The 144,179-nt window shown below is 39.7% G+C and overlaps 2 protein-coding genes across 2 annotated transcripts; one reads left to right on the top strand and one right to left on the bottom strand.

The window, feature by feature from the left end:
• Positions 1-23,635: 23,635 nt before the first annotated feature.
• On the bottom strand, positions 23,636-60,967 carry GLYCTK (glycerate kinase). Its single transcript, XM_053689008.1, is given in 6 exon segments — positions 23,636-24,611; positions 25,638-25,813; positions 48,552-48,683; positions 48,686-48,702; positions 49,051-49,414; positions 60,848-60,967. Coding segments are annotated over 5 exon segments (1,557 nt in total). The 5' UTR covers positions 49,398-49,414; positions 60,848-60,967; the 3' UTR covers positions 23,636-23,726.
• An 11,274-nt stretch (positions 60,968-72,241) lies between these two features.
• On the top strand, positions 72,242-92,537 carry WDR82 (WD repeat domain 82). The gene is made up of 9 exons (XM_053721085.1): positions 72,242-72,702; positions 83,895-83,992; positions 84,377-84,443; positions 85,414-85,513; positions 86,372-86,488; positions 86,579-86,734; positions 86,823-86,892; positions 86,969-87,111; positions 90,163-92,537. The coding sequence occupies exons 1-9, from the start codon at positions 72,542-72,544 to the stop codon at positions 90,190-90,192; spliced, it is 942 nt and encodes a 313-aa protein (XP_053577060.1). The 5' UTR covers positions 72,242-72,541; the 3' UTR covers positions 90,193-92,537.
• Positions 92,538-144,179: the final 51,642 nt, after the last annotated feature.

Below are 144,179 nucleotides of genomic sequence, written 5' to 3' on the forward strand. Positions count from 1 at the left end.
ACATTACTAGAATTATAAAGTTAAAGAAACTCTTTGTGGTGATATAAATTATAAAGCACTGAATGATATCTTTAAAAATATTTTACCTTCAATAAAGGAGTCAAGGTTTTACTTCTTTTTAGAGCTGAATTAACATTGTCAAGTGGCAATTTAATTAGCATTTCCTAATGTCATGTAGCCTTACATGTACAGAGCAATTTATGGAGAGGCTAAAACTTCAAGCAGCGCTAGTAGTGTAGGGGTATCATGCAAGATTCCCATTCTTGCGATCCGGGTTCAAGTCCTGGCTATGTATTTATGTAGTGTTTGGTGAGAGGTCTTCTCTCACGGTAACTCGATGACAAATTTAGTTTACACTTGTGCAGTCGCTTTTACTTTCAACCTGTGATATGAGCACAAATTAGCATGGGCTCAATATTTAAATATCGCTCTGCGTTAATGTTAGCATGCCACTTAGTTGTTAGTTTTTGTATCAGCAAACATGCTTAGCACTCTTATCACCAAGGCTGAAATTTACTATTCATTTCTTTGGTCTGTATATATGTCTATCACTTGAGTACAACAAACTCATTGGATACAGAAGTTCACAATTCTGTTGGTCAGGCACTGCAGTTATTTATTTATATTATAGTATTATTCTGCTGCTTTTATTATTCCACTTTACTGTCAATCATTCCAGTATTATAAACTAGTTGACAGAGTGCAAATGGGGTTTGAGTTATTAATAGTGCGGTCTAGCAGCCAGTGGCGAGACCACACTATTTCCTGTGACCAGCAGGGAGGAGGGAGGGTATAATAGAGCGGTCCCGCCGCTTGCGCTATAATAAGCAAGAAACCCTTTTAACGACCGGCAATACATAGTACGTCACAGTCGTTATGGGGTTATACATTTGGTTCATTGCATGTAATATATGTTTTGTGCCCATTTTAATTTTGTTTTAATATTTTCCACCTTGTGAGTTTTAGTTTCAGTAGTGGTTTTAATAAGTGTTAAGTGCTTGAGAAATGTTTATATTTCTGTGTTTCCATTTTGCTATATGATTGATATACTCTTCAATAAACTGAGTGATTTAGAGGGATGTACAATTGTCATTATTTATAAAATAAAGATGGTTGCCTAGCAACTATACTAGGTACCTTTTCTGTGTCAGCATTTTTTAGTAGAGCCGAATAATGAGTGTGGTGTGGGAATCGCATGTTCACCTGTATAGGCCAGAGGATTTTTTTTATTGAAAAGAAAAGCTAAGCTAAAGGGGCATTAAACATGTTGAGATTGCTATATTAAGAGCCAGATTACAAGTGGAGCGGTATTTAATGTTCTCGCTTCCACTCTTACTCTGCTAGAAGTAAGTGTCGGGTAGCGCTCATATCACAAATGAAAGAAAAACGTTTTCGCTCGCACACTTAATCAATGAGCGAAAATAAGCCGAAGTTAGGATATCACACTCGTGATAACCTATTCCCCATAGAAGTCAATGGAGCAAAAAACACCCTACTTGTGCAAAATTCTGATCGCATATTCTCAAGTGTGCTAACCTGACATAAAAGTGTGAATATTTCACATTCCAAAGTTCTTCGCATAGATGTTTCTAAACATATCTGATGGTATTTTGGTACAATATATATTTATACATATTTTTATATATAAAGGAATATCTATTTATAAATACATAGAACTTATTCTTATTCTTCTATGTGCAGAACATTGGAATGTGAAATATTTACAGTAAATACACAGTATAACACTATATTAAAAAAGGAAATTTATGCTTACCTGATAAATTGATTTCTTCTACGATACGATGAGTGCACAGATTCATCCTTACTTGTGGAATATTATCCTCCTGCTAACAGGAAGTGGCAAAGAGCACCACAGCAGAGCTGTATATATAGCTCCTCCCTTCTCTCCACCCCCAGTCATTCGACCGAAGGTATAGGAAGAGAAAAGAAAAGCTAAAAGGTGCAGAGGTGACTGAAGTTTTAAAAACAAAAATATAATCTGTCTTAAATTGACAGGGAGGGCCGTGGACTCGTCGTATCGTAGAAGAAATCAATTTATCAGGTAAGCATAAATGTCCTTTTCTTCTACTAGATATGACGAGTCCACGGATTCATCCTTACTTGTGGGATACAATACCAAAGCTACAGGACACGGATGAACGGGAGGGACAAGACAGATACCTAAACAGAAGGCACCACTGCTTGAAGAACTTTTCTCCCCAAAACAGCCTCAGAAGAAGCAAAAGTATCAAATTTGGAAAATTTGGAAAAGGTATGAAGGGAGGACCAAGTCGCAGCCTTACAAATCTGTTCAACAGAAGCATCGTTTTTAAAAGCCCACGTGGAAGCCACCACGCTAGTAAAATGAGCTGTAATCTTTTCAGGAGGCTGCTGTCCAGCAGTCTCGTATGCCAAACGGATGATGCTTTTCAGCCAAAAAGAAAGAGAGGTAGCCATAGCTTTTTGACCCCTACGCTTTCCAGAATAAACAACAAATAGAGAAGATGTTTGACGGAAATCCTTGGTCGCTTGTAAGTAAAACTTCAAGGCACGAACCACGTCCAGATTATGTAACAGACGCTCCTTCTTAGAAGAAGGATTAGGACATAGAGAAGGAACAACAATTTCCTGATTAATATTCTTATTTGAAACAATCTTAGGAAGGAATCCAGGTTTAGTACGCAAAACCACCTTATCAGAATGGAATATAAGATAAGGCGAGTCGCATTGTAATGCAGAAAGCTCAGAAACTCTTTGAGCAGAAGAGATAGCAACTAAAAACAAAACTTTCCAAGATAAAAGCTTAATATCTATGGAATGCATAGGTTCAAACGGAACCCCTTGAAGAACATTTAGAACTAAATTCAAACTCCATGGCGGAGCAACAGGTTTAAACACAGGCTTGATTCTGACTAAAGCCTGACAAAAAGACTGAACGTCTGGGACATCCGCCAGACGCTTGTGTAGTAAAATTGACAAAGCAGAAATTTGTCCCTTTAAGGAACTAGCCGATAATCCCTTTTCCAATCCTTCTTGGAGAAAGGACAAAATCCTAGGAATCCTAACCCTACTCCATGAGTAGCCCTTGGATTCGCACCAATAAAGATATTTACGCCATATCTTATGCTAAATTTTCCTAGTGACAGGCTTCCGAGCCTGAATCAAGGTATCAATAACCGACTCAGAGAATCCCCGCTTAGATAAAATCAAGCGTTCAATCTCTAGGCAGTCAGCTGCAGAGAATTTAGATTTGGATGTTGGAATGGACCTTGAATGAGAAGGTCCTGTCTCAGTGGCAGTTTCCACGGTGGCAGAGATGACATTTCCACTAGATCTGCATACCAGGTCCTGCGTGGCCACGCAGGCGCTATCAAGATTACCAAAGCCCTCTCTTGTTTGATTCTAGCAATCAGACGAGGCAGAAGAGGAAAGGGAGGAAACACATAAGCCAGGTTGAACGACCAAGGTACTGCTAGAGCATCTATCAGTACTGCTTAGGGATTCCTTGATCTGGAAACGTAACAAGAAAGTTTGGCATTCTGACGAGATGCCATCAGATCCAATTTGACGAATCAATGTTGCAAACACCTCCGGATAGAGTTCCCACTCACCCGGATGAAAAGCCTGATGACTTAGAAAATCCGCTTCCCAGTTCTCCACTCCTGGGATGTAGATTGCTGATAGATGGCAAGAGTGCGTCTCTGCCCATCAAATTATCTTGGAAACCTCTATCATCGCTAGAGAACTCTTTGTTCCCCCTTGATGATTGATATATGCTACAGTCTTGATATTGTCCGACTGGAACCTTATGAATTTGGCCAAAGCCAACTGAGGCCATGCTTGAAGCGCGTTGAATATTGCTCTCAGTTCCAGAATATTGATTGGTAGTAGGGACTCCTCCTGAGTCCAAACACCCTGAGCCTTCAGGGAATTCCAGACTGCACCCAAGCCAAGAGGCTGGCGTCCGTAGTCACTATGACCCATGCTGGTCTGCGGAAGCACATTCCCTGGGACAGATGATCCTGTGACAACCACCAAAGAAGAGAGTCTCTGGTCTCTAGATCCAGATTGATCTGAGGAGATAAATCCACATAATCCCCATTCCACTGTCTGAGCATGCACAGCTGCAGTGGTCTGAGATGTAAGGGAGCAAACAGAACAATGTCCATTGTCGCTACCATTAATCCAATGACCTCCATACACTGCGCCACTCATGGCCGAGGAGCGGACCGAAGTGCCTGGCAAGTAGTTAAAATCTTTGACTTTCTGACCTCCGTCAGAAATATTTTCATGTCAACCGAGTCTATCAGAGTTCCTAGGAATGGAACTCTTGTCAGTGGAACTAGTGAACTCTTTTGTATATTCATCTTCCACCCGTGAGTTCTTAGAAAAGCCAGCACAATGTCCGTGTGAGATTTGGCTAGCTGGTAAGTTGACGCCTGAATCAAAATATCATCCAGATAGAGTGCCACTGCTATGCTCCACGGCCTTAGAACCGCCAGAAGGGACCCTAGCCCCTTTGTGAAGATTCTGGGAGTTGTGGCCAACCCGAAAGGGAGGGCCACAAACTGGTAGTGTTTGTCCAGGAAGGCGAACCTGAGAAACTGGATGTTGATCTCTGTGGATAGGAATGTGAAGATACGCATCCTTTAAATCGACGGTAGTCATATATTGACCCTCCTGGATCATTGGTAAAATAGTTTGAATGGTCTCCATCTTGAACGAAATTTGTTTAGGCATTTGAGATCTAAAATCGGTCTGAAGGTTCCCTCTTTTTTGGGAACCACAAACAGATTTGAGTAAAACCCCTGCCACTGTACTAGTTTTGGAACTGGGCAGATTACACCCATGGTATATAGGTCTTTTACACAGCGTAAGAACGCCTCTCTTTTTGTCTGGTCTACTGTGATATCCCTTTAAATCTAAACCCTGCATTAGCACTTCCTTCCTATTTAAGGAAGTGCTTACCCATTAATCAGGGCCTGAAAATTGAAGTTGTTTCTCACTTCTCCTTACTCCTCTGAGGAGCTACTACCACATTGTGCATTTGTTGCATAACCTTCAGGTCTTTTACATCGCCTTCGATACCCGCTGGGTATCTACTTTTGCCTCTATCCTGACCGGGACCATCTTCCGGATTCATCCGCCAAACGGAACTTCTTTCACCACGCCGAAGTCGCGCTCACACCAAACAGACGCTGAACCTAAGAGCTGCAACTTACCTCTCAACCTTTATATCCAAAAGGCATTACCGCTCCCCACGCTTCATACCACCGCTACTGTTAAGATAAGTACCGCTCTCCACGCTACAATTTATTCATTCATAAAGGTTAAACCTTAAACACCATTGTTTGTTATTGGAGATACCTATAACCTTTATTGTGATTCTCATCTGACTCAGTAGATTGCGGTTTGGTATTCAAGCTAGTATGTCTGGACTGTGTATATATTTTATTGCGTGAAAGTGTGAGTGCGTGAAGAAATTACCTATACTTTATCAAGCAGTCTAATCCTTTGCTTTGCTTTATCTGCTTTAATCAGCATTTACTGTTGCATAATTTTGTAACACATATGACTCTCTCTGAACTTAAATCTCAGTTACTCATAATATTTCCTGAATATTTATATATTCATACCTTAGTGAAGTTTCATAATATTCTATCAATTACAAAATTAATGACTCACCTTAAATAAGTAAGTTTAATAAATCATTTTCTCTTGCTTATTTTAAGAAAAGAGCAACAAAACCTTTATTTTTCCATATTTAAATCATTACACTATTAGATAACTTTTGGTTATCACAGAATTTTCAGGCCTATAAGGTTATAACCTGTAAAATATAGGATGGATCCTAGTGAAATAAAAAATGAATTCACCAACATCCATCAAAAATTAGAATATCTAGCCAGGGCCTTAACTGAGGTACAATCAGAAAATAAAGCACTTAAAACTCTAGTAAAAGAATGTTTACCAGCCAAGAGCTCAGAAGTCCCTGAACCTCACATTAACTATCCTCAACCCTTTTCTGGTAAACGAAGTGAATATAGAGACTTTAAAAATGCTTGCAAATTACTTTTTTCATTAAGGCCTAAAACTTATCACTCTGAGAGAATCAAGGTTTGTACTACCATCTCCTTCCTCCAGGGGGAGCCTCGCTCATGGGCTAATAGATATTTTGAGAATAACCATCCAATCTTAGATTCCTTGGAAGAATTTTTTTTAGCCATGACATCCTTATATGAGGACTCTCATTCACAGATGACGGCAGAAACGAAACTGAGATCCCTAAAACAGGGTAAGAGGAATATAGAAGATTATATTACTGAATTCCAAATGTGGATAGATGATTCTAAATGGAATGAAATTAGTTTGAAGAACCAGTTCAGACTGGGCCTTTCAGAATTGTTAAAAGATGAGTTGTCCCGTTTGGAGATGCCCGAAACCCTGAATGGACTGATGAAATTAAGTACTACCCTGGATCGGCGAATACGTGAAAGGAAGGCTGAGAGAGCTACCTGTGACGTACCACCTAGACGTCCGTATCTTTACACACCCAACCAGGAAAAGGGTACTTCTAATCAGACCCCAATGGAGATTGGAGCCATAAAAGGACCTTTAACACCTGAAGAAAAGGCCAGACGCAGATCTGAGAATCTATGCTTATATTGTGGGCAAAAAGAACACTCAGTTAATAATTGCCCAATTCTTCAAAAGCAGAAGAAGGGTAAGATTCATTCAAAACATAATATTTTATACTTCACTCAAAACCCTCAATTGACTCTTAACCTTTCTTTACAGTGGGATCAGAAAAACGTGCAGTCTAATGCATTGATCGATTCTGGGGCAGCCGGAAATTATATCGATATATCTTTTGTTGATTTAAATAAAATTCCTACTGTTTGCAAGGCACAACCAGTCTCAGTTAAACTTATTGATGGTTCCCTCATACAACATGGTCCCATTACTCATCAAACAATACCTTTACTAGTGACAACTGACAATGGACATACTGAATATCTTACTTTTGACTTAATTTCCATCCACATGCATACACTTATTTTTGGCTTTTCATGGTTAAAAAAACATAACCCCAGCATTGACTGGTCCACTCCACAGGTATCATTAGCATCACCATTCTGTTTAAAAACATGTTATCCATATCAGTTAATCTCTGCTATTGAATCCGAACTACCAGAAATTTATCAGGATCTGGCAGAGGTGTTTGATCTAAAAGAGGCAGAAAACCTCCCCCCTCATAGGGAGTTTGATTGTCCAATTGATCTGATACCGGGCTCTCAAATTCCTCACGGAAAAATATACCCACTTTCACAAGAGGAACTTACTTACTTACGTTCCTATTTAGACGACAATCTCCGAAAAGGTTTTATATCCCACTCAACATCTCCAGCTGCTGCTGGAATGTTCTTAGTACGCAATAAGGACGGTACAATAAGACCCATTATTGATTATAGAGCTTTAAACGAAATTACTGTTAAAAACAGATATCCTCTACCCCTCATACCCGAATTATTGGAACGTTTAAACGAAGCTACAATTTATTCAAAACTTGATCTTAAGGGGGCTTACAATCTTATCCGTATGAAAGAAGGTCATGAGTGGAAAACCGCCTTTAGAACCCGTTATGGGCTCTTTCAATATAATGTAATGCCCTTCGGCTTAAGCAATGCTCCTGCAACATTCCAGCATTTTATTAATGAAATATTCCACGACCTTATGGACATCTGTGTTATAATTTACTTAGATGATATTCTAATATACTCCAAAACACCCTCTGATCACGAAAAGCATGTAAGATGGGTACTCACCCGTCTCAAGGAGCACAAATTATATGCTAAATTAGAAAAATGTGTATTCCATGTCTCTAAGATAAAATTTTTAGGTTATATAATAACTCCTAACCATGTACAAATGGATCCTGACAAAGTGTCTGCCATTAAAGATTGGCCAGCTCCCACTACTGTAAAAGCGTTACAACGCTTTATCGGTTTCGCTAATTTTTATCGAAAGTTTATTAAAAACTTTTCTTCAATAGTAAGACCACTGACACAACTGACTAGTGTTAATCAAAAATTTAAATGGTCTCAAAAAGCTCAAGAAACCTTCGAAAAACTTAAAGAGTTATTTTCTACAGCACCAATCTTATCACTACCCAACTTTGATCTACAATTCCAACTTGAAGCAGATGCCTCTAATACTGGCATAGGAGCAGTACTCTCCCAACAACAAGTTGAGAATGGGGAAATTCACCCCATTGCATTTTATTCAAGAACCTTAACTAGTGCAGAAAGTAATTATAGTGTGGGGGACAAAGAATTGTTAGCAATAAAGAGTGCCCTTGAACAATGGAGACACCTCCTAGAAGGATCTAAACTTCCATTCATTATTTTTACTGACCATAAGAATCTTGAATATTTAAAAAAGAACAAGACTTTGACAGCCAGACAAGCGAGATGGTCTCTATTTTTAGACCGTTTTAACTTTATAATTACCTACAAACCAGGCAGTCAAAATACTAAGGCTGATGCTTTATCACGTATAAACGAAAGCTTAACTCATGAACCACCTAATTTTACTATCCCTCCTGAAAAAATCATAGGCGTCCTGACACCTATAGAACAAGAGGTTCACAAGGCTTTAAAACAAGATTCAATACCCCACCAAACTTGTGTTAAAGACTCTCAATCTGGATTGTACTATCATAACAGTCAATTGTATATTCCCAAGAGCATGAGATCATCAATACTCACACACACTCATGATGATACAATGTCTGGTCATCCTGGAATTAAAAAGACCATTGAACTAACCCGACGTAATTTCTGGTGGCCTGGCATGAACAAATATATATATGACTATGTATCAGGATGTGAAAATTGTGCCCGAAATAAATTAGTTCATAAGAGACCAATTGGTCTACTTACACCTCTGCCTATCCCAGATAAACCATGGAGTACCATAGCCATGGATTTTATTGTTGAACTCCCACTCACTCAACAATATAATACTATCATGGTAATAATTGACCATTTAACCAGACTAGCTCATTTTATCCCACTTAAGGGATTACCCTCAGCTATGACTACGGCTAAGGTATTTATCGATCATATAGTCAGACTACATGGTTTACCCTCCAACATAATTACAGATAGGGGAACGCAATTTACCTCATCCTTCTGGAGATCTCTGTGTAAATTGCTAAAGATTGACCACCTTTATACCACTGCTTTCCATCCCCAGACTAATGGACTCACAGAGAGACTTAATCAGACCATAGAACAATTCTTACGATGTTACATATCACGTCTCCAAGATGATTGGACAGTTTATCTTCCCATGGCCGAATTCACATATAACAATTCCATAAATACTTCTATCAAAACTTCCCCCTTTTTTGCAACATATGGTTACCACCCAAACACTATATCTCTTTCTAACAAATCTGTAAACTCTCCTACAGCAACTGAATTTACATCTAACCTCCACGAAAGGTTAATTGTCCTGAAAAGACATCTACATGAAGCCAAACAATATCAAAAATCATATTATGACTTAAAACATCGTAAGGGTCCTGATTATAAGGTTGGGGACTTAGTACTTCTCTCAACAAAAAATCTTAAACTCAAAGTTCCTAGCAAGAAACTTGCGAATCAATTCTTGGGTCCATTTCCAATAGAACATGTGATAAATTCCAATGTGGTTAGACTTAAACTGCCAAAAGACTACAAAATACATCCTTCTTTCCATATCTCATTGTTGAAACCATTCCCAACCAAAAACCATCCTTCTTCTATTCCGCCACCACCTGTTATGGTTGATCATCAAGAAGAATTCGAGGTTGAATCCATACTGGATTCTAGGATACACAGAAATAAACTGGAATATCTCATTAAATGGAAAGGTTACGGCCCTGAGGAAAACTCCTGGCTCATTCATTCCGAAGTCCATTCGCCCCGATTGATCAAGTTCTTCCATAAGAAATATCCACTTAAACCTCACGCAGAATCCCCAGGGGTGATTCCCTGAGGGGGGCATGTGATATCCCTTTAAATCTAAACCCTGCATTAGCACTTCCTTCCTATTTAAGGAAGTGCTTACCCATTAATCAGGGCCTGAAAATTGAAGTTGTTTCTCACTTCTCCTTACTCCTCTGAGGAGCTACTACCACATTGTGCATTTGTTGCATAACCTTCAGGTCTTTTACATCGCCTTCGATACCCGCTGGGTATCTACTTTTGCCTCTATCCTGACCGGGACCATCTTCCGGATTCATCCGCCAAACGGAACTTCTTTCACCACGCCGAAGTCGCGCTCACACCAAACAGACGCTGAACCTAAGAGCTGCAACTTACCTCTCAACCTTTATATCCAAAAGGCATTACCGCTCCCCACGCTTCATACCACCGCTACTGTTAAGATAAGTACCGCTCTCCACGCTACAATTTATTCATTCATAAAGGTTAAACCTTAAACACCATTGTTTGTTATTGGAGATACCTATAACCTTTATTGTGATTCTCATCTGACTCAGTAGATTGCGGTTTGGTATTCAAGCTAGTATGTCTGGACTGTGTATATATTTTATTGCGTGAAAGTGTGAGTGCGTGAAGAAATTACCTATACTTTATCAAGCAGTCTAATCCTTTGCTTTGCTTTATCTGCTTTAATCAGCATTTACTGTTGCATAATTTTGTAACACATATGACTCTCTCTGAACTTAAATCTCAGTTACTCATAATATTTCCTGAATATTTATATATTCATACCTTAGTGAAGTTTCATAATATTCTATCAATTACAAAATTAATGACTCACCTTAAATAAGTAAGTTTAATAAATCATTTTCTCTTGCTTATTTTAAGAAAAGAGCAACAAAACCTTTATTTTTCCATATTTAAATCATTACACTATTAGATAACTTTTGGTTATCACATCTACAGACAAACATGAAAGATGAAATCTCCCGCTTGGGAGAAAATTCTTGAATTCTAGTCGATACCCCTGGGTCACGATTTCTAATGTCCAGGGATCCTGAACGTCCCTTGCCCAAGCCTGAGCGAAGAGAGAAAGTCTGCCCCCTACTAGATCCGGTCCCGGATTGGGGGCTGCCCCTTCATGCTGTCTTGGTAGCAGCAGCGGGCTTCTTGGCCTGTTTACCTTTATTCCAGGTCTGGTTAGGTCTCCAGACTGACTTGGATTGTGCAAAATTCCCCTCCTGCTTTGTGGCGGAGGAGGAAGTAGAGGGTCCACCTTTAAAGTTTCTAAAGGAACGAAAATTATTTTGTTTGGCCCTCATTTTAACCGTCTTGTCCTGAGGAAGGGCATGACCTTTACCTCCAGTAATGTCAGAAATGATCTCCTTTAGTTCAGGCCCGAATATGGGTCTTACCTTTAAAAGGAATAGCTAAAAGCTTGGATTTTGATGACACATCAGCAGACCAAGACTTAAGCCATAACGCTCTAAGCGCTAAAATGGCAAAGCCTGCATTCTTTGCCGCTAATTTAGCCATTTGAAAAGCGCCATCTGTAATAAAAGAATTGGCTAGCTTGAGAGCCTTAATTCTATCCAAAATATCATCTAATGGGGTCTCAACCTTAAGAGACTCCTCTAGAGCCTCAAACCAAAAAGCTGCTGCAGTAGTTACTGGAACAATGCACGCTATAGGTTGTAGAAGAAAACCCTGATGAATAAACAATTTCTTTAGAAGACCCTCTACTTTTTTATCCATAGGATCTTTGAAAGCACAACTGTCCTCAATAGGTATAGTTGTACACTTAGCCAGGGTAGAAATAGCTCCCTCCACCTTAGGGACCGTCTGCCAAGAATCCCAAATGGTGTCAGATATGGGAAACATTTTCTTAAAAGTAGGAGGGGGAGAGAACGGAATGCCTGGTCTATCCCATTCCTTAGTAACAATGTCCGAAATTCTTCTAGGGACTGGAAAAACATTAGTGTAAGTAGGGACCTCTAGATATTTATCCATTTTACACAATTTCTCTGGTGGGATGACAATAGGGTCACAATCATCCAGAGTCGCTAAAACCTCCCGGAGTAACAAGCGGAGGTGTTCAAGCTTAAACTTAAAGGCCGTCACATCTGAGTCTGTTTGAGGGAACATCTTTCCTGAGTCTGAAAGCTCTCCCTCAGACATCAATTCCCCCACTCCCAAATCAGAACACTGTGAAGGTACATCGGAGATGGCCAATAAAGCATCAGAGGGCTCAGCATTTACTCCAATACCTGACCTGCTGCGCTTACCCTGTAAACCTGGCAGTTTAGATAATACCTCTGTAAGGGTAGTAGACATAACTGCAGCCATATCTTGCAGGGTGAAAGAATTAGACGTGCTAGAAGTACTAGGCGTCGCTTGAGCGGGCGTTAAAGGTTGTGACACTTGGGGAGAATTGGATGGCATAACCTGATTCTCTTCTGACTGAGAATCATCCTGAGACATACTTTTATCACCTAAAATATGTTCTTTGCAATGTAAGGCCCTTTCAGTACAAGAGGGACACAATGGCTTCTAAACACATAGAACATTGACTTTCCTCAATGTCAGACATGTTGAAACAGACTAGTAATGACCACAGTCTTGAAAACACTTTATTTAGTAAAAAAAAAAAACCAATCTGAAAAACGGTACTGCGCCTTTAAGAGTAAAAAAGCGTACAATTTTTCCAAAACTGCTCTAAAATGTTATAATTATCACAATTGTAGTATATATGTGTCTTATCTTGCAAGCTAAGATTGCACCACAAGTAATGTATGCTTAACCCTTAATGGAAAAAAACGTTACTCAAAAACGTTATGAAATTAAACAATCAACCCCCTGCACCTCGCCACAGCACTGCTGTGGCGCCTACCTGCCCTCAGGGGTCTGTTAATTCACTCTATCACTTCGTTTAGGCCAAATCTTTCAGTTTAGGCCCACCGGAGCTGGAGCTTGCTGCTTGCATAGGAAATTCAACTGCGCATCTGAGGCGTGAAATTAGGCCCCGCCCATCTATATTGATGTCTCACTGCCTAGTAAAAACCGCTGTAAAGCGATCTAGAACCTAGCCATGTGGGTTTCCATATACCCAACCTAATATAGAAAGCCATGTGAACCCTCCAGTGCCATCAAAAGACAAAAACGTTTGCCAACAAAAAACGTTAAGTTGCCCTCCAAACATAAAATCGTTTTGCACAAAAAACATTATGTTATCAGTGTCAACCATTTTTCAGCCCATAAAATACAGGTCCCAGTAATACCCTTCTATCACATGTAGGATTACTGCTTACCCCTTCCCTTATGGGAATACTGTCAGCCAGTTCTGAAATAACAGTCTCTCCAGAAAAATATGACAGAACATACCTCAATGCTTGTAGCACGAAAAAACGTTCCCCACACTGAAGCTTCTCAAGTACTCCTCAGCCATTCTGTGGGAACTTCTCTGGATCTTAGTGACAATTGCTAAGATCATCAGTCTCCAGGCAGAAATCTTCATCCATCTGCTGCCTGAGAAAAAATAGCACTCACCGGTGCCATTTAAAATAAAAAAAATCTTGAAGAAAATAAGAACTATCATTTTAACACCTCTTTCACTTTACCTCTTCCTATTACTTAGTATAGGCAGAGAATGACTGGGGGTGGAGAGAAGGGAGGAGCTATATATACAGCTCTGCTGTGGTGTTCTTTGCCACTTCCTGTTAGCAGGAGGATAATATCCCACAAGTAAGGATGAATCCGTGGACTCGTCGTATCTAGTAGAAGAAATTAATATTGCATAAATATGCTTTTATATATGCTCCAATACACACATATATATATATTAGGGATGCACCGAAATTTCGGCCGCAGAAATTTTCGGCCAAAAATTGCATTTTTGGTTATTTCGATTTTCATTTTTTTGCCTTTTATTTTCGGCAAAATTATTGTGCAGCATATTTCAAATTTGATGCCAGCCTAAGAGCTGCTGTTTGAGTTCATTACTTGACTTGTTGTTTTGCATATAATAATCATTTTCTAGGACTATACTTTATTTTTATAATTGGTAAAAAAAAAAACAGTTAAATCTGATTCTGTTACTCAGAACTAAATAAAGAATACTATTGATGCACCAAAATTTGGGCCGTCGAAAATGTGCAATTCCAATTTTGGCACAAAGAGGACCAAAATGGCTAAAAATGTACAGCCCTCCCCTGTTCTATTGAGTTACATGTCTATCCTTAGCATAAGGTGAGCAGCACAGCACTGGCATGGTACACAGAGCACACACATAAGTACCATGACATAATGATATTTGGAACCAGCAGTGCCCTTTTTTTTTAAAGAAGGAAACCAAAGTTCTGAAAACAGTATTAAAAGGGGGATAAGAAACATGTTTATAAACACTTGATATTATCAGACAAAGCCCTAAGCACACACAGTGAATATGTATAAGCCTTATTTACAGTGCTTATACATCAGCCTCTTGTGCGTAGACATTCTATTCGCTTGAGGCAAATATGAGTGTACACTATATATGCATAAGCCACAAGCTCACACACAGTTGGTACAAATTAGCACCCACCAGACAATGTATACAAAAAAAGCACAGTAACTTTCTATAAACACCTTGCACCTAAGGTCATAGCGTGCTCCTGGTGATAGGTGACAGAAAGAATCCATTTTGGGCTCCGGACATATAATCTGATGGGTCAGTGTGAGACTCGAACCAGCAACTAGGCGGAGATACAATGAGAGACGATCAGGTGCAGCCACGCCCATGGCACGGATAACTACACCAAAAAACAAAACACATGTCCACCTCGTATTGTTGTCTGGCTATAACCACTCTCTCCCTTGTAGAGCTCCACCAGTTTCACTGCAGATCAAGCCCTACGGTACAAGTGACCACGCCCATTTGTTGGAGCTTTCCCATCTGCAAGCTCTCTCAGCTTCACACACACTGCAGTTAGAAAAGAAAAAAAAAATTCGGTTTTTGGCCAGGGGCATCCTGAATTTTCGGTATCGATATATATATATATATATATATATATATATATATATATGTATATATATATATATATATATATCTATATACATATACATACATACATACATACACACACAGTATAAAGCTTTCCCGCCTGCAAGCTCTCAGCTACACACACACACACACACACACTGTAGTTAAAAAAGAAAAAAAAAATCTGTTTTAAGCCTGAATTTTCGGTATTGGTGTAATATATATATATATATATATATATATATATATATATATATATATATATACACACACACATACACAGTATATATATATATATATATATATATATATATATATATATATATATATATACACACACACACACAGTGGATATAAAAAGTCTACACACCCCTGTTAAAATGTCAAGTTTTTGTTATTTAAAAAAAAGTTAGACAAAGATAAATAATTTCAGAACTTTTTCCACCTTTAATGTGACCTATAAACTGTACAACTCAATTGAAAAACTTTTAGGTGGAGGGAAGTAAACAAAAAAAAAAACCTAAAATAATGTGGTTGCATAAGTGTGCACACTTATAAATGGGGATGTTCAGAATTAAGCAATCCCATTCAAAATCATGTTAAAGGGACATTAAACACTTTGAGATGGTAATATAAAATGATAAATTGTATATATAAAACAACTCTGCAATATACTTTCATTATTTATTTTGTCTTCTTTGCCTGTAATTCCATTCTGAAATTGTGAGCTTTTCAGTTCCTGTTAGAAATGGAAGTGCAGAACACTGTTAAATCCAGCACAACCATTGGCTGCACAATCTAGTGACCTATTTATAACGGTCCCTAATTGGCCACAGCAGAGAAGGTAACACAAGTTACAACATGGCAGCTCCCAGTGTTTTATAGACACTAAAACTTTACACTTATTTTGTCACTTTTTAAACAACGAATGAAACTTTAAAAAATACATCTACATGTTAGTCATGGACTAATCTTTTCTTTGAATGCATCATTCTATCTAGCATGTATTTAGTGTTTAATGTCCCTTTAAATAGGAGTCAGTACACACATGCCATTATTTAAAGTGCCTCTGATTAACCCCAAATAAAGTTCAGCTGTTCTAGTAGGTTTTTTCTGACATTCTCTTTGTCGCATTCTACAGCAAAAGCCATGGTCCGCAGTGAGCTTCCAAAGCATCAGAGGGATCTCATTGTTAAAAGTTATTAGTCAGGAGAAGGGTACAAAAGATTTTCCAAGGCATTAGATATACCATGGAACACAGTGAAGACAGTCATCAAGTGGAGAAAATATGGTGCAACAGTGACATTACCAAGAACTGGATGTCACTCCAAAGTTGATGAAAAGACGATAAGAAAAATGGTCTGGGAGGCTGCTAAGAGGCCTTCAGCAATATTAAAAGAGCTGCAGGAATATCTAGCAAGTACTGGCTGTGTGGTACATGTGACAACAATCTCCCGTATTCTTCATATGTCTAGGTTATGGGGTAGAGTGGCAAGAGAGGGGTGTGTAGACTTTTAATATCCAATGTATATATATATATATATATATATATATATATATATATATATATATACACACACACACACACTCACCGGACACTTTATTAGTTACACCTGTTACAATTGCTTGGTAACATAAATTGCTAATCAACCAATCACATACAGCAACTAAATTCATTTAGGCATCTAGATGTGGTGAAGACGACTTGCTGAAGTTTAAACCAAGCATCAGAATAGGGAAGAAAAGGAATTGAAATGACTTTTTACATGACATGGTTGTTAGTGCCAGATGGGCTGGTCTGAGTATTTAAAAAACTGCTGATCTTTTTTTTTATTTTTTATTTTTTTATTTATTTGTAACCAACACATTTGTAAGACAATATTATGAGAAGCGAGACATACAGAAAAAAACAACAAAGAAGACCAATAACATCATCAAAGAAGAAGCGCCAATACATAAATTAAGGTCGCTCTTCTACAGGGTTCCAAATTTACATTTAGTCATGTAAATGATAAATTCACACTTGAATCCTGAATTTCTATATTTCTCATAGTAACTTGTTCCCACACCATATGTTGGTAGTTTTTGTCATTTTAATTTCTCAGAAGAACGAGATAAGAAAAAGGAAAAAAAGAAAGAAAGAAAGAGAGAGAAAAAAAAAAAAAATTGACAAAATTTGACTTTCCCTCGAGTTGCTTCCCCCCATCACTCAGGCCACTAATAAACTTCCGGTGAAATAGCATTAATTCGGCTGTAGATCCGGAAAATCATTACTCAATAGGGCCAATTCTAAAGATTCTGTACCTCTAAAGGGTGAAATAAGTATCAGTTGGATTTCTTTAGGCATACTGTTAATTACATTCTTCCATTTGGTTAGAAAGTGTTTAACTTGTGCCTCCGAATTTATCGAGGTATCCATTTGTTCCATTATGAGTTGGTTTTTAAGTTTTTGAATAAATTCTGAGAGAGTAGGAGCTTTAAACGATTTCCAATATTTAAGGATCAACAGCCTAGCTGTCATTATTACCGTATTTAAATATGTTAAGTATTTATTCAATCCTTCTTTGTGGAAATCTATAAAGAAAAAAATATGATCTTCATTTAATTGTACGTGTGCTTTATTAATTTTATTTGTCCAAAAATTAATCTTATTCCAAAATTTCCTGACCTTGGGGCATCCCCAAAAGTAATGAATTATATCCGCTTTAGCTTGTCTACATTTAGGACAAAGAGAACCTAAGTTACCCCACGATGCTTTCATATGCGCTGTGATATAAATGTGGTTGATGATTTTCGTATGTGATTCTCTCCATGCAGCAGCAAGTGTTGATGCATCTGCACGCCTATAGCTTTTATGTATGGTATCAACTGAAACTTTCCACCAGACTGCTAATTTATTAACATTATCCAAGCCTCTCTGATTCAAAGCTAGTTTGTATAATGTAGTTATGTTATATTTCCCTGCTTTAAAAAGTATAAATGCGGGCTCTACTATTTCGGAAATTGTGACCTCTCGTGTGTCCTGTAACAGGACCTGTAAGAAGTTCCGTATCTGAAAAAAGGAAAAGAAATCCTTATTAGAGATTCCATATTCTACGATTAACTCTTGCATTGATCGGCAAACTCCAGTAGCGGGATCCCTTAACTGTTCTATATATCTTAAACCCTTTTTTGCCCAATCATTGAAGATTTTCGAGTTTAAAGCTGGTGTGAAGTTTGGGTTACCTGTTATAGTCAGAAGTTTAGAATAACGATGAGAACAATTTAACTTTTTAGATAATTTATACCAGGCCTGAATTACATTATAGATAACTGGCATCTTCTTAATTTTCCTTGGACATTTATCAGGGATACAATGAAGCAAGGCCTTCAAGGAATATGGCTGAACAAACGCTTCTTCTGTGGCTAAATCTGTGTAATAATCTGGCCCTGTTAGCCAGTCCAGAGCTATTTTAGAAATACACACTAGATTATAACACTCTATATCTGGCAATGCTAATCCCCCGTCATGTCTGGGTAATACTAGTTTATTATATGCAATGGCCTTTCTTTTCCCGTCCCATATGAATTGTGTGATTAGGTGCTTGATTATTTTTATGTCTGCTTGTTTTATTATAATTGGGAGATTTTGCATCAGATGTAAAATTTTGGGGAACGTCACCATTTTAAACAAATTAATTTTGCCAGATAACGTAAGGTAGAATTTGGCCCAATTTCCTAGATCACGTTTAATTTTAGTAATAATTGGCTTATAATTTAAGTCATACCATTCCTTACTATCCAGTGACAACGTTATCCCCAGATAAACAAAAGTGGAATTTGCTTCCTTAAAGTAATATGCCTGCGCCGAGTCTTTTGAGCCAGAAGATCTCTGATTTTAGCATATTAACTTTATACCCAGAGAAACTGCTAAATTCTTGGAGAATCTGTGTTAATATTGGTATATTACTCGCTGTATTGGCTGTCAAAACTAAAAGGTCGTCGGCGTACAGTAAAGTGGTAATTCTCCTCTTCCCTATTTTGATCCCCTCTATTTCTTTTCTTATATATATTACTAAAGGTTCAAGCGCTAAGTTAAAAAGGTAGGGGGAGAGTGGACAGCCCTGTCTCGAGCCTTTAAGAAGTGGGAAATTCGAGGTATGAGAATTATTAATCAAAATAGAGGTGTTAGCGGATTTATAGATTAATTTGACAAAGTTTAGAAAGGTACCCTCGACTCCATACCTGGGAAGAGTGGAAAATAGATGATCCCAGGAAATGGAGTCGAAGGCCTTCTCGGCATCAATTGATATTATTGCAGCATCAGGTGGTTCTAATGGACCGTTCTTTTCTGAGAAAAATTTATTTAATATCAATTGAAGCCTCCTCAGATTACGTGTTGCATTCCGCCCAGGCATAAAACCAACCTGATCTTTATGTATGAGGGGGCCTATTATTAGCTTAAGTCTTTCAGCAAGTATGCTGATTAATATTTTGTTATCACTGTTTAAAAGAGAGATGGGCCTATATGAGCTGATCAGTTCCGGGTCTTTATTTTTTTTTAGAATTAGAACTATTTGCGAGGCTGAGAAATATCTAGAGGGGGGTTTTGCATCGGAGTAGTAACTGTTAAAAAGTAGTACTAGTGTCTGTACTATATCTTCTGACAGAATTTTATAGAGCTCTATGGGAATCTGGTCGGGGCCTGCTGCTTTATTTGTTGCTGTTTTTTTTATTGCCTTAATTACTTCATTATGGGTAATAGGGGCGTTGAGCGCCTCTTGTTGATCTATATTTAGTTTTGGAGTTTGAATATTTTGCCAGAATTTATATTTAGCAGCCTGATCTGTTTTGTCTTTTGCATAGAGCTCTTGAAAGTATTCTGAAACATAATTAGTAATTTCATTAGGTTTAGTAATTCTACCTGAAGGAGTAATAAGAGCCTCAATCATGACTTTCTTATTTTTGACTTTAGTAAGGCCTGCTAAGAGTTTCCCAGCTTTCCCCCCATGTCTATAAAAGAATGATCTAGTTCTAAGGGTGTCTAATGCAGCCCTTTGTGTAAGGAAGGTTTCTCTTTCCTTTTTACGGTGTTGGTAGATCTGCCAAAATTTTTGTGAGGGATCACTAACATATGAGTTATAGGCGTTGCGCAATTGGTTCGCTAAATGTATATCATTCTTTGTCATGATCTTTTTTTGAATTACTAGGTAGGCCTTAATTTCCCCCCTGATTACGGCTTTAAAAGATTCCCACAAGGTTTCTGCCTGAATAGACGGGGAAAAATTTATTTCAAAAAATTCCTGCCATTTTAATCTCAACCATGCTTTAAACTTAACATTCTCCGACAAATATCTAGGGAAGAATAGCCTGTTAATAGTGCCTTCTGGTGTATTCCTTAATGTGATCTTTAAAGTGAGGATCGCATGATCTGAAATAACCACCTCTTTTATGTCTGCTAACATGTCTAGCCCCAGCATATTTTCAGCTACAAGAAAATAGTCTATCCTTGACATTGTTTGATATGAGTGTGACTCGCATGTGAAATGCCTTATGTCAGGGTTCTGTATCCTCCATATAGCTTTCATATGAAGGAAATTCATAAAATTTTTAAATATTTTTGATCCTTGTTTACTGTTTCTATTTAGGGCTGGTTTAAGTCTATCTAGCGTCGGGAATATAGTTAAATTAAAATCGCCAGCTATAACAAGGTTCTTTGCGTATAAATTAAAGAGAAGGGTCTGTAATTTGTCCCAGAATGCTCGGTCTATTTTATTGGGGGCATAAAGATTACATAGGTTGAAGACTATACCGTTGATTAAGATTTGTAGGATCATATATCTATCCTCTGGGTCCAATACTAGATCTATTATCTTATATTGGAGATTTTTATTAATAAGGAATGCAACCCCCTTCTTCCTATTCTGACATGAAGTCCCTTTGACCTCCCCTACCCATCCCATCTTAAGTTTCAAAAGTTCCGCTTCCCTCAGGTGAGTCTCCTGTAGGAAGACTATATCTGGCTTATAGCGTTTAAGTTGTGATAAGATTTTTTTTCGTTTTTGCGGTGACGTAATGCCACCAACGTTCCACGAAGCTAAATTAAGATGGGGTCTTATTTGAACCTATGTAGTGGGGGTATGTCCAGTAGCGTGTTGTGAGGGGGAAAGCACGCGAGGGTAAGAGAAAACGGAAAGCAGAGGAAAGAAAAAATAAAAAAAATAAAAAAAAAAGGGAAAAGAAAAGAAAACCCTCGGCTGGGTTAACATTGCCACCTATCAGCATCATAATTATAATTATAAATAACATAAATCAATATACAAGATGTTTTCTATCTTTACAGGGTAATACCTTTTTTATGTGCAAATTCTCTGACCTCCCTGGGGTCGCTCATAGTCATGGGTTCGCTTTCCGAAAATATTCTTATTTTGGCTGGGTATACAACAGTAGCCTTAATGCCACTAGCAATGAGTTTGGAACAGAGGGGTGTCATCTCTTTACGCTGAATCATTGTTTCAGACGAAAAGTCTTGAAAAATAAGTATTGACTTATCTTGGATTGGTCTGCTCTTGTATGAGCCGTCAGATAGATTTTTTAATGGCCCTATACGGTGTGCCCTTTCAACTGCCAGCGGGAGGATGTTAAGGTCTATACCCAGTGCCAGTGGTAATGTCCTTGATACAAACTGAATGAGATCGGTGAAATCTGCGGTCTCAGGTAGACCAATTATTCTGATATTGTTACGTCTATTCCGGTCTTCGAGCTCATTCAGTTTGCACTGGACATTAGCCAGTTGTGTTGCTTGTTCTCGTATAGTAGTTGCTTGCTGTGCATTTGTATCTTCTAGATCTGAAGTGCGCTGTTCTAAGTCGTCTAACCTATTTGTGAAAAGCTTTACCTCAGTAGTAAGGTTTGCAATCTCGGCTTTGAGATAGTCAAATTGGGGGATCATAAGATCTGAAATTTGCTTGACTATGTCTTGAGGGTCCCTAACTATGTCTGCCATGTTACTTGGTGGTGTTACATCTACTGGGATTTTTCACGCGCAACTATCTCTAGGGTTTACAGAGAATGGTCTGAAAAAGAGAAAATATCCAGTGAGTGGCAATTGTGTGGATGAAAATGCCTTGTTTATGTCAGAGGAGAATGGGCAGACTGGTTCGAGATGATAGAAAGGCAACAGTAACTCATATAACCACTCATTACAACCAAGGTATGCAGAATACCATCTCTGAATGCACAAGTCAAACCTTGAAACAGATGGACCACAGCAGCAGGAGACCACAACCGGTGCCACTCCTGTCAGCTAAGAATAGGAAACTGAGGCTACAATTCGCACAGGCTCAGCAAAATTAGACAATCGAAGATTGGAAAAACGTTGTCTGGTCTGATGAGTCTCGATTTCAGCTGCGACATTCAGATGGTAGGGTCAGAATTTGGCGTAAACAGCATGAAAGCATGGATCCATCCTGCCTTGTACCAACGGTTCAGGCTGGTGGTGGTGGTGTAATGGTGCAGGGGATATTTTCTTGGCATACTTTGGGCCCCTTTGTACCAATTGAGCATTGTTTAAACGCCATGGCCTACCTGAGTATTGTTGCTGACTTCCAGCAGGATAAAAATGCACCATGTCACAAAGCTCAAATCATCTCAAACTGGTTTTTTGAAACTACACATTTACATTTCAATCATCATATAATTTGTTAATAAAAAAAAAAAATTGTATACTGTTTTCAGGCTATTTTTTACTTTGATTGCAACATTGAATCTAGCATTTAGTGTTTAAAGAGAAATGAAACCCCAGTTTTTTTTTCATGATTCAGCTAGAAATACATTGGAAAGCTATTTAAAATGGCACACTCTGTTATCAAATTTGTTTAATTCTCCTTGTATCCTATGTTAAAAAGTATACCTAGGTAGGCTCAGAAGCTGCTGATTGATGGCTGCACATATAAGTCTCTTGCCATTGGCTTTCTATTAGCTTTTAGTAGTGCATTTCTACTCCTTCAACAAAGGATTCCAAGAGAATGAAGCAAAGTAGATAATAGAAGTAAATTGGAAAGTTATTTACAATTGTATGTTCTTTCTGAATCATATTCCTTTAAAGGGACATAATACTCATATGCTAAATCACTTGAAACTGATGCAGTATAACTGTAAAAAGCTGACAGGAAAATATCACCTGAGCATCTCTATGTAAAAAAGGAAGATATTTTACCTCACAATTTCCTCAGCTCAGCAGAGTAAGTTCTGTGTAAAAAGTTATACTCAGCTGCTCCCAGCTGCAGGTAAACAAATTTAAAAAAATGAAGAAATGAACAGCAGCCAATCAGCATCAGCAGTGCTGAGGTCATGAACTCTTACTGTGATCTCATGAGATTTGACTTAACTCTCATGAGATTTCATAGTAAGCTTCCTTTACCTGATTGGTGAAATAATATGAGAGTGCACGATGCTAGTCCCTTCAGATGTCCCAGGACAAACACACTAAAATGCTGCTTAGAAATCCTTTAAAATGGGAGGTGGCTACTGAGGAACTTTTGAGGTAAAATATCTTTCTTTTTTACATAGAGATGTTCAGGTGATATTTTCTAATCAGCTTTTTACAGCTATGCTGCATCACTTTCAAGTGTTTAAACATTTGGGTATTATGGCCCTTTAAGTTGTAAATCAATAGTGGTTCATTGATCCTACAAAAATACAACGTATGTGATTCTTACAATAAAATACCACAGGTCTCAATGGTTACCAATTGCAATTCTACTTATAAGAAGGACTTGTACGTCCATCACATTGGTACCTGTTAGACCAGTCACCAGCAGGTCATGGCCACCTTGGAACTGACTGAAAAAACTATTAGAATCACTATGATTCAGAGAATAATTAACATCCAATCCTTTCTCCTGTGCATGTGTTACAAGTTCTGGGTAAGAGAAGGCACCAGCTGCTTCAGTAGGACCATCCTGACCATCTGTTCCTCCACTGAGGAACAAGACCTTGCAGCTCTGTATACTAGATTGAACCCTATGCCACTCCTGTGCTACCCGCAACGCCAGTTCTTGGTTTCTTCCCCCTTTCCCCTTTCCTTGTACAAGCACTGTGGTCTCTCCTCCACAGAGAACACAAACCAATCCCACATCTTTGGATTTTCTTAGCTCCTGCAATCTATCAGCAAGCTTCAAGTCAGGAATTGCCATCTCAGTAGCCAAAGTCAGAATGTCTTGTTCCAATTGTTCCTGGTCTGAGCTGGACGCCAAAATAGAACAGATCACCTGAGTAAGAAGGTTAAAAAAGTGAGACACTATTTTAACATCTCCGCTGATGGCTGTAGAGAGAAGAAGAGGAAAATATCCCAACTGTGCAGCCTGCTGCTCTGCCTCCTTTAGTGCTATCAGATTGGAACCAATAAGGATGTTATGGACATTGTGGAAAATATCATCAAATTGCACCTGAGGCTTGGAGAACAGAACTTGCTCAACCACTTTAGGTGCAGATTCTGAAAGATTGTACTTCCTCAGTATCTTGAGACATTTCTCTGGATTGTAGAAGCTGGAAACAGTAGGACCACTTGCAATAACATCAAGGTCATCTCCAATGACATCAGACAGTATCAGACTGATAACCTAGGAACAGAGAAAAAAAATCAGAAAGTATGTGCTTGGGTGAAACTGTTGCAAGAGACACTAACTGGGTATTAAACTCAAAACTGAGACCTATCTGCCCCTAAATACTGGCAATAAGATAAATGTGCTTAATGTGATGGTAAACTTTCCATTTTGTATAAATGGATAAGGAATGTTAGCGTCTGTAACAAATATACGCTTTAACTTACGTTTTAATGTAGTGCTGAAATTCAAATACCCCCCGCTCCGGCCACCCACTTCAAAAGTATTTTTTTACTTTATCTACAATAAAAAAAAATTGTGCTAGTGACGTATGGCTAGAGCGATGATTGGAGAAAAGTTCAAACCGTTAGCTCACAAAAAAAAATTACTTTTGTAGTGGCCGGCCAGAGCGAGGGGTATTAGTGTTAAAGGGACACTGAACCCAATTTTTTTTTTCTTTCGTGATTCAGATAGAGCATGCAATTTTAAGCAACTTTCTAATTTACTCCTATTATCAAATTTTCTTCATTCTCTTGGCATCTTTATTTGAAATGCAAGAATGTAAGTTTAGATGCCGGCCCATTTTTGGTGAACAGCCTGGGTTGTTCTTGCTGATTGATGGATAAATTCATCCACCAATAAAAAAAGTGCTAACCAGAGTTCTGAACCAAAAAAAAACTTAGATGCCTTCTTTTTCAAATAAAGATAGCAAGATAATGAAAAAAATGATAATAGGAGTAAATTAGAAAGTTGCTTAACACTGCATGCTCTATCCGAATCACGAAAGAAAAACATTGACATTGAACATCCACACATCCTAAAAACGTACGCACCTCAAACCAGTAATATATTTTAAAATGGCCTCCTTTAGATGAAAAAAAAATAACACGAATGCCCCTTTTAGTGCACATAAATCCAAGTATTTCCTGTCCTTTATGAGTTTTAATGTAGATTTAAGTGTTGGTACTTTTGTACCATTGAATAGAGCATAACATTAAGTGATAGGGTTGCTTTGTCCGCATGCACTCTTTCCTTTGTACTGACCAGTGCTGGGTAAGCTGCTCTGGCCAAGCCTCCACCTTTGAGCTGAGACAGAGCTCTGCGAATCGTGTTCAGTTCTTGTATTGAGGCTCCTCTCAGAGCTAACTGTCTGGTTATAGTCTGCTTATCTTGCAGCGTGAGGGGAGGAACAGGAGCTGGAAGGAGCGCGGAACCGCCACCTAGCAGAGCATAAAGAAAAAAGTAACTAATACCTTAGCAGTTAAAGGGACATGATAACAAATGTTTTATATCATGATTCAGTCAGAGCACGTCATTTTAAATAACTTTCCATTTTTTCTTTATTATCTTTTTTTCGTTCTTTTTGTGTCCTTTGTTAAAAAGTATACCTAGCTAGACTCAGAAGCTGCTGATTGGTGGCTGCACATATATGCCTCTTGCCATTGGCGTTAAACTGTTGGGCATAACTACAATAACATGTTTACTCCTCACAATGCTATTATTTTCCATTCTGTGCCTGCCGCTCTCTTCAGCTGGGTGCCGCCATCTTTGAGCTTAGGTATTTTTGCACTCTGTGAGAGAAACGGTGCATGATTACAGATTAGTGATAGTGCAGGTTTTTTGAAAGCTGTACCATGCACTTTGGGTAATCGTGCATTATACAAAGCAAGAGGTTTACATTTTAGTTGTGGCAGGCCTATATTATTCATGTGACCTTTTTATATATGTATCATGTCATTTTAAAACTTATAAAAACTACAAATATGTAAACCTTTTACCCTATATTGTGTGTGTGCTAACCCGATTCCATCACGGACCTCATCCAGCGCATACTATCCTGATACACAGAGGATCTACACCATGTAGCACATACGGATCACACAAGTTGCACCTTGTATTAATTATATAAATTGTACCTTGCATTAATTATTAATTGATTCTTAATTATTTACTGATGTCTTAACATTTGTGTCTTAACGATTGAGTACTAACTATTTAAAAATGGTAGCATCTAGGATTGCAAAAAACAAAGAGGTGGCTGAGACTGTATAGTAGATAAAAAGCCAATCTTTATTTTCTTTCAAATTAAAAACGGAGGCACTCTCTATAGGAAAGACAGTCTGACCAACTATCCCACATGAGTAAGCTTACGCGTTTCGGCTAGTAAGCCTTAGTCATAGCTGTATACTACATGCTGATCATAAAGTTTAAAAAGAGAGTCTAAGCACCCCATTGGTTAAGAACATGAAAGTGGGACTGTTACATAATTAGTTGGTTAACACTTAAGTGTCTGTCACATAATATACATGTCAAGCCTAATCAGTACAACTTTATAAGCCCCATATTTATATACATACATATCTGGTACATAGGTTCATTTCCCCCAGTCCGTGTGAACCTATGTATCAGATATGTATGTATTTAAATATGTTCTTTACATGTTCTTAACCAATGGGGTGCTAAGGCTCCCTTTTTAAATTTTATGATCAGTGTGACGGATACCGGCTACACCAACTGGGCAGCTCCGCCAAAGGGTCCTGTTTCCTCCCTGGAGCCAGCAGCTGTAGAGCTCGAAAGTGATTATAGCCAGAGCCCACCAAAATAACCAGACAAGACCAGTATTCAGGTGAAACAAGAACATACTTTATTGTGAAACACACACTGCTTATATACACATTCAGAGCCTTATCTGATCCCAAGATCTCCTGCCATTCCTGCCCCTCCAGACAGTCCGGTGCCTCCATAGGAGCCACAGTCCCATAAAGCCCTCACTGTACTTAGGCTGTGGTTTCGGCACTGCCAGGGTGTCATTGGAAAGCTTTCGGTCCCCAGATGCCACAGTTCAAAAAGCGGCATGATCTGTCACTGGTTACTGAGGACCGGAGTTACAGCCTGGGAAAGAATTTGAGGTGGGGGTGTCCCAAACCCCCGGTTCCCAAGGGAGCTCCCTTCCGGCTATCACCCCACCTCTGGTCCTCCCTAGGGGCTACCAATACCCAAAAGAGTGGAGCTCTGGGGCAAAGGGCCCCTAGAGCGAACTGGGGTAAAGGTTAGCAGGTGTCCGGGGTGATGCGGCCAACCGGTAGTTCCAGGAGCCTGGCCAGCCAGAGAGGGGTTAGACGGTTAGAGATCAGCTTGCGGCCGGCAGTTCCAGTAACCGGCCAGCCGAGAAGGGTTTTCCCGGTCAGGGATCAGCTATTTTGTGAGGAGGTACAAACAACAAAACAGGCAATAGGAAGAGTTTGGGATATCACATGAGCCATAAAAAGGCCAAATCCAATATAATAATTTGTGTGCCAGTAAGTAAGGGGTTGGGGGGTAGCCTTGGCAGTCTGGTATCCATGACAATCAGCATGTAGTATCCAGCTATGACTAAGGCTTACTAGCCGAAACGCGTAAGCTTAATCATGTGGGATAGTTGTTCTGACTGTCTTGCCTATGGAGAGTGCCTCCGTTTTTAATTTGAAAGAAAATAAAGATTGACTTTTTATCTACTATACAGTCTCAACCACATCTTTGTTTTTTGCATTTCTAACTGCCAGATCAGGCAGAGACTGACCCTTCCGGACCTTAGTCGGTACCTTAGCCATGGATTACTTCACCGGCTACTACTCTCGAGACCGCTACATCCTGATTGGCCATTGGATCACTCATCGTCAAACGGAGCGATGCAGTGATTGGCCATTTCATCTACTCTTCATAGCACAGAGTCCCAAGGCGGAGTGGGAGCAAGGAGCGCATCTACCTTTCCCATGAGACTAGACGCAGCAGAATCGAACGGGCAAGTCAGAGCTGGGAGCTCGGCCGAAGGTAAATACTGGCTTTGTGCCCGTGCTTGTGTATCCTGTAAACTGCACATAGGGTCTGAACAGGGAGCTTGTATCGCTGCATATGGATTATAAACTTTTCTCATATTGCTCTTTTTGTTCCCTATGGTGTATCATCCGGCTTAATAGGGAGCTACCAGCTCTATTTTATGTATATTATTTATACTGGCTAAGGTGTCAATTTGAATTTATCAGCATTTTTTCTGCAGTATTACCGCAAACTCCTTTTCTTTCCTTTTAGCATCTAGGATTGGCCATATCCTACATCATTTCTGTACTTTTATATATGTTTTTATAAATGAGCATCTAATATTTATAAATAAATATATTTTTTAAATAGTTGAATTTCATTAATTTTATATACCTTCGTGATACACAAAGATTTTGTATATTTAGAAGAATAGTTAATAAAATTACCCTAAATACCAATAACACAATACAATTTTTGTATTTTTGTCTTCTTTGTATATGTAGAGGGTCATATACTTTAAAAGGGTAGCTTTTCCTTTTTTGGCGCAGTTCTTATATAGTCTCACCCAAACTATACTTTAATCCAAAGCGTACAATGAGGCTGTAAAAAAGCCAGCAACATCAGTACTTGTTCAACATTTCTGTCACAGAGTGCACAAATACTTGAGCTCCAAGATGGCGAGGCCTTGTATGAAAATGCATTGCATAACCAACTGGGACATGTAATTGGATAAAAAAAGAGAATTGCAGGTACAAGAGGAAAAACAATAATATGATGAGTCGTAGGCATTTTGACAGAGTAATGCAGGCACTACTATGTAAAGTAAAAACAGTCCTTTATTGGGCTTCTTAAAAATACATAGAATCCATACAGATGGCAGACACACAAACAAGAGGGACAAACGGCCGGACGCATTTTGCGCCCCCTAGTGGAGCTTAATCATAGGCTGACATAGGTGAGGCTAGGTATCCCTTATATAGGGATTTGTTAACCCCTTCCTCATAACAGTTAAAAGCAATATTAATAAAAGAAATACATTTGCAAAAGGGTCAATTGAAAATAGAATCGCAAATCATGTATGTAAACACGATTATTGTATAATAGTACAAGATGGATTTCAGATAAAGTTACACAAGACCTTATATGTTATAATACACTGTATTTGGACATTCAAATGGCTTAAGACTAAGACATGGAACTAACAAGCCATACTTCCACCAAGTAACAACATCTCCCTGTATTATTCTAATAGATAAAATAGCGGAATATATACAGTATATATGGTATAGATAAAGCATTAGTTATCAATAAAGTACCTTATATCACACTCTTTATTCATGCCAGTTGGAACTCGTGAATGTAATTTCAGTATCCAATACAATTCTTTTTTATCTAGAATGTTTTGTTTGTTACCTCCTCTAGGAGGAATGATGGCTACATCTATAATTTGTATCGACATGTTCGCTATGTGTGTAAAATGATGGTTATTAAAATGATTGGCTACTGCTGAATCTTTGTAATAATTTTTTACATCTCTAACATGTTCACTAAACCTAGTTCTAACTTCACGTGAGGTCTTGCGTACATACTGTCTCTTGCATAGATTACATGTAAACAAGTAGACCACGTATGACTGGACAGATAGCTCAGCATGCTAAGGCACTGTGGCTGATTTCTGTAGCAACCCAAGGGTTGCAGGTTTGATCCCTGGTGAGGTCCATTCAGCCTTTCATCCTTCCGAGGTTGATAAAATGAGCAGCGCCTTGAGACCCTTATGGGTGATTAGCTGTGCTTTACAAGTACCCAATACATACGTATGGGGTTTTGCAGTTAGCATAAAAATCTTTATAATACTCAGTATTGTCATAGGTAGATACAAAGGTTTCCCCAATCTTGATGTTAGTACATGTATTACAATTCCTGCTGCCACATTTAAAATTTCCTTTTTTAAATAGCCAGTTAGAGGTGGTTACGCTATTTTTGTTTTTCACCAGACTAGGAGAGAGTGATCTAGCTAATGTTTTTGGTTTCTTGGAAACAAACCTACAGTGGTCTATCAGGGGTTTAAGTACTGAATCCCCCGATAATATATGTAAGTGTTTTTTAAGAATTTTAACTATACTCTCATATTACTGTGTGTATTCTGTAGTTAATACAATGGTTTCACTAACTTTATCATGACTTTTGCAATTATAAGTTTTAGTAGATCTGGGATTCAGGGTTTTAATTGACTTTCTACATGTTTCCAACTGGGTAGAATCATACCCCCTCTTGATAAGTCTGTCCTTGAGTTCTAGTGATTGGGAATCATAGATGTTGTCTGACTTAGTGTTCCTACGGAGTCTATTGAACTGTCCTCTTGAGATAGCATTAGTTAAATGTCCTGGATGCTGAGAGGCAGCATGTAGGATTGTGTTACACGCTGTAGGTTTTTTGAAGGTCTTTGTGACAATCTGATTATTGACTATATTTAGTGTGAGATCTAAGAAATTGATCTCTTTGTTGTTAAGTTCACCGGTAAATTGAAGACCCAAGTCATTAGAGCTCAGGTAAGTCAGAAAGTCCTCCATAAATTTAGGGTCTTTATGATTACGTACCACAAATAGCAGGTTGCCAATATAACAAACAAAGAGCACTATCTGCTCATGCCAGGGGTTAAGGGGGGAGTAAACATACATTAGCTCCCACCAAGCAACAAAAATATTAGCAAAGCCCAGGGCAAACTTTGCCCCCATAGTGGTCCCCCTGACCTGCAGATAGTACTCATTGTCAAACAAAAATAAATTGTGCGACAGCAGGAATTGCTAAACATCTCCTATATATAGCCTTACCGCATCAGTCAGATTGTACTCTTTTTCTAAGAAGAAATCAACAGCATTAATACCTAAATGCTGTGGTATGCTAGTATATAGGGAAGCTATATCTACAGTGATCCAACAAAAATCATCCTGCCACTTCAGTGTATCCAATGTGTGAAGTAGGTGTGATGTATCCTGTAAGTAACTCAGTTGCATTTTAGCTATGGGTTGGAGAATTGAGTCCATCCATTCACCAAGTGGTTCTAAAAGTGAGCCAATACCAACAACAATAGGTCTACCTGGTGGACAGAATAGGTCTTTGTGGATCTTAGGGACATGGTGAAATATCGGTGTGATCTGGTTGTCTGGGATCAATGTCTCACGATCCTTTACAGTAAATACCCCAAGCATAATGCCATTGTCAGTGAGTTTAGCCATATCTTTTTTTTAAATAGAAACAGGGTTACTAGGGAGTTGGCGACAAACACTATCAGAAAGCTGTCTATAAGCTTCCCAAAAATAAAATGATGTGTCCATAACAGCAATACTGACTGATGGGGTAAGGCTATATATAGGAGATGTTTTGCAATTCCTGCTGTCACATAATTTCTTTTTGTTTGACAATGAGTACTATCTGCAGGTCAGGGGGACCACTATGGGGGAAAAGTTTGCCCCGGCCTTTGCTAATATTTTTGTTGCTTGGTGGGAGCTAATGTTTACTCCCCCTTAACTCCTGGCATGAGCAGATAGTGCTCTTTGTTCGTTATATTGACGACCTGCTATTTGTGGCACGTAATCATAAATACCCTAAATTTATGGAGGACTTTCTGACTTACCTGAGCTCTAATGACTTGGGTCTTAAATTTACCGGTGAACTTAACAACATACACCTAGATTACAAGTTTGTGCATTCGTCTTTTAACACTGAAAATATGGTACTTTCAGTGTTAAAACAGCACCGCAGCTATTACAAGTCTTGTCGGTATAGGTGTACCACAAACCTTTTAGCCTGTAACGCAACGTCAGTACCGCACTCGTAAAAATGAAGTTTTTGCATGGGATTAACATTGCGCCGGTATTACGAGTTTTGCGATGAGGCTAAAAAGCAAGCGTTACACTCTAAAATTACAAGATCCGTAACGCCATCTAAAGTCAGTAGTTAGGAGTTTTACGCTACATAAAACTAATAACTAATATGTTACAAAGTACACTAAACAACCATAAACTACCTATTAACCCCTAAACCGAGGCCCTCCCGCATCGCAAATACTATAATAAATGTATTAACTCCTAATCTGCTGCTCCCGATATCGCCGCAACTAAGAAAATGTATGAACCCCTATTCCGCCACTCCCCGACATCATCGCCACTATACTAAAGTTATTAACCCCTAAACCGCCACCCTCCCACATCACAAACACTATTTAAATATTATTAACCACTACTCTGCCGTTTGCCCACATCGCCCCCACTATATTAAAGTTGTTAAGCCCTACACTGCCGCCCCTATAATAAACCTATTAACCCCTAGACCGAAAGCCCCCCACATCGCAATAAACTAATTTAAACTAGCAACCCCTAAACCTAACTCTAAAGTTACCCTAACGTAACCCTAAAACCCCCTAACTTTAACATAATTAAAATAGAGCTAAATTAAACTTACAATTATTAACTAACTGCTAGATTTGGAGTTTTGTCAGTAAAAACTTGCGGGGCTAACGCTCCTTTTTTTTCCAGCGCTCCCTTAAGCCAACGCTGGTATTACGAGTTTTCTGAATGGCTGCGTTAGCCTCAGAAAAGTGAGCGTTGAGCCAAATTTAGCTCCACTTCAACCCTCAATACCAGCGTTGCTTATGGTAACGGTAAGATGGAAAAACGTGCTCGTGCACGATTTCCCCATAGGATACAATGGGGCTGAGCTGGCTGAAAAAAAAACTAACACCTTCAAAAAAGCAGCGTTCAGCTCCTAACGCAGCCCCATTGTTTCCTATGGGGAAATACTTTCTAAGTCTACACCTAACACCCTAACATGAACCCGAGTCTAAACACCCCTAACCTTACACTTATTAACCCCTATTCTGCCGCCCCCCCTATCGCTGACACCTGCATTATATTATTAACCCCTAATCTGCCGCTCCGGACACCGCCGCCACCTACATTATAGCTATGAACCCTTAATCTGCTGTCCCTAACATCGCCGACACCTATATTATATTTATTAACCCCTAATCTGTCCCCCCCCAACGTCGCCGCCACCTACCTTCACTTATTAACCCCTAATCTGCCGACCGGTCATCGCCGCCACTATAATAAATGTATTAGCCCCTAAACCGCCGCACTCCCGCCTCGCAAACACTATAATAAATTTTATTAACCCCTAATCTGCCCTCCCTAACGTCGCCGCCACCTACCTACAATTATTAACCCCTAATCTGCCGCCCCCAACGTCCCTGCTACTATAATAAAGTTATTAACCCCTAAACCTAAGTCTAACCCTAACCCTAACACCCCCCTAAATTAAATATAATTTAAATAAATCGAAATAAATTTACTATAATTAAATAAATTATTCCTATTTAAAACTAAATACTTACCTATAAAATAAACCCTAATATAGCTACAATATAACTATTAGTTACATTGTAGCTATTTTAGGATTTATATTGATTTTACAAGCAACTTTGTATTTATTTTAACTAGGTACAGTAGCTATTAAATAGTTAATAACTATTTAATAGCTACCTAGTTAAAATAATTATAAAATTACCTGTAAAATAAATCCTAACCTAAGTTACAATTACACCTAACACTACACTATCAATAAATTATTTAAATAAATTACCTACAATTATCTAGACTAAAATACAATTAAACTATAGTACAATAACAAACAAACACTAAATTACAAAAAATAAAAAAATATTACAAGAATTTTAATCCAATTACACCTAATCTAAGCCCCCTAATAAAATAAAAAAGCCCCCCAAAATCATAAAATTTCCTACCCTATACTAAATTACAAAAGTAATCAGCTCTTTTACCAGCCCTTAAAAGGGCTTTTTGCAGGGCATTGCCCCAAAGTAATCAGCTCTTTTACCTGTAAAAAAATACAAGACCCCCCCAACATTACACCCACCACCCACACACCCCTACTCCAAAACCCACCCGATCCCCCCTTAAAAAAAACCTAACACTACCCCATTAAAGATCACCCTACCTTGAGCCATGTTCACCCAGCCGGGCACCCCTAGTCATCCGATCCGTCCAGAAGTCTTCATCCGATGCGGCAGAAGAGGACATCCGGACCGGGAGAAGGCTTCAACCAAGTGGCATCTTCTATCTTCATCCATCTGGCGCGGAGCGGATCCATCTTCAAGACATCCGACGCAGAGCATCCTCTTCTTTCCACGGCCGACGACTGAATGAAGGTTCCTTTAAATGACGTCATCCAAGATGGCGTCCCTCAAATTCCGATTGGCTGATAGGATTCTATCAGCCAATCGGAATTAAGGTAGGAAAAATCCGATTGGTTGATGCTATCAGCCAATCGGATTGAAGTTCAATCCGATTGGCTGATTGGATCAGCCAATAGAATTGACTTCGCATTCTATTGGCTGATCCAATCAGCCAATCGGATTGAACTTCAATCCGATTGGCTGATAGCATCAACCAATCAGATTTTTCCTACCTTAATTCCGATTGGCTGATAGAATCCTATCAGCCAATCGGAATTCGAGGGACGCCATCTTGGATGACGTCATTTAAAGGAACCTTCATTCAGTCGTCGGCCGTGGAAAGAAGAGGATGCTCTGCGTCGGATGTCTTGAAGATGGACCCGCTCCGCGCCAGATGGATGAAGATAGAAGATGCCGCTTGGATGAAGCCTTCTCCCGGTCTGGATGTCCTCTTCTGCCCCATCGGATGAAGACTTCTGGATGGATTGGATGACCAGTGGTGCCCGGCTGGGTGAACACGGCTCAAGGTAGGGTGATCTTCAATGGGGTAGTGTTAGGTTTTTTTAAGGGGGGATCGGGTGGGTTTTAGAGTAGGGGTGTGTGGGTGGTGGGTTGTAATGTTGGGGGGAGGGGTCTTGTATTTATTTTTACAGGTAAAAGAGCTGATTATTTTGGGGCAATGCCCTGCAAAAAGCCCTTTTAAGGGCTGGTAAAAGAGCTGATTATTTTTGTAATTTAGTATAGGGTAGGGAATTTTATTATTTTGGGGGGCTTTTTTATTTTATTAGGGGGCTTAGATCAGGTGTAATTAGATTAAAATTCTTGTAATATTTTTTTATTTTTTTTGTAATTTAGTGTTTTTTTGTACTATTTTACAGGTAATTTTGTGCTTATTTTAACTAGGTAGCTATTAAATCGTTATTAACTATTTCATAGCTATTATACCTAGTTAAAATAAATACAAAGTTGCCTGTAAAATAAATATAAATCCTAAAATAGCTACAATGTAACTAATAGTTATATCGTAGCTATATTAGGGTTTATTTTATAGGTAAGTATTTAGTTTTAAATAGAAATAATTTATTTAATTATAGTAAATTTATTTCGATTTATTTAAATTATATTTAACTTAGGGGGGTGTTAGGTTTAGGGGTTAATAACTTTATTATAGTAGCGGCGATGTTGGGGGCGGCAGATTAGGGGTTAATAATTGTAGGTAGGTGGCAGCTATGTTAGGGAGGGCAGATTAGGGGTTAATAAAATTTATTATAGTGTTTGCGAGGTGGGAGTGCGGCGGTTTAGGGGTTAATACATTTATTATAGTGGCGGAGATGTCCGGTCAGCAGATTAGGGGTTAATAAGTGTAGGTAGGTGGCGGCGACGTTGGGGGGGGGGGACAGATTAGGGGTTAATAAATATAATATAGGTGTCAGCGATGTTAGGGACAGCAGATTAGGGGTTCATAGCTATAATGTAGGTGGCGGCGGTGTCCGGTCGGCAGATTAGGGGTTAAATAATTTTATTATAGGGTTTGCGATGTGGGGGGGCCTCGGTTTAGGGGTTCATAGGTAGTTTATGGGTGTTAGTGTACTTTGTAGCACTGTAGTTAAGAGCTTTATGTTCCGGCGTTAGCCCATAAAACTCTTAACTACTGACTTTTTTATGCGGTAGAAGTCTTGGAGGTAGAGGCTGTACCGCTCACTTCTTCCAAGACTCGTAATACCAGCGTTAGGCAAATTCCATTAAAAAGATAGTATACGCAATTGACGTAAGGGGATTTGCGGTAGCCTCGAGTCTCAGAAAAAAAGTGAGCGGCACACCTGTACCTGCCAAACTCGTAATACCAGCGGGCGTTAAAAAGCAGCGTTAGGACCCCTTAACGCTGCTTTTTAAGGCTAACGCAGAACTCTAAATCTAGGTGTAAATAAACCTATTAGCCCCTAAACCGCCAGTCCCCCACCAAATCGGAACAACCTAAATTAAACTATTAACCCCTAACCCTAACACCCCCTAACTTTAACATAATTAAAATAGGAGTTAAATAAAACTTACAATTATTAACTAAATAATTCCTATTTAAAACTTAATACAAACTTACCTGTGAAATAAAAGCTAAGCTAGCTACAATATAACTATATATAGCCTGATGAAACAGTGTTGAACACTGAGAAACGCGTTGCTGTTGTTTTTAATTTGGAATAAATTTTATTACATTTTAACTCTCTATCTGCCGCATCATTTTTGGCCTAGGCCAATTTTATATCACTACCATCCATTTGTTTTTTTTTTGGGACTTTCTGGTATGAACCATATTGGATACTAACTTGCTCCCATCACACCACTTTGGATTTCCCTGGACTCTCCCTGGTGAGACGAGGAATCCCACCTGACGACATCCCTTGAAAGAGGTCTACCGGACGACGTGTGGTTCCGGACTGCGAATACTGCACATTAGTGCTCATACTGTGTGAGTAGGATTCTTGTGATCCATTTGCTGCTGTTTTTATTTATTTTTTGATCTGCACCATGTGGCGCCCTCTATCCTTCCTTTCCTAGATATATCTTCTGTGTTGCGGCACAACACCCTGGAGGAGCAGCCTATACTATCTTGGAATACCCTCACCTGTCTATCAGCTTCTGGAATTGCCATTATATATTCTTGGACTCTGTATCAGAATACATACATTGAACTTTACAGGTTTTATTGTTATTTTTACTTATTATTATTTTTGAGTGTCATTACACAAGTAATGTTCTGATACTAATATTATAATACTGCCATTGCCACTCTATACATTTATATATAATTATTTATATTATATTTATTATTTTTATTTTCACAGCTCATATATTTTTTATATCTCTTTGTAATACTTATCCTAGGCGCATCTTATAAGTGTTTTAGTGATATCTTCACTGAAACACTAGTTATTGTTTATAACTAATAGTTACCTTGTAGCTAGCTTAGGTTTTATTTTTATTTCACAGGTAAGTTTGTATTTATTTTAACTAGGTAGACTAGTTAGTAAATAGTTACCTAGTTAAAATAAATACAAAATTACCTGTCAAATAAAACCTAATCTACCTTACACTAAAACCTAAAATTACAATAAAATCAAAAAACCTACCATTACAAAAAATCAAAAAACCTACCATTACAAAAAAAAAACGAAATTATCCAAAAAAATAAAAATTATTCCTATTCTAATACCCTTTAAAAAAAAAAAAAAAAAAAAAACACCCCAAAATAAAAAAGCCTAATCTAAAATAAACTACCAAAGGCCCTTAAAATGGCCTTTTGGGGGCCCTTAAAATGGCCTTTTGTAGGGCATTGCTCTAAGTTAAACAGCTCTTTTGCTAAAAAAAAAAAACACACACCCTAACAGTATACAAACCCCCACCCCCCAAACTACCAAGGGCCCTTAAAAGGGCCTTTTGTATGGCATTGTCCTGAGTTAAACAACTCTTTTGCTCCAAAAAATAATACAAACACCCCCTAACACTATACAAACCCCCACCCCCCAAACTACCAAGGGCCCTCAAAAGGGGATTTTGGGGAGCCCTTAAAATAACAAACAAATGATCAAAAATAAAAAAAATATTCCTATTCTAATACCCATAAAAAAAATAAAAAATAAAAAACCTAATCTAGAATAAACTACTAATGGCCCTTAAAAGGGCCTTTTGTAGGGCATTGCCCTAAATAAATCAGCTCTGTTTATGAAATAAAAATACAAATACCCACATTACAAACCTCCACCCCCCCCAAACCAACAAAATAAAAAAAAAAAAACTAAGCTACCCATTGCCCTGAAAAGGGCATTTGTATGGGCATTGACCTTAACCCCTTAATGACCGAGGACGTGCAGGGTACGTCCTCAAAAAAAAGGCAGTTAATGCCTGAGAACGTACCCTGCACGTCCTCGGTTTGGAAAGCAGTTGGAAGCGATCCTGCTCGCTTCCAGCTGCTTTCCGGTTATTGCAGTGATGCCTCGATATCGAGGCATCCTGCAATAACCATTTGTAGCCATCCGGTGCAGAGAGAGCCACTCTGTGGCCCTCTCTGCACCGGACATTAACGGCTACGTTCGTTGGTGGGTGGGAGCCGGTGTGGGAGGTGGGTGGCGGCCATCGATGGCCTTTGTGATGTGGAGGGGGGCGGGATCGGGGGCGGGGACGACCGGGGGGGACGCGCACGGACGCGCGCGCGTGCACGGGGAGGCCGGGTGGGCACGTGCACGGGGAGGGAGCAGGTGGGAACCACTACGCTACAGAAAATGTTTTTGTTAGAAGTGGGGATCAAAGGGGTTAATATGGTTATTTTGGTGATCGGTTTGGCTGGTGGGGTATTGGACTGTGGGGGGGAAGCTACACTACAGAAACAAATAGTTAAACATTAAAAAAAAACATTTTTATTTGCAAACTGGGTACTGGCAGACAGCTGCCAGTACCCAAGATGGCCCCAATAAGGCCATCTTATACCTTTTATTTTAGTACTGGCAGACTTTCTGCCAGTACTTAAGATGGCGGGGACAATTGTGGGGTGGGGGAGGGAAGAGTGCTGTTTGGGAGGGATCAGGGGGTGGGATGTGTCAGGTGGGAGTCTGATCTCTACACTAAAGCTAAAATTAACCCTGCAAGCTCCCTACAAACTACCTAATTAACCCCTTCACTGCTGGCCATAATACACATGTGATGCGCAGCAGCATTTAGCGGCCTTATAATTACCAAAAAGCAACGCCAAAGCCATATATGTCTGCTATTTATGAACAAAGAGGATCCCAGAGAAGCATTTAAAACCATTTGTGCCATAATTGCACAAGCTGTTTGTAAATAATTTTAGTGAAAAACCTGAAGTTTGAAAAAGTGAACAATTTTTTTTTATTTGATTGCTTTTGGCGGTGAAATGGTGGCATGAAATATACCAAAATGGGCCTAGATCAATACTTGGGGTTGTCTACTACACTACACTAGAGCTAAAATTAACCCTAGAAGCTCCCTACATGCTCCCTAATTAACCCATTCACTGCTGGGCATAATACACGGTTGGTGCGCAGTGGCATTTAGCAGCCTTCTAATTACCAAAAAGCAAAGCCAAAGCCATATATGTCTGCTATTTATGAACAAAGGGGATCCCAGAGAAGCATTTACAACCATTTATTACATAATTTCATGAGTTGTTTGTAAATAATTTCAGTGAGAAACCTAAAGTTTGTGAAAAAATTTGTGAAAAAGTAAAATAATTTTTTTATTTGATCGCATTCGGCGGTGAAATGGTGCCATGAAATATACCAAAATGGGCCTAGATCAATACTTTGGGATGTCTTCTAAAAAAAATATATATACATGTCAATGGATATTCAGAGATTCCTGAAAGATATTAGTGTCCCAATGTAACTAGCGCTAATTTTGAAAAAAAGTGGTTTGGAAATGGCAAAGTACTACTTGTACTTATAGCCCTATAACTTGCAAAAAAAGTAAAGAACATGTAAACATTGGGTATTTCTAAACTCAGGACAAAATTTAGAAACTATTTAGCATGGGTGTTTTTTGGTGGTTGTAGATGTGTAACAGATTTTGGGGGTCAAAGTTAGAAAAAGTGTGTTTTTTTCCATTTTTTCCTCATATTTTATAATATTTTTTATAGTAAATTATAAGATATGATGAAAATAATGGTATATTTTGAAAGTCCATTTAATGGCGAGAAAAACGGTATATAATATGTGTGGGTACAGTAAATGAGTAAGAGGAAAATTACAGCTAAACACAAACACCACAAAAATGTAAAAATAGCCTTGGTCCCAAACGGACAGAAAATGGAAAAGTGCTGTGGTCATTAAGGGGTTAAAAGGGCATTTAGCTATTTTACTGCACAGACTCTAAACTAAAAAATAAAACCCACCCAATAAACCCTTTAAAAAGCCTAAAACTAACCCCGACGATCCATTTACAGTTTTTGAAGTCCCGCTTGAATAATCTTCATCCCGGTGTTGAAGTCCTCATCCAGGTGACGGCAAAGTCCTGATCCAAGCAGCGAGAAGTCTTCATCCAGGAGGCATCTTCTATCTTGATCCCGGAGGCGCGGATGGGTCCATCCTGAAGACATCCGTCGCAGAGCTTCCTCTACATACGGTCGCCGCCGTACACTGAATCTTCAAAGCAAGGGATGCGATTCAAGATGGCGTCCCTTGCATTCCTATTGGCTGAAAAATTTGATTCAGCCAATAGGAATTAGGGCTGCTAAAATCCTATTGGCTGTTCAAATCAGCCATTAGGACTTAAGCAGCTCTCATGCTATTGGCTAATTCGAATATTTTTTTTTTTTTTTGGAGCAAAAGAGCTATTTAACTCAGGGCAATGCCCTATAAAAGGCCATTTTAAGGGCGCTTGGTAGTTTATTCTAGATTAGGGTTTTATATTTTGGGGTGTGTTTTTTTTTAAAGGGTATTAGAATAGGAATAATCTTTATTATTTTGGATAATTTGTATTTTTTAATTTTTTGTGATGGTAGTTTTTATTATTTTTTGTAATATTAGGTTTTAGTGTAAGGCAGGTTAGGTTGTATTTATTTTAGCTAGGTAGTTATTAAATAGTTAATAACTATTTACTAACTATTCTACCTAGTTAAAATAAATACAAAATTACCTGTGAAATAAAAATAAAACCTAAGCTAGCTACAATATAACTATAAGTTATATTGTAGCTACCTTAGGTTTTATTTCATAGGTAAGTATTTAGTTTTAAATAGGAATTATTTAGGTAATAATTGTAAATTTAATTTAGGTCTAATTTCATTATTTTAAAATTAGGGGGTGTTAGGGTTACTTTAGGGTTAGATTTAGGGGTTAATATAGTTTAATTTAGGATGTTCCAATGTGGGGGGCTGTCGGTGTAGGGGTTAATAGGTTTATTTAGTGGTAGTGATGTGGGAGGCCAGAGGTTTAGGGGTTAATAACTTTATTTAGTTGCGGCGATGTTGGGGAGCGGCGGAATAGGGGTTAATAACTTTAGTATAGTGGCGGCGAAATCGGGAGCGGCAGATTAGGGGTTGATAACTGTAGGCAGGCGTCGTCGATATCAGGGTCAGCAGATTAGTTCTTTAGATGTGGGGTTTATTTTAGGGTGTTAGGTTTAAACTGTATTTTCTTTTTCCCCATAGACATCAATGGGGCTGCGTTACAGAGCTTTTGTTTCAGCAATCGCAGGTGTTAGACTTCTTTTTTGCTGGCTCTCCCCATTGATGTCTATGGGGAAAGCGTGCACGAGCACATCAAAACACTGCTTTTTTTTGTGAGGTATGGAGCTCAACATCTCCATATTGCCTGCGCAAGCCGGGTTTATTTAAACTTTTAATGGCAGCGCCATAGGGGGTTAAATAACACAACTTTTTACTATATATAGTCAATAATCAGATTGTCACAAAGACCTTCAGAAAACCTACAGGGGTTAACACAATCCTACATGCTGCCTCTAAGCATCCAGGACATTTAATTAATGCTATCCCAAGAGGACAGTTCATTAGACTCCGTAGGAACACTAAGTTAGACAACATCTATGATTCCCAATCACTAGAACTCAAGGACAGACTTATCAAGAGGGGGTATGAGTCTACCCAGTTGGAAACATGTAGAAAGTCAATTAAGACCCTGAATTCCAGATCTACTAAAACTTATAATTGCAAAAGTGATGATAAAGTTAGTGAAACCATTATATTCACTACAGAATACACACAGTAATATGAGAGTATAGTAAAATTCTTAAAAAACACTTACATATATTATCGGGGGATTCAGTACTTAAACCCCTGATAGACCACTGTAGGTTTGTTTCCAAGAAACCAAAAACATTAGCTAGATCACTCTCTCCTAGTCTGGTGAAAAACAAAAATAGCGTAACCACCTCTAACTGGATAATTAAAAAAGGACATTTTAAATGTGGCAGCAGGAATTGTAATACATGTACTAACGTCAAGATTGGGGAAACCTTTGTATCTACCTATGACAATACTGAGTATTATATAGATTTTTATGCTAACTGCAAAACCCCATACGTATGTATGTGGTACTTGTAAAGCACGGCTAATCACCCGTAAGGGTCTCAAGGCACTGCTCATTTTATCAACCTCGGAAGGATGAAAGGCTGAGTGGACCTCGCCAGGGATCGAACCTGCAACCCTTGGGTTGCTACAGAAATCAGCCACAGTGCCTTAGCATGCTGAGCTATCTGTCCAGTCATACGTGGTCTACTTGTTTACATGTAATCTATGCAAGAGACAGTATGTAGGCAAGACCTCACGTGAAGTTAGAACTAGGTTTAGTGAACATGTTAGAGATGTAAAAAATTATTACAAAGATTCAGCAGTAGCCAATCATTTTAATAACCATCATTTTACACACATAGCAGACATGTCGACAAATTATAGATGTAGCCATCATTCCTCTTAGAGGAGGTAACAAAAAAAAATTCTAGATAAAAAAGAATTGTATTGGATACTGAAATTACATTCACGAGTTCCAACTGGCATGAATAAAAAATGTGATATAAGCTACTTTATTTTTAACTAGCTCTTTATCTATACCAGGGATCAGCAACCTTCGGCTCCCAGATGTTTTGTAACTACATTTCCCATGATGCTCAGATAGCCTAAAGAGTGTCTCAGCATTGTGGGAAATGTAGTTACAAAACATCTGGGAGCCGAAGGTTGCTGATCCCTGGTCTATACCTATACCATATATATATATATATATATATATAATATATATATATATATATATATATATATATTCCGCTATTTTATCTATTATAATAATACAGGGAAATTGTGTTACTTGCTGGAAGTATGGCTTGTAATTTGTATTTCTTAGTCTCAAGCCATTTGAATGTCCAAATACAGTGTATTATAACATATAAGGTCTTGTGTAACTTTATCTGAAATCCATCTTGTACTATTATACAATAATCATGTTTATATACGTAGTTTGCGATTCTATTTTCAATTGACCCTTTTGAAAATGTATTTCTTTTATCAATATTGTTTTTTACCCTTATTTGTATTGTGAGGAAGGGGTTAACAAATCGATATATAAGGGATACCTAGCCTCACCTATGTCAACCTATAATTAAGCGCCACTAGGGGGCGCAAAACACGTCAGGCCTTTTGTCCCTCTGTGTGTCTGCCATCTGTATGGATTCTATGTATTTTTAAGAAGCCCAATAAAGGATTGTTTTTACTTTACTACACAAAGAATTTTAAAAGTCCAATATTTAAAGGACCACTCAATGCAGTAGAATTGCATAATTACCAATTGCATAGTAAAAAGACAATGATTTAACACCTACCCTAAATTTCAAATATCTTTTCCTGATAAATTTATTTTTTCTCCAATTTTATGGCCCCGTGTGACAGACATCACCCAATCACAGACTAGTATACGTATACCCTGCAAGCTTGTGCACATGCTTAGTAGGATCTTGTGCCCCAAAAAGCGTGAATATAAAAAAAAAGACTGTACAAAATTTCATAATGGAAGTAAATTGGAAAGTGTCTTAAAACTGCTGCTCTTTCTGAATCATAAAAGTTTATTTTGACTTGAGGGTCCCTTTAAAAAAAAAACAACATAATTTATGTAAGAACTTACCTGATAAATTAATTACTTTCATATTGGCAAGAGTCCATGAGCTTGTGACGTATGGGATATACAATCCTACCAGGAGGGGCAAAGTTTCCCAAACCTCAAAATGCCTTTCAATACACCCCTCACCACACCCACAATTCAGTTTAACGAATAGCCAAGAAGTGGGGTGATAAAGAAAGGAGTAAAAAGCATCAACAAAGGAATTTGGAATTAATTGTGCTTTATACAAAAAATCATAACCACCATAAAAAGGGTGGGTCTCATGGATTCTCCATGAGCTAGTGACGTATGGGATGGTAATACCCAAGATGTGGAACTCCACAGAAGAGTCACTAGAGAGGGAGGGATACAATAATAACAGCCATTTTTCGCTGAAAATAATAAATCCACAACCCAAAATATAAGTTTTTATTCTCATAATGAAAAGAAAAAAACTCAAACATAAGCAGAAGAATCAAACTGAAACGGCTGCCTGAAGAACTTTTCTACCAAAAACTGCTTCCGAGGAAGCAAATACATCAAAACAGTAGAATTTAGTAAATGTATGCAAAGAAGACCAAGTTGCTGCTTTGCAAATCTGATCAACTGAAGCTTCAATCTTAAAAGCCCACAAAGTGGAGACTGATCTAGTAGAATGAGCTGTAATTGTTTGAGGCGGGTCCTGACCCGACTCCAAATAAGCCTGATGAATCAAAAGCTTTAACCACGATGCGAAAGGAAATGGCAGAAGGCTTCTGACCTTTCCTAGAACCAGAAACGATAACACATAGACTAGAAGTCTTCCTGAAATCTTTAGTAGCTTCAACATAGCTCTTCAAAGCTCTTACCACATCCAAAGAATGCAAAGAATTCTTTGGATTAGGACACAAAGAAGGGACAACAATTTCTCTATTAATGTTGTTAGAATTCACAACCTTAGGTAAAAATTTAAATGAAGTCCGCAAAACTGCCTTATCCGATTGTGCCATGAGGATCTTGGAAATCACTCTTGGAAGAAGAACCAGAGGCGGGAAGATATAAGCTGGTTGGTAACACCAAGGAACTGCTAACGCAACCACCACTTCCGCCTGAGGATCCCTGGACCTGGACAGGTACCTGGGTAGTTTCATGTTTAGATGGGAAGCCATCAGATCCATTTCTGGAAGACCCCACATCTGAACAATCTGAGAAAACACATCTAGATGGAGCGACCACTCCCCCGGATGTAAAGTCTGTTGGCTGAGATAATCCGCTTTCCAACTGTCTATACCTGGAATATGAACTGCAGAAATTAAACAGGAGCTGGATTCCGCCCAAGCAAGTATCCAAGATACTTCTTTCATAGCTTGGGGACTGTGAGTCTCACCCTGATGATTGACATATGCCACAGTTGTGATATTGTCTTTCTGAAAACAAATGAACGGTTCTCTCTTCAACAGAGGCCAAACCTAAAAAGACCTGAAAATAGCACAGAGTTCTAAAAAAATGATTGGTAATCTCACCTCTTGAGATTTCCAAACCCCTTGTGCTGTCAGAGATCCCCAGACAGCTCCCCAACCTGAAAGACTTGCATTTGTTGTGATCACAGTCCAGGTTGGACGAACAAAAGAGGCCCCTTGAGCTATATGATGGTGATCTAACCACCAAGTCAGAGATAGTCGATCATGGGATTTAAGGATATTAATTGTGATAACTTTGTATAATCCCTGCACCATTGGTTCAGCATACAAAGCTAGAGAGGTCTCATATGAAAATGAGCAAAAGGGATCGTGTCCGATGCTGCAGTCATGAGACCTAAAACTTCCATACACATAGCTACTGAAGGAAATGATTGAGACTGAAGGTTCCGACAGGCTGAAACCAATTTTAATCGTCTCTTGTCTGTTAGAGACAAAGTCATGGACACTGAATCTATCTGGAAACCTAAAAAGGTGACCCTTGTCTGAGGAATCAAATAACTTTCTGGTAAATTGATCCTCCAACCATGTCTTTGAAGAAACAACACTAGTTGATTTGTGTGAGATTCTGCAGAACGTAAAGACTGAGCTAGTACCAAGATATCGTCCAAATAAGGAAACACTGCAATACCTTGTTCTCTGATTACAGAGAGTCGGGCACGAGAACCTTTGAAAAGATTCTTGGAGCCGTCGCTAGGCCAAACGGAAGACTGACAAATTGGTAATGCTTGTCTAGAAAAGAGAATCTCAGAAACTGATAGCGATCTGGATGAATCGGAATATGAAGATATAGGATGCATAAGTCTATTGTGGACATATAATGCCCTTGCTGAACAAAAGGCAGAATAGTCCTTATAGTAACCATCTTGAAAGTTGGCACTCTTACATAACGATTCAAAATTTTCAGATCCAAAACTGGCCTGAATGAATTTTCTTTCTTTGGGACAATGAATAGATTTGAATAAAACCCCAGACCCTGTTCCTGAAACGGAACTGGTATGATAACCCCTGAAAGCTCCAGGTCTGAAACACACTTCAGAAAAGCCTGAGCCTTCACTGGATTTGCTGGGATGCGTGAGAGAAAAAAAATCATTATTATCTGCATGTAAAAGCTTATCATGACAATTATTACATACCACAGCTGGAGATATAATCTCCACAAATTTACAACAAATGCACTTAGCTTTGGTAGAACTGTTATCAGGCAGCAGGATTCCAACAGTGGTTTCTGAGACAGGATCAGATTGAGACATCTTGCAAATGTAAGAGAAAAAACAACATATAAAGCAAACTTATCAATTTCCTTATATGGCAGTTTCAGGAATGGGAAAAAAATGCAAACAGCATAGCCCTCTGACATAGAAAAAGGCAAGAGGCACATAGGTATTGGGTTTTAAAGGGACAGTCTACACCAGAATTTTTATTGTTTTAAAAGATAGATAATCCCTTTATTACCCATATCCCAGTTTTGCATAACCAACACAGTAATATTAATATACTTTTAACCTCTGTGATTATCTTGTATCTAAGCCTCAATTGGTGATAAAAGTAAATTGGAAAATTGTTTAAAATTACATGCTCTATCTGAATCATGAAAGTTTATTTTGGCCTAGACTGTCCCTTTAAATAATGAAATTATTTGGTGCCAAGTATGACACACAATGTAAACTGAAACTTTTTTGGCGCTAACAACATCCAGAAATGACATACTCACGTCATTGAAGATGCAACCTGTGCAAGAAACTCGGCGTCAACTAAGACGCCGGAAATTACGAATTTGCATCATCGGACGTACCTTTGTGCCAAAAAAATTCTCGTGCCAAAAATAATGCAATAAGCTTTGGCATTTTGCCCGCAAATTTTAATGAAAAATCAGTCAATTGAAAAAAGACTATACCCCAGGTAAGAAAAATATTTCCCAAATATGAAACTGATAGTCTGCAAAAGGAAATATACATAAAGCTGACTCATGGCAAATAAGTACAATACATATATTTAGAACTTTATATTAAAACATAAAGTGCTAAACCATAGCTGAGAGTGTCTTAAGTAATGAAAACATACTTACCGAAAGACACCCATCCACATATAGCAGATAGCCAAACCAGTACTGAAACAGTTATCAGTAGAGGTAATGGAATATGAGAGTATATCGTCGATCTGAATAAGGGAGGTAGAAGATGAATCTCTATGACCGATAACAGAGAGCCTATGAAATAGATCTCCTGTGAGGAAAACCATTGCATTCAATAGGTGATACTCCCTTCACAACCCTCACATTCGCTGTACTCTGAGAGGAATCGGGCTTCAAAATGCTGAGAAGCGCATATCAATGTAGAAATCTTAACACAAACTTACTTCACCACCTTCATAGGAGGCAAAGTTTGTAAAACTGAATTGTGGGTGTGGTGAGGGGTGTATTTATAGGCATTTTGAGGTTTGGGAAACTTTGACCCTCCTGATAGGATTGTATATCCCATACGTCACTAGCTCATGGACTCTTGCCAATTACATGAAAGAAATCTGCTTGAAATGTGTTTTTGATGGATTGGAATACTTGTGTTGTTGCACCACAAATGCATTTCAAACCATGGGATAATTAATTTTTTGTAAATACATTGAAATGGCTTTGAATTTTAAAGCCCCACATAATGCCATTCTTTAAAGCCCCACATAATGCCATAATGAGCATTCTTTAAATGCTGTTTCAGGTTTTGACTAATATTTTTAGGTTTTTAAATGACCCAAAGAAATAAACCCAAAACATAAATAAATAATAGAATAAAGCAACCGTGTTCTCTTTATTATATATATATATATATATTTCTTGTCTCACCTGATATCAGCACCAGTAGTATATCTTGTTCAGTCAGTTTCTCTGCTAGACTTTGTATTTGTCTAGCAGCCTCTAGTGCCGCCTCATCCGCCATATTGTTTTCTGCTCCTTCTATTGCTTGAATCCGGATCCAGGAGAAAGAAGCATTTCCCTGGAGGTAACAAGGAAAATAAGTAATCAGTGAGCAAAGATGGCTCTGAAACTCCACATTTATGAGCCAGATAGACCATAAATTTTAAAATAACTTTCCAATTTACTTGGATGGAACTTTTTTGGATTTGATATCCCTTTAATGAAAAAAAAGCTGTATCTTGCAAATTCAGAGCAGCAAGCAGCTTTAAAGTTTGGGGATGAAATTGCAATAAATGGGTGATATCCAGCCCCCAGCACCCTTCTACAAGAACCAACCGATAACATCCAACTTGTCCTGTGTACCCAATGTGTAAGTGGATCATAGACTTCCTCTATCCCTTTTATATAACCCTAAACATTGACGTACCTTCTCCCAGCTTGTTGTAGGCTTTTCTCCATTCCTCGTGGGATGCTGATAACTCCCTGCAGCAGGTGTATTCCTACAATTTGCTCTACTGCTGCTGCCATTCCCAGCACAGCTTTTCCAAATCCAACCAGATAGAGATTGTTATTTAGGGGAATCTCCATCCCCCCACAAACCAGGACAGAGCCGTCCCTCACTGACAGCGTCCTACGAAGCATGTGATGAGGAAGCACTGCGGATACTGCAGCCGAAAATATCTGCCTTGCATCCTCCTGCAATGATATTGTACGCCTGGTTGTTGTGTATGCGCGGGACATCATTACACTAAGGCCTCGTAATATCCTGGCCATAGGGGTCAAGGTGTAACCTGCAGAGAAGGAGATATTGTTATAACTTACTGAGATAAATAGTATATTTTTTGTAATATTGTGCTTAAGGTATTGAGATTTTATTTAAAGGGACATAATACTCATATGCTAAATCACTTGAAACTGATGCAGTATAACTGTAAAAAGCTGACAGGAAAATATCACCTGAGTGTTAAAAAAATTTAAAAAAGGAAGATATTTTACCTCACAATTTCCTCAGCTCAGCAGAGTAAGTTCTGTGTAAAAAGTTATACTCAACTGCTGCTCAGCTGCAGATAAAAAAAAAGAAGAAGAAATAAACAGCAGCCAATCAGCATCAACAGTGCTGAGGTCATGAACTCTTTTACTGTGATCTCATGAGATTTGACTTAACTCTCATGAGATTTCATTGTAAACTTCCTTAAGCTGAATAGGGTGAAATAAGATGAGAGTGCACGTAAGCTCGCTCCTTCCACTGTCCCGGGACAGACATACTGATTTGTTGCTTAGAAGTCCTTTACAATGGGATGTGGCTACTGAGAAACGTTTGAGGTATAATATCTTTCTTTTTTTACATAGAGATGTTTAAGTGATATTTTCTAGTCAGCTTTTTATAGCTATAGTGCATCACTTTCAAATGTTTAAACATTTGGTTATTATGGCCCTTTAAGAAATGGAGCTATGCTCCATAACAAAATACCATCACTATCAATGAGTCAATAATGCTCTGGTACTATCCACCAACCAATGAAAATTATGACTATCCTTGAATCACTTACATCATGCCACAACTCCTGAAGCTTAGTGGTATCAATTGACATCAATGTGTGATGCAGCATGCACCCTAGGATGCCTCTATAGCTTAAAAGTATATTTATTGAGACATAGAATAGCATTATAGTGATAAGGGAATGGGTTTTATATATCCCCTGCACTTTGTTTACTTCGATGGCGCTAATCCTTTACTAACCTGCTATATGACAACATGACTGACCACTGATCTTCTATCTGGCAACACACCTGACCACTGACCTTCTATCTGGCAATATGCCTTGACCACTGATCTTCTATCTGACAACATGCCTGACCACTTGACCTTCTGACAACACGCCTGACCACTGACCTGCTATCTGACAACACGCCTGACCACTGACCTTCTATCTGACAACACGCCCTGACCACTGATCTTCTATCTGAAAACACACCTGACCACTACCTGCTATCTGACAACATGCCCTGACCACTGGACCTTCTATCTGACAACATGCCTGACCACTGATCTTCTATTTGACAACATGCCTGACCACTGATCTTCTATTTGACAACATGCCTGATCCTGATCTTCTATCTAACAACATGCCTGATCCTGATCTTCTATCTGACAACATGCCTGATCCCTGATCTTCTATCTGACAACATGCCTGATCCCTGATCTTCTATATGACAACATGCCTGATCCCTGATCTTCTATCTGACAACATGCCTGATCCTTATCTTCTATCTCACAACATGCCTGATCCCCTGACCTTCTATCTGGCAATATGCCTGATCTTCTATCTCACAACATGCCTGATCCCTGATCTTCTATCTCACAACAAGCCTGATCCCTGATCTTCTATCTCACAAAATGCTGATTCCTGATCTTCTATCTCACAAAATGCCTGATTCCTGATCTTCTATCTCACAAAATGCCTGATTCTGATCTTCTATCTGACAACATGCCTAACAATGGATCTTCTATCTGACAACATGCCCTGACCACTGATCTTCTATCTGACAACGCGCCCGAACACTGATCTGATATCTGACAACATGCCTGTCCACTGACCTGCTTCTGAAAACATGCCTGACCACTGACCCGCTATCTGACAACATGCTTGACCACTGATTTACCTGAGTGTTGGCCTGACTGAACTGCCATCTGACAACATGCCTGGTTACTGGTTTGCCTGACATGTCAACATGCCTGACCACTGTCTGGCCTGCTTAAAACCTGCTTATCGCTACATATCTTATCTGGGACCCACTTGTAAGTCTGTTTGGGATGCAGCAATTGCAATTTCATGGTAAAAGAGGACATTTGTTGCCACCCTACAAAAGGAACAAAATGAATAAAAGAGTTTCTAACAAACTGATCCACTTTTGTACTTTTGTTGTGTATCTTATAAAGTGTCCGTGTGGTTTAATTTATGTTGGAGAAATTTGTAGGAGGGCAAGAGAAAGGATTAATTGAACATAAATCAAACATAAGTGTAAAAATAGGGGATGTCTCTGTCTCCTCACACTTCTTGGCTGCTGGACATGATATCAGACCATTGAGAGAGAGAGAGAGAGAGAGAGAGAGAGAGAGAGAGAGTGCGTGCAAAAGAGAGGGGGAGAGAGAGCAAAGAGAGGGAGAGAGAGAGAGAGAGCAAAGAGAGGGGGAGAGAGAGAGAGAGAGAGCAAAGAGAGGGGGAGAGAGAGAGAGCGCGCAAAGAGAGGGGGAGAGAGAGAGAGAGAGCAAAGAGAGGGGGAGAGAGAGAGAGAGCAAAGAGAGGGGGAGAGAGAGAGAGAGAGAGCAAAGAGAGGGGGAGAGAAAGAGAGAGCAAAGAGAGGGGGAGAGAAAGAGAGAGCAAAGAGAGGGGGAGAGAAAGAGGGAGCAAAGAGAGGGGGAGAGAAAGAGAGAGCAAAGAGAGGGGGAGAGAGAGAGAGCAAAAGAGATGGGGAGGAGATGCAAAAAGGAGAGAGAGTGCGCAAAAGAGAGGGGGGAGAGGAGAGCGCATAAGAAGAGGGGGAGAGAGAGCGTATAAAGAGGGGGTGAGAGAGAGAGATAGCAGAAAGAGGAGGGGGGAGGAGAGAGAGAGCAAGGGTGGGAACGTTGTACTACAAAAAATGGCCAGTGTACATGGAGGCTGTAGGACTAGTTATATCTATAAACAATTACCAATGTCTGGCTCCCTAAATATTCTTACTGGCTCATACATTTCAAGTATATTTTGTCAACAACCCCTGTAAGATTATATTAATAATTTTATACATATTTTCATACATGCTATTTACTCACATTGCATCATTAAATTATTTCTGTCCATTATACTTTCAACATAAAAAACACCCTTTTATAGTTAATCCTTTACAACTATAATTTGCTTTCCATGGGTTGTGGGCAGAAGATTACCAAAGTGTAATAATAAAAATGGTTTCATGAATTATGGTATTATCATGTCCTTTAAGCTAATTATTGACAGCTATGAAAGCAGTTAATAAGAACACATGAAAATGGCACTACTGTTAAAGGGGCACCGTTATATTAATAAACTTTTTACCTCTGGGTTATCTTGTATCTACGCTTCTGCAGATTGCCCCCTTATTTCAGTTCTTTGACAGACTTTGACAGGCTCATAGGAACTCTGTCATGCGTGAGCACAGTGTTTATCTGTATGACACGCATGAGCTAACACCCCTCTGTGGTGAAAAACTGTCAAGAATGCCCTGAGAGAAGAGGCGGCCTTCAAGGTCTTAGAAATTAGCATATGAAACCTCCCTAGGTTTAGCTTTCAACTAAGAATACCAAGAGGACAAAGCAAAATTGGTGATTAAAAGTAGATTGGAAAATTGTTTAAAATGACATGCCCTATTTAAATCATGAAAGTTAATTTTGGACACAGTGTTTATCTGTATGACACGCATGAGCTAACACCCTCTAGTGGTGAAAAACTGTCAAAATGCCCTGAGAGAAGAGGCGGCCTTCAAGGTCTTAGAAATTAGCATATGAACCTCCTAGGTTTAGCTTTCAACTAAGAATACCAAGAGGACAAAGCAAAATTGGTGATTAAAAGTAGATTGGAAAATTGTTTAAAATGACATGCCCTATTTAAATCATGAAAGTTAATTTTGGACTAGACTATCCCTTTAACCCCTTAATGACCACAGCACTTTTCCATTTTCTGTCCGTTTGGGACCAAGGCTATTTTTACATTTTTGCGGTGTTTGTGTTTAGCTATAATTTTCTTCTTACTCATTTACTGTACCCACACATATTATATACCGTTTTTCTCGCCATTAAATGGACTTTCTAAAAATACCATTATTTTCATCATATCTTATAATTTACTATAAAAAAAATGATAAAATATGAGGAAAAATGGAAAAAAACACACTTTTTCTAACTTTGAGCCCCAAAATCTGTTACATATCTACAACCACCAAAAAACACCCATGCTAAATAGTTTCTAAATTTTGTCCTGAGTTTAGAAATACCCAATGTTTACATGTTCTTTGCTTTTTTTGCAAGTTATAGGGCCATAAATACAAGTAGCACTTTGCTATTTCCAAACCATTTTTTCCCAAAATTAGCGCTAGTTACATTAGAACACTAATATCTTTCAGGAATCCCTGAATATCCCTTGACATGTATATATTTTATTTTAGTAGACATCCCAAAGTATTGATCTAGGCCCATTTTGGTATATTTCATACCACCATTTCACCGCCAAATGCGATCAAATACAAAAAATCGTTCACTTTTTCACAAACTTTCGGTTTCTCACTGAAATTATTTACAAACAACTTGTGCAATTATGGCATAAATGGTTGTAAATTCTTCTCTGGGATCCCCTTTGTTCAGAAATAGCAGACATATATGGCTTTGGCGTTGCTTTTTGGTAATTAGAAGGCCGCTAAATGCCACTGCGCACCACAAGTGTATTATGCCCAGCAGTTAAGGGGTTAATTAGGGAGCTTTTAGGGAGCTTGTAGGGTTAATTTTAGCTTTAGTGTAGTGTAGTAGACAACCCCAAGTATTGATCTAGGCACATTTTGGTATATTTCATGCCACCATTTCACCGCCAAATGCGATCAAATTAAAAAAAACGTAAATGTTTTCACAATTTTAGGTTTCTCACTGAAATCATTTACAAACAGCTTGTGCAATTATGGCACAAATGGTTGTAAATGCTTGTCTGGGATCCCCTTTGTTCAGAAATAGCAGACATATATGACTTTGGCGTTGCTTTCTGGTAATTAGAAGGCCGCTAAATCCTGCTGCGCCTCACACGTGTATTATGGCTAGCAGTGAAGGGGTTAATTAGGGAGTTTGTAGGGAGCTTGCAGGGTTAATTTTAGCTTTAGTGTAGAGATCAGCCTCCCATCTGACACATCCCACCCCCTGATCCCTCCCAAACAGCTCCCTTCCCTCCCCCACCCCACAATTGTCCCCGCCATCTTAAGTACTGGCAGAAAGTCTGCCAGTACTAAAATAAAAGGGTTTTAAAAAAATAAATACATTTTTTTTAGCATATTTACATATGCTACTGTGTAGGATCCCCCCCTTAGCCCCCAACCTCCCTGATCCCCCCCAAAACTGCTCTCTAACCCTCCCCTCTGCCTTATTGGGGGCCATCTTGGGTACTGGCAGCTGTCTGCCAGTACCCAGTTTGCAATAAAAAGTGCTTTTTTTCTGTTTTTTGTTTTTTTCTGTAGTGTAGCTTTGTAGCTTCCCCCCCCCACACACACACACAGACAAACCCCCACCACCTTGCTGATCGTTTTTTTTTTTTTTTACATTATTTATATTTTTTTTCCATTTTTTATTTCAGCATTTTCTGTAGTGTAGCGGTTCCCACCCGCTCCCTCCCCGTGCACGCGCCCGCCCCCACCCTCCCGTGCACGCACGCGCGCGCCCGTGCGCGGCCCCAGCCACCCCCGCCCACGATCCCGCCCCCCTTCACACAACCAGGGCCATCGATGGCCGCCACCCGCCTCCCGGTCCGGCTCCCACCCACCAACGCAGTAAGCCACCGATCTCCGGTGCAGAGAGGGCCAGAGTGGCTCTCTCTGCACCGGATGGCTTACAAAGGTTATTGCAGGTTATCTTCTATCTGACAACATGCCTGACCACTGACCTTCTGACAACACGCCTGACCACTGACCTGCTATCTGACAACACGCCTGACCACTGACCTTCTATCTGACAACACGCCTGACCACTGATCTTCTATCTGAAAACACACCTGACCACTAACCTGCTATCTGACAACATGCCTGACCACTGACCTTCTATCTGACAACATGCCTGACCACTGATCTTCTATTTGACAACATGCCTGGCCACTGATCTTCTATCTAACAACATGCCTGATCCCTGATCTTCTATTTGACAACATGCCTGATCCCTGATCTTCTATCTAACAACATGCCTGATCCCTGATCTTCTATCTGACAACATGCCTGATCCCTGATCTTCTATCTGACAACATGCCTGATCCCTGATCTTCTATATGACAACATGCCTGATCCCTGATCTTCTATATGACAACATGCCTGATCCCTGATCTTCTATCTGACAACATGCCTGATCCCTGATCTTCTATCTGACAACATGCCTGATCCCTTATCTTCTATCTCACAACATGCCTGATCCCTGACCTTCTATCTGGCAATATGCCTGATCTTCTATCTCACAACATGCCTGATCCCTGATCTTCTATCTCACAACAAGCCTGATCCCTGATCTTCTATCTCACAAAATGCCTGATTCCTGATCTTCTATCTCACAAAATGCCTGATTCCTGATCTTCTATCTCACAAAATGCCTGATTCCTGATCTTCTATCTGACAACAATATCGAGGCATCAATGCAATAACCGGAAAGCATCTGGAAGCGAGCAGGATCGCTTCCAGCTGCTTTCCACACTGAGGACGTGCAGGGTACGTTCTCAGGCGTTAACTGCCTTTTTTCTGAGGACGTACCCTGCACGTCCTCAGTCGTTAAGGGGTTAAAGGGACAGTCTACTTGAAAATTGTTATTGTTTGAAAAGATAAATAATCCCCCCGTTTTGCATAACCAACACTGTTATATTAATACACTTTTTACCTCTATGATTATCTGTATCTAAACCTCTGCAGATTGCCCCCTTATCTCATTGCTTTTTTATAAACTTGCATTTTAGCCAATCAGTGCTGTTTTTTGTATAACCATTATCATTCTCCATGGGAGTGAGCACAATGCTATCTATATGGCACACATAAACTAGCACTGTTTGACTGTGTGCAAGATTTAAAAAGCTAATAAAAAGTACTGAGATAAGAGGCAGCCTGCAGGCGCTTAGAAACTGGCAAACAGAGGTTATACAGTATACTAATATAACAATGCTGGTTGTGCAAAGCTGAGAATTTGTTGTAGAGGTGTTATCTATCTTTTTAAACAATAAATAAAAAATCAAGCAGACAGTCCCTTTAAAGGGATAGTAAACCCAAATTTTGTATTTCATGATTCAGATAGAGCATGCAATTTTAAGCAACTTTATAATTTACTCCTATTTTCAAATTTTCCTTGTTCTCTTGGTATCTTTATTTGAAAAAGCAAATATTAATGCTTTGGAGCCGGGCCATTTTTGGTCCAGCGCCCTGGCTACATTTAGCCATCCAATCAGCAAGCGCAACCCAGGTGCTGAACCTAAAATGGGCTGGCTCCAAAGCTTTCATTCCTGATTTTTTAAATAAAGATACTGTCACGGATACCGGGCTGCAAGTGTTAAACCCCTCCCCCCCTAAAACTTCACCCCTGTTGTTTCTCAGTGGTTCTGGGCTCCTCAGAGCAACCACAATCTCTGGAAGCTTTTCTTTGCTTATTTTGTGTTCTAAACTTGTTAAGAGAAGAGCATGTGAGGGGTTAGGCGGGTGTCCGTTGTGAGGCAGCCGACCGGGAGTTCCAGGAGCCCGGCCAGCCTAGGAGGGTTTTCCCGGTCATACATCAGCTCTTCTCTTAACAAGTTTAGAACACAAAACAAGCAAAGAAAAGCTACCAGAGATTGTGGTTGCTCTGAGGAGCCCAGAACCACTGAGAAACAACAGGGGTGAAGTTTTAGGGGGGGTAGGGGTTTAACACTTGCTCTTTGAACTTCAGGTCAGCCACAGAACAGCAGGACACCCGCTAACTTTACCCCTGGTCGCTCCAGTGACAAATCACGCTGGTTTTTGGACTGTGGCATCTGGGGACCGAAAGCTTTAAAATGACACCCTGGAAGTGTTGCTGCTCCCCCGGAATCACCCCGAAACCACCACCCCTGTGTCCTGGGATTCTGTGGGACTGTGGCTGCTATGGAGGTGCCGGTCAGTTTGGAAAGGAGGGAATGGTGGGGATATTGTGGTATTGTCCAGTATCTTATCAAGATGAGCTTTGTGTATAAAAGGAGTGTGTGTTTTCAATAAAATCAGTTCCTGTGTAACCTGAATGCTAGTATGTCTAGTTATTTGGGTTGGCTCCAGCTAAAATCACTTTCCTGGGCTACATAGCAGCCTGTTCCAGGCAGAGGAAGGAACCTCAGGCACAGCTACCTAATCTGGGTAGCCGGAGTCTGCCATAGGGTGGGACCCTGAGTACTGGTGCTGTTGAAATAAGAAAAAGAGATGGCACTACTAAAGATAAATAACGGAGAAGGGCTTAAAGTAATACTCAATTGGCCTTATACAGTTTAAAGAGAGACCACAGGTGCTGTGTATGAACAGAAACTTGAATAATTACCACTAGAGATTGTTGTAAATAAGAATACACATGTAGCACTCTATTCCCCTAAATTATTATAGTGATGTGGAAATTTTCATCATAAGTGGTTAAAAATAAAACTTTATTAGATTTCTTTAAAAATGGGTACTTAAAATCAATTGCAGATATAAGGTGCGCACAATGCTCAAAAGAGCTTAATGTCTGATAAGCACGTTGTGTAGATGAATTCATCAATTGTGCCGGAACTAAGGGGCACTTCTACAGATATCCCTCATTAAAGATCATAAACGATACTCTGATTTTGTAGGTCCGTTAAAGACTAAATACTCTCAAATGACCACTAATGAAATAGAAGGGAGTAAACAAACGGTCTCATCTGTTATACCAGTATTGAGATTAATTATGGGATAATTAGCACAGTGATTCCCAGCTATATGTACACTTGTGAAGCAAATTTTATTCCTCTATATAAATTGCTGTATATCTCATAGCATCCATAGTAATAAATATTTTGATAATATTTGTGTAGGACCTTTTTGGGTTTATAATTAGGTTATATGTATATTACCAAGTTCTTGTGAATTGGACTGCTGTGTATTACGACATCTTAAGAGGCATTAGTTATATCGACATTTGTTATACATGTGGCCCTCGGTTTACAACGGTTCAATTTACACTGTTTCAGAATAACAACCTTTTTTTCCAGTCATGTGACTGCTATTGAAAAGCATTGAGAAGCAGTGCATTTGTTAAAATAGCCATTAGGTGGAGCTGTCCGCTTGTGTTGCAGCAAAGCCAAGCAAGCTGAAATTAATCAGTTTAACCAGACCTGAGCTATCGAGCAGATTTCAAAGGAACAAGATCTTCCTGTATATAAATCAGTCCAGATTGGAATGCATAGAAAGAACTGTTTGCAGAAAAATGCAAGTGAAGTCTGTGTTGTGTGATTATTTTATTAGGTTTATAATGCCGTTTAGCAAATGTTTTTGTTCATTTAACTTAGTTTAATTATATATTCTGTGTTGTGTGATTATTTTATTAGGTTTATAATGCTGTTTAGCAATTAAAGTCTTCATTTCAAAGCTTTAAAAATAATGTATTAGGTGTTACTTATGACAATTTTGAGAGGGGCCTGGAACCTAACTCCCTCCCTTCCCATTGACTTACATTATAAACTAGGTTTCAATTTACAAAGGTTTTGATTTACAACCATTCCTTCTGGAACCTAACCCCGGCGTAAATTGAGGACTACCTGTACAGCCTCTACAGATGATAAATTATGTTGCACTTATATTACTTGACACTAGAGGGTAGTGTTGTATAACTAATGATAGAGGAAAAAGGAAACAATAATCTGTATCTCTTAATAACAATCCCTTACTGGAATTACTAGACGGTAAATTGCTTGAATTTATTCACTGTGATTGTGTGCAAATTTATTGTGGCTATCCAAAGAAAATCACTGATAATTATTGGTAGTACTAATCGCGTTACAGTGGTGAGCGTTCATTAGTATGAGGGCTTATATATATTCCCTTAGTGTAATCACTGTGAATGGCTGAATATCCAGATTATCACTAAACACTCACCATTAACACCCGACCTCCACTATTATGGGGCTATATAATAATCTACTACCCCAGTGGCAAAATACACTTTTTTTTAGTAAGAGAGGGTTTTAAGATTAGGGATAGCTATGCATTCCTAGATCTAAATATACACAGTGGTGAGCGTTCATTACTGGTGCTGTCGGGCATCAGGGGTGACTACTGGCTATGGTCACTAGCCAGCCACATAGCTGCAGTCGGTAGGGAGGAAGCAGGACCCGTTTGGCGGAGTTACCCAGTCGGGGTAGCCGGGGTATCCGTTACAGATACCAAGAGAACAAAGACAAATTGATAATAGGAGTACATTAGAAAGTTGCTTAAAATTGCCTGCTCTATCTGAATCATGAAATACAAAATTTGGATTTAGTATCCCTTTAACATGTGGTTTAACTGCAGTATTCTCCCTAGGACCTATTTTAGTGAACACACCACCCAGATGATTTTACTGACCAGACGGGTAAAATATGAGCCAATATTAAAGGGACAGGAAACCCCCAAAAAAGATGTCATGATTCAGATAGAGCATACAATTTAAAACAACTTTACAATAAACTTCGATTATCATATATGCTTCAGTCTATTGGTATCCTTTACTGAAGGAGCAGCAATGCATTACTGGGAGTTAGTTGAACATCAGATCAGCCAATAGCAAGAGGTGTATATGTGCAGCCCCAATCAGCAGCTAACTCAGAGGTCATCATAGTGCGGTCTTGCTGCTGCTGCTGGCTGGGTCACAAAAAACCTTAACAACTAGCGAAGTACAGAGTATGTTGTGGTTGTTAAAGGGACAGTCTACTCCCGAATTATTATTATTTAAAAAGATAGATAATCCCTTTATTACTCATCCCCCAGTTTTGCATAACTAACATGGTTATATTAATATACTTTTTACCTCTGTGATTACCTTGTATCTAAGCCACTGCAAACTGCCCCCTTATTTCAGTTCTTTTGACAGACTTGCATTTTAGCCAAACAGTGCTGACTCCAAGGTAACTCTACCGGCGTGAGCACAATGTAATCGGTATGGCACACATGAACTAATGCCATCTAGCTGTGAAAACCTGAAAGGGCTTAGAAATTAGCATATGAGCTTCCAGTTTAGCTTTCAACTAAGAATGCCAAGAGAACAAAGCAAATTTGATGCTAAAAGTAAATTGGAAAGCTGTTTAAAATTACATGTCCTATCTGAATCATGAAATTTAATATTGACTTGACTCTCCCTTTAAGGTACATTTAAAAATAACAGAAAATGCCATAATATTGCAAAGTATTCCAAAGCTCCAACCCAGACACTTCATAATGCCACCAAATTATCTCATAATGCCACCCGGCTGACAACATTTTCTGTGGAGAACACTGACCTGAGGATGGTGTAATTTTCCTCTAAAAGTGCAGAAGAAGGCAGAAAGCTATCTGTAATGCAATATGCAGCTATGAGCCCTAATCCCTTGATCAGATCCGTTAATGAAGTATCAGACACAGCCTCTTTCGAGATCCTGTTGGATAAATGATCACATATTTTGCTTGGTCTAAAGGTCAGTATTTTGTTTACATGGTCTGGAAGGTCATTACTTCTCATGGCTAAATTAATAATTACCAAAACCTACCGTGCTACTGCAAAAATAACCCAATAAATGCTGGTTTTATACAGAAGTCACAAAAAAGGTTAACACCTTGTAATTACAAGACATTTCCGTTGTGTTGCTATAAAATATCAGCAGTCTTTTTTTTTTCTCTCCCTTTGTCTTCCTTTTATGAAAAGTATCTGTGTAAAGGTTTCTACCTTGAAATATAATTATTGTTTTGCATGAAGATCATGATGTTTATTTTTCCTTTTTTTTTTTTTTTCTTGTCCTGACTCTCTTTCTTTCTTTTGTAAATGAAAATGGATGTTAAATAAGATATTTAAAAAATAAATAAATAATAATATCAGCAGAGTCTAATGTAAAAAGCTCCAGCGATTCCACCGGCCGTCGGAAGCCTCTTCATACATCAGAAATGACGAATCCGGATTCGTCATTTTGGACCCGCGAAGAAGGCTTGCGACGGGCGGAGGAATCGCTGCAGCGGCTGTCAGGATTAAAAGGTAAGTATTTTGAAGAAAACAAGTGAAATGTCAATTTTGATGAATTAAAGTGCCCTTGTTTTTAATAAATTCATCTAAATTGACCTTCACTTTAAATACTACACAGAACATATAAGTTAAGGGACACTCAAGTCAAAATAAAGATTTATGAATCAGAAACAGCATTCCGTGTAGGGTTGCCACCCGCCCCGGTATCACCGGGACATTCCTGGTCTGACCCTGCATGTCCCGTGTCCCGGAACTACACTCAAATGCTCCGGGCTAAGAGCTCCCCTGGCGCAGCGAGCAAAGATTTAAAAAAAAATTAGCTGGCCAGGGGAGCTCTTAGCCCAGGGTTACTAAAATACTGGGTAGGTGGAGTCTGCAGGAGAGACGGTGTAGGAGGGGAGAAGAAGGTTGAGGAGGGTATTCATCACATGACATCCAGTAGAGAGAGGCAGACTGAGAGGTCAGGCGTTGGTGCGGTGGGCTGGCCGCGGGGGGTCATGTTGGCACTGTACATAGCTTCGAGAGCCCCGAGGAGGTTGTGGTGGTCTGGGACAATGGCACAGCCGCCAACTGTCGCTGCTCTGGAGCCTATGACCTGAGGGTACTGGACAGCGCTCCCACCGGTGAGAGTTTTGGGGTTTCAGGGCTCTTAAATACCATGTGTGGAGTTCTAATGGCATCTTTATCTTAGCCACTGCTATGGATACACAACACAATGTGTCCTTAAAAACTCTAGGGTAACTCGCAGGCATTTATCATGCATAGACAGCATGGGGTACACACAGCTGTAGCCAAAATAAATACTGCAGGTTGTACCCATATAGACATTATTAGGGATACAACTGGCTTTACCCAAGTAAACAATGCTATAGGAACACTTCAAAAGGAAAAGAGGGGGCAATAAGCTGTGTCCAAATAAATCTTGTTAGGAATGCACTACTGTACCCAGACGGGCTGCAAGGGACACACCATCTTCTCAGTAAGTAAACACCCCTGTATGATACAACTGGTCCTGATATTCGGCCCTGCTCCTCGACTGTCCTCGGTACTGCAAATTGCTTTATATCAACAACATTTACCCATTAGCCCAAAAACGTTGTCATCGTTATTATCATTTATATACCTAATTCCTGTATCTCTCACAATCATCCCTGCACCTGTATAAAGCCTGTACCTACTACTGAGTTCCATTTGCAAAAATAAAAACATAGTAACATAGCATATGAGGTTGAAAAAAGACCGAAGTCCATCGAGTTCAACCTATACCAATCTAAAATATATACAGAAAGCTACAGTTATGCTTAAATAATCCCACTAAAAGGTGACCCATTTAATACTTGCAATCATTTCCATGATTTTTGTTTATAGACAGAAATGTATCTAAATAATTTTTAAATGTATCTAGGGTATTGGCATTCACTACCTCCTTTGGTAATGAGTTCCACAATTTACAGTGAAAAAACGTTTCCGTTGCAGGAGATTAAATCTCCTTTCCTCCAACCTTAAATTGTGACCACTGGTCACAAACAATTTTTTTGGAATAAAGAGAGCTTCTGCCATCTCTGTATATGTGCCTTGAAAATATTTATATAAAGTAATCATGTCGCCTCTTAAGCGCCTTTTTTCTAAAGAAAACAGACCCAGTTTGGCTAGACTCTCCTCATCGGTTAAATTCTCCAATCCCCTTATTAGCTTTGTGGCCCTTCTCTGAACTTTTTCTTGTTCTGCAATATCTTTTTTTGTGATTGGTCCCCAGAACCGCACTCCATACTCAAGGTGAGGTCTTACCAGGGCTTTATATAGTGACAGAATTATGCTTTCCTCCCTTGAGTCAATGCCTCTTTTAATACATGCTAGTATCTTATTAGCCTTTGAAGCTGCTGCCCTGCATTGTGCACCCATCTTTAGCTTGTTATCTATTACTACCCCCAAATCCCTTTCCTCCTGTGTTTGGCTAAATCTTGTCCCATTTAAATAATACGTTGCCTGCTTATTTTTACTTCCAAAATGTAGAACCTTGCATTTTCCTGTATTAAATCTCATTTTCCATTTACTGCCCATACTTCTAATTTTTGCAGGTCCCTTTAAAACCTTATGACCTTACTTAACTTAGTATCATCTGCAAAAATAGAGATGTCGCTATTAAATCCTAGCTCCAAGTCATTTATAAAAATATTAAAAAGAATAGGGCCCAGCACTGATCCCTGGGGTACTCCACTGATTACCTTTGTCAAATCTGAGTATGATCCATTTACTACTACTCGTTGCTCCCTATCTTTTATCCAGTTATTTATCCACAAACTAACATTTTCAGCTATTCCCAGTCCCTTAATGTTGTGCATTAATCTCTCATGTGGCACTATATCAAACGCCTTTGCAAAATCTTAGTATATCACATCAACTGATTCCCCTTTATCTATATTTTTACTTACTTCCTCATAGAATCTAATTAGATTACTTTGACATGATCTATATAAAACAATAGTTATGTTTATAGGCCTGAAGTATAAGATCAAAAATAAATGCATTGTTTTGTTTTTTTATTAAAGAAAATAACATTATTTGGCTTAGAATGTTTATATATATATATATATATATATATATATATTTTATATACTGTATTATATATATATATATTATAAATATAAAAATTAATTTCATAATAAATTTGAGGCCGCAACAAGCCACCCCCAAGCCATGCCTTAAACCACACCCTCTCCACGCCCACTTAAAAAGTGTCGAGGAATTTTTTGGGCAAAAGGTGGCAACCCTAATTCTGTGTTAAGACACTTTCCAATTTACTTCATTATCAAATTTTGCACAGTCTTTTTATAGTCACACTTTCTAGAGAACAAGTTCCTACTGAGCATGTGCACAAACTCACAGGGTATACGTATACTAGTCTGTGAATGGCTGATAGAAAATAGCAGAATAAATAAAAATAAAAAAAATAGAAAACAATCTACTGCTTATTTGAAATTCAGAGTAGGTGTTAAATCATTCGGCTAGATTTAGGGTTTTGTCGGTAAAGACCCGCGTAGCTAACGCTGCTTTTTTTCCCAGCACACCCTTTAAACAACGCTGGTATTGAGAGTTGTCTGAGGGGCTGCGTTAGGCTCAGAAAAGGGAGCGTTGAGCCTAATTTAGCTCCACATCAACCCTCAATACCAGCGTTGCTTACGGTAGCGGTAAGCTGGAAAAACGTGCTCGTGCACGATATCTCCATAGGAAACAATGGGGCAGTTTGTGCTGAAAAAAAACCTAACACATGCAAAAAAGCAGCGTTCAGCTCCTAACGCAGCCCCATTGTTTCCTATGGGGAAACACTCTCTAAGTCTGCACCTAACACCCTAACATGAACCCCGAGTCTAAACACCCCTAACCTTACACTTATTAACTCCTAATCTGCCGCCCCCACTATCGCTGACACCTACATTATCCCTATGAACCCCTAATCTGCTGCCCCTAACACCGACAACCCCTATATTATATTTATTACCTCCTAATTTGCCCCCCCAACGTCGCCGCTACCTTACCTACACTTATTAACCCCTAATCTGCCGACCGGACCTCGCCGCCACTATAATAAATGTATTAACCCCTAAACCGCTGCACTCCCACCTCACAAACTCTAGAATAAATAGTATTAACCCCTAATCTGCCCTCCCTAACATCGCCGCTACTATAATAAAGTTATTAACCCCTAAAACTAACTCTAACCCTAACACCCCCTAACATAAATATAATTTAAGTTAAACAAAATAATATTCCTAAAATTAACTAAATTAATCCTATTTAAAACGAAATACCTATCAAATAAACCCTAATATAGCTACAATATAAATAATAGTTACATTGTAGCTATTTTAGGATTTATATTTATTTTACAGGCAACTTTGTATTTATTTTAACTAGGTACAATAGCTATTAAATAGTTATTAACTATTTAATAGCTACCTAGTTAAAATAATTACAAAATTACCTGTAAAATAAATCCTAACCTAAGTTACAAATACACCTAACACTACACTATCATTAAATTAATTAAATAAATTACCTACAATTAGCTAATTTAAAATACAATAAAATAAACTATTCTATAATACAAAAAACAAACAAACAATAATTCTGATCGGCCAATAGAATGTGAGCTCAATACGATTGGCTGATTGGATCAGCCAATCGGATTGAACTTCAATTTTTTCTACCTTAATTCCGATTGGCTGATAGAATCCTATCAGCCAATCGGAATTGAAGGGACGACATCTTGGATGACGTCCCTTAAAGGAACCTTCATTCGTCGTGAAGTCATCAGTTGAAGAGGATGGCTCCGCGTCGGCTCCTTTGAAGATGGCTCCGCTCCGGATGGATGAAGATTGAAGACGCCGCCTGGATGGACACTTCTACCGGATGGAGGACCTCTTCTTGCCCCGCTTGGATGAAGACTTCTACCGGATCAAGGACCTCCTCTGCGTACCTTGGATGAAGAATTCGGCTCGGCTGGGTGAAGACGACTCAAGGTAGGGTGATCTTCAGGGGTTAGCGATAGGTTTTTTTAAGGGGGGTTTGGGTGGGTTAGAGTAGGGGTATGTGGGAGGTGGATTGTAATGTTGGGGGAGGTATTGTATTTTTATTTACAGGTAAAAGAGCTGATTACTTTGGGGCAATGCCCAGCAAAAAGCCCTTTTAAGGGCTGGTAAAAGAGCTGATTACTTTGGTAGTTTAGAAAAGGGTAGGACATTTTTTTTATTTTGAGGGGATTTTTTATTTTATTAGGGGGCTTAGATTAGGTGTAATTAGTTTAAACATCTTGTAATGCTTTTTTAATTTTTGTAATTTAGTATTTAGTTTTTTCTTGTATTATAGAATAGTTTATTTTATTGTATTTTAAGTTAGCTAATTGTGTAGTTAATTTATTTAATTAATTTAATAATAGTGTAGTGTTAGGTGTATTTGTAACTTAGGTTAGGATTTATTTTTTGGGCCAATTCATGAATTACACATGTAGAAAAACAGATTTTTTTTTAAGTCTAAACAAAAATGTTAAGTACATAGGTAAAGTTAAACACATGAGCAGTGATGCAAAGTTTGATCATGATATCCAAAATTAAAAATGCATATATATATATATATATATATATCTTTACCTATGTACTTAACATTTTTGTTTAGACTTCAAAAAAAATTCTGTTTTTCTACATGTGTAATTCATGAATTGGCCCAATAGATGGCAGTAGTAATCTCTATCAATGGTCAAAAAAAGTTTAGCCAATATGGAGTTAATATGTTTGTAATTAAGCCATCTGGCCTATTTAAAGCTGTGCTGCAGAGCAATCCATAGCATGATTAAGGGTCTGCGTTACCCTAAACGTCGCTGTCTGTTCACTTTGTCACCTTCATAAAGGTTTTTTCACTTTTAAAGAAACAGTGCTGGAGCCATTCACTTTTTTCCTTTTGGACTTATATATGAGAGGTGAGCAGGACCCTCTGGCTACCGTGCACTTTGTTAATCAACTCTGAACTGTTACTTGTGCTGGACCTATTGCTCTCTTTGTATGTTACCTTCCTGTGGAGGTCTCGAGCACAATATACACTTGATGGAGGTGCAAAATGAAGGTTTGGATGTTTTTTCATACTCGGATGTAGATGCCTCTAGGATAACAGCTCTTGCAAGAGGTTCAAGAGAATTCCTTAGAGATACAGCAAACACTAATATGTCAAAGAATTGGGAAAAAGCACGCAAAAAAATTGTTATCCTATGAGCTACACAGTACCACTTTGGCTGAATACTACAGGGTAAGGCAGATTCCAAGAGGCCTGAGAATCAAGCTAAGACCTACCATTATGGCCAATAATGAAAAGTATCGCAAAAGATTTGAGTGCATTTTAAATAAGTGTTCTTTCGACATTATTGTGTGGACAGTTGAATGCCTCCAGGAAGAAATGGACAAACAAAAAGTGTTGGTTACAGAATGCGAACAAGCATTGAATATCCATTTCTCCACGGAAGAATTACAAAATATCAAAACAGAGGTAAATAAACTGTTGGATGATTACCAAAAGGAACTTAAAGAAATGAAAAGACAAAAGTTTACAAGAGACGAAGAAGATTACCAGCAAGATCGTGTATACAGGTGGTCACATGATAGTCGCGGCCGTGACATCATGTGGAAGCGACAAGGCAGAGGCGGAGGTGCATGGAGAGGAGTGAGACACGCTCCGAAAACAACCGCAATGGGCAACTCACCTTCCAGTTCCTCTGAAGATTTTTTCAGCTCTGGTACAGAAAACAATACCGGAGGGGAGGAAAGAAACACCGGTCCCAGTGGAGACACCCGCTCACAGCGGAGCAGCGTGAGGAACAAACAGCCGCAAAGGGGAAAGAAAAAAGTGACTCACTAAATTCAAGGTACCAAAAAAACCTCCCTGATCAAAATCCCCTTGAACTGTCTATATACACCCCGGCTGGACTGATCCAACAGGAGAATGGTAATCCTGATATGCCTAATGAAGTTCATAATATTGTTGTGAACATTTCTAAATATGCTTTATCTAAAGATGGATATTCTGTGTTAGGCAAGGGGTTATCATTTTGTCCTACAAGTCATGTAAATGAATTTACTGTTGAAAAAGATTTATATAGATTTTTTCGCACTTTAAAATTAAAGGCACACTTTGGCAATGAAAATGATGGTATGGTTTGTGATACATCTATTGATAGTGATAATGCCATGTTTAATCTAAAGTCTTTAAAACTTAAGAATAAGTCTACCTTTGTCCCCAGTTCAACTAACCCAGGTGTTGAAACATTTATTAAGTTTGTTCAAAATGATGTGAAGAATTTACTATCACAGAAAAAGTTTAAACAAAAAGGTAACATGTCTTATGGAGAAAGGCAGGCTTTAAAAAATCTTGCAAAAAATAAAAACATCACCATTAAAAATGCAGATAAGGGTGGGGCGGTTGTTGTATTAGATACTGAGTTCTATGTACAAGAAATTTTAGGTCAGCTATCTGATGGTGGCATCTACCAGATTTTAGAGGGAGACCCTTTATTGGATTTTAAGAAGGAAATTAAAACAACAGTAGACACAGCTCTAAAAAATAATATAATTTCAAAAGATCTTGCAAAATTCCTCATAAAAACTGATCCTATTACTCCTATGTTCTATACACTACCTAAACTTCATCAAAATTACAATGCACCCCCTGGCAGACCTATCGTCGCCAGTACAGATTCTGTATTTTCACATATCGCTATTTTTATAGATAAGATTCTCAATCCTATTGCATCCAAACAAACCTCTTTTCTTAAAGATACAGGTGATTTGTTGAAAAAACTTTCTAATATTTCGGATGTGGATAATGATATCCTTTTCTCATTAGATGTTGTGAGCCTTTACACATGTATCCCCCATGAAGCAGGCATTCAGGCTACCCTTGAATTCATTAAACAAGAAACTAACTTCTCTTTGCAACAAAGTAATTTCAATGAGGATTTACTCAATATATTGTTATATCTCAATTATTTTCTTTTTCAGGATACATTTTACTTACAAAAACGTGGAACCGCGATGGGTTCGAATATGGCCCCTTCATACGCCAACATCTTTGTTAGCCAATTTGAGGAGAAAAATGTTTATACCAATCAAGACTTTAAAACTAAATGTAGGCTATGGCTTCGCTATATAGATGATGTCTTTGGCGTATGGAGGGGCCCTATTTCATCCTTAATAGACTTTGTTGATGAGCTTAATAAGTGCACTGATAGTTTGAGATTTACTTTAAATTTTTCTGACACCTCTATAAATTACCTTGATACGATCATATACAAAAAAGATTCAGTTCTTAAAACAGATCTTTATGTTAAGCCAACTGATCGTAATACATTGCTACAATATAATAGTTACCACCCTAAGAGAGTTTTTTTTCTTCTATTCCAAAAAGTCAATTTATAAGAACGATTAGAAATGTACAGGACAGGGATATGCAAGAAATTAGACTTGAGGAAATGGCTAACAAATTTAAAGAGAGAGGATATCCCCCATCTATGATCACTAGATGTAAAAATGAAGCTCTACATGAGAAAAGTGTTAAACCAAAGAAGAACAATAAACGTATATTTTTTTCTTCAGAATTTAATACACATAGTGATCATATTGCTAATATCATTAAAAAAACACTGGTATCTTTTGGGTAAGTTTAACCCTCATATATCTGAATTTCAAGCCCCCCCTATACACTCATACAGACGAGTTAAAAATATTAGGGATACCCTAGTTAAGGCTGACATTGGCAGTACAAACACCAGTAGGATTACCTATCTTACTACCCCCAAAAAGGGCTCATACCCCTGTCTTCATTGTGCACAATGTAATGCTATGATAAAAGGTAAACACATAGCACAAACCAATGACCGAAAAATTCGGGAAATTAATGGGTACTATACCTGTGACACAGACTTTGTAGTCTACTTATTAAAATGCCCGTGTGGGAGGGGCTATGTAGGGGAAACTACACGCCCCATTAGAGATAGGATTAGTGGGCATAAATCTTCAATTAGATGCCAAGACAAAACCCTTCCAGTTTCTTCCCATTTTCTTGAAATGGTACACACTGTCAGCCAACTGAGGTACCAAATAATAGATCATATCCCTAAACTTAGGAGAGGAGGGAATAGGGAACTTGAACTCAAAAAGAGAGAGGTATGGTGGATTCAACAACTAAAAACTCTACATCCAGTAGGTCTGAATAGAGATTATGATCTCCATTTGTTTTTATAAATTTTATCTTTCTTCATATATATATATATGCATTTTTAATTTTGGATGTCATGATCAAACTTTGCATCACTGCTCATGTGTTTAACTTTACCTATTAAAATTAAAAATGCATATATATATCTTTACCTATGTACTTAACATTTTTGTTTAGACTTAAAAAAAATTCTGTTTTTCTACATGTGTAATTCATGAATTGGCCCAATAGATGGCAGTAGTAATCTCTATCAATGGTCAAAAAAAGTTTAGCCAATATGGAGTTAATATGTTTGTAATTAAGCCATCTGGCCTATTTAAAGCTGTGCTGCAGAGCAATCCATAGCATGATTAAGGGTCTGCGTTACCCGAAACGTCGCTGTCTGTTCACTTTGTCACCTTAATAAAGGTTTTTTCACTTTTAAAGAAACAGTGCTGGAGCCATTCACTTTTTTCCTTTTGGACTTATATTAATAATACAAAAATTACATTTTTTTCTATACAAAGAACATTGGAATGTAAAATATGTAAATTAGATCGCCAAACAATATCCAGACTGGGAAGCTGGGACTGACTCGGGGAGTCAGGGCAGAGTCACATCCTATTAGTGGGGTCACATGCAGATATAGGTGTGACATAGGTGGCATTGGGGTGTACTGAACATGTAGCTAGATGGTATCTAGCAAACTGGGACAGTTTTTAGGTAAATAAAGCTGTGGTAGAGACAACAGTAAACGCTCCAAAACTGTGACCTTACCACAAAATTTGAGAAGGTTGTTTGCTCTGATTATATAAAATACCTACGACAAAGAAACTGTGCAAACCAAAATGTTCAATAAGCTGAGTGCAGTAATTTCATCGGGTTCCCCTGACATTAAAGTGACAAAAGTGGTAAGTGAAATACACAGTGCTGCATTACGGACACCATTATCAGAATTTCTTTCTATATACAGGTGCACCTTGTTTCATTGCGCTTTGCAGATATTGCGTTTTTTACAAATTGAAGGTTTGTAGCAACCCTGTGTCAAGCAAGTCTATTGTGCAATTTACCCAACATATATACACATAGAAACACATGTATACACCAGGGATGTGAATTTGGATTGTTAGTAAGAATCCGAATGCGGAAGTAAGGAGTCGCTCATTCCCTTTGGATATTTTCATAGCTGGATTGATTCCTGTAAAAGTTCCTCACTCTAAGAGCTGGATTTGAAACACGCCCCTGACCACACCCCCACTGGCACTGCGCCAGGTGGTCTCAGTTTCACCTCTAAAAATTATGGTAAGCCTGCACATGCCACGCTCACTTTCCTGTACCAGAGAGCCCATGGGAAATGTTTTAAGATATGTTTGTTCAATATATGTAAATGTACAAGTCAGCAACAGGTCATGAGTTTTGCATACCTACCAACAAAGAAATTCATGAGTGGGGTCAAGCTAGGGTTGCCAATTTTTTTCTGGGAGAGTTGGCAACCATAAATCAACCTGGTCTAGAGATAATGCCTTCTATGGGAGTCTGGGATGAGACATGGAGGGTTTGGTTTTACTTTGTGATACTGTGACATTTGTAGAAAACTAAAAGAAGAGGGAGGGACCATCCATGAGTAAATACATCAAAAGTTAAACCAGACACATACCTATCTCACGCTTGAGAAAACAGGAAGGAAATTCAACGGCAAAATGACCTTGAAAGAGGAAGAATGAAAACAAGGATATGCTTGAATAATCCTATAAATGTCCCTCATTGAATAATAATATACGTTTTTATAAACCAGAAATGAAAGATTAAAAAAAAGAACAATTGAATATGCCAAACGTAATGTGGCGGCTAATACAACTTACTTTTATAAGGACAGTGCCAGTCACAACATGGCGGCTATCTACTGACGTCACAACTAGTACCCAATGGAGTTAGACGCACGCCGTCGTTTCGCCGTCTCCTTCCCGGCTCTAGAAACAACATGGTGGAGACAATGAGGGCTAGAAGGCCGCGAAAATTCTGAGGCACGGTGACCCGGAAACCCTGGAGAGAGGAGTCCTAGTTACCGGAAACCGTACTCGAAGCTCGGAAATCCGTGAAAGCCGTAACCTAGGATTATTTTGTGTTACCCGGGAACGTGGGCTGAAAACTCCCGCCTGATATTGGGCTTTTTTATTTTTATAATAGGCCTCGGTGAGGGGCTCCTTGTCAACTAGTTTTTACCTCTCTGACTGTGGTCATCAGCATGAAGCTCACAGATAACGTGCTGCGGAGTTTTAGGGTCGCCAAGGTGTTTCGTGAAAATTCAGACAAAATCAACTGCTTTGACTTCAGTCCCACTGGAGAAACTGTGATATCCAGTAGTGATGATGACTCCATCGTGTTATATGACTGCCAGGAGGGAAAGTAAGTAGAGGGGGTGGTAGTATAGTATAGAATATGTTATTGTAAATGATGTAATCTGTAGTATTGCTTGATGACATATTCGTTTAATGTAGCAGTAGTACAAGGGTGAACTGCTACTATATGACTAGTATTTTAGTTGTTTTTCTCATTAAAGGGACAGTATACACCAATTTCATATACCTGCAGACACTACTATACAGAAGAATATGCACAGACTCTGATATAAAAATCCAGTATAAAACCATTAAAAAAATGACTTGGAAGCTGCAAGTTTTGCACTGTTAATGAGGTTAGGCTGGGACACCGACTGAAAGGGGTTGGGAAAGCAGGAAGCAGAGCAGACACACTCCCCTTTCCCCCTCCCCTGCATAATCATATGAAAAGACCCCATTACACACCCAGGAGTTTGTAGACATCCGTATACATCTAATACTTTGGGGCTTGTTTAGGAGTCTGAAAATCAACACACTGCTATTTAAAAATAAGCAAAACTATACATTACAAAAACACTATGAATTATGAAAGAAATACATTGTGTTTCATGTCCATTTTAAGGGTGGTTGGAGAGTGTTATTTAGGGGCTTGGTGTTACTTCTTGGAATGGGCTTTCTTTTCGCCCTTCTGCAGATGCACTTTTGTGTAGCTCAGTTGCTTATGATGGTATCACACTGAATATTCCATCAAGATTACTTAAATTGCAGTGCTTGAGAATGTTTATCTTTATATACAAATGTGTCAACATTTACACTTTCATGATTCAGATAGAGCAGGCAATTTTAAACAACTTTCCTATTTACTTCCATTAAAGTGAAGGTCAATTTTCAGCAATGAGTGCCCGGTTTTTAAAAACAGGGGCACTTTCATTGATGAAAATTTACATTGCACCGGATTTGTAGAAATACTTATCTTTTGCTTCTGCAAAGCCGGATTGATGATCCCCCGCCTTCTTCTTCTTCTTCTTCTTCTTCTTCCTGCTGTACAACCACAGCAATGACGAAAACCGGCTTCCTCCAATCACAGCCGGGCATCATGAGATGGATGCTCTGGGGTGCAAGCCATGGTTGGAGGAAGCCGGTTTTGTCATTTCTGACGTCAGTACAGAGGAACTGAGGCTGGGATCGCCGATCCGGGTTTGCAGAAGTAAAAGGTAAGTATTTCTACAAATCCGGGGCAATGTAAATTTTCATCAATGAAAGTGCCTGTGTTTTTAAAAGTATTTTTAAAATTATTAAATTATTTTTAAAAGTATTTTTAAAAACCGGGCACTCGGTGCTGAAAATTGACCTTCACTTTAACAAAATGTGCACTGTCTTTTTATATTTAACCTTTTTGAGTCACCAGCTCCTACTGAGCATGTGCAAGAATTCACAGAATAAGCGTGTATGCATTTGTGATTGGCTGGTGGCTGTCACATGGTACGTGTATGCATTTTTAATTGGCTGATGACTGTCACATGGTACAGGGGGAGTGGAAATAGACAACATAAAATTGTCTGAAAAAAAATCTACTACTCATTTGAAGTTTAGACTAAGTGCTATTGCATTGTCTTACCTTGCAGTTGTTGATTATGCAAATCTACTGTGTTGACTGGTCCTTTAATGGCGGTAATTAACCCATTGTTTGTCAGGAATGTGGGCTAAATCATTGGCATGTCAAGTTTCAACGCTACCCAGATTTCTTCTAGGGTGATCTTGCTTGTAACATAAATGGGCGAGCATTAAACACATTCCAATTTACTTTTTATCATCAAATTAGCTTTGTTCCTTTGGTATTCTTTGTTGAAAGTTAAACTTAGGCAGGTTATATGTTGATTTTTGCCTCTTATCTCAGTGCATTTTGACAGTTCGACAGCGCTTGTTCATGTGCTATATAGATAACATTTTGTTCACTCCCGTGGAGTTACCTAGAAATCGACACTGGCTAAAATGCATGGCTGTCAAAAGAACTGAAATCTGCAAAGGCTTAGATATACTTTTTACATCTGTAATTACCTTGTATTAATATAACTGTGTTGGTTATGCAAAACTGGGGAAAGGGAAATACAGGGATTATCTTTTTTCTAAAACAATAACAAATCTGGAGTAGACTGTCCCTTTAAATCACCGTTGCAGCTTACATGTAGCAGTGATTTAACCTCTTGATTACACTGTTTTTACCCTTGCCTGTAAGAGTTAAAGGGACAGTCTACTCCAGAATTTTTTTTTTTTAAAAGGGATAATCCCTTTATTACCCATTCCCCAGTTTTGCTTAACCAACACGGTTATATTATACTTTTTTTTACCTCTGTGATTATTTACCTTGTACTTAAGCCCCTGCAGACTGCTCCCTTATTTCAGTTCTTTTGACAGACTTAATTTTAGACAATCAGCGCTGACTCATAAATAACTCCATGGGAGTGAGCAAAATATTATCTATATGGCACACAACTAGCGCTGCTTAGCTGTGGAAACACTGTCAAAATGCACTGAGGTAAGAGGCGGCCTTCAAGGTCTTAGAAATTTGCATTTGAGTTTACCTAGGTTTAGCTTTCAACAAAAAATATCAAGAGAACAAAGCAAATTTGGAAAGTTGTTTAAAATTGCATGCCCTTTCTGAATATTGAAAGTTGAATTTTGACTAGATTGTCCCTTTAAGGTCAGCTAAGCTTGGTATGCATCTGTTATTGGCAGCACATACTTTAATTAAAGGGCAGGGGAGGGGGACTGAGCCTTGCTGTCCAGCTTATTGTCGTGGACGCACAATGCATGAATGTTAGATGGTTGGAGGTCAGTCTTGCACTTCCAAGGAACATGGCCAATTTGTTGATGCCTACAGTCATTGAGCCCTGCTTTATATGGCGTACACTGAACCTGTGTTTTCATAACTAGATGTGCTTCAAATAACAAGCATCTATGGCTCACCTATGTTTGGTGTGTGTTTGTTTTTTTATTTATTTGAACTCAACTTAGATATTTGCAATAGTCATTGTGAAAGCATCAGTTTGCAAATGAGTAAATACATTTCTTTCATTTAGGTGGCAAGAGTCCACAATTTGTTACGTGTAATATATACATTCCTACCAGGAGGAGGCAAAGTTTCCCAAACCTCAGACTATAAACACCCCACCCATCTCACTCATATCTCAGTTTAAACGTTGCATCGTTTTGGAGGTTGTTAAAGTATGATGTGCTTAAAGGGACACTGAATCCAAATTTTTTCTTTCATGATTCAGATAGAGCAGCAACTTTCTAATTTACTCCTATTTTTTTTTCTTCATTCTCTTGCTATCTTTATTTGAAAAGTTAGAATGTAAGTTTAGAAGCCAGCCCATTTTTGTGCTTGCTGATTGGTGGCTAAATGCACCCACCATTAAACAAGTGCTGTCCGGTGTACTGAACCAAAGACTGTCTGGCTCCTTAGCTTAGATGCATTCTTTTTCAAATAATGATAGCAAGAGAACAAAGAAAAATGATAATAGGAGTAAAGTAGAAAGTTGTTTAAAATTGCTGTTCTATCTGAATCGTACAAGAGAAAATATTTGGGTTTAGTGTCCCTTTTAAGATATGTGCTTCAGTATATATTGAATGTTAGAGGGAAGTAAGGGGAGTAGTTCCTACCTCTGTATATACCTTCTAATGGGCAATCTGTAAACCGGTCGCAGAGATTCCGCTTCTGCCTCCCTTTATAGTTCTCTACATACTCCCATATATGTTCATCTGCTGATATTTCATTGGTCTCAGAAACTAATGCAATTTAAAGGGACAGTGTACTATAAAATTGTTTTTATATTAATGTATTTGCAATGACTTGTTATACCAGCTGCCGAGAATAAAATGTACGAGAAATTGCATTTTCATGTTCATTTGTGTATATGAAGTAGCTGGTTTTGTGCTTTCAAACCACAGCCTATTACAATGGGTTGAGCTTCAGGTAATATCTCATTATGTTATCACTTAGGTACACACACGCTTCATTATCTATTTGTCTGGAAAACCAAAGCTCAATACTTAGAGAGAACAATGGAACATTATCATTTTATTACTTAAAAGGAACATGAAACACAAAATTGCTATCATGATTCAGTTAGAGAATACAATTTTAATCCACTTTCTAATTTCTATTATCTAATTGTTTCATTCTTTTGGTATCATTTGTTGAAGGAGCAGCAATACACTACTGGTTTCTAACTGAACACATGGGTGAGCCAATCACATCAACGGGTAGAACCTAGGTTATTTGCTGCTCCTGAGCTTGCCTAGATAGACCTTTCACCAAAGTATAACAAGAGAAAGGAGCAAATTAAATAGAAGTAAATTGGAAAGTTGTTTAAAATTGTATTTTCTATCTAAATCACAATAGAGAACTTTTGGGTTTCATGTCCCTTTAAAGGGATAGTATAGTCAAAATTAAATGTTTATTATTCAGATAGAGGATGCAATTTTCTAATTTACTCCTATTATCAATTTTTCTTCGTTCTCTTGATATCTTTATTTTAAAAAGCTGGAATGTAAGTTTAGAAGCCAGCCCATTTTTGTTTCAGCATCTGGATAGCGCTTGCTGATTAGTGTCTAAATGTAGCCATCCATTCAGCAAGCGCTATCCAGGTGCTGAACCAAAAATGGGCTGGCAACTAGACTTACTTTCCAGTTTTTTTAAATAAAGATACCAAGAGAACAAAGAAAAATTGATAATAGGAGTACATTAGAAAGTTGCTTAAAATTGCATGCTCTGTCTGAATCATGGACGTTTATTTTTGACTAGACTATCCCTTTAAATGAACATTTAAAGGGACAGTCAACACTCAAGGTAACATTATGCGATATTGAAAAATAAAAACCGAAGATCCGCCTGCACCATACCCCTTCTGCCTTGCCTACTTGCTTCTTGTAGTAATCACCATCGATAACTTCTCTAATACCAGGTAAATATGGCAGCCTAACTCCCCCCACCGTTACGTAGCTACCTTCTTCAAATGATCAGCCAATCAGAATCCAATCCTCGGTCAGAAATTGCACGCGCAATTACCCGGTTAAACCTGACATCCATCGGCTGTGGTAAAGCCCGATGTAACATGATATATCTTCTCAGTGCATCAATGCACTGTAATTCACACATCTAAACTATCGTTTTCTTTCTAATGACACGATGAGCCCACGGATCATCATCATTAATTACTGTTGGGAATATCACTCCTGCCCAGCAGGAGGCAGCAAAGCTGTTAAGTATCACCTCCCTTCCCTCCCGCCCCAGTCATTCTCTTTGCCTACGTTAGAGCAAGGAAGTGGTAAAGTTAGGTGTTTGTAAAAGATTCTTCAATCAAAAGTTTATTTTTTAAGTAGTACAAGATTGTGCTGCTTTGTTCTAGGGTGTAGCTGTAGTCCATATCAGTCTCTTCAGTATGGCAGTGGTGGCTTTAGAGCAATGGGAACTTGTGGGACATAATTCTCACTGCGCCTCCCATATATTTATGCTGCCCTAATCCTGATAGCCTAAGTAAGATTACTCAGGCTTTATCTTTTCTCCACAGGGCTATGTGAGGGAGAGGACCTCTCAAACCTGGCGAGCTGCCTTGCTGTCTGGCAGATTTAAAAGGTACTTTAAAAAGTGCTGACTTTTTATTCTGGGTCTTGGAAATAAACGCATCTCAGAGGAAGTAGAGCACTTTATTTACCTGGGACATAGAACCTCCTATAGATAAAAGGAGGGGATTTATACAACAGCACTGTTTAGGCAGGCACTGGGGCTGAGGTGGTTTTTCACTGCTCCCGGTGGCTTAAATCACTGGGGCTGGGGAGATAGGCTCAGTATGAGGTGGTTTTTCACTGATCACATATAGCACACTGGCTAAGCAGCTGCCTAGCAAGCTGAAAACCCCAATTTGCCTCCAGGCTTGGCATGGAATGTTCATTTATCTTCCGGTTGCTTAACTTTTACAAATAAAATGGCGCGGAGCTATGTGTGGCGCCAATTTGGGGTGCACACCACTTTCTCAGCATTTCCTGTTATCTGAGGAACGGAAGGGTTAAAAACAGAGTCCTCAGAGTGTTTACACGTGCGTTAGGACCAGACAGCGCTACAGCCGAGTTCCGGATCTATTACTGAGGGGATTGTAACCAGTGTCAGAAGAGCAGGAGGCACCTCAGCGAAGTTAAGCTGAGTTGTAGAGGGGTTCTACAGTATTTGTGTACCTATTTAGCCTTTTCTGCACACAAAAATAAGTTACATTTTCAAATTTAAAGAGACAGTAACGATCCTATGTTAATTTTTATTAAAAAAATTAAGACTTTAATTTGATTCATTCATCCATCCATTGTGTCAAAATGGACCAAGAGGTCCTGTAAAGTGTCACTTGTTGTTTAATTTTTGATGCCAATGTGGAACCACCATTCCCTTTCTGTTCATCATGTGTTGAGAGAATTTTAAATTATAGGGATAGACCTTTTTCTGAGCCATCTTTTTGTAAGGCGGATGCTGTTCAGAGTCTATTGACAATGTTCAATTTATGCCGCAACTTTCTCCTCAAGTGTCACAAATTTTATCGCCCACACATGCAGGGCCCTGCGCTTCCTCTCAAACTCCACCTGGAGTTACTTTGCAAGACATCGCTTTTCTAATGTCATCGGCAGTATCTGATGCATTGTCTGCTTTTCCCAAGCTGCAGGGAAAGCGCAAGAGGAAATGTATTCAATCAGGGAATAAAAGTTGCTGATACAGTAGTGGCTATTCCGAATGTTTCTTCCTAGAAGCCTGAAGAGGAAGATACTTTGGTAGTATCTGAGGGGGAAATCTCAGACTCGGTGTAATACCTTTATCTGATACTGAAGTTTCCTTCAGGTTTAAGCTTGAACACCTCCGTAGTCAATCCTAAAAAGTCCAAGAAACTAAACAAGTATTTTGACGTGCCCTCCATGGTGGAAGTATTTCCTGTACCAGAAAGGGCTACAGAGATTACTAAAGAATGGGAGAAACCGGGTATCCCTTTTTCTCCATCTCCTATTTTTAAAAGGATGTTTCCTATAGCAGACTCTATCAAGGAGTCTTGGCAGAAGGTTCCCAAGGTGGAAGGGGCAATTTCCACGCTAGCCAGAGAACTACTATTCCCATAGAGGATAGTTGTTCCTTTTAAAGATCCTTTGGATAAGAAGTTAGAGGGGTTGCTCAAACAGGTGCCAACGTCACTATTGCGGCAGCATACTGGTTTGATACGTTGTCAGAATTCTATTCTGACAGACACTCCTCTCGAAGAAATCCAGGATAGGATAAAGGCCTTTAGGTTAGCCAACTCCTTTATACAGATGCTTCCCTTCAGTTTATTAAGCTGGGAGCTAAGATTTCAGGCTTTGCCATATTGGCCCGCAGAGCGTTATGGTTAAAATCTTGGTCTGCGGATGTCTCATCTAAGTCTAAACTTTTGGCGATTCCTTACAAGGGAAAGACCTTGTTTGGAACTAGTTTGACAGAGATAATTTTGATATTACGAGAGGTAAGGGACATTTCCTCCCTCAGGATAAGAGAAATAAACAAAAAGGACGTCAGAGTAATTTTCGTTACTTTCGAAATTTCAAGGAATATCCTTCCACTCCCTCTTCCAAAAGTGAGCAGACCAAGCCTTCCTGGAGACCCAATTAGTCTTGGAATAGGGGAAAGCAATCCAAGAAGCCTGCTGTTGAATCAAAGACAGCATGAAGGGCCTGCCTCTGATCTGGGACCAGATCTTGGGGGGGGCAGGTTTTCCTTCTACGTTCAGGCTTGGGTTCGAGATGTTCAAGATCCCTGGGCGGTGGACGTTGTGTCCCAGGGATACAAACTGGAGTTCAAGACTTTTCCTCCCAGGGGCAGGTTTCTGCTTTCAAGATTATCTGCAGTCCAGACAAAAAGAGGTGTTTTTACACTTGTACAGAACCTCTCCGACCTGGGAGTGATAGTTCCTGTTCCAATGCAGGAACGAGGTCTGAGATTCTATTCCAATCTGTTCTTTGTTCCCAAGAAGGAGGGAACCTTCAGACCAATTTTGGATCTCATGAGTCTAATCAAGTTTCTCAGAGTGTTGTCCTTTAAGATGGAAACTATTCGTTCCATTCTTTCTTGGGTCCAAGAGGGTCAGTTAATGACCACGGTGGATTTAAAGGACGCTTACTTGCATGTTCCCTTCTACAAGGACCATCACAAGTTTCTTAGGTTTGCCTTTCTAGACAAACACTTCCAGTTCGTGGCTCTTCCATTCGGCCTTGCCACAGCTCCCAGAATTTTCTCAACTCTCGGATGGAAGGGGAATTTGGATAAGAGTTCCTTAGTTCCAACTACAAGGGTAGTTTTCTCGGGATCCATAATAGACTCCTTTATCAATTAAAAAAAATTCTGACAGAAGTCAGGAAATCAAGGGTTTTATTTCTTGCTTAGCTCTTCAGTCCTCCCCTCGGCCGTCAGTGGCTCATTGCATGAAGGTAATTGGGCTGGTGGTGGCGGCGATGGACATCATCCAGTTCGCCCGTTTCCACCTCAGATCTCGGCAGTTAAGCATGCTCAGGCAGTTCAACGGCGATTAGGCGGATCTGTCTCAGCGATTACAGCTGGAGGAGGAGACAAGGGCTTCTCTACTGTGGTGGTTGTCTCAAGATCATCACTCCCAGGGAACCTGCTTTAGCAGACCCTCTTTGGTGATTGTGACTTCAGACACCAGCCTTCTGGGATGGGGAGCAGTCTGGGGGCTCCCTAAATACTCAGGGAACATGGACTTGGTCGGAGACTGTTCTATAAACACTCTAGAGCAGAGAGCAACCTTCAGTGCTCGCCTGGCCTCAGCTAGACTCAGCACGGTTCATCAAGTTCCAGTCAGACAATATATCATCAGTGGCTTACATTAATCAGCATAGCCAAGATCATTCAGTGGGCGGAGATTCACAATTGCTGTATATCGGCGATCTGCATTCCAGGAGTGGACAACTGGGTGACGGACTTCCTAAGCAGACAGATTTTTCACCCGGGGGAGTGGGAACTCCATCCGGAAGTGTTTTACAGCTTAATTCTCTGATGGGGTCAGCTGGAAATTGGACCTCATGGCATCTCGGCAGAATGCCAAGCTTCCGAGGTACGGGTCAAGGGACCCTCAAGCTGTACTGATAGACGCTCTGGCGGTACCTTGGAATTTCAGCCTCGCATTCCCTTTTCCTCCTTTTGCTGCTCAGATCAAGCAGGAGAGGGCGTTGGTGATCCTGAATGCACCGGCGTGGCCCTGCAGGATTTGGTGTGCAGTCCTGGTGGACATGTCATCTCTTCCACTTTGGAGATTTCCATTGAGGAAGGACCTTCTACTTTAAGGGTCCTTCCTTCATCCAAATCTAGTTTTCTCTGAAGCTGATTGCTTGGAGTTTGATCGTTTTAATTTTATCCAAGCATGGATTTTTGGAATCGGTTATTAAGATCATGATTCAGGCTAGTAAACCTGTAACTAGAAGGTTTTACTATAAGATATTAGTGTGTATACAAAGGCTACTCTTGGAGTAGAGTTAGGATTCCTAGAATTCTGTCATTTCTCCAAGAAAGTTTGGAGAAGGGTTTATCGGCAAGTTCCCTAAAGCGTCAACTTTCTGCCTTGTTTATTTTGTTACATATATGTCTGGCGGATGTCCCAGACGTACATTAGTTTTGTCAGGCCTTGGTCAGGGTCAGGCCTGTATTCTAACCAGTTTACTCCTCCCTGGAGTCTTAATTTAGTTCTTCAGATTCTTCAAGGGGCTCAGTTTGAGTCGATGCATTCCTTAGATATTAAGTTATCTTGTGAAGTCTTGTTTCTTTTTACTATTTCCTCTGCTCGTAGAGTGTCAGAGCTCTCGGCATTAGAGTGTGTCTCCTTACCTTATTTTTCATCGGATAAGCTGGTTTTACGTACCATGTTAGGGTTTTTTCCATAATGTAATTTCTGTCTGGAACATTAATCAGGAGATTGTTGTTCCTTCCTTGTGCCCTATTCCTTCTTCTTGGAAAGAAGTTTTTTGCACTATTTGGACGTGGTTTGTGTTCAAAAAATTTACTTACAGGCGACTAAGCATTTTTGTAAGTCTTCTTCCTTATTTGTGGTTTTCTCCGGAAAATATAAGGGACAGAAAGCTATGGCTGAAGAGTATCATACGTTTTGCCTATGAAATTGCTGGACAGCAACCTCCAGAGGGAGTTATGGCTCATTCCACAGGGGCTATTTATTTCTCATGGGCATTCAGAAGTGAAGCTTCTATGAAGCAGATTTGCAAGGCTGCATCTTGGTTCTCTCTTCACTCTTCAAAATTCTATGAATTTGACACATGGCCTTAGCTGAGGTCGTTTTTGGGAGAAAGGTTCTTCAAGCAGTGGTGCCTTCAGTTTAGGTTTCCTGTCTTGTCCCTCCCTTATCTGTGTACTCTAGCTTGGGTATTGATTCCCAACAGTAATTAATGATGATCTGTGGACTCATCGTGTCATTCGAAAGAAAACAAAATTTATGCTTACCTGATTTATTTATTTCTTGACATGAGTCCACGGCCCGCCCTGTTTTTAAGACAAGTTATTTGAAACTTCAGACACCTCTGCACCTTTTTGATTCCTTTCTCTCCTTTACTTCGGTCGAATTACTGGGGTGGGAGGGAAGGGAGGTGATACTTAACAGCTTTGCTGTGGTGCTCTTTGCCGCCTCCTGCCGGGTAGGACTGATATTCCCAACAGTAATTTTAATGATGATCCGTGGACTCATCGTGTCAAGAAATAAATTTATCAGGTAAGCATAAATTTTGTTTTTGCTTCCGCCTGGGTAGTTCAAGGGGGCAAAGCCCCCCTTGTAAGCCTCATTCCCCAAGGTTTACTTGGGGTGGATGCCAGAAGATCGGTGGAGCCCCTTCATTGAACCCCTCAGACAGAGTTAAAAATAGTGTAGATTGGGGAATTACATTACATCAGGCTTTACCCACAGCTGCTTGGGTGTCAGGTGTACCCCGGTAAGCCTAAGATTACCTGGATTTCTGACTGTCTCCTTGGCATCTGGGTTTGTCGAGCCTTGCTTTAAACATCCATCTGTTGGTAGTGAAATATGTAGTAAAATATCAGGTGACAACAAATAATTTAGGAAGCTAAAATCAGAGTCTATTGTTCTAGAGTTACTTGTTGCCAGTTGTGGTTTTAAGAAAGCTGTGTGTGACTTTCAGGGTTCTGGAGAAGCATTTATGATTTGTTCTGTTCATTAACAGGCCCAGGAGGACATTGTACAGTAAGAAATATGGTGTTGATCTAATCAGATACACACATGCAGCCAACACAGTCGTCTACAGCTCAAACAAAATTGATGGTAAGTCTGAGTCCTAGTTATTTGTACCCGCTGAAAATGTTATTTAGCTTTACCACTAACACACTTCCTTGTCGACCTCTTTAGCAGGTTGCATTTAATAAAGATACTGTGCGGGATCATCTTAATGCTTGAATCTGGGCTGAGGTAGTTGTTTGTACAGTTTAAGGGTCTGTGACACCGCCCTCTACTGGAGATAACTGTACAGGCCACTGCCTTGCTTAGGTCAGAGTGCGTTCAACAGTGATTTGAAAAAAAGCAAGCGGACTCATCAAACGTTCCTTCTAATCTTGGACTCTTTTTAAATTTTTGCCAATCTTAAAATTATTTTGGTTTTAATTATTTCTTTGTAATATATATATATATATATTCCTTTTTTATTTCTAGATACTATCCGATACCTCTCCCTTCATGATAATAAATACATCCGTTACTTCCCAGGGCACAATAAAAGGTGAGCTATGATTTTTTTTTTTTGTTTGTTTTTAAATTGCTTCAAAAGAGATACAGCATGGATGCAAGAACCATCAGTCGTGTAGAGATTCTAGTCGTGTAGAGATGGATTGAGTAGTGGTGGTCTAGTTATGTGACTCGTCGGCACATTCTTCAAGCTTTTTGCCTTGTGCTTCAGTTTTATGTATGTGACATTATCACAGGGAGGTAGTGCACAACATGGTTAAGAACGCTAGGCAGGCTCTAGGCACGGGTGTGGTCTTAAGTGTTAATTAAAGGGATAGTCTACCCCAGAATTGTTATTGTTTAAAAAGATAAATAATCCCTTCATGACCCATTTTCTCAGTTTGCATAACCAACACAGTTATAATACACTTTTTACCTCTGTGGTTACCTTGTATCTAAGGCCTCTGCAGACTGCCCCCTTATTTCAGTTCTTCTGACAGACTTGCATTTTAGCCAATCAGTGCTGACTCCCGGGTAACATTATTATAATTTATTAGTTATTTCGTTTATTATAACTCCACAAAATAATTGTTGGTTTAAAGTACTGAAACAAGAATGTTAATGTAAACAATTCAAGGGACAGTATATTTCAAAATTGTTCCCCCCTTAATTTTTTCCAAATTATTTGCTATACCAGCTGTAGACTATAACGGGTATTTTAAATTGCTCTTTTTATAGCTATTTTTGCGCATTGAAACCACAACCCATTTAAATGGACTGAGCTTTGCAAATCCCCCAGTACAAAGAAGTTTCAGCTTCAGAACCTGACACCTTTAAGCTATTAGAACTAATTTGAAAAGAGCTGCAGGGACGTGATGAAAAGCAATAACATGGTTCTTTTGTTGTTGTGCACAGAAGTTCGGTGTCTATTTAAATACAATAATCCTTTAATTGTATATAATTTTAATTTACTCTAGAACTACGGATCTTGTAATCTTTGATCAGTTTATTTTTCTTCCCCACAGAGTAGTTGCTTTATCTATGTCTCCAGTGGATGATACATTTATTTCTGGGTCACTGGATAAAACCATCAGACTATGGGACCTACGTTCTCCTAACTGCCAGGTTGGTTATATTATTATTTAAAAATCACAAACAACGCCATAATGATGATATAAACAGAGGTGCCAATTCAAAAAGCCTATATATAATGGAATATAAAATACTGTTATAAGTCCACCAGTTCATATCATACATAGGCCGTCTTTAATATACCAGTTGCTAACATGGTTGTCAATCTTTAAAGAGTCCAAGATAACATTCTACTGACGGCTCTTCTGAGATACCAGGCTGTCCACCATAAGAATTCTGCGGGGGGGGGAACAAATCAAAGAAGGCACCTCATAGTGTAACGCACAAACATTACTTTAGGACACTGGTTTTCAAACCTGTTATCAGGCTTTCCTAATGGGCCACATTTTGAGAATATATGAACTGTTGCACAGGTGAAAAAATCAGCTGATTAATAAACATGGTTATTTTACCTGCTCTCATCCAAGGTAATCCTGAGAACCTGGCCTGTTTGGGGAGTTCTGAGGACAGGTTTGAAAACCAGTACAATAGGAGATATATAATATTGGAATCACTCACATTTGACATTAACAGCTTGCCAGGACCTCAGATTCACCCAGAAGACGACTCTCCTGCAACAGGATCAATCACAGCTATTAGACCGGATACCCAGGGTCATGGCACAAACTGTAAAAAGCAAACTCTTGCGAAGCAGGATTCACAACTTATTATGGGATACTATGGATACACATTAGCGGATAGATAATAAAAACATTTAGTAAAATCTTCTATACATAGTAATGAGCAACGCGTTTCTCGGTATTGCCAATGTTTCTACAGGTTTTTTCCATTATTTAAAAATGTTTGCGTTCCTTCTGTCAGAAAAATTGCATTTTCTGTGCTTCCTTATAGGGTCTAATGCATCTCCAGGGAAAGCCGGTCTGTTCTTTTGACCCTGAAGGACTTATATTTGCTGCCGGGGTAAATTCAGAGATGGTCAAATTGTACGATCTGCGCTCTTTTGATAAGGTAATTTTTTTTTATATATCTAGGTAGGATGAAATGCCTTTATTTTTCTTGTTGAGCAAAACCTTTAAATATTCATTTATTCGTTGTTAGGGTCCCTTTGCTACTTTTAAAATGCAGTATGACCGAACGTGTGAATGGACATCTCTAAAATTTAGTAATGATGGAAAGCTTATCTTGCTTGCAACCAATGGGGGCTTCATCCGACTTGTCGATGCTTTTAAAGGTGCTGTCCTACATACATTTGGGGTGAGTACTTAACCTATATTAAAGACCAATGGAGAATGGACACAACTGTATAGTGGTTTTAGACTAACGAATGTTCTCTTGTTGTTAGGGATACAATAACAGTAAAGCAGTTACTTTGGAAGCTTCATTTACTCCAGATTCACAGTTCATTATGATAGGTAAGTAGCATGTTTGTCTAGCAGTTACTTCTCTGGTAGCCTTCATAGACTTGATCTCATTGCCCTGTGCTTGCAGGTTCAGAGGATGGCAAGATCCATGTCTGGAACGGAGAGAGTGGAATGAAAGTGGCAGTGCTGGATGGCAAACACACGGGACCTATCACTTGCTTGCAGTTCAACCCCAAGTTTATGACATTTGCCAGTGCTTGTTCTAACATGGTGAGGACATTTGTGTCTGGCTCCTAAATATTCATACTGGCTCCTACATTTTAAACAAATGTGTCGACCCCTGCTTTAGCCTGTCAGTACAAGTTGTAAGATGCCAGTGTCTAAATGTATTTACTTCATCTTACTAAGCTTTTAATGATGCCCTATTTCTCTATCTCTTGGTATATCTATACTGTGTATATAACTTGTTTGTTTTAGCAGAATAGTTTGGTGTTTTATCACCTGTCCACTTAAGACATAACGTAACTGGAGTACAGGCAGTGGTCAAAGAGAATTTTTAAGAAAGAAAATTAGAATTCAGAAGGGGAGATAGATGTTCCCTTGCTAAGCAGAGAGCAAGTCAAATGATTAGTTTTGGCCAACCTACTTTTTTAAAAGGGTAGGGAAGAAATGTCTGTTGCATAAGCTGCAAAAAGGGGAGTGTTTAAATGCCAAAATATTTTTTTAAGCATAAACTACCCTTAGTACATAGAGAAGTCCACAAACAGCAGCACCAAAGGCAAGTTAAGAGATTTATTGTCAATTCATCTGGGTCATACAAAGTGACGTTTCAGGCATCAAGCCCTTAATCATACATGCATCTATGATTAAAGGGAAATTTAAACACTAAATAAATGCTAGATAGAATGATGCATTCAAAGAAAAGATTAGTCTGAGAATAACATGTAGATAGATGTATGTTTTAAAGTTTCATTAGCTGCTAAAATATTGAGGGAAAAAAGTGTAAAGTTTTAGTGTCTATAAAACATTGGGAGCTGCCATGTTGTAACTTAGGTTACCGTCTTTGCTGTGGCCAATTAGAGACAGTAGAGTGTTCAGCCAATGGCTGTGTGTAATATAACGGTGTTCTGCACTTCTATTTCTAACAGAAACAGAAATGCTCACAATTTCATAATGGAATTACAGGAAAAGGGGACAAAGTAAATAATGAAGGTATATTGCAGAGGTTTTTTTTTTATATATACGATTTATCATTTTATGTTACCATCTCAAAGTGTTTAATGTTCCTTTAAGGGCTTCATGCCTGAAACGTCACTTTGTATGACCCAGATGAATTGACAATAAATCTTTTAACCTGCCTTTGGTACTGCTGTTTGTGGACTTTGCTTTGGAGGGTGTACAGCATCCCTGTGTCGGCGTGCACCAGAGAGAAAGTGCTGTGTAATACATAGAGAGAGAGAGAGACACAACTCCCACACCTCTGAATTTGTTTCCATGCTCTGTATGGATCATTTTAATGTTACTGCCCATTTAGTTTTTACATAAAATTTGAAATGTAAACTCTATGCCCCTCCCCTCCAGCTTTGTACCGTCCTGTTAAACCTATGGGATACAGAATTAGTCATTTTTTTCTACTTGTGCTCGCATGTACTGTTTTGTGCAGGACAGCTGTGTTTAAAGGGACATTAAAAAAATGTAATCTACATTATTATGAACCTTCATATAGAATAATAATTTTGCAATGAAAACTGCAGCTCTATTTGGTCAAATGAGTATATTGTTTTATATGTATTATTTTCACGGATTTCCCTGTCCCCCTGAACAAGAGAACCCCTGCTAACTAATATTCAGATATAGCACAAACTGGGGGTAGCCTGACCTCTTGTATTCCCTTAAGGTGGTTTAGCAACGATTCAACTTAGTTACTATTGCAAAGAATGATTTTCCTATCATGATTGTTGATGCAAAACTGTTAATCCACCTTTTAAAAGTAAGTGACACCATACAAGTTTAGGGATTGAGGGGAAAATAAACAAAAGCTTATACATTGCCTAAAATTATTAACCCAAGCCTTCCTGGGAGAGTGTGAAGCAAGCACAATTTTTAGGTGTATTTTACAACAAAAGGCTGCAAAATAAATATATATTGCAATAATGTTTCACTTGCGATGAAACCTTTTATGCGTTGTTTAAATGACAAGTTTAACGATCCTTTAGTTTCCATTAAAGTGATTGTAAAGTTTGTTACCTTAACGCAGAGTATATACAATTAGTCTGCAAAACAGGAGGGCTTTCATTGATTACATTTTTCCAACACGCTTTATTTGAAAAATATTTTTCATTTTGTAAAGGTAAACATACCGCCGTCGTTCCGCCTGCATCTCATCCTCCATCTAGCTGAACGATGACAAATCCAGCACAATCCAATTGTTGCTTGCCCCACATGGCTTCCAGCTTGAGGGGCATGCAACGATTGGATGAAGCCGGATTTGTCATCACTCAGTTAGATGGAGGATGAGATGCGGGCGGAGGAACTGTGGTAGGTTTACCTCCACTAAATGGTAAATATTTTTAAATAATATAATCATTGAAAGTCCCCCTGTTTTGCAGACTAATTGTGAAACGCTAGGATTTACCAGTGGAGCAAATAAAGGGGACTTTCAGTTATAAAGTATAAAATAATTCATGCTAAAAGCACCTTTTATTTGTTGGAAGCGTTCGCTGCACTGCGCTCATCAGGCAGCCTATGGCACAGCGCTATTTGGCTGAGAGGTGACGTTTTCACCTCTTAGCCAATAGCCGTTCTTTACAACTGGTGCCAAGCCTGATAGCCCGCACGCCTATTGGCTAAGAGGTGGAAACGTCGCCTCTCAGCCAAATAGTGTTCTGCCATGGGCTGCCTGAGCAGCTTAGTGCTGCAAACGCTTCCAACAAAGGAGCTTTCAACATTTAAGTATTTTATTCATCATGATTGAAAGTCCCCTTTATTTGTTTCAATTATAAATCCTTGTGTTTCACAAACGCTAGGATTTACAATCACTTTAACAGTGAGCTGATGGCAAGAATTTCTCTTCTGGTTTGTGTTTCATCAATAACTTAAACTCCTTGCATGAACATAAGGATTTTTAATTTATTTAGAGTTTCAAAAATTCTAAGTTGGACTTTTATGAAGTACTTGTTAAAACATGGATAAAAGGGATCTTTAAATGTGTTGCTGCACAAGAAAATAAAACATGTATTTGAACCAAAGTACATAAATGTTAGTATATTTATTTTTGTTCCCTGTGTGTGAATAATTATGTATGATCTTTTATTTTTATAGGCTTTCTGGCTCCCGACCATTGATGACTGATTTACTGGTGCATCCCGCTCAATCAGTTTCTCTTTAACTAGGAGGTGATCTTAGTGACAATTGGAACCCCTTCAAAAGCTAACTCTACCTAGCACCTAATACATGAAGGGAATGAAATATGAAGTCTCCAGTATTCCCATTCTTCAATAACAAATAGATATGTACATAGTTTTTTTGCCAAATTTATCAACACACTTGGATTTTGTTCATCAGTGTTCAATTCACAGTTCAAACTTTTCCATTGTTGCAGTTTCCAGATCATTTTACCTGATGGTCTTTTGAAAGAAAGTTGTTCACAAGCCTTTTCGTAATTCTGTGGTAACATTTCTTAAACATTTTTTTCCCCTTCTCATCGATCGCCTCATTTAACGTGTGGCAAATCGTTCCTACATTGTGTTGTGGTTGCATGCTTGAGATGCTTATAACAAACTGTGGCTGCCTCTCCCTACTGGGTAACTGATTATATCCTGTAAGGTGCTTAATATCCTGAGTCTTTTATACATTTATTATCTGGTCTGTGTATATTATCCTGTAGTGCACTGTTGACCTGGTTATGCCTACATTTTTTTATTATAGAAACTGTTTCCACTCTGGTTCTCACGACAATGCATTTTCCCACGTTGTGCTACCATTAATATAATTGTTTTTGCATATTACTTTTATTGTTCTTCCCAAGGAAACATGAAATTTGCTGAGGGTATAAACCGCAATTTCAGGTGCAATATTTTAGGCAAAGCACTTCTTAAAATATGGGCAATATCCAATTTACAATTGCTGTTATGCTCTTCTGTTTAGTTTTTGGTTAAGGAAGAAGTCATTTTTAAGTAACTTTGTAATAGAAAATTAATGTGATTTATTTTGTTAGAATATGTCATTTTAACACTACTCATCCTGGAACTCTGTGTTTTAACATTGGCAAATGAGTTAAACCAGGGGTCAACAAATCTGTTTAAAATTTTGGAGCCAGTAAGAATATTTAGTAGCCAGGCATATACTTTAAGCCAGACTGTGGTATCTGTATATAGATCTATGGAGAATAACCCAGAGAGTTAGGAGCCAGTGGCTCCCAAGCTCCTGGGTTTGTCGAGCCATTCAGAAAAATGTATCAAATTGTCTAAAAAAAATTCCCATATACATTAATGGTGATTTTCTGTTGAAAGCCATTATATAAGTATTTTTAAAGTATTGTGATCAACCCCATAGTCATGTTCAGGAGCCAGAAAGAACTGCTAGTCGCAATCAGGAAACAGAGATAGTCGCACAACGCTGCCATTGACATGCTGAGTCCAACTCCAGGGCTACAATGCTCCCAAGCAGAAGTTTGCGTTTAACCGCTATTGAGGGGGGTAAACCCACAATTCCTTAGTGAGTAGTGCAAAATATTACATGTGCTAACGATTTAGAGCACGTCATTATTTTACTTCAATGTCCCTTAAAAGCGAATGCACCTGGGTTTTACTGTGCCACTTACTGGATTTCGGATTTCCAATGTTATTTCATTTTTTAAAAAATACAGCTATCAAATGCTGAAGAACCATGCTTGTCTTTTGTCATAAGCCTTACCAAATAATTGCTGAAAGTTAGTATTGTGTAAGCAGCTGGTCCTGCTGTAAATAGTGTATTTGTCATAAATTGTTTACATGTGCACAGTGGCGAATATTCACGTTTCTGATAAAACCGCCAGTTTTTTTTTTTTTTTTTAAATATCAATTTATTGGATACTGTAACAAGACTATTCATTTAGGCTGTTTTGTTCACCTGAAGGATTGTTATGGATCAAAAACATTTGTAACTGCTTTGAAGAATTACATTCATATCTGAAGTTTTCATAGTAAAGAGCCAAATTCATTAATATTTGGTGTTTCTATGCTAAGCAATATAACTTTTTTTTAAACATCTATTAACCCCTTAAGGACCAGCGATGTACCCTGACATTTGCGTTACACCGTTGCTTGCGACGGGAACCGCACTATTATAAACAAATAAACCTTTAACGACCGGCGACATACATGGTACGCCGTGGTCGTTAAGGGATTAAATATGAAGGAACTGATAAATTTATCTTCTGTCCCAGCAAAAATCCAGTTGTGTAAAACGGTTGCTTCCGAGTGAAAGGGGTATTAAAAAAAAAAAAAAAAAAAAAGTGTTTGCAACCACAGCAGTATTCCAGAAAAATACAGATTTCATTCTTCAAATATTTTCTACTTGTCAGGAACCTGAACATAGTTTCACCTCTGTATATAGGAATGTTACATTGCAAGATTACAATTATATGCAGATAAAAAATCCAGATGTTTCTTGTACATTGTTTTTTTTATATATATAAATAAAAAAAAATGGCCTAATGTTGGATTGTCTTAGTTTTTATCACATCATTCATCTTTTTAAATGAGCCACATTCATTTTGTTCTTAATAAATAAATTAAAAAAATTGAATATTAAAGATGATATAATTGTCAAATGAACAATGTTTTATAAAATTGCATTTCTTAGATTTGTGACAACAGTTCAAATGTAAGTGCACGCCATACACAGTACCAAAAACAAGTAATACAACTGGGAGCCCAAGAATACGTCTGCATTGATGTCACATTGCTACTCATACTGTACTGCAACAGTGAAAGAATAGGGTGGGTCTCAAATACTTAAAGGGACAGTCTTGTCAAACTTACTTTCATGATTTAGATTGGGAATGCAATTAAACAACTTTTCAATTTACTTGTATCATTTCTTTGTTTTGCTATTCTTTGTTGGAAGTTAAACCTAGGTAGGCTAATTTCTAAGCCCTTGAAGACCGCCTCTTACCTCTTGACAGTTTTTCACAGCAAGAGGGCGTCAGTTCATGTGTGCCATATAGATAACATTGTACTCACTCCCTTGGCGTTATGAGTCAGCGCTGATTAGCTAAAATGCATGTCTATCAAAAGAACTGCAATAAGGGGGCAGTCTGCAGAGGCTTAGATACAAGGTAATCACAGAGGTAAAAAGTGTATTAATCTAACAGTGTTGGTTGTGCAAAACTGGGAAATTGGTAAAAAAAAAAAAAGGGATTATCTTTTAAACAATAAAAATTCTGGAGTAGACTGTCCGTTAACTAACATCATGCAACAGTGTTCTGTAGCTAGCAGCTTGTACAAAGTAAAGGGAAATTAAAAAAAGACATTGAACACTAAAAATATATATACACATACAACTCTGACCTTGGTAGTGAATTTTTAAATCAGAGCTGCATACACAACACAGCAGCAAGATGAGTATAATGCAGGATTACCAAGTTGTTGTACTATTGTTAGGGTAACCCTGCTATTGCTTTTTTAGTGACAAACAGATCATATAAATACAGGGAACTACAATTACTGTACCTAACTGCACTATTGTGGGTTAAAGGACCAGTAAATACAGTAGATTTGTATAATTAGGAAATGCATGATAAAAAAAACAATGCTATAGAACTTTTAGTCTGAACTTCAAATGAGCAGTAGATTTTTCTCTTGTAAAATGATGGTCCACAGTCCTCAACATATAAGATGTTTCCTGCCACTAGGACAGGGGTGTCCAAACTTTGCTCTCCAGAGGTTTTGGAACTACATTTCCGATGATGCTTAGCCAGCATTTTATCTAGCTGAGCATCATGGGAAATGTAGTTCCAAAACCTCTGGAGAGCAAAGTTTGGACACCCCTGCACTAGGAGCAGGTCAAGAACCCATACAAGAACTTTGAAACCCTTCCATCTCTCTCTAGTTTTGTTCTTGGCCTTGTAGGATATGGTTGAGAATAGAGGTTGTTCCAGCTACTTGCTTACAGGTTACAAATTGAGAACTCAGGCCTAAAATACTGACAACTCTCTTTTAATAAAGTCCAAAATATTCCACAGCACCAGGATTGTGAATAAAACTTTTATTGGAACATCAGAGTCATCAGATAAATGTAACGTTTCGGGTTAACCACCCTTAATCATGCACTCTTTTTAATAAAGTTGACACATCTATAGAATATTAACATCATTGGTTTGTGTATACCCTTGTGTAATTTCTCTGATGCTATAAGCAAGTCTGTGCATTACTTTATCTTTATTTCTAAGAGATAATATCCTGTATTGCTATAAACTGAGTATCTAAATGATTTGAGATCCCTGTAAAACATGTTAGGTTGACACCTATTTCACATTTTTTATTTGTTCCTTCTGAAAAAAGCATTTAACCCCTTTGTACTGTCACAATAGTGTTAAAGGGACAGTTCACCCAAAATTTTCACCCATTTTAAATTGTTTCTAATAATCCATTTTACCCGCTGGAGTGTATTAAATTGTTTACACGAAGTTCCTATACCCCTATTTATTTTTAGTAACACGAGTCCACGGATCATATTAATTACTAATGGGATATTCACCTCCTGGTCAGCAGGAGGAGGCAAAGAGCACCACAGCAAAGCTGTTAAATAGCTCCTCCCTTCCACCCCAGTCATTCTCTTTGCCTACGTTAGTGATAGGAAGTGGCAAAGTGAGGTGTTAGATAAGATTCTTCAATCAAGAGTTTATTATTTTTAAAGTAGTACAATATTGTGCTGCTTTCTTCTAGGGTGTAGCCGTAATCCATATCAGTCTCTTCGGTAGAGCAGTGGTGGCTTTAGAGCAATGGGAACTTGTGGGACATAATTCTCACTGTGCTTCCCATACATTGATGCTGCCCTAATCCTGATAGCCTAAGTAAGATTACTCAGGATTTTTCCAAAGGGCTACATGAGGGAGAGGACCTCTCAAACCTGCTGAGATGCCCTGCTGTTGGGCAGATTTTAAAGGTAAGTGCTGACTAATTTTTTTTTTTTTCTGGGTCGGTAATAAAGATCTCAGAGGAAGTGGAGAACTTTAGTTAATTGGGAAAGAACTCCTACATATAAAAGGAGGGTAGTTTGATGACAGCACCTAATTAGCAGGCACTGGGACTAAGGAGACTGATTAGGTGGCTTATATTTGGGGGACTTTTATCACTTGGGCTGAGGGTATAAGGACTCAGTGGGAGGTGATATTGTGTTCACATTTATTTGGGCTAAGCTGCGATCAGAGAAGCAGTAGCCAAACTTGCCCCCAGGTTTATTGCAGGTTCGGTTAGCTCCCGGTGGCGTAGTTATAACAATAGTAATGGCGACCGGGAGCTTGTTGGTTGTAACGCCCACGATGGGCGGAGCTTCGTGTGGCGCCTGTTTGGACTGCGCGCTTTCTCCAATTCCGATACGGAAATTGAGGGACTGCTTAGCACAAAATTTTATGTTTTCTGAAAAGTTGGTCCAGACAGCGTTTCAGCTGCCTTCCGGACCTTTTTACAACCAAATTGTATAAAATGAAAAGAGACAGTAACGGAGGCGTTCTCAATTCTGGAGGAGTTACTGCTAAGCACCATGCTTAATGTTACCATATAAATGGGACCGGACAGCGTTACAGCTAACGTTCCGGACCTTTTATTTTAGAAGCAGTTATGTTAAATGCCGTTATACACACCAAAGTGAAATACAGTTTTGGTACTAGAGAGGCAGATGGTCACCTCAGCAAGGTTTAGCTGAGGTGTAGCTAGGTTCTGCAGTGATTATATACGGTTTTAGTTTTTCTGCACACAAAAAAAAAGAGACTAACGTTTTTCATGTGTTAATTTTTATTAAAAAATGTCACTCCTTTTCTGAACCTACTCCTAAGACTTTTGCTGTTTAGGAGTTTATTGACAAGGGTCAAGCTATGCCACTATTTCTCCTATAGTGTCCCAAAAAATGTATGGCCCACATGCAGTGCCCTGCGCTTCCTTTCACACTCCACCTGGAGTTTCTCTGCATTTCATGCATTATCTGTTATTCCCATGAGGTAGAAAACAGTACTAAAGGACATATTTTCAATTATTTAGTATGATTGATTCAGTAGTTGCTATTTTGAATGTTTCTTCCTTATAACTGTAAGAGGAAGATACTTCGATAGTATCTGTGGGGGAATTCTCAGAATATCTTTATCTAATCCTGAAGTTGGTCACTTTCAGTTTTTTAGCTTAAATACCTCCATTTGTTAATTGAGGAGGTTTTGGCTACCCCGGCCGACTCCGACACTAGAACTACTATACCCTTAGAGGATAGTTGTGCTTTCAAAGGTCCGGATAGGATAAAAGCTCTTAAACTAGCCAAATCCTTTTTTACAGATCCTTCCCTGCAAGTTACCAACTGGGAGCAAAGATTTCAGGCACCTTATGGTTAAAACTTTGTCCTCTAGGTTTAAGCTGTTAGCAATTCCTTACAAGAGGAAGACCTTGTTTGGACCTGGCGTGACAGAGATAATTTCCATCACGGGAGGTAAAGGCATCTTCTCCCTCAGGATAAGAGAAATAAACAAAAAGGACAGGGTAATTTTCGTTCCTTTGGAAATTTCAAGGGAAATTTTTCCTTTTACGCCTCCAAGCAGAAACACTCTAAACCTTCATGGAGACCCAATCAGTCTTGGAATAAGGGAAAACTATCCAAGAAGTCTGCTATTGAATCAAAGACAGCATGAAGGACCTGCCCCTGATCCGGGATCGGATCTTGTAGGAGACAGACCTTCCTTCTCCGCTTAGGATCCCTGGGCAATAGAAATAGTGTCCCAGGGATACAAACTAGAGTTCAAAAGTTTTCCTCCCAGAGGCAGGTTCTACTTTCAGAGTATATGCAGACCAGACAAGAAGAGAGACGTTTTTACACTGTGTAGGAGACATCTCCGACCTGGGACTGTTTGTTCCTGTTCCGCTACAGGATCGGGGTCTGGAATTTCATTCCAATCTATTCGTGGTTCCCAAAAAGAGAGGGAACCTTCCGTCCAATTTTAGATCTCGGGAGTCTAGACAAATGTCTCAGAGTACCGTCCTTCAAGATAGAAACTATTCGTTCCATTCTCCCCTTGATCTAAGAGGGTCTATTTAGGATAAACGTACTTGCATGTTCCCATTCACAGGGTTCATCACAAGTTCCTAAGGTTTGCCTTTCTGGATAAACATTTCCAGTTCGTGGCTTTTCCCTTCGGTCTTGCCACAGTTCCCAGAATTTTCACAAGGTTCTGGGAACTCTGTTGGCGGTACTTCGGTTATGGGGCCTTGTAGTAACGCCCTATCTGGATGACATCCTAGTCTAGGCACCATCCTTACAACAAGCAAGATCCCACACGGACATGGGGTTATCCTTCCTGCGTTCTCATAAGTGGAAGGTAAAGTTGGAAGGGAGTTCCTTAGTACCAAATACAAGGGTAACTTTCTTGGGATCCATAATATCAATGTAGATTTTTCTGACAGAAGGAAATCGGGAAATCAAAGATTTTCGATTCTTGTCTAGCCCTTCAGTTCACCCCTCTACCTTCAGTGGCTCAGTGCATGGAGGTAATCGATCTGATGGTGGCAGCAATGGACAGCATTCCGTTTGCTCGATTCCATCTCGGACCTCTGCAGTTATACATGCTCAGGCAATGGATCAGAGATTATACTGATTTGTCTCCTCGAATATTTCTGGAAGCGAGAGACAAGGGATTTTCTTCAATGGTGGTTGTCTCAAGCTCATCTCAGGGAACCTGCTTTTGCAGACCATCTTGGGTGATTGTGACTACAGACACTAGCCTAGGGTGGGGAGCAGTCTGGGGCTCCTTAAAGGCTCAGGGGGTTTGGACTCAGTTAAGAGTCTTCTTCCTATAAGTTTCTGGAACTGAAAGCGGTCTTCAATGCTATTTTGGCCTGGCTTCAGTTAGCCTCGGCCCATTTTATCAGGTTCCAGTCGGACTACATAACTTCTGTGACTAACATTAATCATCAGGGAGAAACGAGAATAGTTCCTTAGCGATGACAGAGGTAAACAAAATAATTCAGTGGGCGGAGGCCCATTCTTGCTATCTGTCAGCAATCCACATCCCAGGGGTGGACAACTGAGAGGCGAACTTCCTGAGCAGGCAGAACTTTTTTATTCGGGGGAGTGGGAACTCCATCCGGAAGTGTTCTCCGGTCTGATTCTCAAGTGGGGTCAGCCGGAATTGGATCTCATGGCATCTTGAAGGAATGCCAAACTCCCGAGATACGGGTTGAGGTCCAGGGAACCCCAGGTGGATCTGATAGATGCTCTGGCAGTCCCTTGGACCTTCAACCTAGCATTCCTTTTTCCTCCGTTTGCGCTTCTTCTTCGGGTCATTGCTCGAATCAAGCAGGAGAGGGCATCAGTGATCTTTATTGCACCAGCTTGGCCTTGCAGGCTTTGGTATGCAGATCTGGTGGAGATGTCCTCTCTGCAACCTTGGAGACTTATGTTGAGAGAGGACCTTCTAATTCAAGGGCTCTTTCTTCACACAAATCTAGTTTCTTTGAAGCTGACTGCTTGGAGATTAACGCTTATTCTTATCCAAGCAGGACTTTTCTGAATCGGTCATTGAGATCATGATTCAGGCTCGTAAGCCTGTTACTAGAAGGATTTAACATAAGATATGGCGTAAATATTTCTATTGGTGTGAGTCCAAAGGCTACTCATGGAGTAGAGTTGGGATTCCTATAATTTTATCTTCTCTCCATGAGGGTTTGGAGAAAAGATTGTCGACATTATTCAGGAGATTCAAGTTCCCTTATGGGTCAAATCTCTGCTTTATTTATTTTGTTTCACAAACGTCTAGCAGATTTTCAAGATGTACAATCATTTAGTCAGGCCTTGATCAGGATCAGACCTGTGTTCAAACTAGTTACTCCTCATGGAGTCTGAATTTGGTTCTTGAAGTTTTTCAAGGGGCTTCGTTTGAGCCTATGCATTCCTTAGATATTAAATTATTATCTTCGAAAGTTTTGTTTCTTGTTGCTATTTTTAATGCTCGTAGAGTGTCATTGCAGTATGAGTCTTCTTACCTTATTTTCCATTCAGATAAGGTAGTTTTACGTACTAATTAGGATTTCTTCCTAAGGTTGTTTCTGATCGGAATATTAACCCTTTGAGTGCTAATGACGGCTCTGAGCCGTCAGTTACTCACTCTGGTGCTAATGATGGCTCAGAGCTGTCATGAGCACTCTCCCACCTTGAGGGAGATCTTGGGGCTCCTAACCGCTCCTACCCTGGCGTCGTGCCTGTAGAGTGACGGGCATTGCCAGGCTTCACGTGATGCACGGTGAAGTCAAGCGCAATGCCGTGATACGTCACTGTGCAACTTTATTTATACTTAACAATGTTAAGTATTGGAGGAGGGGACATGCTGCTTAGAAACCTGTAGCCTCAGGCATCTAAGCAGCTACAGACCCCCAAGACCCACTGTTGGAAAGGTAATCGTCTAACCTTTCCAACAGTGTAAGTCTTGGGGGTCTGTAAAAAAAAAAAAAAAGTTACATTTTTTTTCCCCAAAAATTAAAAAAAAAAAACATAGAAAATCTTAGCACCCAGGTGGGAAAGTGCTTTGCACTCAAAGGGTTAATCAGGAGATTGTTATTCTTTCCTTGTGTCCCATTCCTACTTCTCAGAAGGAACGGCTTCTGCACAATCTGGACGTGGTCTGTGCTTTAAAGTTTTACCTGCAGGCGATTAAGGATTTTTGCCAGTCTTCTACTGTGTTCGTGGTTTTCTCAGGAAAACGTAAGGGCCAGAAAGCTACTTTTCTTTCTTTCTGGTTAAAGAATATCATGCGTTTTGCATATGAGACTGCTGGGCTACAGCCTCTAGAGAGAGTTACGACTCATTCCACAGGGGCCGTTGTTTCCTCATGGGCATTCAAGAAAGAAGCTTCTGTGGAACAGATTTGCAAGGCTGCAATTTGGTCCTCTCCACACTATTTCAAAGTTCTACAAATTTGACATTTTTGCCTCGGCTGAGGCGACTTTTGGGAGAATGTTTTTTCATGCAGTGGTGCCTTCCGTTTAGGTTTCCTGTCGTCCCTCCCGTATCATCTGTGTACTCTAAGCTTGGGTATTGAATCCCATTAGTAATTAAGATGATCTGTGGACTCATTGTGTCATTAAAAAGAAAAGACAATTTATGGTTACCTGATAAATGTATTTCTTTTTTGACACGATGAGTCCACGGCCCGCCCTGTTCTTGAAAGACAGGTTGTTAGTTATTATAAACTTCAGACACCTCTGCACCTTGGTTTTTCCATTCTATCCTTAACTTCGGTTGAATGACTGGAGTGGGAGGGAAGGGAGGAGCTATTTAACAGCTTTGCTGTGGTGCTCTTTGCCTCCTCCTTCTGGCCAGGAGGTGAATATCCCATTAGTAATTAAGATGATCCGTGGACTCATCGTGTCAAAAAAGAAATAAATTTATCAGGTACGCCATAAATTTTCTTTTTTGGTCTTTGGAATAGCTGATTTAGCCTGTGCTTTCCCAAACTATACTGACGTTTTTGATATTAGAGTCTCAGCTACTGAATAGCCTAAGTAAACACAGCCAGCAGAAGAAATTACACTCCCAGTGGGGTGTAGGATAGTTAAGTAATAAAATAATGTTCCATTGTTCTCTCAATGTATTGAGCTTTAGTTTTCCAGACAAATATAAGGAAGCCTGTGTGTGTACACAAAGTGATAACATAATGAGATACAGGTATACCCCGCTCATACAGCAGGTTAGGGACCGGAGTCCCGCTGTAAAGTGAAAACCGCCTTAAAGTGAAACAAGGCAGTTTTAGCTTTCTTTTCACTTGCCAGTGTGTTTAAAAACTTGAAAACATGTTTGAACTAACATACATTAGGGGTGCAATAGTGCTATGTTTAGTTTAACATTAGCTCAGCACAGTATTATTCAATTAGTATTCAATAAATACTGTACCTGTAAAATAGTAACAATTACTGTAGTAAAATTTGCCAGACTATAACTCAGACACAGTTTACACTGTAATGCTGTAAACAGAGTGAACTGCGCATAACAAAATGGTGCCAGTCACTTTTCTCGCAAACTCACAAAGATTAAAGCACTATTTCAAAATCCTTGGAGGTTGAACTTCAGCTCCACAAATCGCTGTAAAGTGAGGTATACCTGTATGTTAACTGAAGCTCAACCCATTGTAATAGGCTGTGGTTTAAAAGCACAAAGCCAGCTACTTCATATACACAGATAAACCTGAAAATGCAATTTTTCATACATTTTATACTCTGCAGCTGGTATAACAAGTCATTGAAAATTCATTAATATAAAAACAATTTTACAGTGTATTGTCCCTTTAACATAGGAACAGTGTAAACACTAGCAGTAAAAAAAAAAGAAATCACACGATCGCCGGTGTGATCACGTGATTTCAAGGCCGGGATTGGACCATGGGAGACTGCCTATGCCGCTAGGTACGCCCCCAGTCTGATTCTTGACTTTGTCAAAGGTGCAGGACGCCATATAAGGTAGGACGTTCCATGCCGTCCTAATGGCATTAAAGCCTAGCGCTCTTAGAACTGCATGGAACTGCGCTAAGGGGTTTAAAAATGTTATTTTATGTATTTAATTACATTCCTGAGTAGAATTAGTCTACTTTTTCTTATCAAACAGGTTGACGCTTGTCCTTAACAACCAACACAGCTATGAGAGTTTATCCCTCCTAGTCAGTGAGAATGTTTATGTACAATATGCATTTTAATTCCCATCTAGTTTCATTTAATCAGTTTTTAATTAAAGGAACAGTCTAGTAAAAAATAAACTCTAATGATTTAGATAGGGCATGTAATTTTAACAAACTTTCCAATTTACTTTTATCATCAATTTTGCTTTCTTCTCTTGGTATTCTTAAATGAAAGCAAAACCTAGGTAGGCCCATGTGCTAATTTCTTAACCCTGAAGGCTGCCTCTTATCTGAATGCATTTTGACATTTTTTTCACAACTAGAGGGTGTTAGTTTATGTGTGCCATATAGATAACATTGTGCTTGCGCCCTTGGCGTTACCTAGGAGTCAGTACTGATTGGCTAAAATGCAAGTGTCAAAAAAAATGAAATAAGGGGGCAGTCTGCAGAGGCTTAGATACAAGGTAATCACAGAGGTAAAACGTATATTAATATAACTGTGCTGGTTATGCCATACTGGGGAATAGGTAATAAAGGGATTATCTATCTTTTTGAACACAAAAAATCTGGTGTAGACTGTCCCTTTAAAGGGACTTAAATACGTCAAATTAAAGATATATAAAACAAACTTTCATTATTGCAATAAAAAAGCACTAAGTTACTTAATAGAAATCACTGCAATATGTATTATTTTAAAAGGAGTTTACTTTTTTAATTTAACTTGTTTGTGCAGGGTCTATTACTTTTTGGGCTGTGGGCTCTGCAGGAAGGCAAAACGAGTACCTTTCCTTTTAAAGCTCCTGTCTCTGATCATGCTATAAGGAGAGGAATTGCTGCAAAATAAAGTGACAGTAGAACTTAAGTTTTATAATGTTAGTTCCCTTATGTCACTAAAAGCAGTGCCTAAACTGAGAATTTCTTAATGTTAATTTTGCAAGAAAATAAGTTGTTTGCTGTTTTTATCAGACTTTGTTTACTAAAGGACGACTGTTTCATATCACTAATGACTCCAATTAGTTGGTTTATGCAAAGCAAAATCCAGATAAAGTAACTGCAATAATTTTATAACATTATACAAAGCAAAACAATACATGCACAAGTGTCTGTATTAAAGGGACAGTCTAGTATAAATTAAACTTTCATGATTCAGATAGGGCATGCAATTTTAAACAACTTTCCAATTTACTTTTATCATCAAATGCGCGTTGTTTTCTTGGTATTCACTGTTTAAAGCTTAGCCTAGGTAGGCTGATGTAAATTTCTAAGCTCTTAAAGGCAGACTCTTATCTCAGTGCATTTTGACAGTTTTCACAGCTAGATGGCACTAGTTCATGTGTGCTATATAGATAACATTGTTCTCACTGCCGTGGAGTTATCTAGGAATTAGCACTGATGAGCTAAAATGCTAATCTGTAAAAAAAAAAAAAAAAACAACTAAGGGGGCAGTCTGCAGAGGCTTAGATACAAGGAAATCACAGAGGTAAAAAGTGTATTATTATAACAGTGTTGGTTATGCAAAACTGGGGAGTGGGTAATAAAGGGATTATCTATCTTTTTAAACAATAACAATTCTGGAGTAGACTGTCTCTTAATTATTATTGAGCTCATCCATTGTTGTTAGGTTAACCTTGGCTTATCGAAAGTATTTGTTTCAACTATATGTGATGCATTTACATATATATTAGGAAAGGAAAAATGACTGGAGTATAAAAGCAATTAAAGGGACATTCCAGTCAAAAATGAAATGCATGTAGGTGAATTGCATCTTTGAATAGAAAAATATTTGCAATATACATATATAGGCAACAATGCTTGTAGTACAAGTTATCAGTTTTAGTGTTAACATTTTTCTCTGCACGTGCATGTGAAGCATAGCTAGATACTCAGTGCACCAGCATTTTAAATACTGCAGCAGCTCAGAGTGCCAGTGGGGCTTGTATCATGTCAGCACATAACAAATTGAGTAATTAACAGATGGTATAAAAACCTTAGTTTCTCTGAGCAAGTGCTGAGTTTAAAATGCTGGTGCACAGTGCATACTTAAATATAGCTTTTATTAGAAGCATTTTTGCTAATGCATGTATATTACAAAATGCTTCTATTCAAAATTGAAATACATCCATGTGCATTCCAATTTTGGCTGGAATGTCCATTTAATATAATTTGCAATACCAAATTGGAGTAATTTCTATATGATACAACTATACTGAATGGAATATAGAAACTGACACATTTGTTTCTGGGGCCCTCAAGGTGCTTCTACACCACCAGTTGATCCTTGAAACTTGTTTAGATTATATAGAGAAAGATAGATATAACATTTATATTTCTTTCATGTAATTAGCAAGAGTCCATGAGCTAGTGACGTATGGGATATACATTCCTACCAGGAGGGGCAAAGTTTCCCAAACCTCAAATGCCTATAAATACACCCCTCACCACACCCACAATTCAGTTTTACAAACTTTGCCTCCCGTGGAGGTGGTGAAGTAAGTTTGTGCTAGATTCTACGTTGATATGCGCTTCGCAGCAGGCTGGAGTCCGGTTTTCCTCTCAGTGTGCAGTGAATGTCAGATGGATGTGAAGAGAGTATTGCCTATTTGAATTCAATGGTCTCCTTCTACGGGATCTATTTCATAGGTTCTCTGTTATCGGTCGTAGAGATTTATCTCTTACCTCCCTTTTCAGATCGACGATATACTCTTATGTACCATTACCTCTACTGATTCTTGTTTCAGTACTGGTTTGGCTATCTACTATATGTAGATGAGTGTCTTATTTTTGTGACACTCTAAGCTATGGTTGGGCACTTTATTTATAAAGTTCTAAATATATGTCTTTAAACTTATATTTGCCATGATTCAGGATGATCAATATTCCTTATTTCAGACAGTCAGTTTCATTATTTGGGATAATGCATATGAATAATCATTTTTTTCTTACCTTAAAAATTGTTTCAAATTGACTTTTTTCCCTGTGGGCTGTTAGGCTCGCGGGGGCTGAAAATGCTTCAATTTATTGCGTCATTCTTGGCGCAGACTTTTTTGGCGCAAAAAATTCTGTTTGTCATTTCCGGCGTCAAACTTGACGCCGGAAGTTGTTCGTGTTTGCGTCATTTTTTTGACGTTTTGCGCCAAAAATGTCGGCGTCACCGGATGTGGCGTCATTCTTGGCGCCAAAAAATTTTAGGCGCCAATAATGTTGGCGGCTTTTTTGGCGCTAAAAAATGTGGGCGTCATTTTTGTCTCCACCTTTTTTTCACATTATTTCAGTCACATTTTTCATTGCTTCTGGTATCTAGAGGCTTGTTCATTGGCATTTTTTTCCCATTCCTGAAACTGTCATTTAAGGAATTTGATAATTTTGCTTTATATGTTGTTTTTTCTTTTACATATTGCAAGATGTCTCACATTGACCCTGGATCAGAATCTACTTCTGGAAAGACGCTGCCTGATGCTGGTTCTACCAAAGTTAAGTGCATTTGTTGTAAACTTGTGGTAATTGTTCCTCCGGCTGTAGTTTGTGATGAATGTCATGATAAGCTTGCTAATGCAGATAGTATTTCCATTAGTAATATACCATTACCTGTTGCTGTTCCTTCAACATCTAATACTCAGGATGTTCCTGTTAATATAAAAGAATTTGTTTCTAAATCTATTAGGAAGGCTATGTCTGTTATTCCTCCTTCCAGTAAACGTAAACGGTCTTTTAAAACTTCTCATTTTTCAGAGGAATTTTTAAATGACCGTCATCATTCTGATTTGTCTGTTTCTGATGAGGATATTTCTGGTTCAGAGGATTCTGTCTTAGATATTGACACTGATAAATCTTGATATTTATTTAAGATGGAATTTATTCGCTCTTTACTTAAAGAAGTTTTAATCGCATTAGAAATGGAGGATTCTAGTCCTCTTGATACTAAATCTACTAAGCGTTTAAATTCGGTTTTTAAACCTCCTATAGTTATTCCAGAAGTTTTTCCTGTCCCTGATGCTATTTCTGAAGTAATTTCTAGGGAATGGAATAATCTGGGTACTTCATTTACTCCTTCTCAAAGGTTTAAGAAATTGTATCCTGTGCCATCTGACAGATTAGAGTTTTGGGACAAAATCCCTAAAGTTGATGGGGCTATCTCTACTCTTACTAAACGTACTACTATTCCTACAGCAGATAGTACTTCCTTTAAGGATCCTTTAGATAGGAAGATTGAATCCTTTCTAAGGAAAGCTTATTTATGTTCAGGTAATCTTCTTAGGCCTGCTATTTCTTTGGCTGATGTTGCTGCCGCTTCCACTTTTTGGTTGGAGGCTTTAGCACAGCAAGTATCAGACCATAATGCTCATAGCATTGTTAAACTTCTTCAACATGCTAATAACTTTATTTGTGATGCCATCTTTGATATCATTAGAGTTGATGTCAGGTATATGTCTTTAGCTATTTTAGCTAGAAGAGCTTTATGGCTTAAAACTTGGAATGCAGATATGTCTTCTAAGTCAACTTTGCTTTCTCTTTCTTTCCAAGGTAATAAATTATTTGGTTCCCAGTTGGATTCAATTATTTCAACTGTTACCGGGGGGAAAGGAACTTTTTTGCCTCAGGACAAAAAATCTAAAGGTAAATATAGGGCTGCTAATCGTTTTCGTTCCTTTCGTCAGAATAAGGAACAGAAGCCTTCCCCTTCCCCTAAAGGAACGGTTTCTGTTTGGAAACCTTCTCCAATCTGGAATAAATACAAGCCTTTTAGAAAGTCAAAACCAGCTCCCAAGTCCACATGAAGGTGCGGCCCTCATTCCAGCACAGCTGGTAGGGGGCAGGTTACGATTTTTCAAAGACATTTGGATCAATTCGATTCACAGTCTTTGGATTCAGAGCATTGTTTCTCAAGGGTACAGAATAGGTTTCAAGGTAAGGCCGCCTGCGAAGAGATTTTTTCTCTCTCGCATTCCAATAAATCCAGTTAAGGCTCAGGCATTTCTGAAATGTGTTTCAGATCTCGAGTTGGCTGGAGTAATTGTGCCAGTTCCAGTTCTGGAACAGGGTCTGGGGTTTTACTCAAATCTATTCATTGTACCAAAGAAGGAGAATTCCTTCAGACCAGTTCTGGATTTAAAGATATTGAATCGTTATGTAAGGATACCAACATTCAAAATGGTAACTATAAGGACTATTCTGCCTTTTGTTCAGCAAGGGCATTATATGTCCACAATAGATTTACAGGATGCATATCTTCATATTCCGATTCATCCAGATCACTTTCAGTTTCTGAGATTCTCTTTTCTAGACAAGCATTACGAGTTTGTGGCCCTTCCGTTTGGCCTAGCAACAGCTCCAAGGATCTTTTCAAAGGTTCTCGGTGCCCTTGTCTCTGTAATCAGAGAACAGGGTATTGCGGTATTTCCTTATTTGGACGATATCTTGGTACTTGCTCAGTCTTCACATTCTGCAGAATCTCATACGAATCAACTTGTGTCGTTTCTTCAAAGACATGGTTGGAGGATCAATTTACCAAAGAGTTCGTTGATTCCTCAGACAAAGGTAACCTTTTTGGGTTTTCAAATAGATTCAGTGTCCATGACCTTGTCTCTAACAGAAAAGAGACGTCTGAAATTGGTTTCAGCCTGTCGAAACCTTCAGTCTCAATCATTCCCTTCGGTAGCTTTATGCATGGAAATTCTAGGTCTCATGACTGCTGCATCGGACGCGATCCCCTTTGCTCGTTTTCACATGCGACCTCTTCAGCTTTGTATGCTGAACCAATGGTGCAGGGATTATATATCACAATTAATATCCTTAAATCCCATTATACAACACTCTCTGACGTGGTGGATAGATCACCATCGTTTAGTTCAAGGGGCTTCATTTGTTCGTCCAACCTGGACTGTGATCTCAACAGATGCGAGTCTGTCAGGTTGGGGAGCTGTATGGGGATCTCTGACAGCGCAGGGGGTTTGGGAATCTCAGGAGGCGAGATTACCAATCAACATTTTGGAATCCGTGCGATTTTCAGAGCTCTTCAGTTCTGGCCTCTTCTGAAGAGAGAATCGTTTTTTTGTTTTCAGATAGACAATGTCACAACCGTGGCATATGTCAATCATCAGGGTGGGACTCACAGTCCTCAGGCTATGAAAGAAGTATCTCGGATACTTGTATGGGCGGAATCCAGCTCCTGTCTAATCTCTGCGGTTCACTCCCAGGTGTAGACAATTGGGAAGCGGATTATCTCAGTCGCCAGACGTTACATCCGGGCGAATGGTCCCTTCACCCAGAGGTATTTCTTCAGATTGTTCAAATCTGGAGACTTCCAGAAATAGATCTGATGGCCTCTCATCTAAACAAGAAACTTCCCAGGTATCTGTCCAGATCCAGGGATCCTCAGGCGGAGGCAGTGGACGCGTTGTCGCTTCCTTGGAATTATCATCCTGCCTATATCTTTCCGCCTCTAGTTCTTCTTCCAAAAGTGATTTCCAAAATTCTTATGGAACGTTCGTTTGTACTGCTGGTGGCTCCAGCATGGCCTCACAGGTTTTGGTATGCGGATCTCATTCGGATGGCCAGTTGCCAACCTTGGACACTTCCGTTAAGACCAGACCTTCTATCTCATGGCCCATTTTTCCATCAGGATCTCAAATCATTAAATTTGAAGGTATGGAAATTGAACGCTTGAGTCTTAGTCATAGAGGTTTCTCTGACTCAGTAATTAATACTATGTTACAGGCTCGTAAATCTGTGTCTAGGAGGATTTATTATCGAGTCTGGAAGACTTACATTTCTTGGTGTTCTTCTCATAAATTTTCTTGGCATTCTTTTAGAATTCCTAGAATTTTACAGTTTCTTCAGGATGGTTTGGATAAAGGTTTGTCTGCAAGTTCCTTGAAAAGACAAATCTCTGCTCTTTCTGTTCTTTTTCACAGAAAGATTGCTAATCTTCCTGATATTCATTGTTTTGTACAGGCTTTGGTTCGTATTAAACCTGTCATTAAATCAATCTCTCCTCCTTGGAGTCTTAATTTGGTTCTGAGGGCTTTACAAGCCCCTCCGTTTGAACCTATGCATTCTCTGGACATTAAATTTCTTTCTTGGAAAGTTCTGTTCCTTTTGGCCATCTCTTCTGCTAGAAGAGTTTCTGAGTTATCTGCTCTTTCTTGTGAATCTCCTTTTCTGATTTTTCATCAGGATAAGGCAGTGTTGCGGACTTCATTTAAATTTTTACCTAAGGTTGTGAATTCTAACAACATTAGTAGATAAATTGTTGTTCCTTCATTGTGTCCTAATCCTACGAAATTCAAAGGAGAGATCTTTACATTCTTTGGATGTCGTAAGAGCTTTGAAATATTATGTTGAAGCTACTAAAGATTTTAGAAAGACTTCTAGTCTATTTGTTATCTTTTCTGGGTCCAGAAAAGGTCAGAAGGCCTCCGCCATTTCTTTGGCGTCGTGGTTAAAGTCTTTGATTCATCATGCTTATGTGGAGTCGGGTAAATCCCCGCCTCAAAGAATTACGGCTCATTCTACTAGGTCAGTTTCTACTTCCTGGGCGTTTAGGAATGAAGCTTCTGTTGATCAGATTTGCAAAGCAGCAACTTGGTCTTCTTTGCATACTTTTACTAAATTCTACCATTTTGATGTGTTTTCTTCTTCTGAAGCAGTTTTTGGTAGAAAAGTACTTCAGGCAGTTGTTTCAGTTTGATTCTTCTGCTTATAATTTCAGTTTTTTTCATTATTAAGATTAAAACTTTTGTTTTGGGTTGTGGATTATTATTTTTCAGCGGAATTGGCTGTCTTTATTTTATCCCTCCCTCTCTAGTGACTCTTGCGTGGAAGTTCCACATCTTGGGTATTTATTATCCCATACGTCACTAGCTCATGGACTCTTGCTAATTACATGAAAGAAAACATAATTTATGTAAGAACTTACCTGATAAATTCATTTCTTTCATATTAGCAAGAGTCCATGAGGCCCACCCTTTTTGTGGTGGTTATGATTTTTTTGTATAAAGCACAATTATTCCAATTCCTTATTTCTCTTGTTAAGTGTATTCAGTCCACGGGTCATCCATTACTTATGGGATATATTCCCTTCCCAACAGGAAGTTGCAAGAGGATCACCCAAGCAGAGCTGCTATATAGCTCCTCCCCTCACATGTCATATCCAGTCATTCTCTTGCAACTCAACTAGATAGGTCGTTGTGAGAGGTCTGTGGTGTTTTTTATACTTAGTTTATTTCTTCAATCAAAAGTTTGTTATTTTAAATGGCACCGGAGTGTGCTGTTTGTGCTCAGGCAGTATTTGGAAGAAGAATCTGCCTGCGTTTTTTCTATGATCTTAGCAGAAGTAACTAAGATCCACTGGCTGTTCTCGCACATTCTGAGGAGTGGGGTAACTTTCAGAAAGGGAATAGCATGTGGGGAATCCTGCAAACAAGGTATGTGCAGTAAATTATTTTTATAAGGAATGGAATTGACTAAGAAAATACTGCTGATACCGATGTAATGTAAGTACAGCCTTAAATGCAGTAGCGACTGGTATCAGGCTGATGAATGTATGTACAATAAGTAATTTTCTAAGGAATGGAATTTGACTAAGAAAATACTGTTAATACTGAAGTAATGTATGAGCCTTAACTGCAGTAGATGCGACTGGTAGCAGGCTTATTAATAACACTACCTAACTTTTAAAGTGCATGTTTAAAACGTTTACTGGCATGTTATTTGTTTTTTTGTGAGGTACTTTGGTGATAAATCTTTTGGGGCATGATTTTCCACATGGCTGTCGTTTATTTCTACATAGAAACGGTTAACTGAGGTTTCCCACTGTTGCAATATGAGTGGGAGGGGCCTATTTTAGCGCTTTTTTTGCGCAGTAAAAATTCAGTTACAGTCTTCCTGCTTCTTCCTCCTTGATCCAGGACGTCTCTAGAGAGCTCAGGGGTCTTCAAAATTCATTTTGAGGGAGGTAATCAGTCACAGCAGACCTGTGACAGTGTGTTTGACTGTGATAAAAACGTTAATTGTTAAATTGATTATCCGTTTTTGGGTATTAAGGGGTTAATCATCCATTTGCTAGTGGGTGCAATGCTTTGCTAACTTAATACATTTATTGTGAAAATTTGGTTGCTATAACTGATTTGGTTCATTGTTATTTCAACTGTGATGTTTTTTTGTGCTTCTTAAAGGCGCAGTAGCGTTTTTTATATTGCTTGCAAACTTATTTGAAAGGATTTTCCAAGCTTGCTAGTCTCATTGCTAGTCTGTTTAAACATGTCTGACACAGATGAATCTGTTTGTTCACTATGTTTGAAGGCCAATGTGGAGCCCCACAGAAATATGTGTACTAAATGTATTGATGTCACTTTGAATAAAAGTCAATTTTTTACCTGTAAAGAAATTATCACCAGACAACGAGGGGGAAGTTATGCCGACTAACTCTCCTCACGTGTCAGTACCTTCGCCTCCTGCTCAGGAGGCGCGTGATATTGTGGTGCCAAGTACATCAGAGAGGCCCATACAAATCACTTTGCAAGACATGGCTGCTGTTATGACAGAGGTATTATCTAAATTGCCTGAATTAAGAGGCAAGCGCGATAGCTCTGGGTTAAGGACAGAGCGCGCTGATGATGTGAGAGCCATGTCTGATACTGCGTCACAATTTGCAGAACATGAGGACGGAGAGCTTCATTCTGTGGGTGATGGATCTGATCCAGGGAGACCGGATTCAGAGATTTCTAATTTTAAATTCAAGCTTGAGAACCTCCGTGTATTGCTAGGGGAGGTATTAGCGGCTCTGAATGATTGTAACACGGTTGCAATTCCAGAGAAAATATGTAGGTTGGATAGATACTTTGCGGTACCGGTGTGTACTGACGTTTTTCCTATACCTAAAAGGCTTACAGAAATTATTAGCAAGGAGAGGGATAGACCCGGTGTGCCCTTTTCCCCTCCTCCGATATTTAGAAAAATGTTTCCAATAGACGCCACCACACAAGACTTATGGCAGACGGTCCCTAAGGTGGAGGGAGCAGTTTCTACTTTAGCTAAACGTACCACTATCCCGGTGGAGGATAGTTGTGCTTTTTCGGATCCAATGGATAAAAAATTAGAAGGTTACCTTAAGAAGATGTTTGTTCAACAAGGTTTTATCTTACAGCCCCTTGCATGCATTGCGCCTGTCACTGCTGCTGCAGCATTCTGGTTTGAGTCTCTCTGTAAGAGGCCATTCGCACAGCTCCATTGGATGAGATTATGGCCAAGCTTAAAGCACTTAAGCTAGCTAATGCATTTGTTTCTGATGCCGTTGTACATTTAACCAAACTAACGGCTAAGAACTCCGGATTCGCCATCCAGGCGCGCAGAGCGCTATGGCTTAAATCCTGGTCAGCTGACGTGACTTCTAAATCTAAATTGCTTAATATTCCTTTCAAAGGGCAGACCTTATTCGGGTCCGGCTTGAAAGAAATTATTGCTGACATTACTGGAGGTAAGGGTCATACTCTTCCTCAGGACAGGGCCAAATCAAAGGCCAAACAGTCTAATTTTCGTGCCTTTCGTAACTTCAAGGCTGGAACAGCATCAACTTCCTCCGCTCCAAAACAGGAAGGACCTGTTGCTCGTTACAGACAGGGCTGGAAAGCTAACCAGACCTGGAACAAGGGCAAGCAGGCCAGAAAGCCTACTTCTGCCCCTAAGACAGCATGAAGAGAGGGCCCCCTATCCGGAAACGGATCTAGTGGGGGGCAGACTATCTCTCTTCGCCCAGGCTTGGGCAAGAGATGTCCAGGATCCCTGGGCGTTGGAGATCATATCTCAGGGATATCTTCTGGACTTCAAAGCTTCTCCTCCACAAGGGAGATTTCATCTTTCAAGGTTATCAGCAAACCAAATAAAGAAAGAGGCATTTCTACGCTGTGTACAAGACCTCTTAGTAATGGGGGTGATCCACCCAGTTCCGAGGACGGAACAAGGGCAAGGGTTTTACTCAAATCTGTTTGTGGTTCCCAAGAAAGAGGGAACCTTCAGACCAATCTTGGACCTAAAATTCTTAAACAAATTCCTAAGAGTTCCATCATTCAAAATGGAAACTATTCGAACCATCCTACCCATGATCCAAGAGGGTCAATACATGACCACAGTAGACTTAAAGGATGCCTACCTTCATATACCGATTCACAAAGATCATTATCGGTATCTAAGATTTGCCTTTCTAAACAGACATTACCAGTTTGTAGCTCTTCCCTTCGGGTTAGCTACGGCCCCGAGAATTTTTACAAAGGTTCTGGGCTCACTCCTAGCGGTACTAAGACCGCGAGGCATAGCGGTGGCTCCGTACCTAGACGATATTCTGATTCAAGCGTCAAGTTTTCAAATTGCGATGTTGGAAGTCTCAAAGATAATTCGCTGGGCAGAGTCTCACTCTTGCCACCTGTCAGCGATCTACATCCCAGGCGTGGAGAACTGGGAGGCGGATTTTCTAAGTCGCCAGACTTTTCATTCGGGGGAGTGGGAACTTCATCCGGAGGTCTTCGCTCAACTGATTCATCGTTGGGGCAAACCAGATCTGGATCTCATGGCGTCTCGCCAGAACGCCAAGCTTCCTTGTTACGGATCCAGGTCCAGGGACCCGGGAGCGGCGCTGATAGATGCTCTGACAGGGTCTTCAACATGGCTTATGTGTTTCCACCATTTCCGATGCTACCTCGACTGATTGCCAATATCAAACAGGAGAGAGCATCAGTGATTCTGATAGCGCCTGCGTGGCCACGCAGGACCTGGTATGCAGACCTAGTGGACATGTCGTCCTGTCCACCATGGTCTCTACCTCTGAGGCAGGACCTTCTAATACAAGGTCCTTTCAAACATCCAAATCTAATTTCTCTGAGGCTGACTGCATGGAGATTGAAACGCTTGATCCTATCAAAGCGTGGCTTCTCGGAGTCAGTTATTGATACCTTAATACAGGCACGGAAGCCTGTTACCAGAAAATTTACCATAAGATATGGCGTAAATATTTATATTGGTGCGAATCCAAGGTTACTCATGGAGTAGGGTTTAGGATTCCTAGGATATTGTCCTTTCCTACAAGAGGGTTTAGAAAAGGGCTTATCTGCTAGTTCGTTAAAGGGACAGATTTCTGCTCTGTCTATTCTCTTACACAAACGTCTGGCAGAAGTTCCAGACGCTCCAGGCTTTTTGTCAGGCTTTGGCTAGGATTAAGCCTGTGTTTAAGACTGTTGCTCCTCCGTGGAGCTTAAATTGGTTCTTAAAGTTCTTCAAGGGGTTCCATTTGAACCCCTTCATTCCATTGATATTAAGCTTTTATCTTGGAAAGTTCTGTTTTTGATGGCTATTTCCTCAGCTCGAAGAGTCTCTGAGTTATCGGCTTTACATTGTGATTCTCCTTATCTGATTTTCCATTCAGACAAGGTAGTTCTGCGTACTAAACCTGGGTTTTTACCTAAGGTAGTTTCTAACAGGAATATCAATCAGGAGATTGTTGTTCCATCATTATGTCCTAATCCTTCTTCAAAGAAGGAACGACTTTTGCATAATCTGGACGTAGTCCGTGCTCTGAAGTTTTATTTACAGGCAACTAAAGATTTTCGTCAAACTTCTTCTCTGTTTGTCGTGTACTCTGGTCAGAGGAGAGGTCAAAAAGCTTCGGCAACCTCTCTCTCCTTTTGGCTTCGTAGCATAATATGTTTAGCCTATGAGACTGCTGGACAGCAGCCCCCTGAAAGAATTACAGCTCATTCCACTAGAGCTGTGGCTTCCACCTGGGCCTTTAAGAATGAGGCCTCTGTTGAACAGATTTGCAAGGCTGCAACTTGGTCTTCGCTTCACACTTTTTCAAAATTTACAAATTTGACACTTTTGCTTCTTCGGAGGCTGTTTTTGGGAGGTTCTACAGGCAGTGGTTCCTTCCGTTTAAGTTCCTGCCTTGTCCCTCCCATCATCCGTGTACTTTGGCTTTGGTATTGGTATCCCATAAGTAATGGATGACCCGTGGACTGAATACACTTAACAAGAGAAAACATAATTTATGCTTACCTTATAAATTTATTTTTCTTGTAGTGTATTCAGTCCACGGCCCGCCCTGTCTTTTAAGGCAGATCTAAATTTTAATTGAAACTCCAGTCACCACCTGCACCCTATGGTTTCTCCTTTCTTGTCTTGATTCGGTCGAATGACTGGGATATGACATGTGAGGGAGGAGCTATATAGCAGCTCTGCTTGGGTGATCCTCTTGCAACTTCCTGTTGGAAGGGAATATATCCCATAAGTAATGGATGACCCGTGGACTGAATACACTACAAGAGAAATAAATTTATCAGGTAAGCATAAATTAGGTTTTTTGATGCTTCTCGCTCCTTTCTTATCACCCCCCCACTTCTTGGCTATTCGTTAAATTGAATTGTGGGATGTGGTGAGGGGTGTATTTGTAGGCATTTGAGGTTTGGGAAACTTTGCCCCTCCTGGTAGGAATGTATATCCCATACGTCACTAGCTCATGGACTCTTGCTAATATGAAAGAAATGAATTTATCAAGTAAGTTCTTACATAAATTATGTTTTATAGATGCCTATACATTTCTGGATCCTAGTTTCTTTACACATTTTTCTTCTTTGATTCAAATAATCACGTTAAAAAGGATATTGCTGGTTAATTAATAACCACAGGTGTGTCAGTCTTCAACCACAGTATGAATATACAGGTAGAAAACCATTTATCCAAACTGCTAGGGACCGGAAAAAGTTTGGATTTTAGAATAGTTTGTATATTTGCATCTATAAAATGGGACAGTTTGAAGAGGAGATGAGACCAAGGCCTCTATTTATCAAAGTCTGGCAGACCTGATCCGACAGTGCGGATCAGGTCCGCCAGACCTCGCTGAATACGGAGAGCAATACGCTCTCCGTATTCAGCATTGCACCAGCAGCTCACAAGAGCTGCTGGTGCAACGCCATCCCCCTGCAGAATCGCGGCCAATCGGCCACCAGCAGGGAGATTTTCAATTAACCCAATCGTACTCGATCGGGTTGAATTGCGGCGATATCTGTCCGCCTCATCAGAGCAGGCGGACAGGTTATGGAGCAGCAGTCTTTAGACGCTGCTTCTATAACTGGTGTTTTCTGGCGAGCCTGCAGGCTCGTCAAAAACACGGGGTCTCAAGCTCCGTACGGAGCTTGATAGATAGGCCCCCAAGTGTAAACAACAATATGTTATGTTATTCAGGCAATATTTAGATTAGGACAATCTAATACAAACAAATCTCCAAATGTGTCCCTGGATTACCATATTTCAAATGTATGTTAGATAGAGAATATAGGGGTATGGGACGCTTCCCAGTGCCTTTTTTTTTATTTTTAAAAGTGAACTTCTGAGCAGGTAAAGGTACATTGTACTGTAAAATTGATTTCCCCTTACTGCTTTCACAATACTGGTTATATCAGCTGCAGCAGAGTATTAAAGGGACAGTCTAGTCCAAATTAAACTTTCATGATTCAGATAGGGAATGTAATTTTAAACAATTTTCTAATCTACTTTTATCATCAAATTTGCTTTGTTCTCGTTATTCTTAGTTGAAAGCTAAACCAAGCTAGGCTCATATGCCTATTTTCTAAGCCCTTGAAGGCCGCATCTTATCTGAATGCATTTGACAGTTTTTCACAGCTAGACAGTGTTAGTTCATGTGTTTCACATAGATTACATTGTGCTCATGCACGTGGAGTTATTTAAGAATCAGCACTAACTGCCTGAAATGCAAGTCTGTCAAAACATCTGAGATAAGGAGGCAGTCAGCAGAAGCTTAGATACAAGGCAATTACAGAGGTAACAAGTATATTGTTTTAACAGTGTTGGTTATGCAAAACTGGGGATGGTAAATAAAGGCAATATCTATCTGTTCAAAACAATAACATTTTTGGTGATTACTGTCCCTTTAAATGTATAAGAAATTGCACCTTTAGATTTGTTTTAGTATTAGAAAATGTTGTTTTTGCTAATTGAAGCTGTGACGGACTCCAGCTACCCCGACTGGGTAGCTCCACCAAAGGATCCTCCCTATACCTGGAACATGTCGCTATGTAGCGGAGAAAGTGATTATAGCAGAGCCCACCCAAATAAGTAGACAGATTCAAATGAAACACAAAAAGGGACTCTTTATTGTAAAAACACACTTCTTTTATACATAAACTCATCAAGATAACAAGCCTTATCAGATTCCCAAATCTCCCGCCCCTCCAGACAGGCTGGAGCCCTCCATTGAAGCCACAGTCCCAGTGATAAAGAGGTGGCAGTTTCGGGGTGATCCAGCGGTTTCGGGGTGATCCCAGGGGGAGCGGCGGCACTTCCAGATGCCACTGTCCCCAGATGCCACAGTCCAAAAATCGGCATGATCCGGACCGGAGTTACAGCCTGGGAAAGATATGGAGGTGGGGTGTCCAAAATCCCAGGTTCCTAATGGAGCTCCCTTTTCGGCAATCACCCCACTTCTGGTTCTTCATAGGGGCTATCAATCCCCAAAAGAGAGGAGCTCTGGGGCAAGGGCCACTGGAGCGACCCTGGGGTAAAGGGGAGCGGGTATCCGGTGCAGAGCGGCCGGACGGCAGTTCCAGGACCCCGGCCAGACAAGAAGGGTTTACCCGGTCAGAGATCAGCTCTCTCATGAGGATGTAACAAACACAAAACAAGTCAAATCAAATGTCTGGGAGATCGCGGTTGCTCTCAAAAGCCCCAAATCCGCTCTGAGAAACAGGAGGGGGTTAGGTAGTAAGGGGTGGAGATTTAACCCCCTAAGGACCGGGCATTTTAGACAAAAACTTCCCCAGAAGACCAGAGCATTTTTAGCATTTTTGCCATCACTACAATTAAACAGAAATAGAGCCTTTTTTTGTTATATTTACCTATCAAAACTATATATTTTTTTTAGTAGACAACCCAAAGTATTGATCTAGGCCCATTTTGGTATATTTCATGCCACCATTTCACCGCCAAATGTGATCAAATTAAAAAAAAACGTTAACTTTTTCACAATTTTAGGTTTCTCAACTGAAATTATTTACAAACAGCTTGTGCAATCATGGCACAAATGGTTGTAAATTCTTCTCTGGGATCCCCCTTTGTTCAGAAATAGCAGACATATATGGCTTTGGCATTGCTTTTTGGCTTGTATTAGCCCAGCAGTGAAGGGGTTAATTTAGGTAGCTTGTAGGGTTAATTTTAGCTTTAGTGTAGAGATCAGCCTCCCACCTAACACATCCCTCCCTGACCCCCCCTCAAACAGCTCTATTCCCTCCCCCACCTTACAATTGTCACCACCAACTTAAGTACTGGCAGAAAGTCTGCCAGTATGAAAATAAAAGCTTTTTTTTTTTTTTTTTTTTTTGTGAAATATATTTGCTGCAGTGTAGGTTCCCCCCAACCTCCCTGATCCCCCCCCAAAAGCTCTCTAACCCGCCCCCTTAGGTCTGCCAGTTCCCAGTTTGCTACAAATTAGAGCATTAAAAAAAAAATACAATTTTTTCTGTAATGTAGCTGTCCCCCCTCAATGCCCCTACCCCCTCCCCAGATCGACTTCTATTCCCATCACTAACCAAAATAACCAGGATCCCCCCTGTCGCACTCCCTTCTTCCCCCTCCCTGCCACTTTCAGTGTTTTTTTCTTTTCTTTTTTTTCCCTCCAGCTATGGGCTGCCCACCCGCCTCCCTCCTTAGCCTCCCACCCACCAACTATCCGCACAACTGCTCTGCAATGCAGAGAGGGCCCTCTCTGCATCGACAACTCTGCAAATCTATTTCTGCAGTGTCCCACTCGTGGAGCATGCAGAAATAGTGCAATCTCGCAATTTTCAGCAAGATCGTGGCAGAGAGAAGCCCAGGACTGCAGCGACGTACAGGGCAAAATGACCAGGGTCGCACAGGGTACGACGCTGGTCGTTAAAGGGGTTAACCTTGTCAGCCTGGTATCCGTGACAGTGTTCCCCCCTAAAAAGTCCGGCAGACCCGGCTAGATCCACACACAGGTTGGCCTGGGGCTGTCCGGGGAGCTATACCAATTCAGTTTGCCGGGAAAGTCCATAAGCGTTTCCATTGCTTTTTCCCGGCCGGTATTGGATGGTAAAGTTAAAAGGCTGCAAGGCTAAACTCCATCACAACAAGCATCCATTGTCCCCAGCAACTCAGTTGAGCCAAACCAAGGGGTTGTGGTCCGTAAGGACAGTGAAGGCCCGTCAGTATAAGTAGGGCTGCAATTTTTTCAGGGCCAGGCACTCCTTCACCTCCGCGTAGCCTACTTCTCTGAGCAACAGCTTCCTGCTGATATAGGCTACTGGGTAGTCCTGCCTAGCTATAAAATGGTTATATAAATATTTATACATGCAAGGTTCATCTTGTATTTAGATGGGTGTTTTTTCCCCCCACAAACTTTTTGTGATAACATTTTCAACTATTTCATAATCAGAGCACTGAGGAATTCTGAATTGGGACAGGGGGGAACGGTTGGGAGGGGGGGGGCTCCCTGAAATGATTTCTTTCAGGTTGGGATGTCTGCCTTATTTTCCAGCCATACACTAATTCAAAGGGGAGAACCCAGTTGATTCCTGAGGCACCTCTCGATATGCAAACAGGAGGTGTGGCATGTTTCTCTCCCAGTTTTTGTGAGAGGCAGAGAACGTACTAAGCAACTGCTTCAGGGTCCCGTTAAACCTTTCACACAACCCATTAGTCTGGGGGTGGTATGGAGCACTGTGCAGGTGTTTTATCCCGCACAGTCTCCATAGCTGCCGGATGAGCTCCGCCCGTGAACTGAGTTCCTTGATCGGAGAACACCTCTCTGGGAAAACCTACCCTGGTTAATATCGGAGCAGTGCATCTGCCACTGCCTCCATCCGGACATTATACAGAGGGATCGCCTGCGCGTACCGGGTGACATAATGTACCACTGTCAGGATATACTTCTTACCGGAGGGGCTGGGATGGGACAATGGGCCAATGATATCTATGGCGACCCTGCTGAAGGGGTCAATGATGGGGAGGGGGTGTAAGGAGGCTTTGGAGTGGTCCCCTGCCTTTCCTGCTCTCTGGCACACGTCACAGGTCCTACAATACTGCCCTATCCGCAGCAGGTCGTACCGGTACTTATGTGGTACCACCAGCTGGCGTTTGGGCACCGGCCGGTTTTTTCCTCTCGGAAATCAGGTACAGGAGCCCCTTTTCCCACGCAAAATATTCCCCTCTGGGGCTCTTGGGGTCAGTCCCTACTCGTTCACAGTAAGAGGCAAGGGTTGGGTCGCTCATTGTCTCCTGGGTGAAGTCAGTGGGTGACGCCCAGAGGAGCTGGTCAGTGAGCAGGGCAGGAGTCGGTGCGGGTCTGGCGTCTGGCTTGCTGAGGGGTGGTGATAGGGCAAACATCCATGGGGTTATCCCACACAAAGGCTGAAGCAAGGTGGCCGAGGTCGTTTCGCAACAGGATCTCGGCGGGCAGATGGCCCATGATCCCTACTTCCACAGCATAGGAGATGGCACCCCAATCCAAGTGCACCCATGCAGTAGGGATCCGCAGTACTGTACCCCCAACCGACACGAACTGCAAGGGATCTCCCGGTGTGGTCCGAGGTGGGGACCAGGTGTGGCTGGGCAAGGGTAATCATGGTTCCACTGTCTTGTAATCCATGGGCCGGTCGGCCGTTGATCCAGACGTCTTGGCCATGGTGCTGGTTGCAGGGTTCACTTCATGCAGGCCCTCGACCTCTTCCTCTGCCCAGTCGGCATAATCTGTAGGGCCCTCTGCATCCAAACAGTGGGCGGCGGCCGGTAACATTGGCCACTAAGCCGGAGGGGAATTTCTTTGCCTCCGCTCAGGGCATTCTTGTCTGATGTGGCCCGCCCGTCCACACTCATAGCACCCTTGGGATGAAGGGGTCTTGAGGGGCGGACAGGCGCCGGCCGAGTCTGGGGGAACCGGGTAGGCACCATAGGGAGGGCAGAGTTTGGAGCGAAGCGGGTCACTGGTCGGGGCATCCAAGTATTTATCCGCCAGGATGGCCGTCTGGTCAGCTGTTGTAGGCCCCTTATCTTTGACCCAGTCCCGTACCTCTGCTGGGGAGTAATTGTAGAAATGTTCCAACAAAATGAGCTGGGTAGCTTCTTCTAAGGTAGTTACATGGCTGTTCAGGCAATAGCACAGATTTCTCCTTAAATGTCCCAAGCCTCAATGGCATCACATGCAGTGCCCTGCGGTTCCTCATTGTCTCCTGGAGGAGTTAATTGCCTGCAGAATTTGCTGCTCAGGTATATTTTGGGTATCTGTGGCATTATCTGCTTTTCCTATTCTTAGGGGAAAATCGCAGGAGGAATATTAGAGATTCAGATAGTAAGGTTTCTGTACCGCCTGCTGCTACACTGATTGCCTTCCTCATAGGTCTGATGAGGAGGATACGTCAGTAGCCTCTGAGGGTATAATCTCAGATTTGGACAGTATAATTCCTTTATCTGATGCTGAAGTAGTATCCTTCAGATTTAAGCTTCAACACCTTCGTGGATGGTTAAAAGGTTTTGGCTACTTTGGAGCTACTCTGATACGTCTGTTGTTGTCAATCCCTAGTAAACCTTATAAATATTAGGATTCCTCTGTGGAAGTTTTTCCTGTACCAGACCGTACTAGGAGGTTTTTCACTGGAATGGGAGAGCTACTCTTGGAGTTTTCCCCGTCTCCTGTCTTTTAAATGATGTTTCCTGTCGCTGTCTCCATTAAATATCATGACGCACAGTGCCTATAGTAGTAGGACATTTCTACTCTGGCTAAGAGAACTACGATTCCTAGAGAGGGTAGCTGTTCTTTTCAGGATCATTGGACTAAGCTGAAGGCTTACATGGAAGTTTGTTTTGTCACTGTGTCAAGTGCAGCATCTTATTGGTGCGACTCCTTGTTTGATCCAATTGGTAGGGACCCTTTAAAGGAGGAGATCCAGAACAGAATTAAGGCTCTTAAGCTAGCCAATTTCTTTATTTCTGATGCTACCATGCAAGTTTTTAAGCCGAGAGCCAAGATATCTGGCTTTGCTATGCTAGCCTGCTGGGCTTTGTGGCTAATTCATGGTCAGTGGATTTTTCCTCTGAGTCCAAGGTTCTGGCAGCCCAATCCGGAATCAGTCCAGGTGGGGGGCTGAATTTCTCTGTGTCTTCAAACATGGATACGAGATGTCCCAGATAGGCTGAAGACATAGTATCTCAGGGTTTCTACAAATAATTCATACATTCCTTCCAGAGGTAAGTTCCTCCTCTCATTTTATCTGCAGGTCAGATAACAGTGAGGCATATTTGAAGTGCGTTTGGGACCTCTCTTCCCTGTGAGTGATAGTACCGGTTCCTGTAAGGGAACAGCATCTAGAATTCTATTAATTTCTGTTCATGGTTCCCGAAAAAGAGGGATTTTTTCATCCTAGTATAGAGTTAAGGGTTTAACAGGTTTTCTCAGGGTACCGTCCTTCAAATTGGAAACCAGTGGTTCCATTGTTCCTTTGGTCCAAGAGGGTTAGTTCATGGTGACTATAGACCCGGATGACGTGTGTTTTCAAGTTCCTGAGTTTTGCCATACTTCAGCTTGTGGCTTTTCCTTTTGGCCTTGCCACGGCTCCCAGAGGGGGCTATTTTGGCAGTGATCAGGTTTGGGGAATTGCTGCGGTACCTTTCCTGGACAACATAATGGTTCAGGCACCATCTTTTCAACAAGCAAATTCTCATGCAGAGATCTTGTTGTCTTTCTTCATTTCCACGGATAGAAGTGAATCTGAAAATGAGTTCCATTATTCCAGCTACAAGGGTAGTTTCTTAGGGATCATTTTAGTTTCCCTATCTCTGAAAATATTTTTGACAGAGGTCAGAAAATAGAGGATACTTTCCTCTTGCCTCTTTCAACACTCTACTGTTTGGCCCTTCAGTGGCTCCATGTATGGAGGTGATTGGTCTGATGGTTGCTTCATTGGTTATCATCCCTTTGCTCGATTCCATCTGAGAGTCTGCTGTTATGCATGTTTAGATAGTGGACCGGGGATCTTGTGGCTCTGTCTTGGAGGATAGCTCTAGATCTGTCGACATGAGATTTTGCCCTGTGGATCAGGGAGGGAAATTAGTGGTAGAGCACTCGCTTAGCTTGCGAGAGGTAGCAGGATCGTTGCCCGCATTATCCAGAATCTTTTGGTTTTCTCAGGAGAATCTGTCCCGGGGCACATGCTTCCAGAGACTTTCCTGAGTACTAGTGACCAGGGTCGCTAGCTTGTTGGGTTGGTGACTATGGACTCGAGAGGAGTCTGCTCTCCTCTTAACCATCTTGGAGTTGAGAGCGATCTACAATGCTCTGATGGCTTGGCCTCAGTTGTCTTAACCGGTTTTTCAGGTTCTAGTTGAACAGTTTCATCTCAGTGGTTTACATTAAACACCTGGGAGAAACCTGGAGTTCCTTTGCCATGATTGGCGTGGATTGTTTGGTGGGCAGACACTCACATTTGTGGTTTATCCACTATTCATGTTTCAGGAGTGAACACCAGGAGCTGACTTCTTGAGCAGTCAGATTTTTCATCCCGGGGAGTGGGCGCTTTTCCCAGAGGTGTTTTCCAGGTTAACCCTTAAATGGGGGTACTGGAGTTGGAGATGGCAGTATGCCAAGTTTTCAAGTAATGTTAAAGGTCAAAAGATCAGCAGGCTGCTCTGTTAAATACCCTGGGGGTTCCTTGGGATTTCAGTCTGACATCCCTGTTCCTCAGTTTGCTCCCCTTCCACGAGTCATTGCTTGTGTCAAATGGGAGTGAGCATCTGTATTTTAATAGTTCCAGCATAGTCTCGCAGGATCTGGTATACAGATCTGGCGGAGATGTATTTCCTCCACCTTGGTGGTTGTTCCTGAGGAAGGACCTTCTAATTCAGAGTCCATTCTTTCATTCAACTTTCATTTTCACTGAAGCTTTCTGCTTGGAAATTGAATGCTTAGTTCTTGCAAGCCTATTACTGGTAACCTAAGATTTCTGCGTTATCCTTTTTTTTACACAAGTGTCTGGCAGATGTGCCACACTGCAGAAAAAAATGAAGGGAAAGGGATGGTTGGGGAGCTACACTACATAAAAAAGTGGGGTGGGGGCCCTAGCTAATGATTGCCTGAGGGGGGGACCACTACACTGCACAAAAAAATAATAATATATATATTTCTAGGTACTGGCAGACAGCTGCCAGTACTAATAATGGATGGCAATTGGTGGGAGTCGAGGGTTAGAACTATTTGGGGGGGATCAGGGAGGTGGGAGGGTTGAGGAGGATATATATAATAATAATAATAATTAAAAAAAAAACTAAACTGCATACTGGCAGACTGTCTGCCAATACCTAAGATATTGGTGACCAGTGGGGGGTGAGTGAGGGTAGAGAGCTGTTTGCAATTTCAAGCAACTTTCTAATTTATTTCAATTATCAATTTTTCTAAGTTCTCTTGGTATCTTTATTTGAAAAAGCATGAATGTAAATTTAGGAACCGGACCATTTTTGGTTCAGCACCTGGGTAGCGCTTGCTGATTGTTGGCCACATTTAGCCACCAATTAGCAAGTGCTACCCCGGTGCTGAACCAAATATGGGCCAGCTCCTAATCCTGCTTTTCAAATTTAGATACCAAGAGAACAAAGAAAAACTAAAGTTGCTTAAAATTGCAAACTCTATCTCAGGGGAGGAACTACCATTGGTGCAGGGGCACCAGGGCCCAAGGGCTAGGGGCCTCATAGCAGTTATCCAAAAAAGAACGATGATTCAGAAGAGTTGTCAGCTTAAAAACAGTCTTTATTTGCTTCATTAAAACAGGTACAATGGTGTGTCAGAACAGCCCTTTCAGCTACAAAAGAGGCTTACGCGTTTCAGTATTGGTGCCGTACTCATAGCCCTCTAATGTTTCCTACAGCTTCTGAGCTTAAAAAGGAAGTAAAAGCATTCTATTCGCTAATGGGCAGGTGTATACTAATCATCATAGAAGCAATCAACTTAAAGAGATTCTATCTATAATACATATTTCAATACACTATGATGATTACTGCACACTGGAGCCTGTTACAAAATAACATTATTCATATGTAAACTACATTAAATACACCAAATACTCATTAAGTAAAATTCAAATATAATATCCCAAACAGATAAATTGGGAACAGTAGATCAGTTATATATACGTTAATCTATATGGGTCTATTTACATATTTTGAACTTATTTCTTGTCATTATATCCTTTGTTGTATAAGGCTATTTTTTATTGGTAACATATACTTTATACAAAAGCCTTTATCAAAAACAATGAAAATAATAAAAGTGTACGACCTTTTCATTAAAAATATACTAACAACTCCCTTATTCACATACCTAATAGAGTACAATCATGAACCACACAGCTAGTTTGTAGCAATATATATATATATTTTTTCTTAACACTCCTATTTCTCTTTATGTATTGAAAATATCACTGTGCCAAAATAATGATGTATTTAGCATTGTTTCCTATTGCTTAAAGGGACCATGATATTATATGGGGAAACATTAATACATACTCAAACATACACATATGTGTACATATATATTTATATATATCCTTTGTACATATACACATACACATCATGTGACCACAACATTATTGTAGTGTGGTTAAATTACCTAATGTCCCATTATCAAACAAATATTGCTACAAGTTCCAGTAAAGAACAATGTCATATCAATTGCCTGGACAAACCAAAAAATGTTTCTTTTTTTAAAATTGTTATTATTTAAATTCCAATGATTGAATAAATCATAGGAAGAATTATGTCCTTTCAGGAATCTTGTCTGTAGATGAAAAATCCAAAACACCTCTCTTTTGGCTAGTACTCGATCCCTGTCCCCCCTCCTCTCTTCCCAGCATTTACCACCTCAATAATGATCCATTTAAAGCTTGTGTTTTCCTTATTATGGAACCTTTTGAAATGCTTGACGAGAGGGGTGGTCAGGGTACCAGCCTTAATATTTGAGATCTCCAGTACGTAGGTATGACTACCAGGAATATACCTTCCTGGTAGTCATACCTACGTACTGGAGATGACAAAGACTGATACCCAGTAGGTATACAACATAGGTATTCCTACAGTTTAAACACCTACTATGTTTATACACTTTCTGTGTGACTTTGCTCTTAAAAACTTCCCCTGCAGCTAGGTATTCACAGGCTTTACAGGTAGAATTACTGCACCCCATAAGTGTTAAATCCAGGAAATTGATTACGGAATGGTTGAGTTCAAAAGAGTACTCCAAACCTACATCATTATCGTTTAGATAATTCACAAACTCAATTGCTCTTTCCTTTGTCCCTCTCCACACCAGGAGCAAGTCATCAATGTACCATCTTTACATCTGTATATTTTGTTTGAAGGGGTTCTCAACCCCATAGATGCGGGACAGCTCCCACCACCCCATAAAGAGGTTGGCGAAAGAGGGCACAAATTTTGCACCTCATAGCAGTTAGTCTATAAATAGGCTTGTGCAGAATGTGTACAATACTAATACAAATGAGCCTTTTTTTAATGCAGGTTCCACTATTTATCTATCCTCAAAATTATTATACAGGGTAACCTTTTGGGGGGCCCAAAAATAATTTGCACCAGGGCCCTTTGTTGAGTACTACTACTGCTCTATCTGAATCATAAAAAGTAAATTTATGCTTACCTGATAAAGTAATTTCTTCTACGATATGACGAGTCCACGGATTTCATCCTTACTTGTGGGATTTATCCTCCTGCTAACAGGAAGTGGCAAAGAGCACCACAGCAGAGCTGTATATATAGTTCCTCCCTTCCCTCCACCTCCAGTCATTCGACTGAAGTTAGGAAGAGAAAGGAAAAGCCAAATGTGCAGAGGTGACTGAAGTTTGTAAAAAATATAATATAAACTAAATCTGTCTTAAGAAATTACAGGGTGGGCCGTGGACTCGTCATATCGTAGAAGAAATTAATTTATCAGGTAAGCATAAATTTACTTTTCTTCTACAAGATATGACGAGTCCACGGATTTCATCCTTACTTGTTGGATACAATACCAAAGCTACAGGACACGGATGAAAGGGAGGGAACAAGACAGGAACCTAAACAGAAGGCACCACTGCTTGAAGAACCTTTCTCCCAAAACCAGCCTCAGAAGAAGCAAAAGTATCAAATTTGTAAAATATGGAAAAAGTATGAAGAGACGACCAAGTCGCAGCCTTACAAATCTGTTCAACAGAAGCATTGTTTTTAAATGCCCATGAGGAAGCCACAGCCCTAGTAGAATGAGACGTAATTCTTTCAAGAGGCTGCTGTCCAGCAGTCTCATATGCCAGGCGGATGATACACTTCAGCCAAAAAGAAAGAGAGGTAGCCGTAGCTTTCTGACCCCTGCGCTTTCCAGAAAAAACAATAAATAATGAAGATGATTGACGGAAATCCTTAGTTGCCTGCAAGTAAAACTTCAAGGCACGGTCCACGTCCAAGTTATGTAACAGACAATCCTTCTTAGAAGAAGGATTAGGACATAAAGAAGGAACAACAATTTCCTGATTAATATTCTTATTTGAAACAACCTTAGGAAGGAATCCATGTTTGGTACGTAAAACCACCTTATCAGAATGAAAGATAAGATAAGGCGAGTCACATTGTAACGCTGAAAGCTCAGAAACTCTTCGAGCAGAAGAAATAGCAACCAAAAACAAAACTTTCCAAGATAACAATTTAATATCTATGGAATGCATGGGTTCAAACGGAACCCCTTGAAGGACACAAAGAACCAAATTCAAACTCCAGGGTGGAGCAATTGGTCTAAACACAGGCTTAATTCTGGTTAGAGCCTGACAAAAAGACTGAAACGGTGGAAAAACATAAGCTAGGCTGAACGACCAAGGCACTACCAAGGCATCTATCAGTTCGGCCTGAGGATCCCTCGACCTGGATCTGTATCTTGGAAGCTTGGCATTCTGTCGAGATGCCATCAGATCTAATTCGGGTCTGCTCCATCGGAGAATCAGTGAGGATAATACCTCCGGATGGAGTTCCCACTCCCCCGGATGAAAAGCCTGTCGGCTTAAAAAAATCTGCTTCCCAGTTGTCTACTCCTGGGATGTAGACTGCTGACAGATAACAAGAGTGGGCCTCCGCCCATCGAATTATCTTGGATACTTCTGTCATCGCTAAGGAACTCCTCGTTCCCCCCTGATGATTGATGTAAGCCACAGTCGTGATGTTGTCAGACTGGAATCTGATGAATTTGGCCAAAGCCAACTGAGGCCATGCCTAAAGCGCATTGAATATTGCTCTCAATTACAGAATACTGATTGGAAGTAGAGACTCCACCTGAGTCCATACACCCTGAGCCTTCAGGGAATTCCAGACTGCACCCCAGCCCAGTAGGCTGGCGTCCGTTGTCACTATCACCCATGAGGGTCTGCGGAAACAGATCCTGCGACAAGCACCAAAGAAGAGAGTCTCTGGTCTCTTGATCCAGATTTATCGGAGGAGATAAATTTGCATAGTCCCCATTCCACTGTCCGCGCATGCACAGTTGCAGTGGTCTGAGATGAAACCGAGCAAACGGAATGATGTCCATTGCCGCCACCATCAATCCAATTACCTCCATATACTGAGCCACTGATGGTTGAGGATTGGACTGAAGGGCTCGGCATGTATTTAGAATTTTTGACTTTCTGACCTCCGTCAGAAATATTTTCATGTCTACAGAATCTATCAGAGTTCCCAAGAAGGGAACCCTTGTCCGTGGAATTAGTCAATTCTTTTCTAGGTTCACCTTCCATCCGTGATTTCTCAGAAAGGACAATACTGTGTCTGTATGAGATTTCGTCAGATGATAAGTTGACGCCTGAATCAAAATATCATCCAGATAAGGCGTCACTGCTATGCCCCACGGCCTGAGAACCGCCAGATGGGACCCTAGAACCTTCGTGAAGATCCTGGGTGCTGTGGCCAACCGAAGAGCCACGAACTGAAAATGTTTGTCCAGGAAGGCAAACCTTAGGAACTGATGATGATCCTTGTGGATAGTAATATGAAGGTATGCATCCTTCAAGTCCATGGTAGTCATATATTGACCCTCCTGGATCATTGGTAAAATTGTTCGAATAGTCTCCATCTTGAAAGAAGGGACTCTGAGAAACTTGTTTAGACTTTTGAGATCTAAAATAGGTCTGAACGTTCCCTCTTTTTTAGGAACCACGAAAAGATTTGAGTAAAATCCCTGTCCCTGTTCTAATCTTGGAACGGGACAAATTACTCCCATAGTAGAGAGATCTTTTACACAACGTAAGAACGCCTCTCTTTTTATCTGGTTTACAAACAACCGTGAAAGAAGAAATCTCCCTCTTGGGAGAAATTTTTTGAATTCCAGATGATACCCGTTGGTCACGATTTCCAGTGCCCAGGGGTCCTTAACATCTCTTACCCAAGGCTGGGTAAAGAAAGAAAGAAAGTCTGCCCCCTACTAGATCCGGACCCGGATTGGGGGCCGTCCCTTCATGCTGCCTTTGTAGCAGCAACAGTCTTCTTGGGTTGCTTACCCTTGTTCCAAGCCTGGTTGGGTCTCCAGACGGACTTGGCCTGAGCAAAATTCCCTTCCTGCTTTGTGGAGGAAGAGGAAGCAGAGGGTACTCCTTTAAAATTTCGAAAGGAACGAAAATTATTTTGTTTACCCCTCATCTTAACAGACTTATCCTGAGGTAGAGCGTGACCTTTACCTCCAGTAATTTCAGAAATAATTTCCTTCAACTCAGGCCCAAATAGGGTCTTACCCTTGAAAGGAATAGCTAAGAGCTTTGATTTAGATGACACATAAGCAGACCACGATTTTAACCATAACGCTCTACGTGCTAAAATGGCAAATCCTGCATTTTTTGCCGCCAACTTAGCAATTTGAAAGGCGGCATCTGTAATAAAAGAATTAGCTAGCTTGAGAGCCCTAATTCTATCTCAACCTTCAGAGACTCTTCTAGAGCATCAAAAAAAAAGCTGGAACAATGCAAGCTGTTGGTTGTAAAAGGAAACCCTGATGAATAAATAATTTCTTTAGAAGACCCTCTAACTTCTTATCCATAGGGTCTTTGAAAGCACAACTGTCCTTAATAGGAAAAGTTGTACGCTTAGCCAGGGTAGATATAGCTCCCTCCACCTTAGGGACAGTCTGACAAGAGTCCCGAATGGTGTCTAATATGGGATACATTTTCTTGAAATTAGGAGGAAGAGAGAACGGTATACCCGGTCTGTCCCATTTCTTCTTTATAATTTCCGAAATTCTTTTAGGAACCGGAAAAACATCAGTGTAAGCAGGTATCTCTAAGTATTTATCCATTTTACACAATTTCTCTGGTGGTATCACAATAGGGTCACAGTCATCCAGAGTCGCTAAAACCTCTCGAAGTAACAGGCGGAGGTGTTCAAGCTTAAATTTAAAGGACATGACATCCGAATCTGTCTGAGGTAACATACTTCCTGGGTCTGAAAGTTCTCCCTCAGACAACAATTCCCTGACCCCCAGCTCAGAGCCCTGTGAGGGTACATCAGAAATAGCCAACAAAGCATCAGAGGACTCAGTATTCACATTAATTCCTGTCCTACTACGCTTACCCTGTAACACTGGTAATTTAGATAATACCTCTGTAAGGGTAGTTGACATAACTGCAGCCATATCCTGCAGAGTAAAAGAATTAGACGCATTTGAGGAACTCAGCATCGCTTGTGTGGGCGTTAAAGGTTGTGACACTTGGGGAGAATTAGATGGCATATCCTGATTCTCTTCAGACTGAGAATCATCCTTAGGCACACTTTCTTTACATAAAATATGCTTTTTACATTGTAAGGCCCTTTCAGTACAAGAGGTACACAAAGTAAGAGGGGGTTCCACAATGGCTTCTAAACATATAGAACAATTAGTTTCCTAAATGTCAAACACGTTGAACAGACAGCCAATAGACACAATAGTCGTAAATAACCTCATTTATTGATTCAAACAACTTTTAGAAAAATGTGTACTGCGCCTTTAAGAAATAAAAAAACGCAACAATTTTTCCCAAACTGCACTAAAACGTTTAAAAACGCTAAACAATTAAATATAGTAATTCAATTGGCCCAAAAATTATTGCACCCTATAAGTAAAGGTGAAATTACCCTCTAAGAGACATTTTAATTAAAAAAATATATCTTAACAGTGATAAATGACCCCTGCACCTCGCCACAACAGCAGCGTGGTGCCTACCTGCCCTCAGGGTACTGAAAAATGACTCGACAATGATCCGGTGATAAGAACACAACTTTAGGCCCCACCGGAGCTAATGCCTGCTGCCTTCTTAGTGAAAGAAAACTGCGCACCTGAGCGCTCAAAATAGGCCCCGCCCATCATGGACGTCATCTCAACAGTCTGTCTAACCGCATGGGAAGCGGTTTGAAAAAGAAAGCCATGTGGTCCCCTGTACTTATAATCCTTTAACAAGAAACTGCAGCCCTACTGACCTTAAATAATAAATATATATATATATGTCAAGCTGCCTCTCCCAGTGTCAAGCCCCAATACAGATATGCCAACCTTAATAGCAATATGTATAAAACACAGGAATTTCAGTAACACCCTCAGTGATACAGGTCTACTGCTTACCCATTCCCTTGCAGGGAAAAATGTCAGCCAGTTCTGATATAACAAGTCTCCTCAGAAATAAAAGACTGAACATACCTCAATGCTGCTTGTAGCATGAGACCGTTCTCCATACTGAAGATTTCTCTTGCACTACCTTCAGAAGCTCTGTGGGAACCAAAATGGATCTTAGTTACATCTGCTAAGATCATCAACCTCGGGCAGAAAAATGTCTTCATTCCATATCTCCCTGAGGAAAATAGTACTCACCGGTACCATTTTAAAATAAAAAACTTCTTGATTGAAGAATCTAAAACTAACACCTCACTTTACCTCTTCCTATTACTAACACAGGCAAAGAGAATGACTGGGGGTGGAGGGAAGGGAGGAGCTATATATACAGCTATGCTGTGGTGCTCTTTGCCACTTCCTGTTAGCAGGAGGATAAATCCCACAAATAAGGATGAAATCCGTGGACTCGTCATATCTTGTAGAAGAAATACAAATTTGGGTTTCATATCTCTTTAAAAAATGGTTTGGACTGCTAAATTAAAGGGGGAGAAAACAACACGGTTATTCCTGTTTAAATTGAGTGATAGCTAAAAATGCTGTATTTCTTTTACAAAGATATGACGAGTCCACGGATTTCATCCTTACTTGTGGGATATTAACCTCCTGCTAACAGGAAGTGGCAAAGAGCACCACAGCAGAGCTGTATATATAGCCACTCCCTTCCCCTCCACCTCCAGTCATTCTCTTTGCCTGTGTTATACTAGGAAGACATGGTAAAGTGAGGTGTTAGTTTTAGTTTCTTCAATCAAGAAGTTTGTTATTTTAAATGGTACCGTTGAGTACTATTTTCCTCAGGGGGATATGGAAGAAGATTTCGTCCCTGAGGTTGATGATCTTAGCAGTTGTAACTAAGATCCATGCTGGTTCCCACAAGACTTCTGAAGGTAACCATGAGACATCTTCAGTGTGGAGACCGGTTTCATGCTACAAGCAGCATTAAGATATGTGCAGCCTTTTTTATTCTGAGGAGACTTGATATATCAGAACTGGCTGGCATTTATTTCCCTGAATGGGAATGGGGTAAGCAGTATTCCTATTTTATATAAAGGGTATTACTGGAGTCCCTGATTTTATTTTATGGTTGACTTATGGGCATTGTGTGACACTATGGGCATTCAGTGAAAAACAATATATAACGTTTTATTTCTGTCATGCATATGTTTGTTTACTGGTGCATTTGAGGGGTTGTAGGCATTAGCTGTTTAAACTTAGGTGTGAAACCGCTTTCCATGCGGTTGTGTTTGGGCCTACTTCGGCATTTGACCTCAAGGGGCGTGGCCTATTTTCGCTCGCTCAGATGCACACTTCCTTCAGGCTAGGCAGCAGCAAGCAGTAACTCCGGTGGCTCCTGGACTGTGCAAGCTTGTCTGTAGTGTTGGAAAGTTATTTTGAAGTACTCAGGGGGCAGGTAGGCGCCACAGCAGAGCTGTGGCTAGGTGCAGAGGGTATTTTTTTTGTCTATTTTTGTCTATAAAATGACTAATTATTGATATAAGTACTTTAGAGCCTTATTTTCTGCCATTGCTTCAGGGTGCAGTAATTTTTGGATAAACCAATGATCGTAGGTTAAATTTTGAGATAATTTAAAGTTTTTTTGAGCATTTTGGAAAAATTGTTCACTTTTTCTTTTCTTAAAGGCGCAGTACACGTTTTTTCTAAAGTTTATTTTATGCAATAAATAAGTGTTTCAATGACTTTTGTGCTTATTACTAGTCTGTTCAACATGTCTGACATTGAGGATTCTCATTGTTCTATGTGTTTAGAAGCTATTGTGCAACCCCCTGTGTAAATACTGAATCCTCTGATGCTTTATTAGCTATTTATGATGTTCCCTCTCAGTGCTCTGAGTTGGGGATCAGGGAATTGCTGTCTGAGGGTGAAATTTCAGATTCAGGGAATGTTTTACCTCAGACAGATTCAGACACTATCGCCTAGATTTAGAGTTTTGTCGGTAAAAAGCCGCGTAACTAACGCTGCTTTTTTTCCCAGCGTACCCTTAAGACAACGCTGGTATTTAGAGTTGTCTGAGGGGCTGCGTTAGGCTCAAAAAAGGGTGCGTTGAGCCTTACTTAGCTCCACTTCAACCCTCAATACCAGCGTTGCTTATAGTAGCGGTAAGCTGGAAAAACGTGCTTGTGCACGATATCCCCATAGGGAACAATGGGGCAGTTTGGGCTTAAAATAAACCTAACACCTGCAAAAAAGCAGCGTTCAGCTCCTAACACAGCCCCATTGTTTCCTATGGGGAAACACTCTCTAAGTCTGCACCTAACATGTACCCCTAGTCTAAACACCCCTAACCTTACACTTATTAACCCCTAATCTGCCGCCCCCACTATCGCTGATCCCTGCATATTATTATTAACCCCTAATCTTCCGCTCCGGACACCGCCGCAACCTACATTATCCCTATGAACCCCTAATCTGCTGCCCCTAACACCGCTGACCCCTATATTATATTTATTAACCCCTAATCTGCCCCCCCAACGTAGCCGCTACCTTACCTACACTTATTAACCCCTAATCTGCCGACCGGACCTCGCCGCCACTATAATAAATGTATTAACCCCTAAACCGCCGCACTCCCGGCTCGCAAAAACTATAATAATTTGCATTAACCCCTAATCTGCCCTCCCTAACATCGCTGCCACCTACCTACAATTATTAACCCCTAATCTCCCGCCCGCACCGTCGCTGCTACTATAATAAAGTTATTAACCCCTAAACATAACTCTAACCCTAACACCCCCCTAACATAAATATAATTTATATTAAACTAAATAATATTCCTAAAATTAACTAAATTATTCCTATTTAAAAATAAATACTTACCTATAAAATAAACCCTAATATAGCTACAATATAATTAATAATTACATTGTAGCTATTTTAGGATTTATATTTATTTTACAGGCAACTTTGTATTTATTTTAACTAGGTACAATAGCTATTAAATAGTTAATAACTATTTAATAGCTACCTAGTTAAAATAAATACAAAATTACCTGTAAAATAAATCCTAACCTAAGTTACAATTAAACCTAACACTACACTATCATTAAATGAATTAAATAAATTACCTACAATTAAATACAATTAAATAAACTATTCTATAATACAAAAAAAAACAAACACTAAATTACAAAAAAATAAAAAAGAATTACAAGCAGTTTAAACTAATTACACCTAATCTAAGCCCCCTAATAAAATAAAAAAGCCCCCCAAAATAAAAAATTCCCAGGGCTTTTTGCGGGGCCTTACCCCAAAGTAATCAGCTCTTTTGCCTGAAAATAAAAATACAATACCCCCCCAACATTACAACCCACCACCCACATACCCCTACTCTAACCCACCCAAACCCCCCTTAAAAAAAACCTATCACTAACCCCCTGAAGATCTCCCTACCTTGAGTCGTCTTCACCCAGCCGAGCCGAATTCTTCATCCAAGCAGAGCAAGAAGATGTCCTCCATCCGGTAGAAGTCTTGATCCAAGCGGCAAAGAAGATGTCCTCCATCCGGTAGAAGTCTTGATCCAAGCGGCAAAGAAGAGGTCCTCCATCCGGGCGAAGTCTTGATCCAAGCGGCAAAGAAGAGGTCTTCCATCTGGGTGATGTCTTCTTCCAAGCGGCATCTTCTATCTTCTTTCTTCCGGATCCATCTTCATCCCGCCAACGCGGAACATCCTTCTTCCCCGACGGACTAACGACGAATGAAGGTCTGATTGGCTGAAAGAATTCTATCAGCCAATCGGAATTAAGGTAGAAAAAATCTGATTGGCTGATGCAATCAGCCAATCAGATTGAAGTTAAATCTGATTGGCTGATCCAATCAGCCAATCTTATTGAACTCGCATTCTATTGGCTGTTCCAATCGCCCGGATGGAGGACCTCTTCTTTGCCGCTTGGATCAAGACTTCTACCGGATGGAGGACATCTTCTTGCTCCGCTTCGATGAAGAATTCGGCTCAGCTGGGTGAAGACGACTCAAGGTAGGGAGATCTTCAGGGGGTTAGTGATAGGTTTTTTTAAGGGGGGTTTGGGTGGGTTAGAGTAGGGGTATGTGGGTGGTGGGTTGTAATGTTGGGGGGTATTGTATTTTTATTTTCAGGCCAAAGAGCTGATTACTTTGGGGCAAGGCCCAGCAAAAAGCCCTTTTAAGGGCTGGTAAAAGAGCTGATTACTTTTGTAGTTTAGAATAGGGTAGGGAATTTCTTTCATGTAATTAGCAAGAGTCCATGAGCTAGTGACGTATGGGATATACATTCCTACCAGGAGGGGCAAAGTTTCCCAAACCTCAAAATGCCTATAAATACACCCCTCACCACACCCACAATTCAGTTTTACAAACTTTTTTTTTATTTTGGGGGCTTTTTTATTTTATTAGGGGGCTTAGATTAGGTGTAATTAGTTTAAACTGCTTGTAATTCTTTTTTATTTTTTGTAATTTAGTGTTTGTTTTTTTTGTATTATAGAATAGTTTATTTAATTGTATTTAATTGTAGGTAATTGTAGGTAATTTATTTAATTAATTTAATGATAGTGTAGTGTTAGGTTTAATTGTAACTTAGGTTAGGATTTATTTTACAGGCAATTTTGTATTTATTTTAACTAGGTAGCTATTAAATACTTATTAACTATTTAATAGCTATTGTACCTAGTTAAAATAAATACAAAGTTGCCCATAAAATAAATATAAATCCTAAAATAGCTACAATGTAATTATTAATTATATTGTAGCTATATTAGGGTTTATTTTATAGGTAAGTATTTAGTTTTAAATAGGAATAATTTAGTTAATTTTAGGAATATTATTTTGTTTAATATAAATTATATTTATGTTAGGGTGGTGTTAGGGTTAGGGTTAGAGTTATGTTTAGGGGTTAATAACTTGATTATAGTATCGGCGACGGTGCGGGAGGGGGATTAAGTTTTAATAATTGTTGGTAGGTGGCAGCGATGTTAGGGAGGGCAGATTAGGGGTTAATACAAATTATTATAGTGTTTGCGAGCCGGGAGTGCGGCGGTTTAGGGGTTAATACATTTATTATAGTGGTGGGGAGGTCCGGTCGGCAGATTAGGGGTTAATAAATATAATATAGGGGTCGGCGATGTTAGGGGCAGCAGATTAGGGGTTCATAAGTATAACGTAGGTGTCGGCAATGTCCGGTCGGCAGATTAGGGGTTAAAAAAAATTATTAGAGTGGGGGCGATGTGGGGGGGCCTCGGTTTAGGGGTACATAGGTAGTTTATGGGTGTTAGTGTACTTTATAGCACAGTAGTTAAGAGCTTTATATTCACGCGTTAGCCCATAAAGCTCTTAACTACTGACTTTTTTTTGCGGTTGGAGTCTTGTCGGTAGAGGCTCTACCGCTCACTTCTCCTAAGACTCCAAATACCAGTGTTAGGCAGATCCCATTGAAAAGATAGGATACGCAATTGGCGTAATGGAATCTGCGGTAGCCTGGAATCGCGGTAGGGAAGTGAGCGGCAGACCCTTTCCTGCCTGACTCTAAATACCAGCGGGTGGCCAAAAGCAGCGTTAGGAGCCCTTAACACTGCTTTTGATGGCTAACGCAGAACTCTAAATCTAGGTGTATGTCATTTAAATTTAAGCTTGAACACCCCCGCCTGTTACTAAGGGGAGGTTTTAGCGACTCTGGATGATTGTGACCCTATTGTGATTCCTCCAGAGAAATTGTGTAAAATGGATAAATAATTGGAAGTACCTATTTACACTGATGTTTTTCCAGTTCCTAAAAGAATTTCGGAAATTATTAGAAAGGAATGGTATAGACCAGGTATTCCGTTTTCTCCCCCTCCTAATTTTAAGAAAATGTTTCCCATATCAGATACCATTCGGGACTCTTGGCAAACGGTCCCTAAGGTAGAGGGAACTATATCTACCCTAGCTAAGCATACTACTATACCCATTGAGGATAGTTGTGCTTTCAAAGACCCTATGGATAAGAAATTAGAGGGTCTTCTAAAGAAATTATTTGTTAATCAGGGGTTTCTTTTACAACCTACGGCTTGCATTGTTCCAGTAACTACTGCAGCAGCTTTTTGGTTTGAGGCTCTAGAAGAGTCTCTTAAGGTTGAGACTCCATTAGATGACATTTTAGATAGAATTAAGGCTCTCAAGCTAGCTAATTCTTTTATTACTGATGCCGCTTTTCAAATTGCTAAATTAGCGGCAAAGAATGCAGGATTTGCAATTTTAGCACGTAAAGCATTGTAGCTCAAATCTTGGTCTGCTGATGTGTCATCAAAACATAAGATTTTAGCTATTCCCTTTAAAGGTAAGACCCTTTTCGGGCCAAAATTGAAGGAAATCATTTCTGATATTACAGGAGGTAAAGGCCATGCCCTACCTCAGGATAAGTCGGTTAAAATAAGGGGTAAACAGAATAATTTTCGATCCTTTCGGAACTTTAAAGGAGGACCCCCCGCTTCTTCTTCCTCAAAGGAGGAAGGGAATTTTACCCAATCTAAGTCAGTCTGGAGACCCAATCAGAACTGGAATAGGGGTAAACAATCCAAAAAGCCTGCTGCTGCTCCTAAGACAGCATGAAGGGGCGGCCCCCGATCCGGGACCAGATCTAGTAGGGGGCAGACTCTCTTTCTTTGCTCAGGCTTGGGTAAGAGATGTACAGGATCCCTGGGCACTAGAAATAGTGACCCAAGGTTATCAATTGGAATTCAAGGACTTTCTCCCAAGAGGGAGATTTCATCTTTCAAAGTTATCTGCAAACCAAATAAAAAGAGAGGCGTTCTTACGCTGTGTAAAAGACCTTTAGACTATGGGTGTAATTTGTCATGTCCCAAAATTGGAACAGGGACAGGGGTTTTATTCAAACCTATTTGTGGTTCCCAAAAAAAAGAGGGAACGTTCAGACCCATCTTAGACCTCAAGTGTCTAAACAAATTTCTAAGAGTTCCATCATTCAAGATGGAGACAATAAGAACAATTTTACCAATGATCCAGGAGGGTCAATATATGACTACCGTGGACTTGAAGGATGCTTACCTTCATATTCCAATTCACAAGGATAATCATCAGTTTCTAAGGTTTGCCTTCTTGGACAAACATTATCAGTTTGTGGTTCTTCCCTTTGGGTTGGCTACAGCACCCAGAATCTTCACAAAGGTTCTAGGGTCTCTTTTGGTGGTTCTCAGACCGCGAGGCTTAGCGGTGGCGCCTTATCTGGACGATATTCTGATTCAGGTGTCAACATATCATCTGACAAAATCTCACACGGACACTGTGTTGTCTTTTCTGAGAACTCACGGCTGGAAGGTGAACATAGAGAAGAGTTCACTTGTTCCACAGACAAGGGTTCCTTTCTTGGGAACTCTGATAGACTCGGTAGCCATGAAAATATTTCTGACAGAGGTCAGAAAATGAAAGATTCTAAATACTTGCCGAGCACTTCAGTCCATTCCTCGGCCATCAGTGGCTCAGTGTATGGAGGTAATTGGATTAATGGTAGCGGCAATGGACATAGTTTTGTTTGCTCGCTTTCTTCTCAGACCACTGCAGCTGTGCATGCTCGGACAGTGGAATGAGGATTATGCGGACTTATCTCCTCAGATAAATCTGGATCAAGAGACCAGAAACTCTCTTCTTTGGTGGTTGTCACCGGATCATCTGTCCCAAGGGACTTGTTTCCGCAGACCCTCGTGGATGCCAGCCTTCTGGGCTGGGGTGCAGTTTGGAACTCCCTGAAGGCTCAGGGTGTTTGGACTCAAGTGGAGTCTCTTCTTCCAATCAATATTCTGGAACTGAGAGCAATATTCAATGCGCTTCAGGCGTGGCCTTAGTTGGTTTTGGCCAAATTCATCAGATTCCAGTCGGATAACATTACGACTGTGGCATATATCAATCATCAGGGGGGAACAAGGAGTTCCTTAGCGATGATAGAAGTATCCAAGATAATCCATTGGGCGGAGGCCCACTCTTGTCATCTGTCAGCGATCTACATCCCAGGAGTAGAGAACTGGGAAGCGGATTTTCTAAGTCGACAGACTTTTCATCCAGGGGAGTGGGAACTTCACCCAGAGGTATTTGCCTCATTGATTCTCTGATGGGGCAAACCAGAGTTGGATTTGATGGCATCTCGTCAAAATGCCAAGCTTCCAAGATACCGATCCCGGTCAAGGGATCCTCAGGCCGAACTGATAGATGCCTTGGCAGTGCCTTGGTTGTTCAGCCTAGCTTATGTGTTTCCACCGTTTCCTCTCCTTCCCCGCGTGATTGCTCGAATCAAACAGGAAAGAGCATCAGTGATCCTGATAGCGCCTGCGTGGCCACTCAGGATTTGGTATGCGGATCTAGTGGACATGTCCTCTCTGCCACCGTGGAAACTTCCATTGAGACAGGACCTTCTCATTCAAGGTCCTTTCCAACATCCAAGTCTAATTTCTCTGCAGCTGACTGCGTGGAGATTGAACGCTTGATTTTATCGAAGTGAGGATTCTCTGATTCAGTCATCAATACTTTGATACAGGCCAGAAAGCCTGTCACTAGAAAGTTCTATCATAAGATATGGTGTAAATATCTTTATTGGTGTGAATCCAAGGGTTACTCATGGAGTAAAGGTAGGATTCCTAGGATTCTGTCTTTTCTCCAAGAAGGATTGGAGAAAGGGTTATCAGCGAGTTCCTTAAAGGGACAAATTTCAGCTTTGTCAATTCTGTTTCACAAGTGTTTGGCAAATATGCCAGATGTTCAGTCTTTTTGTCAGGCTCTATCTAGAATTAATCCTTTATATAGATCCATTACTCCTCTCTGGAGTTTGAATTTAGTTCTTCGAGTTCTTCAAGGGGTTCCGTTTGAACCTATGCATTCCATGGATATCAAATTGTTATCTTGGAAAGTTCTGTTTTTAGTTGCTATTTCTTCTGCTCGAAGAGTTTCTGAGCTATCAGCACTACAGTGTGATTCTCCATATCTCATTTTTCATTCTGATAAGGTAGTTTTACGTGATTTCTTCCTAAGGTTGTTTCGAATAAGAATATTAATCAGGAAATTATTGTTCCTTCATTGTGTCCTAATTCTTCTTCCAAGAAGGAACGTCTGCTACATAACTTGGACGTGGTCCGTGACTTAAAGTTTTACTTAAAGGCAACTAAAGATTTCCGTCAGTCATCTTCATTGTTCATTGTTTATTCTGGAAAGCGGAGGGGTCAGAAAGCTACGGCTACCTCTCTTTCTTTTTGGCTGAGAAGTATCATCCGCCTGGCATATGAGACTGCTGGACAGCAGCCTCCTGAAAGAATTACGGCTCATTCTACTAGGGCTGTGGCTTCCACATGGGCTTTTTAAAACGATGCATCTGTTGAACAGATTTGTAAGGCTGCGACTTGGTCGTCCCTTCATACTTTTTCCAAATTTTCCAAATTTGATACTTTTGGTTCTTCTGAGGCTATTTTTGGGAGAAACGTTGTTCAAGCAGTGGTGCCTTCCGTTTAGGTTCCTGTCTTGTCCCTCCCTTTCATCCTTGTCCTATTGCTTGGTATTGGTTTCCCACAAGTAAGGATGAAATCCGTGGACTCGTCATATCTTTGTAAAAGAAAAGTAAATTTATGCTTACCTGATAAATTCATTTCTTTTACGATATGACGAGTCCACGGCCCACCCTGTTCTTTTAAGACAGTTTTTCTTTATATTTTTTGTAAACTTTAGTCACCTCTGCACCTTTTAGCCTTTCCTTTTCTCTTCCTATAACCTTCGGTCGAATGACTGGAGGTGGAGGGGAAGGGAGGGGCTATATATACAGCTCTGCTGTGGTGCTCTTTGTCACTTCCTGTTAGCAGGAGGTCAATATCCCACAAGTAAGGATGAAATCCATGGACTCATCATATCGTAAAAGAAATTAATTTATCAAGTAAGCATAAATTTACTTTTTGGGCAAGTTCTCTGAAATACCCAGTAGCGAAGGGGTTAATACAATTGCTATTTTTATAAGAAGTTGGTAAACGCAGTATAGTGTAAATGAACAGATTTTACAGACAAGATAGAAATGGTACTGAAGTTTTAATATACAGTTTGTCTCTACAACCTTTCTGAGACGACAAGGAAGTTGGTTTCTTATTCGTGAAATTCTGTTTCTTATTCATGGAAGTTGGTTTCTTATTCAAATTTTTTGTCAGACTGCTTTAAAATAAAAAAAATAGGTTTTATTTAAATAATAATATGATTCATATAATGTAGTTACACAGAGGTGGAATCCCTTTATACAACAATTGGATATACCAACTGAAAAAAAGGGCATATGTTGGCACCAATACAAATATTACTATTTTGAATAAGTAACTGATATTTTCAAAGGGTTAATGACTATTGGGCCACTGATTTCACTATGAATATATACAGGATATATCCCCCCTCCATAACATGCAATTGTTTTTAGCCTGGCCCAATGGCGTTTTGGGCACAAAAATTGATGCCAACCCTGGCATAGGTGCTGTAATTCTCATTTTTGAATAAGTAACTGATATTTTCAAAGGGTTAATAACCATTGGGCCACTGCTTTCACTATGAATATATACAGGGTAGATCCCCCTTCATGACATGCAATTGTTTTTAGCCTGGCCCAATGGCGTTTTGGTTACAGAAATTGATGCCAACCCTGGCATAGGTGCTGTAATTCTCATTTTTTAATAAGTAACTGATATTTTCAAAGGGTTAATAACCATTGGGCCACTGATTTCACTATTAATATATACAGAGTAGATCCCACTCCACTCCATGACATGAAATTGTTTTTAAAACTAATCAGTAAGAGACTGAAAAAAGAGTACAAATATAGTACTCATAACGTTCTATTATAATAAATACTGTGGATAAGGGCAGAGAATGAAAATTAAAACTTAAAGGGACATGAAACCCAAATTTTTTTTCTTTTATGATTCAGATAGAGAATACAATTTCAAACAACTTTCCAATTTACTTCTATTATTTAATTTGCTTCTTTCTCTTGTTATCCTTTGCTGAAATGTTCATCTAGGAACGTTCATGTGCAGCAGAGAACCTAGGTTCTAGCTGTTGATTAGTGGCTGCATATATAAACTGATTGTCATTGGCTCACCCATGTGTTCAGTTAGAAACCAGTAGTGCACGGCTGCTCCTTCAACAAATGATACAAGAGAATAAAACAGATTAGATAATAGAAGTAAATTAGAAAGTTGTTTAAAATTGTATTCTCTATCTATATCTGAATCACGAAAAAAAAAATTTGGGTTTCATGTCCCTTTAACTTTTACTATATAAGCTTAAAAAAGGGGACAAACAAAATCATGCTATTAAAATATGCAAATGCCTGATTGGGTTAATAAAGTTGGACAGAATAAGAAATCTACTATTCAAATATCCCCCAAAGATATAGGGTGGCTTCGGATTTCTTATCTGTGATTCAAAATATGGTCAATAGGTAAAGGTGTCATAATAATCTGTTAGTTATGTTCAACATAGCAGGAATGTATCCCAATAGGTGCAAATATTGCTGATGGCTTCTCTGGTATATGGGTGTTCTAAATAGAAAGAAAGAAACAAACCCACAGTAAATAAACAGATTCCCTATCAGATAAAGCCTTATGGTGATAACTTATAGTTACCTCTATTGTTAGGAACAACCTATTCACAATGGCTGACCGGTATAAGTAGAAAAACATTGTGATCTTTACTCTTAGTGTCTCTGGAGATATCAGAGATTATTTCTGGCAGGTTACAACTGTAAAAGACTAATATCCTTCTCTGGAAATACCAGAGGTCTATACCAGTTAGTTATTTACAGTTATTGGTATGAATATAAAGGCGCTTCAGAAAAGGAGCCAGGTTGTTAGAGGTAGCCAATAAGCAAATTATCTTTCTGGTAATATCAGAGATTACAGTATAAATATAAATACCATTGGGAAATATATAATTTGGACCTGGTGAGAGACCTTGAAAAGGGTGCCAGTTACCTATTAATACCGTTTACCTGTTAATACCAGTTATTAATATGATTTTCCCGAAACCTATACCTTTGGATACCGTTGTATAAAATATACACTCAAAAAAGTTAAGTCACCTGGTGAGCGGTCTTCAAAAAAGTGCCTATTACCTATTAATACCGATCGTCTGTTGATACAAATTACTAGACTTTACAGAATCAGACATAGGGACTATACTATGAATGGATAATATCCTTCTATGGAAATACCAGAGACCTTTACCAATGGTTACTCCTAAGAGTTAAAGATGTAAATATAGAGGCACTTGAAAGAAAGTTGTTAGAACTACTAATGAGGAAATTATCTGGTGATACCAGAGACCTATACCTGTTAAATACCGTTGTGAAAAATATATACTGTCTATAGCCTCCAGTTAGGGGCACCTATTTGTGATCTCCTGATAGGAGACCTTCCAAAGAGCGCTAATTACCTATTAATACCGGTTACCTATAAATACCATTGTTTGATACCATTGTATGACTATCTGGTAATACCAGAGACCTATACCTCTTAAATACCGTTAAGGAAAATAAGTTAAAGGTGCTTGGTTGTTACACCCGATAAAGGATCTTCAAAAAAGTGCCTGTTACCTGTTATTACCATTACCTATTAATACCTTTAGTTAAACGCTATCAAATCAGGCATTGCTCTTAAAAAATAAGGGGGAGAAGGGGAACAGGGACGCCACTGATGCGTTTCGCCGTTGTGGCTGTTTCAAAGGGCCTGGTTATTAACAATTTACAAAATTGATGTTACTTATTCAAAAATGGTAATTACAGCACCAATG

This window comes from Bombina bombina, chromosome 7, assembly GCF_027579735.1.
Source record: "Bombina bombina isolate aBomBom1 chromosome 7, aBomBom1.pri, whole genome shotgun sequence".
NCBI lineage: Eukaryota > Metazoa > Chordata > Amphibia > Anura > Bombinatoridae > Bombina > Bombina bombina.

Bases quoted from the DNA above. Each gene is read 5' to 3' on its own strand.
- WDR82 (XM_053721085.1), top strand. From the start codon at position 72,542: ATGAAGCTCACAGATAACGTGCTGCGGAGTTTTAGGGTCGCCAAGGTG. The intron at 83,993-84,376 runs GTAAGTCTGAGT...TTTTATTTCTAG, and splicing joins CAGCTCAAACAAAATTGATG to ATACTATCCGATACCTCTCC. The intron at 85,514-86,371 runs GTTGGTTATATT...GCTTCCTTATAG, and splicing joins TACGTTCTCCTAACTGCCAG to GGTCTAATGCATCTCCAGGG.